Here is a 116,270-nt window from a genome sequence, read left to right as displayed (position 1 = left end):
GATAGACTATATAAAATATAATGTATATAAAATCACGCTCTAACAATAAACTTTACAATTTTGCAATTTGGAGTTCCATCACAATGAAAGCGACAACTCTAGTTTGAAAATCAGCTGTAAAAACTCCATCAAACACGTTGAAAAAGAAATTGACAAATGGTGGAATTGTAAATAAGTCTTATATAGACTGAAATTTAACAGCTGAGTTACTGACTTGAATAGGGAATCTAAAAGCGACAATATCTGAATCAAACTTTCCAGATTTGAAGATTATGATCCATAACCAATAATTACTAAGACAGGGTTATGACAGTCAAGACAATTAAACGTGATTATTTAATTAATATAAGATAACTGCAGAAAATCATAAAGTGGAGTGTGAAATAACAAATCAATTTAAAAGTTCCCGACTTGACACATAGATCGCGCTACTAGAATTAAATCCATATATTTTTTAGTTGGCCCTAACTCTCAAAAGATGCTTGTATAAATTTAACACCCTTAAAGAGAATTATGTTGAATAAAATAATAATAATTTTGCCAAAAATATATGTTTTGCTATGGTAGGCTAGAGACTTTTCAATTGACCTGTTATTTGTGTGATATATAAGAGCATGTGGTTAGAATTTTGAGGAAAGAATTAATATTAACTGTTTTGCAGATATGACTAATGCATTCGTGGCAATACAGTGATTAAATCTAATTTTATCGAGAAAAATGTACACAGGTAGTAACAGAAAAAGTAAGGGAAAATACAATGGTATCAAATAAAAATGACTTGACAAGGAGACACTGCAATGAAGGCAACAAGAACTAAACACAAAAAGATAAATATGATCTTTAATGAAAGTAAAATACATTACTTGAATATGTAATTATTAAATAAGGAGATTAGGCCTCCAGAGGATACTACTACATAAAAAACGCGCCTAGGACTCTACCTTATTGGTGCTGTGGAACTCTTTCAATCCACTATTGAACTCTTTCAACCTAAGTATAATAAAACAACACTAACCTACAAATTATTGTGGCTGTATAACTATAGTTTAGGTCCTTTGAAAATATTTGCATTAGATGCCACTATAATGTTAAAATAAATTACATTTGATTACATCATTTTTATTTCATTATTTTACTTAGATTAGAATTTTGTTATATGTCAAAGCCAAATGATCTAAAGCTTAAAGCAGTAAGATTTTCACGTTTTGACGTCATAAATTTGGGTGACATGAATTCACTATTTTAAAAAAAGCGTATGAAAAAAAAAACAAAAAGAAAATAAGATTGCAGTATGGCTAGCAAATGTCGCGGCAGTATTTTTCTCCAAATGCATGTTAGTAACGGTTCGAACTTTATTGTTCTCGCGCTGAATCTAAAGAACATTTGAACATCCTCGGGGTTGAATAAAAAGGCCTGGGCCTGTCGCTGAATATTAAATCGTCAGCGAATTTAAAAGGCTACCGATGTCTGATTTATCGGTATGGATCGCGTCGATCGCTCAATAAAACGCGCATTTACGCCTCGGAACATTTAAACGTGTTCCATGCTTTTTATATTTTTTATTTTTAAACGTAGCTAAATTTCTTTTTTCGTTCTTGTGGGAATTAATAAAACAATATCTGATAAAAAATGTAAAACGTCCGTATATCTCAAATTTGAAGCGGCTGTTGAAAATGTCGAATAAAGACACATACGTGGGTGAAGAACTTTATGGTCCTTCGAATAAAACAGCCAACATACCCCACAGATGACGTCGAATATATTTCCAAATGTAGTTTGTAAAAATGTTAAAATTAGAGTTAGGAACTAGTGAGTGAAAAGAGTCGAAGCTGCGAATAGTCTCAAAACAGTCGATAATATTAATTTTGAGAAAATATAGGTCGGAAATAATTGTTTCACTCTCTGTGCTATATAGATCAGCTCATTTTAAATAACTTTAAACTGGTAAATATCAATGTGAGAAAAAGAGTGGAATAATACCGAATATGTTTCATCGCATAATAATATTTAGAAAATAACAACGGCATAATATAATAAAAGTAATTAGTTTATTTCAATTTCATTCCAGCCTGTGCTTACGAATATTCAACCGTGCCATACGTGACGCGGAGATGCACATATTCCTACTCAAACCTTCTTTGAAAAGAGATACTTTCTGGATTATATTACGTTCAAAAGAACAGATGCATTTTGATTGACATAATATTATTTTTATAATTTATATATTCATAAAATATGGAATATTACTTATTCTGTCTATAAATTTGACTTGACTGTAAAAAAAAGACCTAATAATGCAGTCAAGATTATCAAGAAAATCATTCAATCAAAAATTTTTACCATGTTACATTATTAAATAATCTTGGAAAATAGAGTTCCAAACTAATGCTATATTTATGTACAATTTATTGTTATTTACAATCATACTTATAACAAAACATAAAACCATGTATATAAGCATAAATTCGGTATATTAGTTTCCAAAGCCGCGGCTAGGACGGTCAAGCCTACTAAACAGTCGATAGTCATTTTCAATCGATAGTTGTTCCCAACGCTAGTAAAATTATTTTTAACCTCGAAGCGGAATTATCCTTCTCATTTTACCCTAGTTAAAAAAAGAGAGAGCGCCATCTGATACGTTCAAACATATAAACGAATCAATCTATAAAATTCGAATGTGCTGATGCTGGTGAACAGTGTTGTCAAATGGCTACAACATTTTTCCAAATAATAGTGATAATAATTATGTTACGAACCGACGAACGTTGCAAATTAAAATTCCAAGTTAATGCTAAAATATTGCGACGTGTCGACGTCAGAAATATTGATAATGTTCATTGAGTATTTTATTGGATAAACTATAGTTATCTACTCATTTCTCCTTCATATTGTTCGTAAACTCCATATCGAATATTGCAGACCTAAATTTACATCCATCAAACACTAAAAAAATAGTGTTTGATGGATGTATTCACCACTGGTGCACTCTAAATAGTTTTAAAACACTGTTGTCGAGCTGTTTTTGTATTTTAACGTTTTTATATTCACGCAATCTCTCTTGGCGTGTTTTCGCAAATTGTTTATGTTTTTTGCTGATCGTTAGTACCCTTGGATTTTTGCCGATGTCCTCATTTCTAAAATACCACGGGACTTGATAATGTGAAGTGATAATTCCGGTTATCGTCCAAGGATTTTTTGAGCCTCGTATAAAGCTCTTCTCGTTTCTTTTTAACATTCCCTTCAAGATTATGGAATTGAAAAAATACTAAGTACTGACATCGTAGTGATGCTCGTAGTTAGCTATCCCAAGTTTAATTCTGCCTACCTACGGTTTATACAAAGTATACAGATTTTGAAGTTAAGAAGTGTTGAATTGTTGTTCCACGAGTTTTCTATTTATTTTTGTTTGTATTCTATGCCATATTATGAAAAATAATGTATTGATCAGTTTTCATAGTTAATACTTTCATAGTTAATTAACACTTCCTTTTCACAAAGATGTCCAAAAAAATTAAACAACTCTTGAATAACTTTAAAAGTATAAAATATCATATCGTATTTGCTACGACGAATTCAAATGCTACAAGAAAAAATTTACAAAGTAGTAGCTAGAAATACCGAATTTTTTAAAAAATATACTCTTCAGTCGCATCGACGTTCCCTTTCTTTGTATACATAAATGTCAAAGGCAATATCCGAAATTCCTTTTCCTTCTTCCAAATACGTTATGTTACGAGATGGGGAATTTTGTCGTGGATAAGATTCCTGCTGGGTTAATTATCTGAAATAGCCTACAATTTTATTTTCATTTCTTATAACCAGATAAAAAATAATCGAATGGTTTTCTTCCAAATTATATTATTTTTTGGACAATAAACAAAATAATACTTCTTATTATTGGAAAGTAAATGAAACAGGCCGCCTGGCCATTGTCTAGTTTTTAATGTCGAAAATTACTAATTTTCTGATAAATTTCTAAAATTGAATATTTCACAAATTCATTAAGGTTATTTAAAAAACGTTTGAAACCATGTGGCAAAAATATATTCGAAGTACTAAAATCCGATATTTTGGAGTGTACAAATAAAGGTTGATATTTTTTACTTTTATTCGGAAAAACTGGTACAACGTATTTTATATAAAGTATTGTCCATCCTTAACTCAGCATTGAAAAGTTCCTCGTCTTTCTTCAAGAATCGAACGAATTTTTAGCTTTTTCGTAATTTTGTTCTTAAATGAATTTATTTTTGAAATACAGCTATAAAACTTTTTATGAAAATTAGAAATATATATAAATACTAAAATCTAAAATTATATATTCCCTATTTACACGGAGGAAAAAGGCAAAGATCTAAAGAGTATTTGAAATGTGTTCTACAAATGCATAAAATTAAATGAAAAAAAAAGCAACTATAGATACGTGGTCAAGGAATTGACTGGTATGAGCGACCTGAGATATTTCATGATTTTGAAAACCCAGGCATCTTTGGAAAAAATGATTCTTGATTGCGAAATGGTAGCAATTTAAATGAATTTAGAGTATGATACACCATTGTACTAGATGTCGTTAGAAATATTATTAAGATTTTTCTGTGTAATTTTTTTATATTAATTTGAAATTGCTGTTAATTTTCTCGCTCTTTTTATAAAAATATTTAATGTATCGATGTCGCAAAATAAAACTATAAAGTGTGTTTATATACAATATAATATCATCGAATTTAAAAAAAGGTAAACGCTAAAATATAAATAATAATAATAATAATTAAAGCGCTAATATATAAATATCTTACTTTAAAAATTATATTTATATTTGAAATAATCAATTAAATAAAATCAAGAGGATATTTTGAAAATATATTGATTCCGCTCCATAAACCATTATTTAAAAAATTTTGAAAATTTTATTTTTATTTTATATTTTTTATTATATGAAAAGTTGAAGACTTTAAAAATATATATATTATAGTCATATAGTCATACAAATGTGAATACCAGCGTGAACTTATAAAATTAAGATTTTACATATATCATTTCTTTTCATACATCTTTTCTACTCTATAGATAATTCGATATCTTAACTGATAATTTTAATTGACTTTCGTCTCACCTATTGATTACTGTCCCTAAACGCTTTTAAAGAGTAATTAGTGAGAGTGAGTACATATTATTATTTAAAAGATTAAATTTTGCTTAAGAACTTTTATTTTTTGATGATATATTTTCATTGAAATATTTGTAACTTAATTGTTTTATCAAGAATGTAATAAAACAAATAATTTTTGAAAATAACCTGTTTTGAAAACGTTGTTAATATTTCAAGTTATTTTAAGTTAATAACAGCTTTAGTATACTGGCTACCTTTTTTTTAGTTCTATATTTCAGTGTTTAAAAGGGAAACAAAATTAATATGAATGAATTACGCTGGGATTTGGATCGCCACAGCAATTCAAATAATATCTGGCTTCTTCATAAGTCCTTTTATGTGAAGAAGTTCTAGATGAATCAGAGAATGGAGAATTAGTAATTAAAGGAATCGATGTCATTATAGCTTCTATAGCGATAGTTTGTATTCAATAATTGACGAAACAAAAATGCCTCAATTTCAAATTATAGCGATCTCTCATAATAAATTAGTTCGTTTTGAACTTTCAGTTGCGTATCTTGAAATACTTTCTCTTCTACTATGCTTTTAACCTTTATCAACAAGTTCAACCGGAACTTCAAAATAAACGAAGTAAAATAAAAAATTCTTGCAAATGACATTTACTCAATTAATAACCTACAAAATAGAATACAAAATCGCTAATACTAGCATGCAGGGGTATGGAATTCCAATGGTAAGTAGTAGGGCAAAGTTTTACTTAGTTCAATCATTGGCGGCGCTGATAACATGAATTTGATTGGTTAGTTTAAAATAGTTATGTAGAATCCTGTAAGGAAAATACTTTGCTTTGATTGGTCTGCCATTTCGCCGGATTACTTTTTGACGTCACACTTATTGGCCAATAGTATTTAAATGAAAATCAAATTTAATTTTTAAAATTAATTTATTAAAAAAAATCCTATACAAATATACATAAGTGTAAATAATATAAATATATTTAAACAAAAAGCAAAAAAAAACAATTATGAACTCTATTCTAGGCAAAACTAAAATATATATATAATTCTTCTATAACGCCTTCCCATATTTGTTTAGCGCCATCAATTTTATAGGATCTATTAGAGTTCTAACTTATCTTGATATATTAAAGGTAAATTTTAAATCCTTCCCTGTTGATATTGCATTAACTTCATTAAACTAAAAATACGATCACACCTCATAATAACTTTTAAAATTTGGTCTTGAAAATATTATGGATTGGACAGTCGAAACACTAAAAATTTATGTGTTTTTTAAAGATATTTAGATTTTAGAATATTTAATCTGTGGAACTACTTAATATAGAATATAGACAAATATTGCATGTTGTCTCTTTTTCAGAAGTTTTGTGAAATAGCCTGAAATAAGACTAAAATACAATATTAGACTCTTGTTTTTCTCAGAGCAAAGTTCTCTGGAACTAAAAATATAGACTCAACTGGTGATTTAACAACCTCAAGTGGTACTAGATATCCCGTTAAAAAAGAATATAAGTTATCTAACATGTTCATCTCCTTCACAATTTTCTCCTGGAGAATGATGTGAAAAAGATTTCTCGAACATACTAGGTGAAGGATGCTGTTTCTACCTCCATGGCCTCCCATAGATCCAACAAAATTATTTAAGCAATCTTGGTTAAGATGTATTAAACAAATGTAGTTATTTGTAAATTTAGACAAAATAGATTTAGGTAATAAATCCCCTAAAAGTAGCAATTACATTTTTAATTGATGGCACCGTAACAAATACTTTCTTAACTAGGCAATACAATTTAAATATACAATAGCTCTACTATAAAAGTATTAAACACTGATTGTTCTAAAAATTTAAAGTATTAAAAATATTTTAGGGATATTTTACAATTAAAAGTAGTATTCATAACTACTAATTATCCAGTTATCTTAATTATTACCTTCTTGTAAGACTTCTTTATGTAGAGACATCACACTGATAGCATACGTTCACGTTCCATATTAGTGGCGGCACCAGGAATTTAAACCAGCCAATCACAATTTGCGGTCGCAGCGCTACCGTTGATTGAACTAAACAAAATATTTCCTCAAGATCGCCTATACCGTGAAATTTCTATTTTTTCTATGCTAGCATGTTATCAGCAGATGTCGAATCTTACGATATAACGTTTTATGACACTACTTATTCCGTATTTTCTTCATTTTGTCATGTTTCTTCATCTGTTAAATGATACAACTTCATCTATACACCATATACCTAACTCTAAAGTCAAAAAAGGCCGACCTAAGGCAACAGGACGGTTTTAAATAGGAGAAACAGACAGGTTGTCACAAATAAAACACAACACAAGGGTGTAATTCTCACCTTATTACACCATTCCACCTATTTTTTATTTTATTCAACGGGCCATGAAAGGTTCTTCTTCTCAAATAGGACAACTTGAATAGGATAGCCCACGTATCAGAGCTCCTATTCTGAAGATGCAATATGTAATGATTGAGAAACGTTGGCTATTTTTAGGCTATGAACGCGGATCTAATTCAGAATCCGAGAGTTCAGTAATTTTATGAATCCCACTACTTTACTTAAATAGGTTATAAAAACATTATTTGAACTTAAAAAGATACCTCATATATTTTGACACTGACATTATTCCCAAAACTGTTAACAGAAAAGTGACATGTTAGCTCAAAAAAAAATACGTCTACACAAATTCTTAGTCGTTTTATAACGTCGATATAATGCCAAAAAAACCTCGTAAATATCACAAACATAAAGATGTTTCGAACCATAAACATCACAGTTCCCATCACAAACACAGCTTAAAACCTAGAAAGCATCACCACAAACGGACAACCGAAAACGCTTTAGATACAATCCACGAAGTATCCAAGGAAAAAATACCTATCGACTCTAAAGCATGCGGCGATCATAATACCAGCGCTGACATAGGAAAGAAAGACTTAGAAGTCAGACACCAATCTCTGGAACAGCACGGTTCTAACTTATTGAATAAGACAAAGAACTTTTTTAGGAGGGAAAAATCACTAAACGATTGTCCGAATAAAAGTAAACCGGTAAATGACACTATTACTATTCAGCTAAAAGAAAAGGAGAAAACCCGTAAGAAATCGCACAGTCACAAAAAAATCGTCAGCAATGTTCAAGAAGTAATCTTCTGTCAGATGCATCAAAAGCCTTATGCAACGAAAGTTGATAAAAACGCTTCCGAAGTTAGGGATATTTATAGGAGATTGAGAAAAGATCGGAAAATCCACCAAACAGATAATGTGATTGATAAAAATAAACCTTCCGTCAAGAATGAAAGTTACCACAGTCATCAGATCAGTCAAACTGATGAGATTCATCGCAAACATCACAAAAGGTATGAATTTTCCATTCCTACATTTTATTTATTTTATTTATTTCTTAAGTTACTCCAAGCTTATTGTTTTATGCATAAATTCTAATCCCACTAGACTCAATTTTTCTAATAAATCTGACTTACAGCTTAATGTGAAATTCAAGTCATCAACCTCACTATAAACCTCGTAGGGTATTACCACGAGGTACTACTTTGATATGACTCAGCAACAGTAAAGCTTACCAACTGATACTATTTTCTATAAGCTAAATCACAACATTGATGCTCAGAGCGACTTGAACCCACGAAAATGTTGACAGCCAGAGGAGCTCTCCTAACGCTTATTCATGCTTTCCAACTTTACTATACTTTTTACTAAACTCAGTTTAATTTGTTCTAAATGCAATTCACAACACCAATTTATTTCTCTAAATTTATTTTCTCCCTTCCTCTCATCAAAGGATTAAATTCAATTGAAATTGAAATATTTTGTTCCATTTGGCTCTGATCTCTACAATCGACTAAAAACTACGTCCTTAGGGCGATATTTAGTTCAGAATACCCGAAAATCTAAATATAGAGCTAAATCTTCCAAAAAGCGATGTAAAATGCATCAAAAAGCCTTTTCTGATCAATTTTTTACTCAAATACTATGCCTTGTTAATAAGCTTAACCTTACAAGAATAAGGAATTCGAATTAAAAAATAATTATGAAATAATCAAAAAGATGGTAAATAGCTGTCTTACATTTTCTAACTAAATATATTTAATTAAAGTGCATTCGTTTTCTTCTCTATTATTATCGGTTTATTTATTATGTATTTAATGCCAATATTATTTTTATAACATTTTATAATTGTAAGCTTTGATTATAAAATATATTGCTCTTACTAGTCAGTGCTTTTTAACATATTGTTGGTACATATAGGATCAATCAGAAGTACCAATAATCTAAAATGTCAAAATTTTTGTCAATTTTGTCACTATTAATATTTTGTCAACAAATTTAACTTCATGTATTTTGGTAATTATAATATATAATCAAAGACGATATGATGTTACTTTATAGGGATATTCCACAGAGCATATTAATGGCAACCGAAAATGATTTAAAATACTTAGATTTAATTGAGCTATTATTTCCCCATTCATTTTATCAGTTTCCCATAGCGTATTTTAACAACTTTCTAAAGTACCTAAAACAATACTTAGTTTCTAATATTATTGACATTCGAAAGTAACTTAAAAATTTTAAATTATTGATTATAATGTGAGGTTTCGGTGTTTAATTGGTCGTGGTAGGAAAAATGATTTCAAAGGAGTACGGACCAATGATCCACACCAAACAGTAACCTTTTGTGCTTTGCCACTAAGTGGCACTTTCAGTTGTCATTCCAAATTAACATCAACGGTTGAATAATAAACAGCAGGTTAAAGAGACAACGAAAAATTAATATAGCCACCACCGCCTACATTGACGCGCCTAAATTAAATACCCTAAAATTGCTAAAAATATGATGCTCTAAAGAGATGTAATAATATAATTGCATGTATTCTTATCAATTTTTCACTTTAAAAGTTCTCTATTTCGTTTTATATAATTCTTCCGTATTTCTATCAGCATGGCAAAGAAAAAACTGTATTATTTTGGTAAACACCCAGTCATCCTTTTTTGTACCTGCTCAGAATTTCGAACATAATTTCCAAGCATCGATATGAGAAAAGCCGCAATTCCCATAAGCCACAATGCATTCTTTATAAATCTTGCAACGTATGGCCAAGCGTTGTCATGCAAAATATTTATATTGTGTCTATTACTTGCTATTGCTGATATTTTCTGCAACGATGTATCATTCAACTTATTCATTTTGAATTGGTAAAAATCCGCAGTAACAGTTTCATTCGGTTTAACCACTTGATGATATACATGAACCATGATATACATGTACTTGGTATTACCGTAGTGCACGTTTCATAGGAAGCGGCAATAAGCCACAGAAAGATATAAAATAGAATATTTGCCTGGCAATGAATTAAACAGAGCCATTGTAACAGTTAAAATTGGTGTTTTCGGTCAATTTGTATGGTAGCCATTATTAATCCTTTTGGATATTTTCCAACACATATGAATACCCAGAAACAGTTTAATCATAAACTGCTAGGTGGTCTGGAAGTTACTTGAAATCCAGAGCTTGGTTTTCTTCCGGTAAGTCTTGCAATTAATTATCTGAACTTTTTTTGTCTCATCAATAGCTGAAAGTAGCACAAATATTTGAAATATAACGAAGTAACATCACCATAAATCCTATGATTAATGTATCAATAAACTGAATAACTCATAATACTAAAAGGAAAACTGTTATCTTATAGAGAGACATGTTAAAATCATCGAATTGAACAGTAAGTTTAAGTTGCCTAACAGTTGTTTACATTGACAAATGGTATTTTCACTAACACTAGCACTTAATATTTGTTATTAATGCTTAATAATTGACACAACTATTGTCAATCATCCAAAAATAAAATTATTAATAAAAATCATTTAAAAACAACATAAGCAGTATTTGATATCATGCTTGTTGGCAAAATTTAACCATAATAAATCCTATAACCGTCTTTGTATTCTTTAAATTAATGGGTTTCTCGCATTCTGACATTTATTACCACGCATGAGCGTGTATACAACTCCATAAATCTGAACAACAGAACGATATATTTTAGACACGTCGCCGATCATGTTGAAAAATTAGACGCGACCTCCAATAAAAAGGATCATGTCAGGGACGAGCGGAGATCCAACGGCCCGTGCGAGAAATACAAGATCGCAAGGAAGCACCCGAGCGGAAGACATAAAGCAAGCGCTGAAGAGAACTCGACCAGAAAACATCGTACGGATCAACTCCCCTCAGCGGACAAGCCCCAGGACCCGTCTACCCTTAAAGAGGACGAAATTAGGAAAATCGTCGAAGGAAATATGACAAACTACTTCGCCAAATTCCAATCGATAATAGATAAAAAGCTTGACTGTCTCACGCAGTGCCATAAGAAAGGTGACGACCGCAAATCCAACAAAAAAGAAAAACTAGTTACCAAAGAGGAGGGATTGAAATATAGGGACGAGATAGTTAAGGAGGTGCTGAAGAAAATCAAACGAGAGGAGAAAGAAATCAGACGGAAAAAAGATACCACTAAGGAACCCAAGCAAAAAGTTCATGAAGAAACCCAGGCTGCCCCAGTGAAGCAGCCAAAACCGCCCAGAAGTCCCCACACGGCATCAACAGCAGCAAATGATTTTTATTTAAATGAATACTTGTTTAAGAAACATTACATCTCACCGATGGACTGTAGATCTTTCTCGGAGTATAAACTGCTGCCCGCAATGGATTCCATCACCTCACACAAGAAAAGGTTACGTAGCAATGTTGAAAAATCACCAGAGAATCCAGACTTATCTTCTTTAATGCGCCATATGAAAGAAAGTCACAAGAAATCACACTCAAGAAGGTAAAATATTTTCAAAAATTAACTAGTTTTATTTAAGAAAAGAAATATTAACATTTTAGGCCATTTAACGAACTGGTGACTCTTAACGATGGTCAATTGTCTCTACAACCACACTCCATCTATAAAGAAACCACTAAATTAATTTCCTTACCAAAATTAGATGATGTAAAGAAATCACAAAGAAACAGTGAAGAAATCCTGATACAAGGGATCGAACCGCCTAGTTCGGACAGCCCAAAACCACAAAAATCCAAAGCGAAAAAATTCGAATGCAAAACAATGTCAATAGTTCGTATCTGGCCGAAGAAGGAACGAACCAAGTCACCACTACCTCAACAAAAACAAAGCAATGAATTGGACGTTGACTTGGTTGAGCGAAAGAAAACCTCGAAGCGGTTCAGGCTTTACTATAAGTACTCGCTACGTCATCAAATTAAACATGATCCGATTATATCCTCTTCAGACGGAAGGAGCACTATCAGTGATAGCTGCAAGGACGTTCTGGACCCGTCAGATGAATCCGTTGAAATCCATCCGATAAAGAACAATAATCGATTGAAACCCGTGAAGCTACACCAATGTTACTTCAGGCCAATAACCAGTAGTCATTCTGAATATTGTTTCGATATTCGCAAGCATCAAACACGATCCACACCAACGTCCCACAAGAAAAATAGCCTCCACAGATCCAAGTCTACATTACCCCTAGAGAAAAATATTAAATCTCTACCGCCAAAGGCCAGCAAAAGGTGTCAAACTTCCACTTGCTACGTAGAAACAAAAACAGATTTTAATGAGATTTACAAGACTCTGGATGATCTCGAGGATAACTTACAAAAATGCGGACTTAGATGTCCTGAGATGAAAAGTGTTAGCGTCAACGCTACCCCACCTATAATAGAATCCATAGAAGATATAAAAATCGCTAACACGCCGAAGAGCAAAGATGTCCTGACACGAGTGGACGCCGGTGTTGGATCGGGAGACTTAAAAGAATACGAGAAAAAGAAAACCAATACACGAGAGGTTGCTGTAGAAGTTTCGATGGAACCGCGAGTTCCATCTAATTCGAAAAACAAAAAACTGCGGTCAATTGGCGTATCTCCTATCAGAATCATAGGAGAAAAAGAGGATAAACCCAATAAATCGGTGACAAAAAAATCGTTTTTATAAATAATTCGTCGATTTAATACAGATCACATTTGCAGGTTGCTGAACAGAATCAAACAATAAGAAAAGTGAATACCCCAAAGATGTCCAAGAACCCACAAACCAATTCCACACCCTTTAGAAAAACTGTCTTACAGCCAGTTCACAACAAACCGTTCTCGTTCCAGCACGTAATCAGCCCCCAAGTTGTTCTAGTTCAGGATAAATCTGACATTACTCCCAAGGAAATTAAGCCCTCTAAGCCTTCCTCTCGTTTATCCAAACGAACTCATTCAAGCTCAAAAGACAGGCCAAAAAGTAAACCGATCGAAGTCAAACCTAAACCAGAAAAGCCGACCGTTTCACCGCATAGAGAACGAGACGACAGTTCAAACAAAACAGTAAAAACCGCTTGCGATTTACACGTGATGGATAAAAATCACGATAGCAACGAGGGCAGTACCTCGTCGTCAGTGAGCGATGCTCTGGATCGGATAGCTAGAAAAAGCCAATCCCTAACGCATATAAAATCGAAAAAAGAAAGTGAAAATCGCCCAAAATCTACGGTATGTTGTCTCAAACCTGCTCCAGTCGCCATCAACCACAGCAGCAGAGGGGGCAGTTTTATCAGCAATAACCTGGAGAAGTTCTTAAACCGACCCCCTATTAAAACAAATGTCGATCATTGCGTGGAGAGCAAACTGACCGGGAGACTATTATTAACCAAAAGTTACAAGGGAGGAGAGGTCAGCGCGTATCAAAAACGAAAATTGTACGATCAGTCGATCAGAAAGAGGATGAAGAGAAAATTCAAGCTGTCGAAAATGAACGTAGGACCACAAGTGTTCGAGGTTCGATTTCTATCAATGATGGAACCCGGATCGGTACAGGGTGACAGTCCAGTTCAAAAGCAGGTATTTTCTTTCAACTTTGACCGGTTAAAAAAAGCAGGCATCAAGAGCGACAAGACCAAAGGTAAAGAAATCGACGGTGATTCGGATGCAAACACCGAAAGTTCGAAATGCCCTGATGCCACAGTGGATCAAAAGTTTCTGAAATGGTGCCAAAAATTATTCAACATGACCGACAACGGTGACCTCCAACAGCCAGATAATGCTCAATGTTCATGCAGCGAGTACAGTGAAAATTGCACCGCATGCAAAGAATTCGTCGGATTCCTAGATGTCCTGTATAAATCCATGGTCAGCTATCGCAATTCAGTGGGTTCTATGAAAACCCATCAAACGGGCGATCTGGAGGAAGTTTTCCCTGGTCAGTTCGGTTGCAGCAGGTCCTTTTCCTGTCAAAGCTTCGACATATCTGACACCGTCGACAAAGCTATCCGTCTCTCTCAACCGGCTAGTTGTCCGATGCTGATGAGTAATCCCTCGTCATTTGAATTCCTCTATGAGGAAGCTCCTCTCGTCCATCTGGATCTAGATCCCAAGGAAACAGTTCTACGTCAGTTCGACCACACATTCCACTTTAGCATGAGCCATTACAACGTGGAAACCCCTTCACCACCTGGTAAGAAATGTTACACGTCACCAAGTGCTACCGAAAGCGGATACTCGAGCGTAAGATCGAAGGATAACTCCACCAGTAGTTTCTTCAAGAAAGCCAATATATTAGCATTGTTGAAGCCGCGAAAGCATTCCCAAATTCACGTCGAAAATCAAATAGAAGACAACTTCAAAGAAATGCCGGAGACATGTCAAACGTACGCCGAGAATGTAATTAAAAACAGAGACTCCAAAGGGCAGCTTCAGAACCTTACGTACGAGGAAGTGCCATCGGAGACGATGCTTAAGCAAAACTTGTCCATTACTGAACAAAATCCTAGCACGACGATGAAAGAAGAAAGCGATTTACTTCCCAACGGATGTAAAATAATTATAAGCAACGATGTATTGAAATTGAATACGGCCTTTTACCTCATGGGAAATGTTCTAAGAGACGTAAACATACGTGATTGTAGTTCATTTCAAAGCAAAAGCGACACCGATGGTTTCAGCTCCAGAACAGAGGGTGATCTGAGCGTAGATCGAATTGATTCAACGACAGTTACAATGGTGAAGAGTTTCGTGACTGCCTTGTTGGAAAGCTATGATAGGGAGACGGAATTATGCCGCCAGATGCTGAATAATGAAGAATTTCTTCAGGGCGTATTGATTCCCGCTGCTGAACAAAGGATTGAATCAAATCGACGCAATAAAAAAGGAAAGTTGAGGGGATTCTTTTCGAGAACCCGTTCAGAATCGTTTGACCGTAACATATTGGAAGCCGAAATGGTAAATAATTTTTTAAACATTGAACGCGCATAATGCATATAATTCTTGTGACTTAACCCGCTTTCCATTACTGTAAAGTTCTATCTTATATAACATGGTGCTAATAACTTAATTTATAAATTTCGTCTTCAAAAAAGGTCCAATTGTTCCTTCCATTATCATAGCATCTCATAATATCACTTTAGGCGAATGAAAAGATTTCTGGTGACTGCATCCAATAGAGATAGTTTTGTTTTGTTATATGTCGATCTATATGAGAAAGAACTTCGTTCGATAACAAGATGTCGATAAACATTGAAAAGCACTGTGATAAAATAAACATCCTGAAGCTTTACTTATTGCACCAATTATATTCGGGGGCAGTATTATTGTCTGCAGAATGCGGTATAATGAAGATCTATTCACATTTAAAGTAATTGAATAATAATAATAATTTCAGAATTGAAAGGGTCAAGTCATCACGAACATACTGATTAACACTATCGCGAGATATTTAATTTTTTGAGCTATGACAGTTAATGGAGCTTTGGAAGTTTCCCCTAAAAGTTATTAAAATTCTTTAGATGTCTTATGATTGTTCCATTAGCTGTGTGAGTGAGAAACAGTAAAAGGAGAAGGGCATGCGCGCTGCTCATGCGCATTTATTCTAAACCAGCTTGACAGATTTCACAGTTACGCATTGTTGTTTGTGAGAGTTGTGGTTAGAAAGTATTTTCACATTAATTTTATATTTAAAAAGTTTGTTGAGGTAATATATGATAAATTTTGAATCTATCAAGAATCTCAAAATCTAAATACTTTGATTGAAAGATTGTAACAAAAAAAATATAGACAATGTAGCAATCATCGAAGAATTACCACAATATTTTTTACTTGGACGTTTCTATATAACCATTTATAATTGTTGCTACATGTAACAACGAGTTGACATGTTTACATGTTTAGTGAACAATTATATTATACAGCAATAATTTTTCCGTGGTGATTTCGTTATATACCAATTCATCAATTTTTGAAGCATTCACAAACCATAAAATAAAGAAACTTAGAAGCGCATTTCCTATGTTAAAATTGGTTCTAAGTTACGCTCGGAATCCCCGTGTGAGGGCGCTTACGCATGCACGGTATGACAGTTAGTTAAGCGGGAATTTTAAAAATTTTAGCGCGGAATTTAAAAGTTTATAGTAAAAATTTTAGCGGGAAATTAAAAAAAAATTCTTTTAGTTTTACTGGGAAAATAAAAAAATTAATATATTTAAATATATTTTATTGATATATTACAATTACATTAATTTTCCTTAACCATAAAGACATTGATATAATCACAGGGATATCTCCACTACCCAAAACAAGTAATCCACTGATATTATCTTCTCTCTAATATTTAAAACAAATATTAAAATAAGATAATATAACTATTAATGGTTCTGTCGTATTATTTTTTAGAATCAACTACATTAACAATCTACCTAAATTGAGGTACGTTTTATGAAATATGATAACTGCAGTTCGGTCTATACATTCAAGTTTCTGAACTAACGACCAAAATTAGAGGTTACTATTCCAGCAGCAAAAAGGAACCTTATTCAGTATCTGTATTAATATTCTTCTAGAGACAGACAGAATATCTTCGATAACGTTTATATCCTCTGCCACTGCATTTCAATAATGATAAAGCCATTAGTTTTTCATCCAACCTGAAACGAAACTGATGGGACAGGCTGAGTTATCTGTAAATGAACATATAAATTTCAAGTTAGAACCTCCATTCTCCAATAATAAACATAAGTTTCTTATTATATACTTACTTCTGGGTCTTGTTGGGGTAGAAGAATCTCCTATATATATATATATATATATATATATATATATATATATATATATATATATATATATATAGGGGGCATATGTCCTTTGTCTTGTAGTAAAGGTAAAGAAAAAACTTAATTATTTCAATACAATAAATCATTATTATTGAACAAAATACTTACTATTTAAATTACTAGTAGAAATTACATCTTGTTTTAGCCATGGCTTTCCACATTTTGGTCTATAGTCTTCATCTTTAAAATGATTACAAACTTTCCTGGAGCTACATAGGAGATCATAACAGATCCCCTTAAGGTTTTCTTTTTATTACACTAATAAATTAAAATACACAGAATAATCTAAAATAATTGTCAAATATATATATAAAAACACATAACGAAAAACTTGACGTAAATAAACAATACAAATTATATCACTTAAAAATGGCCGTTAACTGCTTAGGTTAGAATTATTAATACCGAGGCCGAACGAGAGAGAAACACACAAATTGCTGTTGCATTTTTCATTTACCTTTGGCCGCGTAACAGAAATTCCGAAAAGCATAAACGTGGGACCCGATCTTTCCGTATAACTTTCACTTCTAAATTTCTTTATTTTATGTTCCCGAACTCGCCACGAAAATCAAATAGAACACAAGCACCATAAAATGTCAGAGACATATCAAATGTCATTGAGTCATTTTTGCGACGGAATTTTTTATGTACGTTATCAAAAAATTGTGTAATTTTAAGTTTAGGAAAATTGTAAATGTTCCTATTATTATTATTCTTATTATAATTAGTGACTTTTGAACCATTAGGTTCGAAAGAACTAAAATCTTGCCCTGACAACCTATATCCTTGAAAAATTCCACCAAGATATTTCAAATTATTTTTTTTTTATTACTCTTCGTGAGTCCACAATCTGCCCTATTGGCAATAAGTATTTCTTATGTCTATATTATATATACATGGCATGTAGAAAATCACTTCATTAAGCAATCTTCTGTATAAAATATTATCTTAATTAATTAGTCTTATTCTAATGCTTATTCTAAACTCTACATATGTCCAGTAATCAGATCAGGTGGTGTTAAACGTTTTAGTCTACACACTTCACTATCACGTCGCATATTTAGCTGATTAGCGAGTACATTGGGATGCACTGACACTCTTTCGAAGTACTTCACACAAACACGTTGGATTACACTCGTTATAGGTTCTAGAGGAATATCGCGTTGTATCACTTTATTTGAAATATAGTACGGAGCATCAACAATGGCACGCAACACCTTATTTTGGAACCGTTGAATGATGGATATATTAGATTTGCTAGCGGTACCCCATAGTTGAATTCCATATGTCCAAATGGGCTTGAGTATAAACTCATACAGCAATACCTTGTTATCTAATGATAACTTGGATTTGCGCCCAATGAGCCAATACATTTGATATAATTTTAGTCCTAGTTGTTTCCGTTTAGAGAGTATGTGCTTCTTCCAGGTTAGGCGTCGATCTAAATGCATACCAAGATATTTAACATGCTCTGCTTGGGGGAGTTGACGATGATTGATATTTACTGGTGGACATGTTCTTCTACGCAGGGTAAACGTTATATGCGTGGATTTTAATTCATTGGCATTAATGCGCCATGTCTTCAACCATAATTGTATTTGCTCCAGGTGGGTTTGTAGGTTTATTGATGCTGTGACTGGATCTTCATGGGATGCTAAGATTGCTGTATCGTCTGCATATGTTGCCACAGTAGTTATTTTTGTGGTGGGCAGATCAGCCGTATACAGAAGATACAGTACTGGACCCAGTACACTACCTTGCGGAACTCCTGAATATATGGGATTTAATTCGGTATGTTCATCGCCTTGATTTACAATAAAATGTCTGTCAGTGAGATACGATTTTAGTAGCTGATAGTCCGGATGAGGGAGAAGTTTCTTTAGTTTAACCTGCAAGCCCGTATGCCATACTTTGTCAAAAGCCTGAGATATGTCTAGGAAAGCAGCCGAACAATATCTTTTGGCATTTAGGTCGGCGTTTATTTGATTTACAAGTCTATGCACTTGTTCTATAGTCCCATGCTTATTGCGAAAGCCAAACTGATGTTCTGGAATAATTTTTCTTTTTTCTATTATATAGTTTAGTTTTTTTATGTATAATTTCTCGAAAACTGTCGAGATTACTGGTAATAAACTTATAAGTCGGTAGGAGGTCACATCTTCTAGTATTTTTCCTGGTTTAAGTATCATTAATATTTTAGCTACTTTCCAGATACTAGGGAAGTAATTAATTCGTAGCATAGCATTAAATATATGTTAATAGTTTTATAGCCTTTTCTGATAGTTCTTTTAAAATTTTGCCAGTAATTAAGTCATAACCAGGAGCTTTTTTAATATTAATCTCTCTCATTATTGTATGTTTAACTTTTTTGACCGTTAATTTCTCGTGCGGTAAATCCATTTGAAATGGCGAATCTAGAAAGCTAGTAATTTTATTTTCGTCATCTTTATGTAGCTGAGTCTGGAAAGGTTTAAAAATATTTTTTAAGTGTTTTGAGAAAATGTCGGCCTTCTCTTTATTGCTTCTCGCCCAATTATTTTCGCTTGTTTTAATAGGTGGGTTATGCTGCTGGGATCTCCTAAGCTTTTTTGTTGCTTTCCACAACGAATAGTCTGTAGCCTCAGTTGATGTCAAGTTTTCTAGGTATTCTTGAATGCCTTGGTTTTGTTCAATTTGGATTAGATCTCTCAGCTCTTTTATGGCCCTATTAAATTTTCTTTTATTCTCTTCAGTTCTTTGCTGTTGCCAATTTCGTCGTAACTTTCTTTTTTCTGCTATCTTTTTCTGTATTGTACATGATATATGTGTATTTTTTCTTGGAAATGTTTCAATGTTGGGAGTCGCGGAATATGCTGCCTCCTGTATATTTTTTGTAAGATTTATTGCTGCTATTTCTATATCCATTTCAGTATGTAACGGTAAGTTTAGAGAGATATTTTGGTCTAAGTTTTCTCTAAATGAGGGCCAGTTAGTTCTATTATTGCTCAGAGAAGGGGGTTTATCTTTGATGGTAATTTTTGAAGAAATTGTTACTATTATTGGTGAATGATCAGAAGACAGGTCGAAGCATGATTCTGCCTGACACTTTTTTGGATCAATATTTTTTGTAATACAGAAATCTATTGTATATGGTTTTTTATTTCTGTCTGAAGGCCAATATGTTGGTTCACCAGTAGAGATATGTTGTAAGTTATCTTTCCTTATGGCTTTGAGCAGTTCTCTACCTTTTGAGGTTATTATTCTTGAACCCCACATTAAATGTTTTGCATTATAATCTCCTCCTGCTATAAATCTATTATCTAGCGTACTGAAGAATTCTTGAAAGTGTTCTGCCTTGTTATGTTTGGGTGGGCAATAAATCGCAGAAATTGTTAATGGCCCATGGGCTTCCTCTATGGTTATACTGGTGGCTTGCAGGTAGTCTTTGCGGAATTTTTCTTTTTCGAAATGCTTTATATCATCTCGAATTATTATGGCTGTACTTCCATGTGCTTTATCATCAGGGTGATTTGTATGATAAAGCTTATATTTAGGAACTTTCAGATAATTCTTGTCCGTAAAGTGTGTTTCGAAAACCATCATAACGTCAATATTTTGTTCATTTACGAACATTTTTAGTTCCCTGGCGTGTTGTTGGAGCCCATTGGCATTCCAGGCGGCGATTTTGTAGCTATTGGTTTCAGGCATTAGGCAAGTTTGCTTACGACGGTTGTGAGTAGACCAAGCATCGTACTCATTTGATCCATTAGTTTGGCCATCATATTTTCTAGTCTTGAGATGTTGCTAGTTTCAGTAGGTTGAGATATTGTTTCTCGTTTTTGTGCTGAACCATTTTCAACTATTTGGGCTTAAGTTATGTCTGGTTGACTTGTTCTGGTGGGTAGTGGTAGATTGGTAGTAGTGGATTGTTTTTGTTGATGCCTTTTTTCCCTTAAGGCAGGATAGAGTTTCTGCTGTAGTTGCTTGTGAACTCCGCAACCCTTGTAGTTCGCTGGATGATTTCCGTTACAGTTAACACATTTCACTTTTTCATCGCGAACTTTACGAGTACAATCTCCTGTCTTATGTTCTCCTGAACATTTTACGCATCTATATGATTTGCGACAGTAAGTCTTTGTGTGCCCGTGCGCTTGACACCTTGTGCATTGTGGTATAATTCTTTTTACATGTGGTGGTTCGCATTTAATAATATTATTTTCCAATTTGGTGATTTCATACACCGCCTTATTATTTCCATTAGGTTTTATGTCTATATAAAACATAGGCAGAGGTTTTTTTGTCGTGTGATGTCGTATATTGTGAATATTTACGACCTCGTGGCCTTTTTCAGCTAGTGCTACCTTGATGGTGTTAAAGTCCGTCCCGTGATATAATCCTTTTAATACGAATTTAAATGTTCTCTCGGATTTTGGCCTGAATGTATGGTATTGGGTGTTTCTTTCATCTAATTCTTTTATAAGAACTTTAAAGTGATCCGCTTCGAACAATTGGATTTTAATTGTTTCATAGCTCACTGTTTTAATTGTGTAGTTCGTAGTAATGGTTTTCAATAAATCATGGATATTTTTTATTATTCCTACCTTATAGACTGTTATTGGTGGTGGTTTGGGAACAACTTTTTCAGGGCTTGGTTGTATGTTCTCTTCAATTTCTTCCGACAGGTTGCTAAAAGTGTTTTTTGTCTCTATCGGTTTCTGCAACCAATAGTCACTGATTCTTGTTTGTTTCCTCGCGATTTCTTCTTCTGGACTCCTCAATCGTTTTTTGTTAATGACTGTAGTCCATTCTGATGGTGGAGTTTGCGTTATTGCTGGTTGTTCTAATCTTATATCAAAGTGTGCAGGTGATTTGGTTGAATCGCTATGGTTTGCCATTTTTTAATTTTTAATATTTTATTTAATTTACTTCCAGAGGATAAAAAAAATAAAATAAATACATTGTTTATTTCACGCACTTCATTTTTCACTTACGTTATTTTAGCACTAGTTTTTTACTATAATACTATAAATGAATTTCAAAAGGACTGTTGTAAAATAAGATGAAATAATTTTAAACACTAATAAAAATGAGATGCAGTCCTTTTGTCTGGTCACGTAAACACGTATTCACTACACTTTAGGTCCACTGAGAGATGGATAGCTGTATCTGTTATGCGTTTTTAATACTCAATTAAATAACCGTAATAAAATACTGGGTTTTTTTAAAAAAGGTATCTTTTTATAGCTTGGACCGTATTGAAAATACGTCTTCACCCTACGAAGGTTGGAACTGAACTTATTTCAAATTATAAAGTTCTTCCAATTGATCAAGCATTTTTACTCACGATCGGCATTACATTAACCCCTTTTCTGATACTTCAATTGATCTAAATTAACCATGCTTGGTCCTATAAAATTGTAAAATTTAACGACTAACCGTGTCATCGATTTCTTTAATTGTTCTATGCGGTCATCTACGGTCTCCTTGGCGTCAGGCAGACTATGCTGGTTTAAATAATTTTTATATATAGCTCTGACAGAAATATTACATCGGTTTTCCTTTACTAAAACCTTATCTGACACTTATTTACAAAGTTGGGCTGTCATCGATTTGTTTTACATATATCTAGCTTTGATCTTCATAACTCTTTTGATATTCAAGTGAATCTTTTTCCGCCTTTTCCTGTTCAAATTTCAAATATTTATCAATGATCATATATTTATTACACTTCATCTAGAACTTATAATAGCTGTCTCTACCAACTGAATGTAGCCGATCTGAGCTAACAGTTTTGCTTTGAACTACCTTGAATTGAACGTTTACTGACTTAATTTGATTCAAATTATTCTCAAATTGCGATCTTGTTGATTACCAATTCATTCTACGAGCATCTAATCCCATCTGTAATTGCTGATGTGATGAAAAGTGAAATGTGAAATTAATTAATTCATCTTGAAACTTCTTGCATTTTTACGCGATTCCTTTGTACTCTCTCAATATTGAATTGATCCTTTATACCGTATACTATATTTCGTTGCAATTCTACACACTTGAGTGAAATTATTTGTTAACTTATATATAGTTACTTCTTTTTCAGCACTGTCTTGTTTAAATACACGATTATCTTCTGTTAATATATATATATATATATATATATATATATATATATATATATATATGAATCGTTGTTCGTTAGTCTCGCTAAAACTCGAGAACGGCTGGACCGATTTGGATAATTTTGGTTTTAAATTATTTGTGAAAGTCCAGGGAAGGTTTAAAATCTGAATAAATATGAAAATGCTCGAAATTAAATAAAAACAACAATTTTGTTTTTTCTTTGATATCGAGGATCGAATCCGACAATCTACGTGCGCGAAAACTTTCTTAACTTCGCTGATCCTTTGTGATAGTAACATTTCAAATTATATGCCTTTTTTTGTTGATTTTTTGTGATAGTGACACTTTACTACTAAGTGCGTGAGAAGTTTTCTCACTTTGATAAATTACTATTTACGATGCCGAAAACGACCTGACTTAGGTCGTCGCAGTCAATCAAATTTGCGAAGAGCTACCTCACGTGCCAACCGCACTGATGACCAGAGGGAGACGCAAAATGGTAATAGTTATATTCATATGTCACAATTAAGTTCGAAAGTGACTGGAAATGAAGTAGATAACACATCGTAGGATACAGTAAAATGCACATCAAATAACAACAACAGCGCGCACGACACAATGAAATTGAGGGATTGCACAGAAACGGTGCTCCTGTGATCCAGGACGAACAGCATTTCACTTTAATTCGGAAATAGATTATGGTGCCAACAAATTAGTTAGAATTGAGGAAATGAAAATCATTTTTCAATATTGTAAGGTATCAAAATACAGCGGTTAATCTATTGGGTTATGTTGCGATCCATTATGCTCATTAGCTTCTGATATGGGAAATGATTCTAACCACTTCTTGATGAACGTTCAAAAATATAATAATTATTTTCAAATGACGTTAAAAATTTCTTGCTAACATTTAAATTTGTACCAGAAATAAGTTAACTAAACATTTTCAGATACCAGATATATTTATCACTTACTAGGAGCGTTGTTATTATTACCGGATGCAGATCATTAATTGAAGTTGATTTTATGGGCAATCTAGATGACAACTGACAATGTCTCATCATCATAAAAACGATTTAGTGAAAATGTTTAAAACAGCATTGAATCGGATATTATTTGAGAACCATAATATCGTCATAAGGTGTGATAAAATACCTGCTGGAGAGTTAGTTTATCGACAAACGAGGAACTGGCTATTGTTATTATCGGGGATAATTTACAAAGTTCACCAGGTCATCTAGTAGTAAATAACTTTTTCAGTGTTGAATATCGATATATTGATCCGCTATTTCGTCAAAAATCTCTCCACAATCATATCCAGATTAGAGCACGGACTTTTAAGCTTTCAATTACTTTGCTTAATTCGATTTGTAACATTCGGTAATACGCCAGGGGGCGAGAGCAATTTATAACACTACGTAAAATATTCATGTTAATACGTTTTGTGTCGGTGGAGCTGGCGAGTAATTATCCTAATGGCCGGCACTCGTAGTTAATCGTCGTTAAAAACGACCGATCCGAAAATAATTGTGCTCGTTGCTTATTTAATAATGTTACAGCCGACGGACCACATTCGAGCGATGAAGAAGTTGCGCGAGTTCGCCCGCCATGCCAAAAAGGACTTCATCATGCTGGCACAGGCGGTGCGAATCAACGAGAACATTGATAACGACATCAAAATCTGTGGAATGCTCAGGCTCCTCGAACGTATAGAGAACGGAGAATTTCATCTGGAACAGGTACAAAGCAGTCACCCACGTAGTTTTATTTAAATAGTTTGTTTTTGTTTAACGTACACTACAATTTAATAATTTCAAATATTTTTTTCATAAAACTTAACAATGTTTCTTTGACAACCAAAAGGATTATATCAATTTATTCCAACAGCACATTAAAATAAAATTGTATAAAAGAATTAAACATCAATTGAATATAGAAATGCTGAATTTCCGTTGGCAGTAGTACAATTTACTATTTACGTCTCTTGAATAACCATTATTCAATAGCTTTCATATTATTATTATTCCGTAAACACTTTAACTTTCACTGCTTTAACACTTTAACTACGTTACTAAAAAAATAACAAATTTGTAATAGCAATTAAAAGCGCTCCTTATCAAAATGATATTAATAATAATAATTAAGACTCATCTTTTACTTTTACATGTCTTTACTTTTCGGTGAACAATCGAGTTACAATTTTGTTAAAATTCTGTATAGCATCTCTCACTGATTTCAAACTTTTTTTAAGTATAGTCTCCTTTTTACTAACCTGGTTTATCTAGATTGGACCTAGCGACTGGCGAATGGCCAACTTAGAAATCATCCCAGAAGACATCCGGTCTTACACAACCTTGTTACTGGCGTGACTGGGATCATTTTCATTATCGGATATTGTCCTTTTACCTAAGAAGAAATACAAATGTTAAACAATCACAAACATGACTTTACAACCATGCCCCAATAGGATTCGAACCCGCGACTATAGTATAAGTAGGAGGGCCATCCTGTCACTGCGTCAACCAGCCGGCAATCCAAACTTGCTCCCAGCCCGATTAGATAGTGGTGAAGGCGACAGGACGTCCTCTTAGTGTTGGAATAGTCGCGAGTTGGAATCCTGCTGGAGCATGATCATAAATTTATGTTTGTGATTATGCAGGAGGCAAGAGTTAATCAAAATGTGACATGAAAAATAATCTCAGTCACGCCATTAACCAGGCTTGGTAAGACCTGATATCTTCTGGGATGATTATGAAGTTGGACACCTGCCAAATTGACTGCGGTTCAGAAACGATGTTAAGCAGTAGTTCCAATCCAAACCCTATTTAATAAAAAGAAGTTTCTAAAAACAAATTTAAAAAACTGCGATATCTGAAAAACAGCTATCCATTTTGCATCATTATATTGAATATTCTATTCTTGAATTGTAACTTGACATAAAGTAAACATAAAGATTAAGTTAACCATGAGTATTTCCTAAACAAAGAGCAATGTCACTGCACAAGAATCAACACACTTCTGACAATTGGACATTCATTATAATAATGTGAAAATATTGTGTTTTCTTTTTTTGTTTTTTCCTATTCGGTATCAAATAAAGTGATCTAGTAATATATAACTAGAAATTTTGGCATCATACAAACAGACTGACGTACATTTATCACGTATGAAAAATAAAAATTTTTATCACATTATCAATGATCATTTCATGATATGTTAATAGCCCCTATGCTTTAACAACAAATAAAGTGAGAACAACAAATTCACCTTTAATAGCTGACATTGCTGGCTTATAAAAATAGGCAATTGTTTATGATTCCTCATGAGTAACTAGATGAATATGTTCCTTAAGTTTTTTATTTAAATTTAACATGGCACGCATATTACCACATAATACAATAACTGGTTATTCACTATCTATTGTTTTAATCTTAATTAGCATTTAGTTGATGTACTCCAACAAATACATTCAGTATTGGTGCACCCCCAAGTTGACAACATAACACTTTTTCGCCCATAGCTTATACTAATTCAAAGAGTTTTGTCACTTCAACCTCCAGGAAAATCCATTATCGTCGAGTAGTTGTAGTACTACGACATTTTTATGTTCACGCAATCTCACTTGGTATGTTTTTTCCAAGATGTTTAATTTATTCGCTCACCCTTAGACAGGAAATCCTTAAATATTCTCCCATGAATTTTATTTTAGGTATTAAATCCAAACTTTGTACCGAGTTAACTGTAGCACGGTGTTGACGTTTTGATGTTGATCTATAACTAATCAATTTCAACACTAACATCTGTTAATTTACAACACGATTGCATTAACAATATAGAAATAACAGAACCGCAACATGAATCTGTAAATCTATACTATACCCTATAAAGAATTAAGTTTTTTGTTTTTTAGATTAATTTAGATTTCGATTTCGAAGCGGAAGTAGTAGCAAATATAATTGAAAATTTCGCAGGAATATGTACAGTAACTAGTAGCGAAACCAAAAAAATTAAGAAAAATATTCGGTGTCCCATAGACAATAACCTTATTAACTTACTAGTAACGAAATATCGAATATCTTTGTTGGTCAGGACCAGTGCTATACCAGTTTATATTAGCAGAAAACTAATACAGACAGAACAGCAGCTCAAAGGTATGTATTTACATTTGTTTGAACTTCGTCATTATCTAGCATAAGGAGTTCGCTGTGTTCACACTGAATGCATGCTTCTCATACTTTGGATAAATATTAAGATAACGATTGCACGCACTAAACTATTGAAGTCTGATGCTGAAGTTTATAACACGTATGATCTGGGCTTGTGTTAAGTAGACAATTTGAATAGAGCATTTTCTTCATATCTCAAAAAATTTTCTTTTGTCAGAGTTTTAAGAGTTTTTAAGTATAGCATCCATCCTCTTCTTATACGTGATTACAATTTAATTAGGCATTTTATGATTACATAGTAAATTAATCAAATATAACGTGTTTTAGATGTGAGTCTTACGCGGTTGTTCATATCTAAACAATTGACTTCTGGATTAGAGTAAATCTAAATTTGTTTAATTGACATCAGTAGACATATGCAGTAACAATTTCATTCGATTTTACAGTACCACTTACCAATTCCATCATATTGAAGGCAAGACATCCATGAGTGATGTCGATGAATATTCCACTTCAGCATCGAGCAATGAAACCGCCATGTTGAAACAATTGCATTGCAGAAATTGCATTTTCAGTCAAATCGCATGGTAGCTATTTTCCTTTTCTCTTTTGCGTCCTTCCCATCGAATGAAATGAAACCACTTTTAAATCGTTTCTAAAAATATTTGATCGGCTAAACTTGTTGTTTGAATGAATGAATGCAATGAATGGAGTAAATGCAATGCTGAGCATTCCATGATCAAAGACTTTATACACTGAAAAACTTATATGTATAGCATGTATATTAAAATAATAACGATCACAATTAGGTAATTTATTTATCAATATAGAAATGTATATTAATGGAATGTATTTACAATCATTAAATGAGTACGATGATATAATATGTCTCTAGAACCATATCAGTTACTATCGGTTCTTGAACAAAAATAATTTTTAGCTGTTCTTTGTTCACCAGACATCAAATTAAATCAGAAGGTGATTTCAAGAGATTCTTGTTATTCTCGAATTTTTGTTAATCTTTGTTAATCTACCGTATAATCTGATCTGACGGCTATTCTTGGTTGACTAATTTTGGGTATATTTCGTTTTTTTTTGGAATTTATTTATTTGTGAAGCATATTACACAAAAATATCAGGCATACAAATTCTTACTCGATACAAGTTTTAGCCGTTTCACGCCTCCAAGTGTCCTCGTTTTCCCCAAAAAAGAAGGCAAAAATATCTCAAAGCCGATTAATATATAGAAGAAGATTCATGTGTTCGTTTCTTCGCTTACCAATAAAAATAATTAATGTTTTATTATTTTGTTCTGAATTTCATCTAATTTTCACAACTATACATAACAAATTAAAATATAAGTCACTAAAAACATAACCATAAAATTAACAGAAAATAAACATAATCAGATGTATATAATCGTAATGCGCGTGTGCATAACGAGCCAGTGATGTACATCTTTTTCACATCCTTGTCGTCTATCAAATTTTGCAGTTAGGTTAGGTTATTTAACAGTTGTTTATATCGATACTTAATAATTTAATAATTGTTACTATTAATATTTACAGCCGCTGTGAGTTACTTAGTACGAACCACGGAAGCGGAAACGAACATCGCCGATTTCGAAAACTCAATAGAGACAGCGCGAAGACCTTCCTTCGAGGAGGGCGTCGCCCCACCCAACCCTTAAAAGAGGAAAAGGAAAAGAAAACAAACAAAGGCGATACACAATACTGTTTATTCGCAAATTAGACTATCACGTTCCACGGTGTGAAGCTCCCCGGTGTCGGTTCATTCAGCTGAAAAAAGAATAAAATTGCGTTAAGTAAATTGGGGTTTTTTATTATTTCTTTTGTCGATGATAAAGAACGCCGGGCGGCGGGTATGCCCTACCTGGGAGGTGATGCTGTCGGTGCAAGCCATGCGAATTTTAGCAGCGGTGGCGGGGGAATCCAGCGTGAAAAACTCGCAGACGCCGTTCTGGGTCCGCGCGGCGATGATGGCGCTTTTTATGGCAAAGAGAACGGATGAGGCGAGGAACAAGGGCGGTTCGCCAACAGCCTGAAAGTTTTCGAAATGTTTGTGTTGTTATTTTTACGATATTAGTTCGAAAACTGTAATCGATCATTTATTCCAGTGCAAGGTAATTGAATTGACAAAAAAGTTTCGAAAAGTAAAACTATATAGAAAAAACAACCTTTATCCGCATTTTAGTGTAAAATGCAAGATTATAAAAATGAAATATTTACAATTGTTTTGCAAGATGCAATTTAACCAAAAAGAATAACATCATATTATATTTCCGTCATTTTTATTCGATTAAAATAACTTCACTGCACTGATAGCGGTTATTTAATAATCTATTGATCAAAAAATGATTGAAAAAAACCACTAAAATATTTTCTTACCGGCATTAATTGCGCTTTAATGTTTTTATGAATAAAAAGTTATAAAAATGATGTTCCGCTGTTCTATTCAAAATAACAGTGAACTTACGTCCCCACGATGTTTAATGTATTACCTGCCGCAATTTATAAATTTGTTTTAAAATCAGACACAATGCTGTCAAGAACATGTAAACGAACTATCCTGCAAAAGTCGTCCGGTTGTCAAACGTCTGCAAAATCCTTCAAAATATTAATTATAATAAATATAGGTTATAAACCAGCAAATATTGTTCTAACGCTTGCTTAAAATTAACAATGAAAACAATTTTCAGGCTGGAAAAAGGAATGGTTAAAAACGCCTTCGGTTCATCTAGAATTCCGGTTTCGGATAACACATTGAAGAAGAAGTTGAAAAATGACGGAATCGTGAACAAATTTCAGATAAATTGGAAAATAACAACTAAGTTATTCACTTGAATGATACTTTCTGAATATCGGATTATGATTTAATGCTAACAATTTCCAAGACAGAGTGATGAGAGCAGAAACAACTAAAGGTGAATTTATAATTAATATAAAACAATTCACTGACTTGTGACACGGTGCATTGTCTTGGTGAAGCATCACTTTTTTTTTTCTTCAAATGCGGCCGTTTTTCGGCTATATCGTCCTTCAAATGGTCCAATAACGCTATGTAATAGTCGCAGTTGATGGTCCTTCCTTTTTCAAGGTAGTCAATGAAAATTATTTCATGCGCATCCCAAAATACAGACGCCAAAACCTTGTCAGCCGACTGTTGCGTTTTCCTACGCTTTGGAGCGGGTTCATAACGTACAGTCCCCTCGGATAACTGTCGATTGGACTTCGGAGTGAAATGATGGAGCCATATTTCATCCATTGTCACATATCGACGCAAAAACTCGGGTTTATCACGCTTGATCATCTTCAAACACTACTCCGAATTATCAACTTGGCGCTATTTCTGGTCAAAAGTGAGCTAGCGCGGCACCCACTTTGCACAGAGCTTTCTCATACCCAAATATTCGTAAATGATATGATGTACACGTTCAGTTGATATCTTTAGAGTGTCCGCTATATCTTTCTTTTTAATGTTTTCGTCGGTAACAACCTCTTTTGGGTGTCCACTGCGTTCACCGTCTTCGGTGCTCATTTTACCACAACTAAACTTAGCATACCAACCTGGTTGATTTTCTTGGGGCAGTATCCGGAAACTGGACATCAAGCCAAGTTTTTGCTTCAACTGTATTTTTTCCCTTCAAAAAGCAATATTTTATCAACACGCAAAATTCCTTTTTATCAATTTTTTTCACAATAACAAAAGTTACTCCACACAAAATGTTATAATTCACAAACTAATGATCCAACATCAGTCAAATTTATACAGGCATCTTTTAAGGGTTAGAGCTAACCTAAAAAACATATGGATTTAATCCGAGTAGCGCCATCCACGTATCAGGTCGGGGACTTTTCAATTGACTTGTTACATCTAAATTTTAATAAATCGATTAATCAAAATTAATCATCGAATAAAATCGGTACATATACTATAATCGGAACGATACAGAGTAACGAGATTTTTCACTATGTCAAACATGAAGTTTTACCATAAATAATAAGTTAATGGATTCACTTTATCAGAAAAATAATATCATCGCATTGAAACATTCATCAAAGATTTGTTCTAGAACCTCTGGATGATGTTAATATTACTCCTGCATATGTTTCTACAAATTAATCATTCAGACATAAAAATATGTTCATATATCAGAGATTCTTTTTGGTATCCAATTTTGTATGGTTTCCAGTAATAAGAGATGATTCCTCAACTTCCAAATTCCAAATTCGATTTTGCCAATTCACAGCCTTCGCAAATATTGTTATTATATTATGTTATCTAACTCTGATGTAACAGTAAAAGGAATCTATTTTCATTTATTAATGAATGTCTTGATTTTTTATAATAGTATTTAAAATTCGATTTTTATTTGTACCAGTCGACTCTGTTGTCAAATATCTACAAAATTATTTAAAACATTAGTGATAAAAATTAGAGATTTCAAACTAGCAAACCTTGTAAATCAAAATTCTAAGTTAATGCGGCAAAATTGTCACGTGCTCAGGTAATACATTTTCATGACGTGCATTGTCTGTTTTATTGGATAGACTATATACTTCGAGTATTTAAGTATACTCTGGTCTGAAATATTGAAATTCCAATAATTTACGATGTCATAACTATTTCAATAAAAACCTATATATTAGAACGTCATACTATAGATAACGTCAACTATACCGCAAACTGCAGAAATGCAGTTTATAAAAATATAAAATTCGCTTTCAACTCGAAACGCATTTTTCCATCTCATTTTATCCTGGTTAAAAAGAGACAGAACGCTATGTGATGCGTCGGAACATGTACAATTCATGTCGGAATTTATAAAATTGAATTTGTGTTGTCGACCCTGTTGTTAAACGCCTACAAAATTCTTCTAAACTAGTAATAATAATTAGAGGTAAAAAATATTAATTAAGTGCATTGGCTGTTTTATTGGACAGATTATACAGCAAATATTTCATTTATAACTTACTATAATTGTATAATTTACCTTTGAGGAATAAACAGCTCTAGGGTTAGACGCCCCCTTCAACAGGGATACGTTGAACTCGGCGGGAATGTCCGCGAAACCTGGAATCTTGTAAGTGCCGGGGCCGCGGGTGAACAGGGTACCCGTGGGAGAATACACCAGCTCCTCGAGCACGAACAGACCGTAACCCTGCATAAAAGCGCCTTCCACTTGTCCTACGTCTATGGCCGGATTCAAACTTTCGCCCAGGTCCATGACGATATCCGTGCGCAGCACCCGGTGGTCGCCGGTTAGCGTGTCGATCTCCACTTCACTGCAAGCCGCCCCATAGGTAAAGTAGCCGTACAGATTGCCCTCGTTCTTGACCCAGTCGTGACCGATGTTGGGGGTCTTATAGAAACCAGCCGCCGACAAACATACCCTGATTCATACAAACTTTAATTAGTAAAGACCCTCATCGTGCACGGAACGGGCCGCGAATTAACGTAAATTACCAATTAACTTAACACGACCGATTTAATCAGATAATTATTAAACTTTCTTTGAAATGTGTTTCTGTATTACAGAATTTAACGATGTATTAACGTTACGTTCCTATTTAAGTCGCAGTTCGTTATATAACATATGAGCTGAAAAGTATCGGATGTAACAAAGAAAACGCTTTTTTTTTGTTCAAAATGGGCTTTATTCATCAACGTACTCTCCATCAAGAGCTCACTATCATTCCAGCGCCGCTTTAACATTGAAATGCCACCACAGAACGATTTATCTTCAGATAACAATCGTTTTGATTCCTGGGTGAAGTGCTGGATCCATGATTCATCCATTGTCACATATCGACCCAAAAATTCTGCTTTGTTACGTCTAAACATGGCCAAAATCAAAAGGTTTTTGTTTTTGGTCAACAGTGAGCAAACGCGGCACCCACTTTGAACAGAGTTTTCTCATAGTCAAATACTCATGAAATATAAAACCTACACGTTCTTTTGATACCTTTACAATGTTAGCTAAGTCATGCAACTTCACTTTTCGATCATTCTAAACGATTTTGTGGATTTTTATGTTCTCTGATATCCTGTATCATCGGTGTCTCTACGACCACGTTTGAAGTCAGCAAACCAAAATTTTATTGTTGTTTCGTATGAAGAAGCAGTGCAAAATTAAAACCCGAAATTGTTTTTGATCTATTGTTTTGAAAATAATAAAAGTAGTGTCACTCTTAGCACAAAAACTCACAAACTTATGAGTAGAATATCGTGAACAGATTTCTTTTGAAGGTTAATACTAACTGAAAAAGCAGTGAATGCATTAAAATTAGCGCCAATTATGTGTTAGGTCTGGGACTTTTCAGGCCATGTGTTATAAATATAATTGTAGAATTTAAAATAAAAACCAATTAAAAAGGCATTTACAGTTATGAAAATAACTTACTTGACGAAAAAAAGAATTGACAGATTGAAATTATATTTTAATTAAAAGATCATATTAACATTGTATCCAACTTTCATTATCGGTTGACCATTGACCAACAGATATTCCGCAAACAGCAGCAGACAATAATTTAAATATAACTACTAGGTATGGATGCCTAAGAAATATCAATATAACGATATTTAAAAAAAAATTATTTATAAATAATTTCGCCGATATTTTCTTCAAAAAATATCGATAGTTGTAAAAGGAAGTATCGAACTTTGAGTTGCAAGTTTTAAAATAACGATATTAAAATCCTAGCGTTTTCAAAGGAGAGTATCGAAATTTTATTATGAGATTTCTCCTACCCGATCATCAAGATTTTTCTTTGGTGAAAAGTAGAACTGAAAGAGAAAAAGTTTGATACTAAAACCTAGTGTTTTTTATTTCTCCACCCGATATATCGAAATTCTCCACGGCCGTCATCCCTACCTCTAAGTGCTTGCATTTATTCTGATCATTTTTCTCATTAAAAAGTCATTTATTCAGAAAAATTACTACCATCTCCTACTACCATCTACTATCATTTTCTACTTTCTTCAAACAGTTCGTTACATTGTCACGGCTATCATATCTGATAATCCACGACAATTACCATTCTTCTATTCTTCTAAAATGCGAATCTTTCCACTGCTGTGTACATGTCAGGAAATCCACGCATAGGACTCTGGCGCCCCAAAACGGTTTCTCTGTCTGTTAAACAACTTGGCGATACTGTGTCGAAAAGACCATGTTGGTTTGGCAACAGTCCAATCACCTATCCCTTTTCGCATTTCTTCATCATTTCAAAACCATATATGACAAGCCATGCTGCATCGATCTTAAAAAGTAGTAATCAGAAGACCCTATGTCTGGATAATACACTAAGTGCTGCAAAATTTCCAATTCCCGCTGCAACAGTGTACCCCACACATCTCTTAAAATGTGTGACCGAGCGTTGTCATAGGAGAAAATGACTTTCTGTTACTTGCTATTTTACTAGTACCTTTTGTAATGATACATCATTCAATTTGTTCATTGACGACGCTATACATCTGCAGCAACAATTTCATTCAATTTGAGCAGATCATAATGCACTACATCTTTCTGATCCTACAATATGCACTACAAGACTCTCCTAGACTCATCTATCAGTGTTCGAGCTTGGGATTGTCGAAGTGAGTCGACTTTCCATTACGAGTCACAATAGCAACAGAAAAAGGTATTTTCAGACAATTCGCGGGACAACCACTCTTTCCTCCTTTTGGATCTTTCCCATCGTATATATACGTCTGGAAACAATTAATTCATCAACTACTAGCTGTCTGAAAGATATTTGAGAGTTTGAACTGGGTTTTCGTTCAACATTTTTCCAGTTAACACCAAAGTCACCACACTTGAAATTATTGAAACTAAAACCGACAATTGTAATATAACGGAGAAGCACCACCAGAAGTTTATAAAAGTGTTTAATGGCTTAACTGTTATTTTACGTAGAGAAATGTCAAAATCATCGAATTTAACAGTTAGGTTAGATTATTCAATAGTTTGTTCACATTCTTAATTCGCATTTTCACTAATAGATATCGCTGATCAAAATATATCCAAGCACCTAATAATTTAATCTATAATTTGTCAAGCTTACAACCCGAATGCTGAAAAAATATGTAAATCGGATTGTAACAAATTTTAAAAAGGTTTTTGTCATATTTGCTTTCCGAACCATTTTAATGAAATACGGTACGTTTTTACTGCATTTTTTCCAAGTTACATATTTACCTATCAAAGTAGGCGGTTTTTACCCAGTCCTTCCATTTCCCGTTCGGGTTTTTTAGCTTGTACGGTCGCAGGCGCTCGTTCAGCTGATTACAGGCATCCTAAACAGGAAACAGATGAAACTCGAAAAATATAAATTGGAATTTAATTGATGAATTTTAGGAAAAACGCTTGTTTATCCAAAATTAGACGATATACGATAAATAAATATTTACACAATGTTAAAATGAACGTTTTTAATTTACCAAAATAGCCATTCCGTTGAGATCACTGCCAGTGCTAGCAGCAGTTGGACTCGAGTTTGGCACCACATCCGTCGAATGGCCTTTGGTGTGAATCAGCTCGATTGGTATATCCAGGGCTTTACTTGTTACTTGAAGCATTTTCGTGTACAACCCTTGACCCATCTCTATACCTAAAATTACAATATATACGTCATTAAAACTTCTGTATCAATCATCAAGCCTACAATATTATTTTATTTTTAATTTGATTTGTTCATGCTTTTAACTTATTAATATATATTAGGTATTTGCATGCACTCTGACATTTTTTGTACTTTAAAAAGGCATTTAGTGAACGTTTTCAAATCTTCCTGAAAAGAACGATATTAATTTGACAGTAATCCAATCATCGATCAATTTTCGCTCTTCTTCGACATTTCGAAACCGTGTACCAGTCAAGTTACTCTACATACCTGAACAAGTGGTAATTAAAGCGATATATCTGGTGAGTACGGTAGGTACAACAGCCCATTCGTGCTGCAACAGTGTGTCCTTTGCAACTTTTGCAACTCTGAATGGATAGATTTTATGGGTATTTTGTTCCTCCATTCCGTATGTAATCATTGACAGCAATATAACCATCGATTACTTCGAATCAAACAACAAAAATAATTAGCAATGCAATGCAACGCTAAATTCAATTTTGAACATTCCATGATTAATTTATAACACTAAATAATACTATAATATTTAACAGAAAACTATCATTTTATGAAGAGAAATGTCAAAGCCATCGAATTTAACAGTTGCTTACATTGTTACTTCAGAAACTGGCTTTTCAACTCTGCTCAAAAGAAATAAATCTTTATAAGGTAAGATATAAGGTAATATTTTAAACTGGTCAATCCTTGAATTTTTTTTTAGAAATGATCAAAATAGTTTTTGAATGGTTGTAAAATAAAGTTGCATGAAACAAGCAACATTTTTAAAATATAAAGGGAATTATCTTTTCTATTTATTTATAATTTAAGTAATATCAACGCTATTGTACTATTTAGTGACTGATAAAAATTTGAAACATAATCATACATAAAAGTAAACTATAAATACAATAAAATAAACATAGACAATAAATTAAACAGCGTGAGATAAAATAAAAAACGTAAACAAGTATAAATAACTAAAATTATTAAACAATTATAAAAAGAGTATTTCGTTTAAAGGTAATTCGTTTGAACTCGTTTGAAGGCACAGTTTCGAGATGCTACACTGTCTCAGAATCGAATGTAAACGTGGATCAGAGAATTCAGGGATAGGCGAGAACCTGTTGAAAATCATGGTCGATGTTTACGAACAAGTCTCACAAATGACAACATCCGTGCTGTTCAGTAAATGCAGCTTACTATTCTGAGTTGTTACAGTCGACAAATATCGCGTTTCGAAGCAAACAACGAGGTATGCCCATTCGAGACATCATCATCCTTCATGGCCTGGCGCCACTCATCGCAGTTTTGACAAGAAATAAATTGGAACAAACGCGCTGGGAAACCCTCAAGAATCCTCCTTATAGCCCTGATTTGTCACCTCGCGATTATTTTTTGTTTGCGCTCTTAAAAGATTAACTTGGAGGCAAAAGATTTGAAAACAATGAAGAACTAGGGGAGTATATGCGCAATTGGCTGACAATTAGCCCTCATACTTATGAAGATGGGATATTCCAGATTCCAAATCGGTAACAAAAATGTGCGGAGCACGGAGGTGACATTGAAAGACTTGAAATGTTTAATTTATGTATACCACTGATCAATACATTTATTTTACAAAATTACCGTTCGTATTTGATTCCTCCACGTAGTATAATGAAAGAAAAAATATTTTCTGCTCACAATACTGAAGGTACCTAGGTAGAAACATTTCTACTGCTTAAATCATGAAGATAGATAGATGAAGATCACGTGAATGATGTCGTACTTGTTAAATTAAATACAAAAAGATAGATCAATCTGCGAGATAATCTTCTATATCCTGAAATACACATTAGCTTATTTCTTAGTCTATATCGCACGCTTTGAGTATTTAAAACGCCATAAAACACCATTCCAAAACTAGGAGGGACTATTATAATTTAAACTGTTGTTAAAATAATAAAGTACTTTTTGATATCCTTATAGATTTTGTTCTGCCCATTATTTATTTTTAGGGCTATTTCTGTTTGAATTTTTCCATAAAGAACCGTATATTAATGCAGAGAATATGTATGTATTTTCATTGTATGTGTGTTTTATTCACGCCATGATCATGAATGTATAGTATCTGACGTAATGCTTTAACGTGAGCTCCAAATCACGGACTTCAGTCACCGGTTACAGTTCTGCTTAATAAAAAAACGAATATATAGGATAAAAATGAATGCAGAAAACATTAAACATATGTTCTATTCAAAATTACTTATTGCCTTGCAAATTAAATTGTATATGCATATATTATATAACAAACAATTAAAATAATACCTAGCTTCATCAATTCGATATGAAATTAACACCAGACCTTGTTTCATTAAAATGGCTATATAGATCACACTATATCCATGACGGATAACGTCTTGCGCTAAATCCTAATTAACTTGTTCGAATTAATGCCCGCCAAAAAGCTCTCGAGGTCCAGTTAAATGGACAAAGTTCGTTATACAACGTCCAACCATAACTAAATAATTATCGAGATGACTAATCTATTTAATTAATGGTTAGAACACCGAAAGCTAACGAGTAAAAATCAGCCAGAAAATCGTCTATCCAAAAAAGCCACATATGTAATTAACGAATATATTAATCAATTAATTAACGTGAATTAATTTTACGGAACGGAACTGATTTGTTCATATTAAAATTGATTTTATCCCGTGAAGATATTAGTAAAGTTGCAGTGTATCGTAGATTGATTGATTCTAAGAGATTTTGCAAAAGATGGAGTAATTTATAGCGCCACTATATTTATAGAAAATAAATATATTATCATAAATTAAAACTCATTTTTGTCTTAGCCCCGAAACTCTACAATTAAAAACCTAATTTAAAATACTAATTATGTCATTAGCAGTTTCCTACAAACTTCATCATATTCTATTTAAAACTTATGACAAATATATTCGATCCGCATGCAAAATTGCATTGATCAGTATATCCAGGGCTTTACTTGTTACTTGAAGCATTTTCGTATACAACCCTTGACCCATCTCTATACCTAAAATTACAATGTATACGTCATTAAAACTTCTGTATCAATCATCAAGCCTACAATATTATTTTATTTTTAATTTGATTTGTTCATGCTTTTAACTTATTAACATATATTAGGTATTTGCATGCACTCTGATACTTTTTTTACTTTAAAAAGGCATTTAGTGAACGTTTTCAAATCTTCCTTAAAAAAAACGATGTTAATTTGACAGCAATCCAATCATCGATCAATTTTCGCTCTTCTTCAACATTTCAAAACCGTGTGCCAGTCAAGTTACTCTACATACCTGAACAAGTGGTAATTAAAAAGCGATATATCTGGTGAATACGGTAGGTACAACAGCCAATTCGTGCTGCAACAGTGTAAAGCTAACGAGTAAAAATTAGCCCGAATATCGTCTATCCAAAAAAGCCACATATGTAATTAACGAATATATTAATCAATTAATTAACAAAAAAGATGGAGTAATTTATAGCGACCACTATATTTATGGAAAATAAATATATTATCATAAATTAAAACTCATTTTTGTCTTAGCCCCGAAACTCTACAATTAAAAACCTAATTTAAAATACTAATTATGTCATTAGCAGTTTCCTACAAACTTAATCATATTCTATTCAAAACTTACGACAAACATATTCGACCCGCGTGCAAAATTGCGTAGTCATTGGTTTCGACGATTGAAAATGATGATTTCGATTACAATTGATTACGACAAGGAACACCCTGATCAGTCAAAAAAGTTGAAAAATAAGATAATAGAAGTCCAACAAAACGAAAGCAGAACCATCGCAAATGCAATGTTTAAGAACTAGATTAAAACCATAGTTATACAGTTATAAACGCAGCAAGGTGAATTTGTAACATGTCTTAACAATATACTTAAATTCACATACAAGTACAACAGTACCATCCACAAGTATGCATGGTTTTGGACCTGGACAATCAAAAACTATTTATAAGTTACATTAGCAGGCTGAATCTAAAAAGTCCGCTTTTTAAATTATTTCTAGTTTTCGACATATTCAATAATTTCATTATATTACTAATTTTTTCCATTAACGGCCATTTATTGAATTAAAAAGTATATATCTCTTTTCTACTGCTTGGAATTTGTTTCACGCCTTAAGGTCAACAATAATCGCTCATCATGCCTTCGTCCCAAAATCCTTTGTATCGGCTTCAGATTGTTGCTCTATCTTGGTGTAGCCGTTCTCCTTGGTGTCGCCCAAGTTTTAAGGAAAAAAATCAAGATGTGAATACAGAGAATTATTTTAAGAGACATTGGAATTTTGCAACCAATTGTCGATTACGTGCTTATAATTAAGTTTTGGTGGTTACCGAGAAAATAGTGAACAACACTTTGAAACAATCCCCATATTTGGTAAACTTTGCGGTCGCTATTAGGTTTTGAATATCAGTCCGACAAATATTCCTAAATAAATTAAATTCTTTTTTGCATAATGAAGTCACGTTTACTGAGCATACAATATCCACAAACATAATAAAAACATTTTGAATTGACTTCGTAACGTTGTGTCTGCATTTTTACACGTTCGGAAGTACATTCACATTACAAAAACAAGTTCCTAATGATGTTCTCATCTGCTCTGGTCCAAAAGTTGAACCGAACTTGTGTAATCTTAAGCAAACTAACCTAAATCTTAAATTCGATGGTTTTGGCATTTCTCTGAATACAATATCGACTTTCCAGTTAGTATTGTTGGGTTAGTCAGCGAATATGGACAATAATCATGGAACTGCCAAATTTGTATTTTCATTATTTTTATTGTTTGATTTGAAGAAATCCGCTGCCGAAACTCACTGATAAGTTTCTATATGTGTTTGACAATGTAATTCTATTCCGTCATATCGCATATTGATATATGAGCCAATGAATTAAATGAAAGACTAGAACAAACTGTCACAGAAGTTAAAGACAGTTTAGCAGTTAATGCAAATGAATTAACTATTTCCAGGCATTTACATGTGATGGGATAGATCTAAAAGGAATGAAAATACCTACCGTCTACTACTGATTCGAACCGTCCAACATCGCGGTTTCATTGCTTGCCAGATAAAAATTAAGAATTTTTTGTAATTTTTCAATAGGGTATGCCATGATGCCAGCAAAAAGGAATAATAAAAAAGTAAAAAATATTATAGCAATTTCTCTCAGTTTCAGATCATCAGTTTGAACGAAACAACCACTCAACAATAGATAGATATAAGCTGTAAAATACTTCAAGAAAAATATGTTCTGTAATATTTCTTAATAATCAGCAATCAGTAATTGCGACAATACATGGCCCCTGAGCAAGGAAGACACAAAATTGGGAAGCATTTCATTTTTATATTTATAAATAAACTCAATACTCCGCATATAGATACAAATTAACCGCACTATGTAGATATATTTCTCTTGCTTGGATCCTCTGCCACATAAAAATCGAGGGAAATGAAATGGTTGATCTCAAAGTCAAGGATGCTATCTCAAACTGATTTTGCTATTAACACATTAATACATATACATAATATACAATATTCGATAGTAATGGCAATTGATATAAATACAAATATCAAACCATAAATATGAATTTATAGCTGAAAATCATCTCAAACCTATTGCCGATTACAATACAATGTGGAAAGTGGGACATAGTTACAAAAATTATGCAAACAAACTATATACTGAAACTACAAGCTGAATGTAATGCTTCCGTAGTAAGCACAAGAATTCAAGGACAACGAGAAATAGTTTATGATAACATAACGAACAACTTCAACCTATTCAAATACTTTACGATTGTTGTAAACATCTTCTGAAAAAAAAAGGCCCAGAATTGAAACCACTAAAAATCAATTAAATAGACTTTGAAGATTTAAATATAGCCAATCACAATTTAAACAAATATACAAATCAACTGGATGTATATATAAATCAACCATTTATATGAAAACATCAAAGTTGGTTCACGGTATTTACCATCGTGACTATTATTATTCTCGTGCTACTTTATATTTGCTAAAAAAGTTGTACAAGAAACCAAAAAGGCCATAACACACGATAATTACCCACCAAAGAACAAACTTGCAGCATATACAGTAAAATGGAAAAAAATTCTTCCACGCCAAAGACCTAGTATGCATCTGGAAGAACCAGAAAAAAAGATGCAACCAAAGTCTCCATGCGTTAACATTTTTCTAAAAAGGGGAGCTGTTATAAAAAAAATTGTAACCTTGTATTTATTAAATAAATACGAAATAGTAGTTCCAAACATATCGTCAGCATTCCTTGTCTTAAACCAAGATAAGACTGAGCAACTCAATACCACAACGGCTTAGTTTCCAACAAGAGTCGTTCCCACACCACATCATGTAGCCACCAGAACCAAGAACAAATATTCGTTCCCACGAAGTCCCAGGCGCCCAGTCGGCGAACCCCCGGAATAAGACCAACCGCCAGCGTCCAGTCGCAGTTGTTCAACTTCATCTTTCTAACAGTTAACATCAGTTCAGTTGCAACCGTGATATTATATGATTTTATTAGTGTTGGGAACAATCGACTGTTTAGTAATTGACTGCTTTTTACTATCGACTATTTCAGTCGCTATTTTTGGTTCGACTGTTTTTACTAGTGACTGTTTTCAGTCGCTATTTTCGGTCCGACTGATTTTATTACTATCGACTGTTTCAGTCGTTTGCTTTTAGTTACTATTTTCGGTTCTACTAGTTCATTCGACTGATTTTTAACGTTCTGGCCTTCTCGTCCTAGTTGCGACCTTGAAAGTAATGCGCCGAACTTATGCTTATATAGATTTATATGTAATATATGTGGTTTTATGTTTTTTTGTAGTTCGCTTGTGAATAACTATATATTGTAAATTAATCTAGCAGCATTTTGGAACGCGAGTATTCGAGGACAAAAAAATAAAATTGTAAATGATAAAGAGTAAGATATTTTTGACTGCCATAATAGGTAATACTTTGGTATAACTAATTTTTTTGATATAATACTTTTTTTGATAAACATTCACCATTTTTGTCCAAGCCTTTTGTTTGTCAAAACTTTTTTCCTAAAATCTTGAAAACTAAAATTAGGTTCCAAAGGTGTCAGAAATTGCATGGATTCCAAAAGGTTTGAAGAATTTTTTGGAGTAGCAGTTGTTAAATTTCTTTTAAAAATATTAACGGTAAAGAGGTGAATAAAAGTATATTAAATATTTGTAATAAATACATTTTCTGATAAGAAATCTCTACTATTCAACAATTTATTTTGAGACTTGAAGACTTGTATTTGTTGACGAATGGACTATCTTAACAGAATGTGTTCAACTTTTAAAGCCCATTGAAATAATGATCACTGAATTATCTGGTGAAAGATATCCTATGATATTTAATTGTACCGTTAATAAGAGGACTGCAACATTCCATCAAATCCAGGATTTTAACAAGTGAATGGGGAAAAATTACAAAATTGTCTATTAGATGTCATCAATAAAAGACCGGCAATTTTAGAAATGAACACAATATGCGGGAAATCATTTTTAGATCCTAGATTTAAAAAAGCAGGATTTGGTATTGCAAATAATGCTGAGGCGATACAAAAGGTTATCACAAAAGAGGTATTTTCCATTGTAACTTCAAAAAATACAAATACAGTTCCTTCCACAACTCGAAATTCAAGACACAAGTACTGACCAAGAATGTATTGACATCTGAAGATAGTTTAATAAAAAATTGAATAGAATGAAAGAAATAACTACTCCAAGTACTGCAGCAACTTTACAGATTAAGCAGTATTTGGAAATTCCATTTATTGGGCGTTTAGAAAACCCATTGGATTTTTGGCAAGCCCATAAAATGACACTATCTGAATTATATCAGTTACGCGTTTTCAGTCGATAGTTCCCAACGCTAGATTTTATATTATTATTTGTAGTTCAAGTGAACATAAGTTATTATAATTATATTCTATTTTTAAACGTATTTTAACAAGTTTTAATACGAGAGAATAAAGTTTTTTAAAAAGAAGAAAACAGAAACCATCATTTAACATATATGTTGGGCCGCCTTTTTTAAAAATTAAAAAAAAGTAATCAGTAACATTCCCCCAATATTTTTCCACTGTTTTTTTGTTATATTTTCCATCATATTTTGCAATATTTCGTTGATAAAAAAATGTGACGAGTAATAGTTTCATGTTATGAAATATAAACTCTAAAAACTAGCTATAGATAACAACCACTAAAAGGCTGCAAATAAACTACAAATATCATTTATTCAAATAAAGGTAAGCGAGCACTCATACGCTTTGAATGCATCAAACGAAACGTTTTTTTTGTCACTGTTACTGTTTGGAGAATGTTACAATCGCCCCTTATATTCCGATTATTCGGATCGCTACACAGATTTTGTTTTTATTTTTTTTATAGTACAGAACGGAATTATCTTTCTCGCATCCAATATGTAAATAGAAAAAATAAATTAAAGAAAAAGTATTGTTAAGCTCACCTGCATGATGAAGCAGCACGGTCCCATCCATGTAGATGTTGACCAAAGCGCCGGCTTGGTTCAAGAATTTTGTTCCAAACGCTATACCAAATTTGGTAGGAATTACAGAGATACCTCTCTTTTTGTATCGGTGTTGACTAAAATATCATCAAAATGTCATTTTCAAAGACATGAATAACCCCGAACATCCTCACCGGTTAAATTTCTCAACTATATCCTTTCTTTTGTAAAAATCTGACATCTTAATACACTCTTTCCAACATTTCTCTACGGTACAATCCTCCAGAATTTGATTGAAAGGAGTATAGTGGCCGGTTTTGTACAAGTTTACTTCGCTTACCAAGTGCCTTTCGATGTTCAAGTACTCTGAGATGTGTTGAATGATGCTCTCGGCCAGAAACATTCCCTGAGGACCGCCGAATCCCCGAAAAGCGGTTGCGGAATGTATATTTGTCTTGCATATCCTGCCGGTAACCTTGCACGCGGGAATGTAATAGGCGTTTTCGAAATGAGACAGAGCTCTTTCACATACCTACAACCGAAAGTGGAAAAAATACATAGTTTATGGCTCCAGATTTATGTGCATAATCTATATGTATAAAAATTAATTGAGTTGGTTAGTCTCGCTAAAACTGGAAAACTGTACTGCTTTAAGTTTTGCAATATTTCTAGAAATTCAGAGAAGGTTTATATAGCGAGAAAATATGGAATAATTGCGATATATGCAGTAAAACCACAATTAAATATTAATCATTAATTATCATTAATTTTTAAAAATATATTTTATGGGTAATCCGGATGCGGAAATCGATATTGTTAGAACCGATTGTGTAGAATCGAAGGTTTGGTGAAGGTTTGGGCAATTAGAACACTGGATTCAATTGAGTCACTCTCTATTTATTTCGACAAACATCTCGGTGAAAGCCCCAACACAGAATGAATCAAGATGGCGGGACCTTCATCCTGTCCGGGTAGCATTAGTACGAGCATGCGCCGTAGCGTTTATTATAATTTACAGGAAACTACTTTAATATCGACTATGCAACCATATATACATCGTCAGATGTAGGCGCATCCACCCAATTATTTATATATATTATAATCTAACTGAAACGAAATATAGCCTAAGAACTACAAACGTTTCTTCATCAGAATAATCAAACAGAAGAGCGAATATCTTCGAAATAGCATTGGATCGAATGCCACCTAACAGCCATAATATGGTCATCAGACCTGACAAAGAACCTGCGGATCGGCATGCAAGGAAGTTTATTTCAGCAATAATCGACGAAGTGGCTACTGTTATTGTCGGATAAAATTTGCAAAATATTTATAGATGATACGAATTTCACCTAGAGTCATCTAGTATGACATATTTTCTTGACAGTAATAATATATTGATATATAACCCGTCCAATAACAGCCAAAGCACGTCATAGATGACTACGAATATATTACCAACTTCAGTTTGTAAATATAAAATGCGTTTAAATGTTAGAGCAGATTTTTAATCCTCATTTTATTCTAGATAAAAAGGAATAGAATGCTATCTAATGAATGTATAACAGAATCAGTCTATAAAATTCGAAATGGGTTGTTACTGTCGATATGGGCCATGTAGCCAAATGTCTGCGAAATTCTTATTACTTAAACCATCAAACGTTGTAAACCAAAAGTCAGATTTAATGCGGTAACATTACGACGTGTTGTAGTAGATGACTTACCCCCCATGATAAATCTTGAGAATATCCGCCATTTAAATAAAGATCAGCCTCACAGCCCAGAATTTGACCTCTTTTATCAAAGGCCACCTTATATTTCATCAGGATCGGATGTCGCCCACCCGTCATCACCATATCCTCGTCTCGGTCCAAAATACACCTCACCGGGCGTTGGAATTTTCTTGCTGCTACTGCTACAGGTAGTCCGACAACTGCAGCCTTGGTCTCCTTTCCTCCAAATCCACCTCCCAAGCGTTTAACGATGCAGTTAATCTTGTTTTGGTGCACGCCTAACACACTAGCCGTTAATAACTGAACATAAAAAAATAAGAATCAAGTAGTAAGACTACAATTTTAAAAATTGTATGAATTTTTTACAAATACTTTATATAAATTAAAAACAAATAAACGACCAGCAAATTTTTATTAAATAATATTTCATGTATTCTCATCTTCTTTTTTTTTCACTTTCATTAAGGCATTTATTGAAAAAATCGATACAATACATATTAATCAGATTATATCCCATCATTTCCTACAGCTTTTTTCCATCTTTCTGATAAAATGGCAATATCGTGTCGAAAGTGGTATCCTTCAAAATGTTTGAAATGTGTAGCCAAACGCTGACATACAAGAAGATGATTTAACATCTGTGATCCGCTTTTGCTAGACTTTTTTACAACAATCAACAACATCGGTAAACAACTGGCAGTAACAGTTTCGTGTGATAAATATTTTCCCTTCTTTTGGATCTATCCCCTCGTATGTAAACGTCTGGAAACTGTCGATTCATCCGAGCAGGTGTATGAAAATTTCATATAATAAATATTATCTTCCAATAGTCTTTTATTCATTGTCTTCGAATTTTTTAGTTCTCAGGCCGATTTTTGTCATACCACTTTTAAATCGTTGAAACCAAAATCGACAATTAAGATTTAATAAAGCACCACTACAATAAAATTTTTAAAAGTATTTGCTGAGCTTCAGAAGCAGATTTCTTTAAAACAAGCAACACAAATAATGAGTTTTGAAAAAAATTCAATTTTGAGCGTTCCATGATTAGCGTCTGTATAAAAATACTCAATGAAAAACAATTATTTATATCGAAAAATATCAAAACCATAGAATTATTACAGGTTACATTAATAACAGGTTAGTTTATTTACATTGTCTGAAATTTTCACCACTAATAAAAGTGCATACCTATTGGTAGTATCTTTAAATTTATTATGCTCGTATTTTACGAAGTAATATTCGTGAGTAGCATGGAAATTATCTGGGCAAAGTGAAATCATTATCAAGTACTTAAAAAATACTTGGTTTAAAAGTAGTAGTCCAGTAGGGAAATTAAAAAGTAGCCCGGCAAGATTTACGTAGAGTCTGAACCACTAATGTCAGGTATTGAAAAATTGAAGCAATCATTCAATGAAGTTGCTACCTGATACATGACTGAAGAGTGATACACGATGTGAATAAAGTAAAAATATATAATGTTACATAAAGTATCATTCTATATAGGAACAGACATATATATGAGGTGAGACTCTTGAATTACATTTTGTTATTAACACTTCTCAATGAGATTCTTTGTGATGGGCCAGACCTATCCTATTGTAACTTCCATAAGCACTAACCACCAAGAAGGCTGGTGCTAATTGAGACATACTTTGAATACATGCTTTTCTTAAAAGTATTTAAAATTATTAACAGACTGTTATATCAACTTATTGAATTGTTTCAACTTCAATGGAGTAAAACAATATGGAGTAAAACATGATTTTATATCAATTTTCTACTTCAATATGTATTACTGAGAAATCAATCAAAATAAAATATATTTATTTATATTTTATGTTTTGGATATTTACTATGATTCGTATAACTACTACAGTTATACTAATCTCCAATTAACCATTACCTGTAATTCTGTTGGATTCTGAGTTGATGAATATATATCCATTTCATCGTCTTCTCCTTTCGGAACCACAATAAGACCGTGAGTTTCAAAGTAAAAGTGTTCTTGACCACCCATTCTGCATTGGCCTTCTAAGATGTGAGGTGCATTCCTAAATACCTATGCGGAGTAAAACACTCTGAAACTAGATCGTCAAAAAAATGGACTCAACATACCTCATCTAGTTTATGTCCGCGTTCTATAACCTTATGTGGATTACCGAAATAGGACTCATGTTCGATGGCATCCTCAATAGTTATAAGAACCGGAGATAAATCCTCATACTCTACTTTGACTAACTGAGTGGCTTTTCTTGCAATATTTGGATCATCAGCAACAACGGCAACTATGGATTTTAAAATTCAAAAGTCATAGTAAGTATATATTATGTGATCAAATGTGAATCAATATTTTTAAAAATAGACTTCACGAATGTTAACGTTTGTATTTATTACACCATTAAATGGCAACATTTGAAAACACGAAAAGAAAAACGAAAATTTTGGAAAAGTGGCGATTTATCTCTGAACATAGTCTAGTTTTGGCTCGATATGCTTAGCCGACTTTAAAAACTTCTTTAACCCGACTAAAAAATAAGTTTTCTCGTGGTCTACAAAATGGGTCTCCGTAGCGGCGATGATCTTCTCATTCGACTCAAATTTCTGGCCGGCGACTGACTTTTTCAAGTTCGTAAACAAAAAGAAGTCACACGGAGCCAAATCTGGAAACTTTGTTGTTCAATTCGAACAATTTGGCCGTGGCGAGTGCGAATGTGTGAGCCGGTGTGTTGTCATGGTGGAAAAGCACTTTTTTCTTCGCCAAATAAGGCCGTTTCTTCTGCAATTCGGCATCGAATCGGCCCAATTATTCAGAATAGTACAGCCCTGTGACCATTTTCCCTTTTCCGGGTAATCGATGTAGACACATCTTGTCAATCCCAGAAAACGGTAGACATCACCTTTCTAGCCGATAGGACAGTATTTGCCTTATTCAGAGAACGCTTGCCGGGTGAAATCCACTGTTTCGATTGTTCCTTAGTCTCTGGTGTACCAATGCATCCATATTTCGTCGCCGGTCACGAAACGGCGCAGACATCCCTTGCGCTTTTTGTCCAGAGTGTACAAATGCGGCACCCACCGCACCGACAGCTTGCTAAAATTTCGTGCAGGATATGAGATACGCAGTCTTTTGAGATACCTACTGTCTCAGCTATCCCGTGCACCTTCAATCAGTGGTCTGCCAATACAAGATTGTGGATTTTTGTCATGTTATCTTCCATTTTCAGGATACCTAGGCATGGCTTATCAAAAACCGACATGCGACCACATTGAAACTCATTAAACCAATTTTTGATGGTCACCATCGAAGGACAAGAGTCACCGTATACAACATCCAAGCGCCCTTTAATTTAGCTGCGCGATTTCCCCTCCAAAAACAAGAATCGAATCACCGATCTATATTGCTCTTTTTTATTTTTTTAAATCCGCGGACACACCCGCTTCCACAGGTGATCAAAACAAAACTGCGAGTCCGATTCGGCTGAAATTTCGATAGTAGGCGTCTACGAGAGTATACTACACTATAATAAATTTCTCTTGCAATAGTGAAATATATCGCTGACTACTGCGATAGTATACGAGAAATATATCGCTGACTTTAAAACATTAGGATAAGCACAACAGATATCACTTGCAAATAATTATGATATATAACTATAACACAGAGCATGAAAAACCACAAAAAGATGGGGATTTGAAGCGAATCTCTACTAATGCAAAAAATTTAAACAAAACGATATAAGGCAGATTCATCGGATAAATCAGTCAATATGATATATTCGTTGCACCAAGTGTGATGAGTAGTATCAAGAAAAAGAGGTATATTATGAAATCATTTGAAACTATTACTGTTGAGTATGTCGATGGCAATTAATACTTTTGAAGCGGGATAGGGAGACAAGAAATCAATATAAACAGCGACCTAACAAATTCAACTTACAGCATGACAATACCAGACCACATGGTTATGGATCGAGCATACCTTAAATATAAATTTGTTTGATTTATTCATATTATTTTATATGAAAGCATGCAAGCAAGCGTTCTTAGTGCTTTCTATTCTCGCGCCCCACAAAAAGGACGAAATCATATAAAGCTTAATAAAAAATTGTAATTATTTCAATAGATTTCAATTTTTTCAATTGATTGCAAGACATATCCATATATATATATATATATATATATATATATATATATATATATATATATATATATATATATATATATATAAAAGCAAGCACATGATATTAAAAATTAGAAAAGACTACATATAGTCTATCTAAAGTGATTTTGTACATACGTCATATAAATGTTTAATAATTTTTTTAATATAATTTTGTATTGTCTGCCGCAATTTGTAAATTTGTGAGATAAAATCGTATGGCTGAATTAACATGTAACGAACATGTAATCGAACTATCCTGTCAAAGTCGTCCGGTTGTCAAACATATGCAAAATTCTTCTAAACAATAGTGATAAGAGGTTATAAACCGGCAAACGCTTTTAATGCTTTGCTTGTCTTGAACATTTTCAAATCGCTGTTTATTATTACTCTGATTAAAAATTTCGAAGCCAGACAGAACAGATTGCGTCTCTAATCTTTGAACACTTTACTTTGAACACGAACGATATAATGGAGATCCCCTCTTGCCATTTTTCAATCATTTTTACTGTTAAAAACTAATTTGCTGCGATTTTTTTTGACAATATTTTTAGCGTGTTGCAGCTGCACTGAATATTAATATGGACACTGTCACATATTGAAAAAAATTAAAAATATAATCAAGATCAGTTTGATGTTAGCTCTATCAAAGATTAAATATATGAAATGTATAAACACAGTGAGTAGTTTTTCCATACAAACATAATTTAATCCAATTATATCAATATTATATAAAGGAAAATGTTAGTCTGAAAAGTATCAAAGAGTCATGGAACTGGAAAAGTCTAGTGGAACTTCCGGATATTGATTTTAAAAGAATACAATTATTAAAAGCATATAATAAAATCAAGGAGGACTTATTTTTTCAATTTATGTATTTGGATAAAACATGGATATTTCAGAATGGGACCAACATAAAAATAGCGTTATGACAACAAAAGTTGATGGAAAAAGCTTATTAGTCAAAACATTTATTAATAATTCATCGTAGATGTATTGTTCTTCATGCTGGAAACAGGAATCGATAATAAGACTTTGGATGGCGAATACATGAAGGAGAACGCAGTGATTAAATCTAGTTTTATCAAAATGTATACAAGTAGTAACAGAACAAATGAAGGAGAAATACAGTGATACTAAAATGTCTTTACAAGGAAACACTGACACAAGAACTAAGCATAAAAGGTAAATATGCACTCTAATGAAAGTAAAATATATTACTTGGATATACAATTATTAATTAGGTGGTCTCCAGGAGATACAAATATAAACGCGACTAACTCTCTAACTCATAGGTGGTATGGAAAAAGTTGAATGTAAATATAATCAAACACAACCCTAACCTATAAACTATTATAAATGTGTACTTAATTGTATTTTGAAGTCCTTCGATAATATATGCATTAGATTTACTATATTGTTAAAATAAACTATATTTGATAACAGTATTTTCTTTAATTATTTTATTTAGATTAGAATTTTGTTGTACCAAAAAACTTTTTGTCAAAACCAAAACTGAACTGAAACTCAGAGTTGATACGGCAACATTGCGACGTTTTGACGTCACAAATTTAGATGACGTATATGCAAAATAACTTTGGATAGACTGTAGACGAATATTATTAACATCACTCAACTTACTAATAATTTGTCCCTGGCTAGTCACTTGATCGTTATAGAAAACTTTCTCATCATGGGTCACGCAACCCCACACGTTCTTATCACTCGCCAGGTCTTCGGCGCTAACAATACCACGAACTCCAGGTAACTGTAATGCAGCATCATAATCGACGGATAGAACTTTCGCATACGGTTTAGTACTAGTCACAAAAGCCAGGAAAAGCTCGTTTTCGAAGAAAGGCAGATCGTCACAGTAAACAGCTTCGCCAGTAGCCTGTTTCATAGCCGATGAGTGAACTGCAATAAATCGGGCATTGATTACATCTATATAATCCAAAGTTATAAATCAATTCTGACCAAGAGGCTTTGCAACAAGGTCATTTGTTCCTTTTTTATCGGGTACCACCGTGAAATATTGCGAACTCTTCTGTTGCACATGTGACAACTCCGTAGCTCCATCGAATTCAATCAAATCCAGATCGCTCTTGATACCTTTACCCTGAAGGTCCTTAGCGATAGCAATAAAAGCTTTGGTGAACAAACTTAGCACCAGAGACTTTCTGTACTGGATCATACCGCCGGGTGCGGAAGGGCTCAGTGGTAAATCCTCAAGCAGCAGCGAACAAGCTTCCTTCAAAGTCGATTTCAGCCATGGTTTACCTAAAATACATTAATAATATTTGTACAAATTTCAACGTCAGCTTAATGTGATGAATATGATTACCAACGAGGTTCTCCTCTGTTCTTAATGCCGTGACAGTTTTGAAACTCATCCCACCAAAAGCCAAACGTAACATGGAAACTGTGTTCGTGTTCGGTACGAAGGATACGTTAACAGCTGCGTTGACGATAGCGATATCATCTTCTCGCCGTCTCGCTTGTTTATATGCCTTTAAGTATTGATGTTCGTTGGAGAAAGGTATGTGGATTGCTTCCAATACTTCATCGGGTTGTATTAGGGTTTTTCTATATCCTGTATTGTTAACAAAAATTAATAATTTCATTATTAACACAGGTCAATGAAATAATAATTTTAAGACCGCGTAGTTTCAATGTTTTTTTTTCGTGTGTTTTCAATAACAAACTCTGTGTGAACTGTTAAAATATTAGTTGCAGGCATATTACGAATATCTATTATTAACACAACAAAGTATTGAGCCGCCATTTGCTTTCAAAACAGCTGCAATTCTCCACGGAATAAGTTCGTAAGGTCTCAGAGTAACATCAAAGGAATGGTATCTAATTCTTGCACAAAAATATCCGCCAGTTGCTTCAATAATGTTGAAAATGGAAATCCATTCTTCACAATACTTCTAAAACTTCCCTTAATGATTAAATTATATTGAGATCTGGCGATTGTGGTAGCAAGAGAAGCTGTTTCATGATATTCTGATGGTCCTCGAATCTAATTTTAGCTGTATATATGTACACATCTATCACCTTAGAATATGTTAGTGTTTGACAGCAATATGTTAGTCATAGTAAGAACTTCATCATTCTGGTCAGTCATGCAAATGAGAGGACCAGCTGAATATCAGGATATTGCCGCCCAAGTAATAACAAAACCTCCTGCATACATGAGTGTAGAAAGAAAGCAATCCGGATAAACTCGGTCATTTGTAGAAAACAACATAAGCGATGATTCATTGGACCATTCTACATATTTTCAATAATAAAGTGTCCAGGTTTATGGTAGTTGCATCACTACTTTCTCAGCTTAGCATTCGTTATAAAGGGTATCGCAATCATAGCTCTTCATGGATGTCAGCCCTAGAACTCCCGCCGTATTGTTTATGTTTAAGCAGTATTACAAAAATGAATGTTGAGTTTTGCTATGACTTTTGCCGAGGTAATTTTTTGTTGTTTGGCAACAATCCTCTTTAATGTTCGTCGATCTCTGTAAATTAACTTTGTTTTTCGCCCATTATTCCTGTTCGTCGATAATGACTTACTAGTGATATTTCATGTATGCTGCCATTTCCGTTACCGTTTCAGCACCAACAATTTATTTTCTTTCGAAGTCTGGGAGATCACATTTTCACCGATCGCTTGTTTTAACCCACACAAAACATAATATATAATACTGACTAAAATATAAACTACAGGACTTGACATATAAACTGAGCAACAGATGCGCGTCGCATTATTGATACGGAAACAGTGTTGCCATATGCTATAAGACGTACTATATTGCATGGTGTTCAGATTATTTTGTCTATCCCCTCTATGTATAGAATATAATATATCTGCTGTTCAATATGAACCAAAAGAAATAGGTTATCATCGCAGCGTTTGTCGCTGAAATTATGGAAATATACAAAGCAATGACGCCGCTGGCTCAAAATCTGCACCAAATAGCAATCTAGTGTTGGTCAACATGGTTCAATATGGCAATTATGCTTGTTAACAAAACCATTCATCCAGCAATTCGCCTTATTACTAAATGATTGACTAATAAATTGTTAAAATAAATATCGATCGTTGATCAAATATTAAACAACATCGATATATTTTCAGCAAATCGATATTTTTTCGGAAATAATGACCTTTTTGGTTTTTTTTCTCTTGTACAACAAATCTAGAAAATATTGAATATCCATTGACCATATTTTTTACTCCCTAGTATAATAAACCTATTTCTAGGCGTGCATCAAACCATTGATAGAGTATGGCAAAGTATGGCCACGAATACAAGTTGGCAAAAGAATTTACTGGGCAGATGAGCCAGATCCCCAAATACTATCGTAATTTCATGATAAAATAGGAATATTCAGATTTGAAACCCCTTTCTTCGAGTGTATTACCGGGTAGTGTCTTCGGGCCAATATTGTGTTTACTCTCTAGTGATATCCCTAAATCTGAAAGACTAACAATAGCTACATTTACTGGTGAACTGGTCGGCACTACGGGGCACAAGTAACAATATTGAAACAACAAACAAACTGTAACTATAAATGTAACTGTAACTGTAAATAGAGTGCAATAGTGCTCCATAACAATACTGAATGGACTGAGAAAGGGCGAATCGAATGCTATGAAGTCTACACATGTGAATTTCTAGAGCAATTCCACTCAAAAAAAATGTAGCGATTGCTTGGATACAATCCGAATTAATACTTGACAAGCAAATTTTGAAGCCAGTGCTAACAAAAATAAATCTAATATTAACATGTCCTAAACTTTCCAAAGCAGAGTTGAAAATGCCCAAGCACTATTGTTAACGTCTCGTGGTATATTAGAAATGAGGACATCCACAAAGATCTAAGGGTACCAACGGTTAGCGAAGAAATTAACTGGTTAGCGAAAATAAATCAAGAGAGATTGTGTGGACACAAAACGGTCAAATTATTACAACGGCTCGACGACAGTGGTCTTACCCGGATATGGAAGAGACAAAAGACAAAGAGAAAATAAATTACCGGAGTTAAGCTTAGCTCTGATATATTATATCTGGGCTTCAAGAACAACATCAATGAAAATTATTAGATTATTGTAGTTAGGTGTAACTAACTAGGTGTAATATGTGTGTAGTATAATAAACCTGCTGCTTAATCGTGTAAGTTGATGTTCGCGCCATAGTGATTTGGAATCAGTAACTGAAATATAAACAGCACGTTAAACAAATGCGGCTAAAACAATATGACTTATACAGACTTTGAACATCCATTCGATCTTATTGAAAACCCCTATATAATAACTATGAATTAATTTTGACGAGAGTACAAAAGATGACAATGTCGAAACTCCATCATCCGACGTCACATTTTATCATGTGTCATTTTTTCACTAAAATGTCGAGCCAATGCCACACAATTTACAGAAAACTTTACTTTCCTCTTTATTAAAAAAATTAAAGAGTTCAATCAAATGTTTGAACTGAGCATTGGGAGAAACCGTCATTATACCAACAGAAACACGACAATTATTTCCAATTTTTTCGATTATCGCATATTCCGATCAAAAACACGTAATTTCATTGAGCAGTTCTTTTATTTTTATGAAAATACCCAAAAATGCCCAATATTATTTTGAAAATGTCAACATCACGTTAATATAAATCGAATTATATAATTATATATATTAATTATCAAAATGACTCCAAATGTAATATTTATCGATAAACTGCAAGTTTAAAATTTTCAGTATGCCTATCTAAGGGCCACAAGTTTTTGATTCATCTCAGTCTAAGCCTATTGGATACTTAAAGAATATTTTAACAACAGATTCAAATATGCGGAAATTCAAATTTAAATTTAATTTTTAATCGCATCATACCATTGACAATTCTTGCCCATAACTATGTATGAACATTCAACAAAGTTGATGCTCAACCAATTATTGCAGAATGAAGAAATATTAATTTTGAGATCATAATTTTAATGAGTATGAGCGCCCATTATTCTCAGAAAAATCCGAAAAATACTTCATTTTACACTACAAAATCAAAATGAATTAATTCAACATTATTCTATTAAAATTTACATTAGACAATACTATTATAAGCACGTCTTTAATATATACAATATAATTTTTTACTGTAATATTTAAACAGTCACACAGATTAAAAAGAAACCTACCTGTAAAAAAGTTATTATCCAACACCACCTTTCTGCGTCCATTCCTCTTATGATATACATCAAGAACCACACGACTAGCCATCAATATGGGCAACATATCCGATATAGGACTTCCTGTCATTATATTCCCTAAAAACAAATTTCGTGGTTTAAAAAAATTCCTCAAATCACTCGTGGCAAGTTTTGGATGCGATTTACCTCCGATGGCACCAACACTTCGTATCTGTTTACCAGCGAACCAAAACAGCATGTCCACGATAGCAGTGAAAATACGAGTTTTTTCGGTTGGCTGCTTCCCTATTTGTTCTTTTAGGTAGTTTCGCAATTCTGTTAAAGTAACAGAAGCTCCTATCCTAAAATATTAATAAAAAAAACATTTAAAAGACATCAATTCCTTTAACATCAAATATATAGTTATAGTGTGACTCATTTGTTATTTTCTATGCCATATTTTCTTCTTGAATCTTCTTTCATTTTTCGTCTTGAATATAGGTAAATAAACAAAACTGTTATACATGTAGTTAACGAAAATTCATATGTACTCGTAAAGAAACCAAAGCATCATAAAAATGGGTATGGTATTTGATTTGAATTATAACATTTATACTGTAAGAACCTGATGAAAAATTTCACGTTGTCCACTTTGTAAATGTTATCTTGATCGCCATTCAATGACTTTGATTGGTTAGTTCAAATGTCTATTATAGGCACCTACAAAGACAATATTCTGTTGTTACAGCATTTGATTGATTCTTAAACAGTCTATCCGTCAGACGCTGAACCGTGGCATCATGTGACTAACCCGTAATGAAAGTATGTACACAGATATAAATATAATAATAAATAATAATGGCTAAGATCCGTTTGTGAAGGACCGATAACTTTAAACTAGTCAGCGAAATGTCTAGTAGCATTCATAATAATATTCATCAATTTGTCTTATGCTAAATCCAGATATAGTAAAAATTTTAACTTGATAAATCCTTTTTGAAGTAGAACCTATGATTTCTATACATCCGTATGCACATTACTTCTTAGGATGAAGATGAACATAGAAAAATTCTCAACCCGAAAAAAACAAAAAAATGTTGTCCGAAACAGGAAACGTCTGATAAAAACTAAAAGTAAGTTTATCAGAGAAATTCAAATAAACCAATCAAATCTCTCCTTGGATCTTAGCAATAGCAAATCAAACAAACCAATGAAAGGACGCGAAATCGCAAAGGCGATCGCAATGTCATCTAGTTAGATGATATCGCGAAACAATTCTCCAATGTAACCTATAAAGTTAAATATCTATGTACTATATGGCTAAATTCTTCCTTCTTCTATTCTAAATACTTTGATATATACAGGGGATAGACAAATTATGAAAACCCTTCAATATGTAGTCCTTCCAATAAACATAAACATATAAACATGACCTCGATTATACTGCCAAATGCAGTTTGTAAAAAAACGTACAATTCGTTTTAAACTTGGAGTAAATTTTTCCTTCACATTTTACTAGTTAAAAAAGAGACAGAATGCTGTCTGATGCGTCGAAACATGTATCCGAATCTAGTATAAAAATTCGATTTGTTTTGGTACTGTTTGACCCTCCTGTCAAATGTACAAAATTCTTCAAAGCAGTGGTGATAATAATTCGAGATTATAAATCGGCAAACGTTGTAAACCAAAAGTCAAAATTGATGTGGTAACATTGCGAGAACATCTTGTTGCATATTAGCAACACTGCTTCCGTGAAAATAATGTTACACACAAACAGTACAAGCAGTACGGCGGGAGCTCCACAAAGCTAACATTAATGTGACAGATTACGAAACCTTTTATAACGGAAGCCAATGCTAATCTGCGAAAAAGTGGTACAACGATGCGATATGGTCCGGTGAATCGTGATTTACATTGTTTCCGAAAAACGGCAAGGTTTATATATAGAGGGAAGCATGGGAGAAATTCCGTTTTCCGATTTGGGAGGAAACATCGTGGTATTAAGCTGGTCCTTTCACTCATATCATTGTCCAGATTACTGCAAATCTAGACATCCTCAATGATATATTCCTCATATTCCAAAATGATAATGCGCCCATACACATAGTCAAAATGGTTCAGTCTCGGTTTGAGGGGCATCAGAGTATCATCAAACATCGTCCCTGACCGGCGAAATCCCCAGACCTCAACGTTATTGAACCATTATGAAGAGTTTTGCAGTGAGGAGTAGATTCCATCTCCAACATCATTGAAACAATTTGAGGATGTTTTTGTATAAGAACAGGACAACACTCCGATAGAATCTAGTCAGCAGTGATTTCGAGAATAACTGCAGCTATTTTAAAAGCAAATGGTAGCTTAACGCCTTATTAATAATTAAATATTATATATATATATATATATATATATATATATATATATATATATATATATATATATATCAAGTGTTCATATTATTTTGTCCATCCTCTGTAAATATAACGATGTGAAAATTGTTTTTAGCTGCTTTACCATTAATCGATATTATTCCAATATCATTATCATACAATTGATTAAACGTCAAGAGCAATCTTCAAGACCCAAGATAATTTATTCAAGATAACTAATTTATTACCTGACACCTGTTTCAGTTTCCTCCATACCATTTAACTCTCTGATGCCACAAGGTTGTATGAGTACCGGATAGAACATTTTCTTGAATTTAGTCTCCACGCCAACTTCGGTATTGCCAACGATAATTCTAGCATCAGGATGAGTAAATTTCAAATCCAACAAGTCGTTAAAACTTGTTGGTCGGTACCTAAAACAATATGGTTTGTCACTTTTAAACCAAGTTAAAAAATTAATACTAATTTTAACGATTTCGGTCGCTCACTAGATATAATTCGCTTAAATAATATTACTCATATAACCTTTACGCCATATATTAAAGAAAATCGATATTGGCTCAATAATAATAACCATGAAGGCAGGCTAGAGTTATTGATGTTTAAAGTATTTTCATTTGCAAATATTTTCTACAAGTCATTTCATATAAACAAAACATAATATGAAAACAAAATATAAATTTCGAATAATTTTAAGTTAATTAGTGAGGAAATTATTTGACGGTAGGTAAAACAACAAAAACTGAACGAGATATGTTTTTGGGTCGCGAATACTGTTTTTCGACACTAAATATATTTTTAAAGTCACACCTTTTATTAACCAATTATTCTAGCACTATTAATTAGTACTAACCTTCAAAAGAAAGCTGTCAAAATTTCATGATACTACTCATAATTTTGTGAGCAATTGTACTAAGAGTGTCACTACTTTTGTTATTTTCAAAACAATGGATCAAAAACAATTTCGTGTTTTAATTTTACACTGCTTCCTGATGAGGACTCCGCTCCATCAAAAACAACAATAAAACGGTGGATTTCTAACTTCAAACATAGTCGTAGAGACACCAAGGATGCGGAATGCAGTAGACGTCCAAATAAAGTGGTAGCGACAGAAAACATCAAAAAAATCCACAAAATTGCTTTGAATGATCGAAAAGTGAAGTTGCGTGAGTTAGCTAACATCGTAAAGTTATCAAAAGAAGTTGGTTTTATGTTTCATGAGTATTTGACATGAGAAAGTTCTGTTCAAAATGGGTGCCACGTTTGCTGACTGTTAACCAAAAACAAGCACGTGTTGAGGATTCTGACCAGTGTTTGGCTATGTTTAAACTTAACAATCTGGAATTTTTGCGTCGATATGTGACCACTGATGAAAAATGGATCCATCACTTCACTCCAAAATCAAAACGATCGTCATCTGAGTGGACAGCAGCTGGTGACAGGCCTATTTTGAGGAAATCGTTTCACAAAAGTGGTATTGAAATGTTAGAGCGACACTGAAATGATTGCGTGGCTCTTGATAGAGATTACGTTGATGAAAAAAGCCAATTTTAAACAAAAAAAAACGCGCTTTATTTGTTACGCCTGGGATTTTTCAACCCATGTGTTAATAATACTACTGTTATTAAGAAATAATAAGAATTTTTGAAATATTATTTAAACGTTATTAAAGTTTTGTTGTTTTGTTGAGTTGTTTATTGTTTCCATATTAAATTTAATCAATAAAATAATGTTCTCGAGACGATTCTTTGAGTTTAGGAAATAGGCAGAGGTTTGGCGAAAAGGCATTTATTAAGAAGTAATGGTACAGCATATATTTATCAGAATATTTTCCTTCATTTTCTACCACTTTTTCCCATCTTTCCGACAATACAAAGATGCCCCATCGAAAGAAGGATGTTGATTTGACAGCGGCATTACCATATTGAACTCCAAACTTGGTGCTTCAAGCCGTTCTTTCAAACCCTTGAGATAGAGAGCTAAGAATAGCGTTTGTACAAAACACAGTCAAATAATATTTTTTGGAAAACATTTATAATGACATAAAAAATACCACGATCGATACAAAGAAGACTTGTTATATTTAATACTGTTGAAGTAAAATAATATGGTTTAAACTTTGAATGGATTCATTAAATTCTATTCCTCCGGTCTTACCATGTAACGTTTTTCCCGTTTATAATCAAATTTTGGCGATCATATAAATCATATAATTTCAATTCGGGGGGGAATATAGGTTCCTGCGTGGGATGGTATGGAATAAACTGTTCTACTTTGAACAGGCGTTCGTCCATAGATTCGTCTTGGCTGGTACCTGTTAAAAATATTATTTAACAAAAAACTAACAGATTGAGGATAAGTGTTTACCATTCACTTCATTAACGGTACCGGTTACTTTACAGCACTTATCACCAAGGCCACAAACCCCGTTCCTCCCGTTCACCTCTCGTCCATTCCTGGTCGTCTCCCATGGCTCCAGAAATGTTTTAAATCCCTCGGCGATGGGTCGATATCCGGTACATCTACACAAATTACCTTGAAACGCTTCTTCCAAGTCATCCCAATTGGGTTTAGGCATCTGACGGAGCAACGTATACATGGACATTACAAATCCTGAAAGGGAGAAAATTTAGTGAGATCGAAGCGTCAATATTTTGCTTAATTGTAACCTGGCGTGCAAAAACCACACTGCGAACCGTGAGCTTTAGCTATTCGTTCTTGAACAGGATGCAGACGAGTCCTAGTAGAACCAATACCTTCTACGGTAGTCACGGCCATGCCGTGCATAGAACACACTGGAGCCAAACAGGCATTTACTGGTATATGTCTGTTTACTATTAAAGAAAACAAAATCGATTTTTGGATGATTTTATTGAATTAAAAATTCTTCTGCTTTTGTTCTGTTGGCAAGAAAATAATATTAAGTTTGTTTTTTTCAATCTCAGTTTTTATCTCAGTCAGTTTTTCCAGTTATGCTCATGCCATTTTTAACATACTCGTAATTTTTAAGTCTTTTATAAAAATATAGTACATAGATGATGAAGTAGCAATCAGAAGGAATCATGTCTTGTAAATAAGGTATATCGAGTAGGAATATTAGGTTATTAACACTAGGTGCTCGCATGTATTATGATCATTTTTGCATATATTATGATAAGGCATTTACTGAGAAATTATCTCCCTTAATTATTTCCTGTATTTCTGGTAATATGGCAGTTTTCGTTTAGCAGTTATTCCAAAATCATATGCCAGCCAAGCCATGCTGCATCGATCCGACCAAGTAGTAATCAAAAGTCCCTATGTCTAAATAGGTTGGGAGCAGCTGCATCGTTCCTGCGTTGTCGTGCAAGAGAATAACTTCTGTTACTCACTATTGTTGGTCTGTTTTCAACAATACGTCATTAATTTATTCAAATGACATCGGTACGTCCCTTGTAACAGTTTCATTCGGTTTTAGCAGCTCGTAATTCACCACACCTTACTGTTCCCACAGTATAAACAACAAGATTTTATAGTTAATAATATGTCGCTTCTGTGTTGATCCAATTTTGAAGCAGTTCGTATGGCAGCCATTTTCCCTCCTTTTGAATATTTCCCATTGTACGTACACATATAGAAACAGTTGATTCGTCAACTGTTAAACTAATTAAAAAATGAACAGAAATATTAAAACTATCGCATTTAACAATTGATTAGACTGTTTAATAGATATTTACATATATATTGGTACTTCACTTTTTCACCAATAAATATCAATGGCCAAAATTCATGCAAGTACCTAATACGTTCTGTAAAAGGGTATTGGTTAATGTTTTACATTTGTCAAAACAAATTTACCCTCTATTAAGTAATCATCAAAAATTGAACTTCTTATTCCCCTTATATATCCTAAACAAATACACTACGCGACAAAACTTTAGCACAGTACATTTTTATTAAACTCTTAACAAAAATAAATGTATAGCTTTTAGATTCTTGCGATAAAAGACCATTAGCAAAGTATTCATCTAACATATAGTATGTATAACATGGTATTATGTACTTATAGGTTGTAATCTAAATAATATATAATAAATTTTTCATGTCAAAAAGGTTTCAACGGTGTTTAATACAACACCGCCTTTCTTGCCAAGCTTATATTCCAATAAAAAAAGGATACACTTCTTTTCTATTATCTCTGTCGTATCTGGACACCATAACGGTACAAGCGCCGCATCCCCCTTCTCCACAGCCCAATTTCGTTCCACATAATCTTACTGTCTACGATGTAAGGAATTTTGAATGAATTCATTCTTGTAATATTACTGAACTAACAGAAAAAGGATACGTTTTGTTCGCAGATATTGCAACAGGGTCTGTTCGGGATCCACCTGGTCATCCTGGATCTGTATATATTATGAAGAAAAATATACAATAAAATATCGATTTATAATATTTCATTACAGATTTAGCTGGTTAAATGAAAAATAAATGTACAACATACTTTTTTAAGAATATATTTATTATGGGGTATAAATTTCCTACAAACAATATTAAGATTATATTAAGACGTCAAACAATAACTGGCCAAATGATCAGATTTGTTCCACACATGTGACAATGATCAACACATCTTCAAAATAATAGCAATAGTGAACCTTTTCAAAACGAAATATGGGCTTTACACATGTATCTTGCAACATATGTATCTCCTTGAAACTTTAATTGAGATATATATCAACTATGAAATATAAGTTAATGTTTCAGTTACTCTAATCATTCAACAACTAAAAACCTCAATCATTAATCATGTGCGATTTATTTTACTCCAACAACTACTTAGCTGTAATAGTAAACTAAAACTATGTGGAGTACATCTGTGAAGGTACATCTAGTAAATGCTAATAAAGAGTAGGCCTCAAATCTTGGATCTGAACTTTAGGATCAAGATGAAGGTATATAGGTTTATAGTAATAGTTAAAAACTAGTTGTAACATGTATCATGTGCTTTTTAAATTAAAAAGTGTTTACGTTTGGGGAGGGAATTTTCACTAAACCACTCATAATCCATAGAGAATGTTAAAAAATACGAAAAGCATATTTTACGACATAATAAAAGATTATGATTTACCTTGCTTGAGACTTTAGCCTCGCATGAATCCTCTACTGTAGGATATATAACAATATTAAAAAGTTTTTGAATAAATCAATACTTACAATTTTATTTGACCAAGTATCAAATCTGATATCAATTTACAATTTTTAAAAATACCAATTGTCCTGATGAATGAACTTCATTTTTTCACTCGATTAATATTTGTTGTGACGTTCTGAACGAAAAATGCGTATATAATAATAGTTGTAGAAATCAGCAAGAACCATTGTTATCAGCGTATGATTAGGAAATCGAATCGAGGTTTATTTGCATCATTTAAATGTTTTATTTTCTTTAATTGTACCGATAATGGTACTCATTAACCTATAATAGAATCTTTATCTTATTTGTTCACCCTAGAAACAGTAATTACTTATAAATAAAGCCTCTTGTTGAAGAAAATACTAAAAATCCAAATTTAAGTCCATATAAACTTACGGAATGCGTCAAACAACATATATATTGCGACAAAACTACAAAAACGCGATATATTATTGCCCGTAATGTTTACTTTTTAAAATGATAATTGCTCAAAACAAGTGATGCTGTATAATTACTGCTAATTACGTAAATGTAAAAATATCCCATACAGTTTTCAATCTGAAAAACATTATCTAATTATTAATTGTAATTTATACCTCCACGATCAATAATTGTCTAAATATACCAGTTACATTAATGCTTTAAATCATATTTTATATTTATATGGAAAAAATTGACGATTGTTTTATCTCGATAAATTATTATAGAATATACTGCCACATACCAATCAACAATAATCTTATATAAATAACATCGATAATTTTACGTTACTAACATTAACGCCGCACACTTGATTGATACATCTCAACACGTTTATTATAAACGACATTCATTGGCTCAGAACTTATATTATTTCAATATTTTTAAAAGGAAGTATCTTACCGGTAAAAAATGGCTAGAGTGTAATATATTTTAATCAATTTATGACATTTCCGTTAAGTTTCCATAGTTACACTAGATTAAATGTAAATATTATATTTTGAATTTAACATTGCATTAATTGAATATATAAAATATGTTAATTAAACAATATAATTTTATACACTAACAATAATAAAAATGTGAAGTAATTTAACTTACCTTTTTTCCATTAACAAAAAACGTCAAAGCTGAAGTCGATTGCTCCATATCATCGATTTTAATATAACGCGTACACTAAGTAGAATGAATGTTGAGACTACCACTAGCTACTCAACGCGATGCAGTTTAATACTCGTGTGTCTTAAAACATTTATCTTTATATTCTGGTTCGTCGCAGTAAGTAAGAGTACCTTATTATGAACCTGTTTTTATATTTGTTTTAAGATAAATCTAACTTTTTTTAATCTAGGCATTTTTCTTGTCAGATCTTCCCAAAAATAACAACACAAGACTGCCTATATACAAATTTTTCTGTTAACGTTCTGATGAAATCACATGTGCTTAATCAACAAGGATGGTCATTGTGTTCAGAATGTAATATTTAATATTTCTCATCCATATTTTGATAAAATCCAAAATAATGTTTGTATCACAAAAGTGCGTACATTGCTTCTATAAACAAATGTCTAAAAACGTTTAGCTTCAAGGTCGTACGCCAAACAGAATTAATTAGCTGACAAATGTATATTTTAACTATATAACATTTATATTTATATTTTAACTATATTTTAAATGTAGCATAAACAAAAATAGTGTTCTGATGTTGGTGGTCTCCCAATTTTTATTACGTATATATAATCATAAATGTTGAAGGACACATTTTAAGATAAGATTATGAAGTAAATGCTAATATAAATAGTCAAATATGATGGAATTTCTTATTTCATTTAAGAGATTTTTCGAAATGTCAAGATACAATGATGTTGTACATTCTACTTATATTGTACATTATTGTACACACATTCACCTTGTCTTTCTCTGTTTCGGAGTGTTATAAAGTTACATACAGATTAGAGGCGTTACAAAATATATTTAAAAACACAATATATATCTGCAAACGCAATCTACAAAAAAAAACGTATTCTTGATTTATCAGAAATAATTATATTTTAAGAATTATAAATTATGTAATATAAATGGTTCGCTATTAATATGACTGGTTAATCATATGATGCGATATTAAAGGTAATTATACTTATTAAATAATATTATTATTAAATAATAATTATTGACAGCTTTTCTATTAACTAATGTATTAATAGAAAGTAAATATGATATTTTCTAGAATGTTGAAAATTAAGAATATCAATTAACAAGGCGACCTGTAAGTTGCTGAATAATCACCATAAACTCGACAAATAGAACCTTATGATTTTATATATCTTAACAAATAAAGTGAAAAGACAAAAATACGTCTGCCAATTTTAAGAAATATTGATAGCATTCTCAAATATAAAAAAAATTAAAACAAATGACAATCCATGGTATCATTCCTCAAAATAAAATGATTTAAATTATAAAACATCTTATTTAGTAATTAGCAATTTAGTAGTTGTTTGAACTAATCTGGGTTTCAAAGCTAACACTTTAAAAACATTTTCTAGAAGATAGATATGTATGTAAAAACTGTATTTAAAAACACTTAACACAGAAATTATAAAATTGTCTCATTATTAACTAATTCCAAATAATCTCGGGTACATTCTTACAAGAAAAATTTAAATAAGACAACGATTAATCTAAATCTATACCTTTATTTTTTAATATACAAAAAAATTGATACTTGGGTAGAATTAAAAAACTGGAGTCTACTCTGAATCACTAGCGCTCGACTGAAAATCGCCAACGTCGATGGAAAACTTGTACTCTTGGTCACAGCCCAAATAAGCGTCGCTCATAAAATACAGCGTGTAACTGTGATGACCAGGACTGGGCGCCACGAAATCTAGCTTAACCCTGGCTCTTTGTTGCAAAGTTAACCTCTTGATAGACAGAAGAGAATTCGTCTTCGGATCGCCAATGACCACCCACCAACCTTCTTCACGTTTCTAAAAAACAGACCAAATGAATAATAATCCGCTAAGGCACCCTCATTTACTAACCTGTGGGAAGAACGGAGCTATAACAGGCCCGTTAATTTCGTCCTCTCGCTCTAACTGCACGGCAACATGGACCGATGAACCGGAGTGGATGTTGTCCCTATCCAAAACATCGTACGTCAACTCGATGTTAGGATACCGATTACAAAATCGGGCAACGTCCGCCATCTGACTATCGGTGAGACCCAACAACTTGGTTCGGTCTTCATCTTCTAACTCCATGATATCAAAAACAGTTTCCACGCCCTTATCCGTACACCTCTTGATGATATCCTGCGTGAAGTGCGGCAACTGTTTCAAATAGGAATCTTTGCTCCACATGGCTTGAGTGACCATTTGGGCCAATTCCATAGCGGCCACAGCTGGTGACAGCCAACCGTTGGAACTCAATACATCCACGCAAGCTTGTATCAATCGAATGGCTTTAGCTAAAACTATTTCTGTATCTCCTTGTAATTCAGCACCCAATTGTAACCTGGAATATATTACTTCATATAGAAATTACTTTGCAACTTAACTAAAATATTACTAACTAGTGCAAAAAAGTTTTCATTGAATGGAAAAAGGGGATTGTACCTGCATAGATGAGCTTGTAACAATAAATTCGTCTTGACATGAGGGTCGTTGAATTTCGGTTGCCCCCCGGAGGATGACGTTAACTTATTCGGCAATTTCTGAGCCAGCTGTCTTAGAATATTATCTTCTCGATGCCGTACAGGAATGTCTTCATATTCCGCAGCCGAAGAAATGATCTCTAACAGACCCCTGATTTTGGTCTTATTATTTAGAGACAAACTAAATAACTCTAAACAATGATAAAGGTTATTAAAAATAAGTATGAAATATAGAAATAAACACAGCGCTAACCTATGGTCGTGTAATTAATGTAATAATAAGCCGCAATCATTCCCAAGTTCAAAGGCACACAATCCATTTCCTCTTCAACACTTATACACTTAGACTGCTCTAAATCTGATAAAGTATTCTCTACTAGTTCAGACAAGTGATCGGAGAGATGTCTATGACTGACGCCCTGTAAGTTGTAATAGTTTGGATTCTGGGTCAGTCGTCTATACAAGAACGTCCAAGTAAGATAATCTACAGCATCCTGTTTGTTCTCAATAGTTTTGGTTACAACTTCAGCATTGAAATGATCATGCATTCTATGATCTAGATGACTCTATAAATTTAATATGGTGAAATAAGCAAAAAGGAAACATTATTCATACTTACCTCAACAGGCAGTGGATCACTCAAGAACTTTTTGAAAAAGTCTTTCTTCGAGGACTGACACATAAGAACACATTTGGCGTCCTCGTCCTCCAGAGGTCTGTTGGCTCTGCCCACCATTTGAAGGACATCTGTGATTGGGTAGTCTTCATAAGCATGTATTTTTCCTAAGGACATGTAAAGGATAGTGTTAAATAATACATAACTTTAATATTGTTAAAAATACTTACCATTAAAGAATTGTGTATCCATTATAATGACCAAGTGGGCAAAGATATTAACGGCCCAGCAAAGATCCCTGGTAACAACGGCAATTTGGACAGCTCCAGAATCAAATAATTGTTCGACCAAACGTAGATCAGCAGCTGTCAAACCTTCATGCATATAAGCTACACCTTGTGATAATGTTTCCTTCAAGGTCTGTAAAAATAAAACAAAATGAAATCGTTTGATATGAATCAATATCAACGGAATTACCTTGTCCGTCATTCGGTCCAAGAATGGTTTGATGTCCTCTTCTTCAGCGTGGAAGAACTTGTTAGGTTGTCCCTCTGACGCGGCGTAAGTTAGTAAGTCTATAGCGGTAAGTCTGGCCTGCTTTCTAGTTGGAACGAATATAATGACAGGTTTATGAGGACTGTGTCTGACGATTGTGTTATAAGTGGGTTTAGCCATAGCAATTAGACGGGACGCGTTATGTGTTAAGTTGAAACCCTGCACGTGAAGTTCGAGGGGCACTGGTCGAACACTTGGATGGAAATTAAACGTGGCGTTAGTATTACAACCCAGCCACTGTGCCACATCCTTATAATCTGTTAGAGAAGCGCTCAACGCAACGATTCTGATCGGTTTCTCGATTTGAGACGATATATACCTCATCCTGGAACACACCACTTCAATGACAGGGCCGTCCTCTCCGCCTAAAAGATGGAGTTCATCCACTATAAAAAGATTGACGTTTTGTACATTCTTCCGTTGCTTCCACCTTCTAGATAGAACATCCCACTTCTCGGCAGTAGTGATTACAATTTGGCCCTTAGCCAACAGTTTCAAGTCTGTGCCGGTCTCGCCTGTTAATAGCACAACCTTCTTGCCGAGACTCTGACCAAATTTGTTATGCCAATCGGCAAAAATAAGTTCAGCTAAAGCGTCCTTGGGTACTAAGTACACGCATCTACCATCCGGGTTTTTATCAAACAGGCGCAAAACAGCAAACTCGGCAATAGTAGTTTTACCAGAGCCAGTGGGGGCACCAATGTATATGTTATCGTCACCGTTATAAACAGAGTTAAACACTTGAGTCTGAATAGGATTAAACTGCGGGAATTTATCCGCATACAAAGATTCGTATTTTTCATTACGTAAAGCAGTGATTGGAAGAGGTTGCAAATCCAACAACTCGGTAGGTGGGAAATTCTTTTCGGGTAAAAGAAGGTGTCTGCAACAAATTCTCTCATATATAAAACAGTCTAAAAATTTAAATAATTAGTTTTAGTCGATTTACTTACTTGAAAGAAACTGGCAATTGAGTTTCTGCTCCAATCCATCGATCTGAGACAATTCTCAAAAAATAGTGTGGTGCCAGGGGTTCAAAAATGGGAACAAAAAACTTAACCAAATGCTCATCCTCACAATACTTCGATTTAAGTAGAAAGTACTCATGATGAAGAATAACCTCCGAATCTACATCTTCCACAAATATCCAGAACGCCTCAGCGTTTCCGTGAAGTTTATCTTCCCACTGAAAATCTGGCGTAATGGTTAACTCAACCTTAAGCATCGATCTGGTAATGGGTTGAATATGCGTCGAAAGTTCCAACTTGGGAAACTGATGAACGTATTTATGAATAGTCTTGCCGAGTTTAGGAACTCTGATTAATTCACCAATTTCGTTAGGACCAAGATCATATAATCGTTCCCAAGGGAAGTATTTCTTTTCTATTTTTTTCACAATTTCCTCGGGCATTTTCTTAAATTGTCGTAACGGTGACATTGACTGCCACATCCTCTTGTCTACCATCTTACATAAAGTCAATACTTTGTCGGCCAGCTGCGCCCAGCCGCGATGCAATACGATCTCAAATATGGCCCGTATCAATCTGGAAGCTGATTGAGTAACATACACCATGTCAGACATAAGAGCGAAACTCTCTAGCTTCAGTTGCGAAATATAGGCTTGCAGTAGGACATTAACTTTAGCACTAGGCTCTTCCATGCTCTCTTTTATAGGTATCGGTACCCGTTCCATCAATTTTTGCAACTCACCAGGTTCTCCCTCACGCACCGCAATGTTTTTGAACTCCCCTGATAATGAAAATACCCTGAACAGGTCGATATCACTTAAATATGGCTTCAAAAGCTGATTATAGGTCGACATAGTCTCATGGGTGCAGTAATATTGCGATGCAATTCGGCCTAATTCAGTTCCTTGAAATTGTCCTGTTTTTCGATCATATTTTATTAGACCACTTCGATCCAGTAACAAAGAAGCTGTATGAACTAAATCAGCTCGATGTTGTTCCAAAAGAGAATCATGTTTGAGTTGTTCATGTGTTATACCATACAAAGATGGTTGTCGCAGCATTCTTATATAAAGGTAAGTATAACCAATCCAATTAACAGCATCTCTAACATTTTGCACAGTACCCAGCACAATTTCTGCGTTGAGCATATCAGGAAGCTTAGAAATTAGCTGAGATTCAATGGGAAGCTGCTGATTGAGCAAAGAGAGATAATATTGAAGTTCACTATGATTGGTAATTAAGATGCCTTCTCCTTTGGTATCATACTGAGGGCGACCGGCACGACCTGTATGAAATAAAATCGTAATATTTTATAATTTAAATTCTGTAAACATACTTACCCAACATTTGCAATACATCTAAAGCGCCCAATTCGACCCATCTACCTTTAGTTGGATCATATATCTGTGTACCCTTAATAATAACAGTATGTGCTGGTAAATTAACACCCCAAGCTAATGTAGCAGTTGATACCAAAACCTATATTTCAAAATATGTTATAAAATATAAAATATTGACATTTGATAAAAACATACTTGAATATGTCTATCGGCAAATAAATCTTCCACTAGTGTTCTATCCACTCTAGTCATTCCAGCATGATGAATGGCAAAGCCATATGGCAGTAAATCTTTCAGCTCATTATTCTTTACTTGCTCTGCTTCGGATCGCAACACCTCCATCGAGGCAGAACCCTCTTTCAAGAATTGGCCTAAGGTATCTTTTTCCAGACACATATCCCTTATAGCTCTCGCGGTTTTTCCTTAAAATGGCAATTCGTTCATTAGTTATTTCCTTTTAAAAAAAGAATTTTATAAAACAAACCTGTCTCGTTTCTTGAATGAACAAATATCAGGATTTGATTGCGACCTGCATGTTCCATTGTTTTCTCATAAACAATCTCATTCATTATTTGACATCTCTTGGTGGCTTTCTTTTCTGTGACACCAATATATTGTTGTTCTAAAGAAACAGGTCTGAAGCTATTGTCAAAATAAAATAATCCGGAATCCGGTTTGACGCGTAAAAAAGCCGCCACATCTTGATAATTAGGTAAAGTAGCGGAAAGGCCCACCAATCTAACGTCTTCCTGGGTGGATTCTATAGTTCTGATAGTCCTAGCAACTAAGGCTTCTAGGACAGGGCCTCTTTCATCATGTAATAAATGAATTTCGTCAATAATAATGAGTCTAACCAACGAAGTAAATGTCTTCTCCCCTCCTAAAAAATCGACAAAATTAATGATGATGATAAAAGAACTTTATGATAAAGCACACCTTTTCTTGTAATGATATCCCATTTCTCTGGAGTACAAACAATAACCTGGGCTTCAGCAATCTGTTCTCTAGTGAGTTGATGGTCGCCAGTCAATTCGTGGACGGTGATGTTATAACTAGACAACCTCTTTCCAAAATTTCCCACCATCTCCTGTACCAACGATCTCATAGGCGCGATGTAAATAATTTTGAAGTCGTCAGCGTTGATTGTACCATCTGAGTTGATGTGTTTACCAATTTCTCGCATCATCGTAAGCAGAGCCACATTAGTTTTACCTAAAAAATAATTAATCAATCAATTAACAATATACACAAATACACTTTCTTTGGTGGCAATTCAAGACGCAAAAAATTTAGCACCGGAATAATATAAATACACTTGACAAAATATTGTTTCAAATTAGTTTCAAAATTTGTCGATGGCTGTTACTACAATCACAATATCCAAACTCGAAATACCTATATTGTAATCTTGATATCAATGGTTCCAATAAATGAATCCCAGGTTCAATACAGGTATTATGACAAGAATTTTATACCACATAATATATTTTTAACGGACTTTTAAGAATTAAACAAGGAGATAACCACTCTGAGTCAAAAGAAATAGAAACAGGATTTCCTCATGGTAGTGTCTAAAGCCTACGCCAGTGACAATTAAACTGGTGAGAATTCCGATAACTATATGTGTAGATCAAACCGCATTTACAAATAGACTTCAGGCGGCTAACGACATAATAGACTGGATCAAAACAAAATTATATGAACCCAAAGCTGTTCTGAGGAACTTTACCAACAAAAGACTAAACAAATCACAAGACTTGAAATTAAATGACTCTACTATACAATATGAAAACTATATTAACTACTTGGAAGAACATCCAAAGTACTAAGACATAATAAGTTATTTACATTCTGTGTCAAAACCAATATGACTATATGGTAAACTGTGTGATTGCATTTTGGACATCAAAATAAAGATCTACCCAATATTACTGGGCAAGGTACTGCATAACTTAGTGTACCCACTTGATCTGTATGCAATGAAAATTTGCATCAATATGTATATGAAGTTACAGAAGAAATCAAAAGGGTCGCCAGAAAACATGAAGCCAGTTAGATCCATACAGATCTAGCTACTAAATGCACGCCACATCGTCCGCAGTCTGAAACTAGAGGAGAACCAAATCCTGCGGTTTGTCATTGGATGATATATTGACACTAATTTAAAAATTCTTAGAAACAAATTAATGATTTGTTAGAAGCCCAGTTTTAAAATAACATTGAATTTTAAATACTTATATTTCTATTTTTTCACTTGATCAAAATTTCAATTCTCCTGTCATAAAATACCATTAGATGTTTCATATATATACATTCATCCAGGAAAAAAACTATAACTATAAGAAGATATACCCAATAAAAGCATTTGTAAAAAAAATTAACAACTGATGCCAATATAGTCCCTAAAGCAAATAACAAATATATTGGAGCATAAAAGTTGATTTTTAATCAAAGCATTGTAAGCCTAAGTTCATAAAGTAATGTTTTGAAATACTAACCTGCTCCAGTAGGAGCACACAACAAGATATTTTCATCCTCTTCCAAAGCAGTCTTACATAACCTACTTTGAATACGATTCAATGTTTTAAATCCATCAAAGACTGGCTGAACGTATTTCGGTAATTGATCGATAGGCTGTAATTTTTCATTTTCACCGAAAGGCTTCGGTTTCAAGGCTGGAACATGAACTTCTTCATAACCTGAAATAAATAAATTGATGTCACTTCTTATCCATACTATTAAGAACAAAATAACGTACCTTTTCTTTGTTTCCTAAACGAACCATCGGGTAATTGACATCGTTTATTCGCCATAAAATGTGAACCCTGAGCAAACAGTAAGTCTTCAAAATCAATTAGTTTTCTATTTCCAGCCACTTGTTTCTTATCACTCTCATCTATATCATCATCATCACTACTATGTTTTCTCTTCCTGGATCTTGATGTTACTTCATCATCTCCATTTTCTTCATCACCTGCAAATATATTAAGTTAAACCTTCACTTCTATTTATAATGTATATATACACCTCTTCCGGTTTCCAAAAGTTTTAAAATTCTACTCAATGAAGGATCTTCTGACATTTTCTCTTTAATTTTTTGCCGTTCCGAGTCACTTTGTGACTTAGCCAAAAGTGTGCAATACAAAACTGAAAATAAAATATAATATTATTATAAAAACAAACTATTAAAAAATAAACTTACTCATTTTCCTGTGCTTTTTTAACTGTTTGATGAAATCGAAACAATCATACCCAAGCAACAAGACTAATTGATTTTCGAACTCTCGGTCGTCAGTTGCGTCTCGAAGTACATTTAAAACTTCTGCTGCTTTTGCTTGTGACACCATAGCATCATCATAGATTTTTGATAACTTTCTTTGAAGCCAATATGCATCAATATCCATGGGATGAAGTGCTTTTTCTTTCTTCATTTCTTCTGCACTAACACCCAGCTACAAAACAAAAAATTACATTATTATACTCATTAAAATAATTAAAATAAATGTATATACATTTTCTGCATGAATAGCCCCATCTTCTCTAGCCTCTTCGCCTTCCTCTTCATCAAATTCTTCTCGAACTTCACCATACATATCCTCATCATCCTCTAAAATAATAAATAAACATTATTATTTATCAAATTGAATAGATATAAACAAATATATACCTTCTTCAGATTCTTCAAACTGTACATTTATTCCATAAGTTTCATCAATATTTTCTTCACCTGCTGTAGCTTTTTGATCATCACTACCAAAATCAGTAATCTTTTTCCCTAAATTTACAAGTAGGGCAAATCTCTCCTCAGCTATAGATCCTAAAAATTCAATATTTTAGCTCACAAGTATATTTTAATTTGTTGTTTAAATTTAAAAGTATAGTCATGTATAGTGTTGGGAACTATCGACTGAAATTTACTATCGACTGTTTAGTAATTGACTACTTTTTACTATCGACCGTTTCCGTCGCTATTTTTGGTTCGACTGATTTTACAACTTTTTATCAGTGACTGTTTCAGTGGACTGTTTTCAGTCCAACTGATTTTGTTAATAATATTTACTATCGAATGTTTCAGTCGTACTTTTAGTTTTTGTATTTTTGGTTCTACTAGTTTCATTCCACTGATTTTTAACATTCTGGCTTTGTCGTCCTAGCCGCGACCTTGGAAAAAATGTACCCAATTTATGCTTACATAGATTTATATGTAATATATGTAGTTTTATGATTGTTTTGATAGTTTGCTTGTAAATAACAATATATCGTATTTTGGTACGATATTTTTCCAGATTGTTAATGCAATAAGGTAAAACTATTAAAATTGGGAATGATAAATAGTAAAATATTTTGACTGTTTTTACGGCAATAATAAGTAATATTTCCATTACTTTCTCGATTCTTGTTTAAAAAATATTTCCGTTCAATAATAAATAAAGCATTTATATCATTTCATTCAAGTCATTTTTAATTATGCTATGGATTAGTTTTTTTTCTATGATTAGGTATATGTTTAATTTTTATATAGTATTTATGGTTATTGTACATCTTTACTTTTTAGGTTTTGTTTAAGTATTTATTGTATTATCTATTTTTATTATAATATATTATTTAAAAATAGCAATTAACACATTAAAATACAATAAAACATTTGTGGGATATTATTCCATTCCTTAGAAAAAAACCATTTCTTTTTACAGATCCACAGAACATTCAAATATAAAAGTAATTTTAGTTCGTTTAAAATTAAATTATAAACTGCATGTTATGTATTATTATTATTACAGTATTTAGTAATTTTTTTTTCCTTTTCTTTTTTAAAGTTAGTTCATGAAGGAATTTATACATCTCCGTCTAGTTTGTACTACCGTTGGAAAATATAACCGCATATAAAACTAACTGCCCTTTCTTCATCTTCATCCTTTGCTCTTTCACAATTTATAAAGGAAAGGATTCGTACATCTTCGCCTGACATCACAAATTAAAAAAAACAGTCAAACTGTGCATTTCACTGAAAATAGTAATTACTATTTTCAGTCGCTAGTTTTGCGACTGTTGACTGTTTTCAGTCGATAGTTCCTAACGCTAGTTATTTACTACCACATACCAATTAGTTGTTCTGTTTCCTTTTTCTTTTCTCTTTCTTTAAGTCTGTCGTTTTTTAAAACAGAAAGTACCTCATCTGCTGCACCACAAATGATATCACGTGGCTGATCTCCTAAAGCTTCTTGTAGAAAACTTAAAAGGACCTCATAAGTTTGACGTGTTTCCTGTGTCTTTGGTTTATAAATGATTCCAACCATTTCATCAACACCTTCTGATAACAATGTTGCACCTTTCATACGTGCAAAATCATATTGTGCTTCATCTCTCTTTTGTCTCCTGAAATAAAAGAGGGAATTAATTCAAATCTTACCAACAATTGTAGAAATAACTTACTTAACCTTACGTTCCTCAGCTTTTCCTGGTTTAGTTCTTTGAGCTCTATCACCCATTTTTGTATTGGACAATTTGCCCACAAGGGACATAACTTCTCCTGTAGCTTCATCGCGACTTCTTCGTTCAATTAAACGAACATCAGCTTGCAAGACAAGATTTGAATTCTAAAACAAGTAAGTTACATCAAGTTATGAAATTCACGAAATATACCATACTTACCGCTTTATATTCATATTGAAGCTGTCGTGCTGCAGCATCCGCCATAATAAATAATTTTTACTACAACGAGATGTATGGTAATATTTATACACAAATTGATCAAAACACTTGTCCCAAGCCAAAAAACTTGGTTAAGATTTGTTTCTAAGTATTTTATTCACTTTTGACAAAGAAGTAGATTCTTATACATAACCTAATTTAATTAATTACATGAAGGTAGATACTTATTTAGCAATACAGAATAAATATCCTTTTGAAATTGCTCTATTTTTTTAGAATGTTGAGTAACTGAAATACTTTATTTTATCTTTTTATTGATTTATATCTAAACATTTTATTTCTACACTTTATAATAACAAAATGACAGAGGAGAATGCTCCAAGGTATACTAGTTGGTATTATTTGTATGGTAAATTTACGTTTATGACTTAATTTTTAGTTTTTCTTTGAGTTGAAAATTATATTTAAAATACGATTATTTTCGCAAACGGCAAATATATGTTACTTATCCCCTGGAATACCATAGTTTACAAAAGTCTGTGGTAAACCACACAGCCGCCACTGTATTCTAAACGAATTCGAACAAATAAATGTTTCTAAAACATATAAATCAATTTGTAGAGTTGTAGTTTAAGTTCAATTTCTAAGCAAACCAAAGACATTAAAAAGACAATGAATAAGATTTCCAAGATTAAAAAAAATTAAGTCATATATTTAATAAGTAATGAAAATGAATGTATATGCATTATATATTTCAGTAAAAATGGGGAGGATACTGAATTATCGATACAAGGAGATATAGATGCTGGACCTCAAAATAGTGAAACTGATACAGAATCTGTAGTTTCAAGCTCTGCGGTTAATAATAACACTAAACAATCAGAAGATGAGAAAAAGGATAAAAAGTTAATTGAGCCAGGAAACTGTTACTGGTGAATATATCAAATCAAACTTATCAGGGACAATTAAATCACAGAATTTACTTTTCTAGTGGGAAGGAGAGAAATTTAAATATTGTAGAATTATTATGTGCCAATTGTTCGCGTTGGTTCCATGAGTCTTGTATTGGATATCAACTAGGAAAACTTGTTCCCTTTCTTACCAATTATACATTTATTTGTAAGAATTGCTCTGCAACAGGATTAGAAACATTCAGAAAGAGTCAAGCACGTAAGCAAATATATGACATTTTTTATTTAATCCTAAAGTTATAATGTTTTTTTACAGAAATCACACAAATGTGTGTTACAGCAATTGCAAATTTACAACAAATGAGTACCAGGGATGGGACCAATAAATTATTATTTAATAAAGATAAGGACATCATTCCGTACATTGAGCACCATTGGGAGGCCCTAACAACCACATCAAGGTAAACGTATCATTAACTCAAATAATGGACAACTTATTTTTATATTTTTTGTAAACGTTTTTCAATATTAGGAGAGTAACACAGTCCTGGCATTTGACAGTAAATAAAACTTTAGTTAAAGATATTCATGTACTGTTTGTATTTGAAGAGAGTCCTGAAGGTCAGATGTATGGCTTAGTGAATACAGATTTAACTAGCATCAAACCTAATTATGATGCAATGATAAAAGGTAAGTCCAAAACTGTCTGATAGGGGAATACAATAAGACCATTGTTCATTAGTATTAATCAAGTTGCTCATGAATCTATTTAGTAATTTATATTTGACAGTATGTGTAATTATTATTACAAGTTATGGCTAAGATAAAAGTTGTAAATCGTCCGCAGCGTATGTACAAAATCGTTATGACGATGTTATTTTGTTAAATTTTATTTTTAGCGACCGGCATAAAATCAAGAAACACAAAAAGAAAATTTCCGGGTGACGTCGGGGGACCGGGAAAAAAAAGTAGAGGTGTGGATGTAGCTGCACCCAAACTACCGGCACACGGCTATCCTTTAGATCATCCGTTTAACAAAGACGGATATCGTTACCTATTAGCGGAACCCGATCCTCATGCTCCCTTCCGTCAAGAATTTGACGAAAGTGCTGATTTAGCTGGCAAACCTATTCCTGGTTGGTTATACAGAACCTCAGTCCCAGGCACGGTTCTATTGGCTCTCCAAGACCGCGCTCCACAGCTGAAAATTTCAGAGGATCGTCTTGCAGTTACCGGCGAAAAGGGTTATTCGACAGTTAGAGCTACACATTGTAAGTACTGATTTATGAAATATCATTGTAGTTATAGCATTTTAATGTATAGTTATCGTCAATGTAATAAATCAATTTGCTTCCTATATATATAAAAAAGAAATAGTATGTTTATTAATGCTTACGTCGTATTTTGTAATGACAGAGTCCCCTAGTGCAAACTATGATAAAAGTTATACAAATTCCATCATTTTTACAATGTCTTGATTATTTTCATTTCATTTGAACAAAGGTAATTTTTACGTGTTTTAGAAAGTACTTTAATTCAAATTGATATTAAGGTGTAGCAAAACTTCTTTCTATACAGCTTCAATTTTCATAAAGTAACCAAGCTCATTTTTTAAATTTGTAAAAATTTAACAAATCATCCATATCAGTTTCGATAAAATCTTCATAATATAATTCAAGCGACACTTATATGTTATTTGATTGTTTGATTAAATCCTTCACGTCCTAGTTAATCCTGTTACAACTTAAATATTCCAATGAACCGTAAGTTTATTTAGGAGCACTCTTTTCGGGCATAAAACAGTTTCCGCTTTTTTCGTCGCACTTTTTATAGGCACAAACGGCGCTTTTTGATAGATGCTGTCAGCGGCATTTTTTTCCACCGCGGTTTTCTTCTATTAAATAAAATAGAAAGGAATAAAGAGAATTAGGGAACCATGAATAGGAGACTTCTCTTGTATTTTGATTTTTTACACAGCATTGTTTTTGCTACTTTTCAGGTGTGACGAAAGGCTGTTGGTATTGGGAGGCAACAATCGAGGAGATGCCAGAAGGATCAGCTACTCGTTTAGGTTGGGGACAGGATTATGCTAATTTACAAGCACCCTTAGGGTACGACAAATTTGGCTATTCTTGGAGATCAAAGAAGGGTACAATATTTCACCAATCTCGCGGCAAGCACTACAGCAAAGGATATGGCGAAGGAGATACAGTCGGTTTCTTAATTGTATTGCCTCAAGTGAATACAACTAAACTAGTACCGAGTACATATAAAGATCGCGTTGGTTTAATATAATTTTACTAATCACTTTTTATTAACAATGTTGCTTTCCAGCCTTTGGTTAAATTTAAAAGCCATTTATATTATGAAGAGAAAGATAACGTACAGGAACGTTTAAAATCATTAATAGAATTGTCGCAAAGTAAAATAGTAAACTACAAAAATGGCGAGTGTCAAGGAGTTGCATTCGAAAACATCTTCCAAGGCTCGTATTATCCTACTTTATCTTTGCATAAAAACATAACGGTGTCGGTTAATTTCGGACCTAACTTCAAGTATCCACCATCAACCAATGAATACAAATGGAGACCGGTATGTAAATTAGTTATATATATATATATATATTGTTTTATTACTTATTATCTCTTTTGCTTCAAGATGTCTGAAAAAGCAGAAGAAGCCATTTGCGAACAAACTATGGCTGACGTTATTTATCTGACCGAAAATGATGGAAGATTACGACTAGACAGCTTTGTTCTCTGACATTAGTTTAACATTTTTTTGTTGCAATTTAGGCCTCACGATTATTCCACAACAATAATGCACAATATAATGAGGCATTTGATTTTTGATTGTCGTTCAATTCAGTTTATCGATTTATTAATTTCATAAAAGTGTATAACTCAATTACTTTTTCAATTAACTTATTTTCCAATACTATATTGAGAGTAATGAAAGTTTACAAACGAAGAATCTTACTGTCCTTGAGAATTTTTTAAAGCATCGAAAACATGTTCTATCAAAATTTTGAAAATATTACTTAAATATCGGTTATGGAGGTAGTTTTGATATCAAAAATAGTTTTAATATATACGCATGGTTACAAAGAAATGTTACGCTAGTTAATTATAAAGTGTATAATTATAAAATGAACATTGTATTGGTTTGGACAAATATCAGTAAGATGACTATACAAATAAAAAGTCGTCTATTGGAATGCTATATTTCTTTTTTGTTACAATTAATCCAATCTGCTCGGTATTTTCCTACTTGCAGACAATGAGAATCTATGTTCCACCCTATAAAAAAATATATTCATATGATAAAAAAGTGGGTATATTTGTTATTCAAATACCATTTATTTTTATGGCAGTGAAGAACATGGATTGTTCATGTTTAACAAATTCTTCAAAGCTTTTAAGGTACGTATGGGGAAGGTTCCTAAAGTTGTTGTTGAACTTTTCATATGACTTCATATAGGTAAACAAGCGTGTTATTGGCGTAGGATGATGTAATTGTCTTTTCGAATACATATCCTACATAAAACAGTTAAAGCAATATTCCTAATATACATTCAAGTTAACATACCAAATCTATAGTGTTATAAATGCTAGTTGCTATACCGAGACATGCAGCATGAAAATATGCCATTAAAACATCTTGTGTAGTTTCTCCATTCATCAGACATACATAAATTGTCCTACTATATCCACAAACCAGTAAAAGATAACTTTTATCTTGGTATACAGTACATAGCTCTTTTACATCCACTGCTTTGCAACATTTTAATGGTTTCCTCAAAGATTCACCCAAAACTATATCAAAACCGCATATATCTTGCACTGTAAGTATTCAGTATTGGTTTCTGCACACATATTAGTAAATAAAGTGTTACCTTTAAGACCTGTTCCTAACAAAACAGATTCCCTCTCATTCACCTTATATGGATTCAATACAGTTCCAATACTGAAATAAGTTTTTAGGACTATAGCCAATCTCTGTTTATTGAAATATTTAAATACAAGGCACTTCACTGCTAAATAATTTGTATACAAGTGAAGTAATATAAGGCTAAAGATCAACGTCCACTCACCTCTGAAAAAAAGTATATTATATATATACTTAAAATACTAAACAGATTTACATAGATGATGTTATATAATGTAGGAGAAAGATACTTGTAAAACTTCCAACTAAATTTACAACAGTCTCTTGGCTACCATCTTTGGCTGATATTTCAGCCATGTTATCTTTTATAGCTTGGTGATGTGTTATTGAAGCTCTTGTTGCCCCACCCGTTATTCCAACCTGAAGAGCATCCCATTATATAAAAAGTAACAGTTCTTTATTTAATATACCTACAATTGACTTCATACCTGAGGTCAAACAAAGAACTTGCATTGAATATATGCTACAGTAAGGTAAAAATAATTCTATCATCATTGCTAAATCATTTAATATATCTGCAAAAAACCTCCACTTTTTGCAATCACAATCCAAACCACTCCTAAAAACTTTGCTCAATACTTCTCATTCAAATTGTTTATGATAATTGTATCACCCTTTCCACCATGCAAACAATATTCTTCCAATCATTCCACTGCCATCTTTCATTATCCAAGTAACGGCTGCTGAAAGAGCATTAGCGCTACTATCACCTACACCCACTCCCTTTAATATTGCTCTAGTTGTAAAAGCACCAATTATAGTACTACAAAAAGCCTGCAAGGTGTCCCATAATTGATATTCCAAATAATCCTCACTAACAGATTCAGGATATCCATATGGCAGCAAAATTTCTTTAAAAAATCTTGATATTCCACGAAATTTATGCCAAAATTTGTTACACTGTGACACGCAAATAATTTCATTATGACCTGAAATTTACACTATCAAGACTTCGACAAAATTGCCCAACAACCTTACTTTTTCTAAAGCTAACTATGTCATCGACAGAGCCACATTGTTCTGATAATATGAACTCGTCCTCCATTATAATTGAATATACAACAAAGCATTAAAAACAGAACAATGGCTGAAAAATTAAAACATCCAAAAAGTGAGGTTCCCACTTATGACATGTTTTGATATGAAGTTATAATCATATTTCATATTACTCTATGGTTATAATCCGTATACGTAATTATAACTAGAGATGCAGAGAAAATATCGGTATTTTTTCACAGTAAATTAAATACAATTTTTAAAGAAATTAATAAATTTAGAAAAAAAACATATCGAACAAAATATCGATATTTTTTTTGTAAAATATCGATATTTCTTATACTTATTGCAAAAAAAATATCGATATCTTTTAAAAAGCATCGAAAGGGATATATCGATACTTTTTTTGGTAATTAATTTTTTTCGGTGACCAACACCCCTAACATAGAAAAAATATAACCCCTAATTATATCCACACGTTCATAAGTTGATGAAATAATCTAGAGAAATATTGATAATTTTTGCTATATACATTTAAGTACCAAAACATACTAATCATTTAAAATTAAGTGCCAATTTTAAAGGCCTAAAATGTTTAAAAAATATATTTATTTTGAAAAAATATCGATATAAGTTCAAAAACATCGACTTTTTTCAAAAAATATCGATATACCACTATGATGAAATATTTTTTTTTGTTTTATAATAAGGATGCTTTGACTTAAGAGCAAACAAAAATATATATATTTACTATCACATATGTTTATTATTAAAAAGTTACATCTTAATCAACATCTAATCTTTGTCTAGTATTCCTTTTTGCTCCTGATGGAATTTTTCGCTTTTTAAAACTAGTATCACTACCGCCCTCATCTAAACATTCAAGAGTTTTTTCTTTAAATTCCTTTACTACAGGCTCGGGTTCAGACTCAACTACAACTGGACAGTCAAAATATTCCTGTTGTGGCAGTTGTAAATCCAATGGAGCACTAAAACATGTGAAATAGAAAAAAAAATTATGCTATAGATCAATATACCTTTCTTTTACAGTTTGCCATCTACCATAGGGATTTGTTTTACCGGGCTCCAGTATAGGAGCATAAACTGGTGGTGGAGTATCTTCTTTAACTCGCCTGGCTTTCATTTTTTCTCTCTCCAATTTTGCTTTATCTTCAGCCTCTTCACGCTGTTGTTGTTGTAATCTACATAAATTATATAATCACATTATTACTATTTATATGACCTTTACTTTATTATTTATATGACTTTTACCTCAAGAGTGATTCTTTTTGTCTATATTTTTCTACTTCTTTCAGTTGCTTAGCTGTTTCTTTATCTCTTTCTTCTCTTTGCTCTTTAATGGATAGATAATCTTCAGGAGGTGGCTGCCAAATAGTTTCTAAAAAGAATTTCTTATGACATACTATGATAGACAAAAAAAGCATTATTTCCACCGTTGGTGAGTGTATTCCAAAAATAACTTTTCCCATCTTTTGTTACTACTTCTTGCCAAATTTTTTTACTCCCACTGGCAATTTGTAGATTTTCTTCTTGTAACCTTTTATTGATAGCTATAGAAGTTAGATCGGCGGCGACGTTGCTAGCCACATCTCTCTTATATGCCTCCATGGCAGCGGATTCCATAGCTCTAATTGCTGCATCTGTCTACAATCAGAAATATATTAATATGCTTATGTATTAAAATATTTTTAACAAACCTTCTCTGATTCTTTATGTGCTTTGGCACTATCCTTAGTAATGGTCCTAAGTCGTTTTTTAACATTTTCCTTGTGTCTTCTTCCGTTTTCGTGAAAATCCCTACTCTGAATTAATGTTTAAATTATATTAAATGTTAATTTTATTTTCCATTATTTTGTTGAAATTTAGTTCAAATTGACAATTATATTACTTGAAAAAAAGTGTCAATTTATAAATATAAAGTTATTCCCTTACATGGACATTATTTTTTACCATTGGGTACATGGACTGACCCGTAATTTTGTGTTGTAGTAAGTTACTTACCGGTTTATTGTCTGCTATCCAGCATTTGCAAAAGTCGCAGTACTTTCTATCCTGCGATTTCCAATAATCCGCCCTAGATAATCAACAAAACGAAAAAAACAATAAAAGCCGGACATAAAAACTCAAATAAACGGTGCCTACAAAGTGAAAATAAACACAATCCATTCTGGCCCCCGCGGAATGGAACATAACAACGGAGAGAGGATAATAAAAACCGTATTCGATAACAAAAACAAATCATCAAAATTCGAAAATCCAAAGGATAAATAAACCAAAAGCCCAACTTTTTGAAATTCCTCCAACGATAATCGCATAAACAGCGTGCTTTTACTAAACGCAACTTCAACACTGACAATTTTTATGTTTTTAACGACTGGAATATTCGTTTTCTATGGACACGTTTATTATATACTATTCATTTATGTTAGAGTATGCCAGCATAAAATTTTTTTATGAGATAGTTCCCCCGGAATATACTAGTCGATAACAAATTTTATAGAATTTTGTGGGTTGTTTGATTTTTTTGCTTTTTGAAATAAAAGATTTTTGTATTTTGTACAAATTAAATTTATATGTCTACTACGTCAGGGAAAAATACGCATTGGACCACTGTCATTGTACTTGACGTTTTTCTTTCAAAAATCAAACTCTGAATTACGCTTTTATTTATCTGAATGGCATTTAGACTTAAACTGATGTGGCCTTTATATGCAACGACTGAAAATATTCCCTCGAGGAAAAATCGGCGTGTATGTCTAGGGTCACAGAATAGAACCTGAATTGCGCCGAGAATGCCATTCTCAACTTTGATTCAATAATTTTAGTAGAATTTGATCTTAATGTTTCTGTAATTACATATTTAAAGATTGTAATGGACGGTGGATTATTAATAATTTTAGCGCAGAACATAATAAAATAATAATCAATTAAGTAATAATAATAACATATAATGAGTATTATATATCAAAAAATTTCGATTCGTTACGTCCAATGCGTATAAGCGTGCATAAAAACAGGTTCCTTCCCTCCCTACATTTTTGTTACGGTTGCTTTTTAACGTTTTGACTAAGTTGGATTAAATAGTTGAATATGTTATACCATAGTATTTTTATGTATACCGGGATCGAATCCAAGATATTTTCACATAGCTTTTTTAAATTAATTACATCTTATATTAAATATGCTTAGTACAATCTTAATTTGCAAATCAATCAATTACTATGTTCCGTTGTACTTGCATTAATATATAAGCAAGGCGATTACGGGATTAGTATATCAGTATGTATTTTCTAATAATTTGCACATAGTAAAACCCCGATGTTGATATTGAATTAAAGTATTGGAATGAGGAATCATTTTTAATTCATTACATTTTTTATACAAGCATTTATAGAATATGAAAAATTAATGAAATCAAGGTATTTTCTGTTATTTTTTACATATCTTTCCGCACCCTCTATTGAGGTCGCGACGTCAATGGTTTTCCGGGACTAATTACTTTTTGAACACTATCGATTTTGATAGAATATATGTATAATTATAACAAGCATTTTATCATCGATTGTGACATCTCCAAACGATCGGGGCGATATGTTTAGGTTTTATGGGCAGTTAAACTTTCGATGCTTATGTTCAATATGCTTTTTTTCACACAGCGCTCGCAATTTCGCCATGTTGCCTATAAAACGATCGGTTTATGACTTAATACAGGGTCATAATTAAAACAGTACCGTCAAAAAACGAATTGCTCATGAGCGCACTGCCGCGATATTTCTGGAACTCGGTCGTACAAGATACTCTCAATGAAAACAAAGAGTTACGGGGAAGAAATCTGAACCGACCATTAAACTTAACCATTAAACCGACTATGTGAAACCGGCTTTTGTGAATCTATTTTTGGACGGGCGTCCGTTATGTTTTATTCAATTCATTTCAATGGCCAGGGGGGAAGGGATCAGACGACTGGCAGGAAGGCTTCCCAGATATCTCCGCACGTTCTCCCGCTTCATATAAAATACATCCGGGTCAACTGGCGTTGTTTCATCGATCCATATGGAAATCGGATTTATATTTGTCGTTTATTTATAGTTTTTGGGACTGGATTTCGGATTTGCTTTTCGAAGTTACTGTCGCTAAAGACACAGTCAAATCTAATGATATTCGGTTTATTGATGACTGATATTTTGTTAATTATACTTTGGGATGTTTTATGATGTTGCAACGAAAATGTTAATTAAGTTTATTTTAAATGTGTCTCAGTCTAAATTATTTTATACCTCTTATATATATATATATATATATATATATATATATATTAGTTGGCTTAATGAAAATTTTGCCTTCCTTGCTTTGAAAAAAAAGAGGGCACCTGGAGGAGTAAAATTTGGCACGGTGAAAGCTTATATCGAGGAAGAATTTTTAGGCCTAATATTTTTGTGAAATATGCGCTAAATAAATATAATCCAATAAAACGAAAAACGCCCAAATCAAGTAACCAGGAATAGCTGTCAGATCGGTGACACAAAATATATAAACAAACCCTGCGGTTAGCCGTTGGAGTTAAGAGTTTAACTCGTCGACAATAATGTACTCGCTGGAGTTAAAGGTTTTTTTAAAAAGTGTTCGTTAAAATTAAGTGTTATTTAATTTTAAACAGTGTTATTTAAGATTTTGTATTACTTTTTGTTATTCCCGTATTGTTGGAATTATTAAAGAGTTATGGCAAAAACTTGGCTTGATGCCGAATTTCCGGATACTGCCCCAGGAAAATCAGCCATCAAGGATTGGTATGCTAAGTTTAGACGTGGTGAAATGAGCACCGAAGACGGTGAACACAGTGGGCACAAAAGAGGTTGTTACCGACAAAAACATTTAAAAAATCCACAAAATGATTTTGAATGGCCGTAAATTTAAATTGAATGAAATAGTAGACACTTTAAAGATAAACTGAACGTGACATCATATCATTCACGAATATTTGGAGCAGCGTTTGGAGATGTTCAAGCGTAATAAACTCGAGATTTTGCGTCGGTATGTGACAATAGATGAAATATGGCTCCATCATTTCACTCCGAAGTCCAATCGACAGTAATCCGAGTGGACTGCACATGATGAACTCGCTCAAAAGCGTGGGAAAACGCAACAGTCGGCTGGCAAGGTCTGTATATTGGGATGTGCATGGAATAATTTTGAAAACCTTGAAAAAGAAAGGACCATGAACAGCGACTATTACATAGCGTTATTGAACCGTTTGAAGGACGAAATCTCCGAAAACTCAGCGACTATTTCCTATTCTCAGATCTCAAAAGGATGCTCGCTGGGAAGAAATTTTCGTCGAATGAAGAGGTGATCGCCGAAACTGAGGCCTATTTTGAAGCAAACGGCAAATCGTACTACAAAAATGGTATCGAAAAGTTGGAGGGTCGCTATAATCAGTGTATCACCCTTGAAAGGAATTATGTTGAATAAAAAAAACTAATTTGGTCAAAAAAAATGTGTTTTACTATGACAGGCCGGGGACTTTTCAATTGACCTGTTAAGAGTATCAACAGTCAATTAATAAGATATAGGTCAAAAAAGATACTATGTAATCGGAGAGAAAGGAAAGTTGAAAACTTCTTCAAAGATAAAAAAAAACAAGTTTTATTAGGTGGTTGGATGTATAAATTGTTGTCCATAATTTTCTACAACTTTCCCTCATCTTTTTGGCAACATTTCTTCAGCATTTCGAAATCGTGCGTCAGGCAACGTCCATTTGAACAAGTGACAATCAAAACGCTGGGTGTGGCAGAATTTCCTATTCGAGCTGCAACAGTGCATCCTCCACAACTCTTGCAACGTATCGAGTCGAGCGTAGTCATTCAAAAGAATGAGTTTGCGTATGTTACTCGCTATTGCTGGTCCTTATTCAACTGACGCCGGTAAATATCTGCAGCAACAATTGATGCATTGAGCAACAATTCTGTTTCAGTAGCTGGTAATAAACTACACCTTGGTGATCCCACCATATGAACAGCAAGACTTTATGACCATGAATATACCGCTTTGGAGTAGATGTACTGTATTTTCCTAGCTAACTAATTCATGAATTATTGAGCTTGGGATTGTCGTAGTAGAACCTTTTTTCATCGGCAGTCGTAATAAAACCAGGCCACAAATTATTATTATTTTTGCTTAGCCGACACCCCGATTTCGTAGCGATTCGGAATGATTTTCAGTTAACTCGTGTAATAGGCGTTTTCAACAATTGACAATTTGAGATTAGTTTTCATCCAATTATCTTTATTTTCGAACTTTTCAGGCTTTCCAGCTCACTCGTTGTCATTGACATCAAAATCGCTGAAACCAAAATCGGCACATGGAATTAGCCATTGGATGGATTTCAGACCTATTCAAATCAAATAGCAACAAGTGAAAGTTTAACAGCATTTTTAACCGATTTCAAAAAAGGAGACGGTTCTATGTTCGACTGTATATTTTTTTAAGTATGTTCACCAATTTCTCCATCAATTGTGGACCGATTTACAAATGATTATTTATTCGAAAGAGTGCACTTCCGAGGTGGTCCCATAGGAACCAAATCAGGATCTGATGGCCGAATCCGGGAAAATCCTCAAATTTCCAAGACACGTACAATGCTTTCACATATTTTTTTGTCTAAAATAATTAGATATTTGTGTATAATGTTATTGCTGAGCTGATGCGACATGTGATAGAAGATATTTCTTTAAATATTATGAGGACGTACAGAAAACTAATTGTATACTTTGAATTTATTTAGGTAAGCTGACGATGAAAGCAGGGATCGGACAGTTGTACCCTTCAGCAGTTTTTGAGGAGTTTTTAGTAAGGGTTTGCTTACCAAAGTCGTTCAGTGCAAAAGCCGTTGTTTGGTTTTTAGTACCAACTATATTATATGAGAAGGCGTAGAAACATTGCAGGCATCTACCTCTATGGTGTAATGGTTCCTATTTTTCATCATATGGGTTGCATCTTTACTTGACTTATCCATTGTGGTACTTAATAAAATAACAGCGTAATTTATTGAGTAAATATCTAACACTAAAAAGAGAAAAATAAAATATTTTTTAAAAAATTTGAATCGACTTCATAATAATAAGGAACTCACAAAAAAGTAAACATTAAATCAGATCTAGATTTAAAAAAAAAACAAAAACGTTTTAACCCAAACAATACAAAAATAATAATATACACAAAATTAAATTAGGAACAAAACAAATTTAATTTAATATAACTGTTTAGGTTCGGCACCGACTTCAAACTGATCAGTTAGTAGTAGTAAAATAATATTGTAAATAAATTGTGTGTATATAGTAGAATATAAAGTACATGTAGTAAATAGGTTAAATAAGGTTTTTGTTTATTTTTACTTAGTTATTACAGCGATTATTATGTACATATTTTATTTTAAAATGTTTTTTTTTTGTATTAAAAATGTAAGTTTGATTATATTTTTACTTTTTAGTGAGTTCTTTATTTATTTTTTATACTCGGTTCAATTTTTTTAAAAATATTTACAGAATATATACAGAAAGATATATTATTTAATGGACTGTTATTACTTAATGTTAAACACTATTAGGAGCGACTGTTATAAAAAACAATTGACCGCATTAAACCAAAATGATTATTATTTGCCAACCCAGTAATATATGTCAAAATAAAAACATTATTACACAGGGAATTGCAAAATTGTATATGTTAGAACTATTAATACAGCGAATAAATCAAACTTTAATATAAAACGTTTCCAGCCTTAATAAATAAATCCTCGTATCTGGTCTAACAGGCGTCTCCGAGCGGTGCCAATTTTTTCCTAATGTAAATTAAACTCGATTGTATTACAGAGCAATAATAAACATAATAAGCGTCAGGGTTAATTTCGAAATAAAACTATTGGGCACAGTTCACGACGTATTATTTTGGCAATAGTCGTGGACTATAGCAATTACGGCCATATCAGATGATATATATACAATTAAATGACAACAACTAAATCTAAATACCTTAAGGTTATAAGAAAATTCATTAATAATTATAATCTATATATATATATATATATATATATAGAAAAGGGGGCACCTGGAGATGTGAAATTTGACACGGTTAAAGCTAGGTTTTAGGCCTAACATTTTTGTGTAATATGCCTTACAAATAAATCAATTATAATAAAACGAAATACGCCTGAATCAAGCAACCATTAATAGCCATCAGATCCCATCAGATCGGTGACAAAATATATAAACAAATATTTTGGGCTCTGGCCGACACGTTGCCAACTCCAAATTTTATACGGTAGATTATTCGTCGTTTATGTTTACGTAAATCAACTATGGGCACGCAAGTTGTAAGATCAAAATCTGGCAATGTTGTACCGCAAAATGCCGGCGATTTTGAATCGGGGACAGAAGACAGAACAGAAGACAAATCCCTAAAATTTTACATTGAAACGTTTAATATCGTTATTTTAAAACTATTTCCAGTCTCCTTTTTACCAATGAGGGTTTATCTGAAGGTGGGCTCCGAACCACGGTCCTCGTGCATTAAGCCTATCGACTGGCCAGTAACCAATTTAGAGACCATCCGGTTTTACCCGACCTGGTTACTGACGCGAATGATTATTCTTTATCGGTTTTTCCAAGGTTTGCTAAAGCCATTTACAATTACAAACACAAAGGTAAAACATCTATGAGCCAGCAGGATTCGAACACGGACTATTGCAACAGTAGAAGGACCGTCTTGTCGCGGATTTGTGGTGAACAGAGAAGAGCTGAGAAAAAAATATTCTTGCTTAAGGACTGATAACAATTGACATGATTCTAGAGACATAGTATTTCATTGTACTAGAAGTAATTCTAAATTTTATTAAGATTTTTCTATACATTTTAGTGGTATTAACTTCTGATTCATTTTAGGTTTCTTTAATTTGTGCGTCAAGAGTTAAACTACATTTTGTAAAGAACATTATCAATTATAAAACAGCTTCAGAGAATTTAATTTCTCATTTGTTTGTGAGTCGTTAGTTCCCATGTGGGACATAAGACAAAGTAGAAAATAATAGATAAACAAGGCGAATTAAAGATCAGCTATCTGTAAGAATGAGATTGAAGAATCGAGTAAATAAACAAAGAACAATGCAATTTTGTTTAAAAATTTGAGTAAATTAATGATTCTTTTAAGCAGCCTGGTGTATATATTATTTCTGCAGTACATATTATACAGGTGAGAAATATGGATAAAAGATAGACTATATTAATACATAAATAAATTAATGAAAATATGTAGCAGTTATAATGAAACTAATTACATAATTTGTGTAGACGGAACACATGGGACAAAAAAGAAATTATGAATTATTAACAATAATTTTGTAAACATTTTAAAGCGTTGATAAATATTAATATTATTTACAATTAATGCTTACATACATATTTACATTACATATCTTGTTATGTAACTATATATATGATATGTTATTCTTTGAACGTTGTATCAATTATTTTGATTATTTACTTTATAGACCTTAATATTTTAAGTTTTAAAAAGTCAATAGTTCTTTCAATGGTGTAGTAATTTAAATTTATCAATACTTTGTTGATTATTGAAACGTATGCAATTTAAAATTATAACATTTAAAAGGTAGTTTTCAATATCAATAGTCAATATAATGATTGTAAATATATTCCTTTAATATACATTTCTAAATTGTAAAAAATAAATTACCTAATTACGTTCGTTATTGTTCCATACATGCATAATAAAGTCAAATATCAACATTGTTTTATACATATATTCTCTGTTTAAATATACAAACACATTACATTATTTATTATTACACATTTATGTTTATAGCATAAAAGTAAAGAAATATTAATGTATACTTATATTTGATGATCTGAAGTTGTTATAAGTCTGAAAATAATCTTACTTATAATTTGTTATAATGTTCAGTGATGCAGTAACTTAAACTTATCAATACTTTGTTGATTATTGAAACTTAATGGCAATTATATTTAATTAAATGTCATTTAAAAAGGTTAGTTCTTGAAATATATTGAAATGTGTCTTTATATTGAAATTGTTTATATTGAAAATACTGTAAAAACAAGTACAACATATCATTTTTAAATTATTCCCTTTACTTTACTAAATTATACAATTATTGTACAAAATTTTTAGTTTATCTATATATAATATAATTGGCATTCACAAAATATTTTACCCCTTTATATTTAAAAGTGTTTAGTTACTGTCCTAACGGCGATATAGATTCCTGCTCATGACTTTTTTCTTTAGCAAAGGCGATTTCAAATTCAAAAATATTAAAGTCGTGCATATTGTCAAATTTGATCCTGTCCGAGAAATATATTAAATATAAAATGCCCCATACTTGGCACTTTAATGAATAACGTTATACAAACAATCTCTGACACTTATTTTAATGCCAAGAGGCTTATGCTCTTCTAATTTAATTGTGCTTCTAAAAAGTGTTATGAATACATCATAGTCTGTATGCTGCTCTTAGCATTGTCTGTCTTCGTTGCTCACTATTTTTTTCCATCATAGAGATTATTCATATACTTTCCTTCTCGGCTAGTGAGAACATAAAAAAATATCATATTTTCTTCACTATTAACAGCAATTAAAGCTAGTCCATTATTATTTGGTGTATGTATATCTGTGGAAAGCCGAAATTGAAACATCACTCAAATTATTTATACAACCCATAAATTATAGAAAATAACGATAGGGAAATTTATAATTTTGACCTATTTTTATGATCTTATTTAAGAAGAATACATACTTTTTTGTAAGAAAAAACCGCCTAACAAAACTACATACAAAAAAAACATTCCTAATCATAGGCATTCATATGTTTCTTCAAAATATAGTAAATCTTCGTCCAAATATTTGTAAACGTTAAATGTGATGAATCAATCAATAGAAGTAATAGTTATTTTTTAAATAATGATTGTTCAACGATGACTTCAAAAAAATAATACCCATTTCACGAACCTTTAAATTGCGTTTTTCATATCAAACCCAAGATTGTATCCTGCCGTTATTTTCCAAACACTATTTACCCAAGTTTTACAAACTAGCCCAATATGAAGAGATAAAGTACAGCACTATTTAATAATCAACTATTTGTTCTTCATGAATTAGCTTATTCGATTTTTGTAATTACAACTTAATCTTGGTACACATGTAATAAAAATAACGACAATTTAAATAGAATCAGAATCATATCATGTTTGACTTGAAGCACCTTTAGTGCTGGTCTGAGTCCACAATTATCACGGGAATTCTTTTATATAAGATAGGCATGAAGCAATTGACAGTACTCAAGCATTAGTAATTCGAGAATATGTTGATGTCTGGAATATGTCTACTACAATCTAAAATTAAAAACTATGCACTAAATCTAAATACGTTAAAATTAATTTTATTAAAAACAAGTGATTATTAAAAAGAAAAATCTGACACGCTAATAGAAAACAATAAGAAAACGATGAACCCCGAAAAATAAAACACATCTTAACTATAGAGGCATTTATTATTTTGACTAGCGACGATGTAATGGACCCACAATACAAACTAATTTCACAAAACCCATTTTAAAAAAAATAAATTACATTCAAAATACTTTCGAGGTTCTACTAATACCACATTGTTTTAGTAAATCGAGAATTTATGTATGTATAAATATCGTAATAATATTCAAAATAGTATTTTACTAAATATACAGAGTGTTCCTATTAAACGAAACAAAAACCTATTGGATCACTTCTTATATATAGTAGAATAATATTAAACACTAAAAAGATAACTTTACAATACTGCTATAAATCCGGCTAAATAAAATAAAATAATCTAATACAATCGTAAAAATCCCTGTATTATAGAATATGCTTTTAGAATTATTTTCATAAACATCATTTAATTTAATACCCAGATGACGTTTCTTGAACGTATACGTATTTCCATTCTTAATTAAATCAAAATTAAATAAAAGCTAAAATATTAATAAAATTTAATTATATCTCGGCTTAAATTAATTAAATTTTAATTGGATTTGATCAAAGTACAATTAAAATTGAACTATGCTTTATTTAGAAAGATGAAAAGGTCACGTTCAAGAACGTCAATGTCAAATTTATTGGCTATCTATGTTAATTCTATATGTATAATTAATTTAATAAGTCGCTTAAATGCGAACGCTACATGGATTACATGGTGCTAGTCGGTCGTCCGTACATTTAAACTAGCTAAATTCGATTTGAGGAATCCTAATAAATGGACGATCGCCATTGTACACCACTACAAAAGGTTTACAAGGAAAAATTGGTATTTTGTATCACAGATAAGGTTAATCAGACTAGATACATGTGTAATAAGGCTGTCTCAGTATCGTTCAAAGATGAAATGGAATGACATTGACAAATAGTAGCGGAAATATAATTAATGAGATCGGGGTTTATTTATATACATAAAATAAAATTTAGTTTGTACTCAATAAACGCTTTTGGAAAATCTAAGAAATAACGTAACTTTCGAGAGCTGTCAGACAAGACTACGAAAAGTCAGCTGTGAAAAGTTAGAAATATGACAAAAGAAATGTCATCGTAATATAATTGCTTATGGTAATCTTCTAAATCGTGGTTCTGAATTAAATAATCCAAAAAGTATTTTGTTTTCGGTTCGATACTGAAACAACCCACATACGAACACTTAGTGCCGACAAATCTTATTACTAAACTTAAAACGTTGGCATTGAACAAATTTAGTAATAAAACCGTTTTCGAATTATCGGGGATCAGGGAAAGAGGTGACAAGGGTAAGAGTGGGGGGGGGGAATGTCGTCGTCATAAATTCCTGGGAAAAGTGCGATTCATTTAACATCTAAGGACACTTACATTTGTCTTTTACGTCGACGTTAGTTAGGGTCAGATTGAAAGAAAGTGATGACGAAAATTCCTGGACAAACAACGATTATTAGTCGTAGTAGTTTTGGATTCGTTTATCATAATGGCATTAATAACAAAGAAAGCTTATCAATAAACCAGTTCTTTTGTTAATAAGTGTTTGTCCACTAGATTCCGTAACTGGAATAATGCATGTGAAAATTGACGTTAGCACATACATTTATATGTATGGTTCAATCTTAATAATTATCACGAGGAAGTTTTTCTACTTACCATTGGATTTTGACCACCTTTTAATGATATGTTTTTATGTCTAGCATAACGCTGACAATTCTGACTTTACTACCAATGAAAAATTAATTTAATTATGGACAAGAGCTTATCAACAAAAGCACTTCCAAATCACCGACAAGGAAATAACGAAATTTTTCGTTTACGGTTTCGTGACCTCCACCAAGATCGGATAGTGAATGTTGTCGTTGTATTCATCCTGATTCAACAGCTGCATCCGCCTGTCCCATACCGTCTCGTCGTACCTGATCAGTTTCTTACACTTTAGGCCCCTGGTCTCTGACTGTATGATAAAATGGTCGAGAGTAGACCCTCTTTGAGGCGCCATTACAAGAGCCAGGCCCCCTGGCGCTAAATACTGATGAAGGCACTCAACGAAATCGTGACGGGCATCGTCGAAGAACAAACAATCAGCCGAAACAATCACGTCGTATTGCAGCGCGGTCCGTGGGGCTTCGCCCCACTTCAAGAGTGAGCAGGAGGTAGGACAAGAAAATGTGTTGCATTGCAGCATGGCCTGCACGTTGTCCACAGAATTGCGGTTACCGTCAGTAACCAGTACAGTGGTAGAAGCGGCGTACTTGGCAATAAACAGCCCGGCCAAGCAGGACATGCCTCCGCCTAGTTCCAGCACGTTCCTATCGAGAAACAAGCCCAGGTTGGCACAGGCGTAGTAACTCAGGGTTTCTTCCGAAGGCCAGATGCAAACGTTGCCAGTGTTATTGAAACCCATCAAATCTTCGGCGCTGAACGTTCTAGTTCGATGGCCAACGTTGATGGTAAAGCTTGTCTGGCCGATGGACAGCGAGTATTCAAACCAAACACGCTTGCAGATCTGTTCGTTTAGATCGGAGCAAGGTGGCACAGGCAGTTCTCTGGTTTTCAACAGCATAAAGGAGGAAATACGACGAACAGACACCTCGTCGGTAGGACTCGATGGCTGGCTACCCGAAGGACTCTGAATCAAAGGCGAATAATGTGCGTTATTCGTTGAAAAAATCGACAATAAAATAATAAAATTGCTACTGTTAATGTACAATTGCGCCAGTTGTAGTCCATAAACATATTTGCCTGTCTTACATGTTTGGCCTAAAGAACTAAAGAAATTGCAATATTATAAATTTTAGAGTATACAAAAAAGTTTGAGGATTTTTTTGGACTTTAAAGCTTTGCTATAAAGAAATATGAAAAATAATTTGCTATAAAGCATTGACCTTCATTAGTTACGACTTTCCGGCGTCTTATAGGTAACATACATACAATAAGCACCAGGCTTATAAATTAATTTTAAAAGATCTACAACAGATGGTGTTAAGGTATACTAAATCGCGTCTGGTCCATTTGCAGCCAACTTGTTGTTGCTCACCGACATGCTTCACTTTTGAGTATTTGTCATTTTAATGAAGTTTGAACAAAAACGGTTCGTTGAAAATGTCTGAATTTGTGCCAAGTTAATCGCATTTGCGATCCAGCTTACGGCAAAAATGCTCCATCGATTTCAACATGTACTGATTTCGATATATTAAAAGTGGCGATTTTGACACCGAAGACAAAGAGCATTCCGAACAGTCAAAAATTTCAAGACGAGGATCTGAAGGCATTACAATGCGGATCGCTATCGACTACAATTGATACGTTTTAGTCAAACACTGCGCAAAAAAACGACGGGAATAGAAGCAAAACCCCAACAATGTTATACTTCAGCATGACAACGCTCGACCAGACGCCAGCTGTAAAACCGATGTAAAAATATACTTGGAAACCCGCCGTATTTTCCAAACCTTGCTTCTTCTGTTTACTACATATAAGTCGTGATATGTCTGAACAACGCTTCAGTTCTTATGAGGATACCAAAAAATGGGTCGATTCGTGGATAGCTTCAAAAGATACTTATTCAAGATAGAATCCCTAAATTGACTGAAACATGGGAAAAAGGTAGCGGCCATCGATGGACAATACTTTGAATAAAACACATTGGACGATTTTTCACAATAAAGCTTCGAATTAAAACATCCTTTAAAACTAATTTATAGGCCAGTAGAAACAATATCCAGTGAATATTGCTAGTGGAGTAAGATATCCCGTTAAAATAAGTTTCTTTAGCAACTTTTCGACCGGTGACCAAGCCTTGTACTAAAAAAATCGCTTTGTCGTGTCTCTTGACATATTGGAGAACATTGAACTACAATATAACATGATCGCTTTCATCAATTGCTATTTCTACACCCCCCAAGAATACAATTGAAAACTAAGCCGGATTGTGTTAAGTAGATTACTACATTCCACTATATGCACAGAAAAAATGATGCAAGAGTGCGCTTACTCCACGATTTTCTGGGCTTTGGGTTATAACAGTAGCCACTCGTCATGACTCGATACCAAAATACCTTTTGATTTTACGTTTGGAACAGTAGTTTGCACGCGAAACTATAGCCATATATGATGGGATAGGAAAGAGGTAATGTATTACGAGTAAATAAAACCAAAAGATATTGTTACTGCAAATATCTACTGATACCATTTAAACAAAAAAAGATGCAAAAAAGATCAAGTAAAAGAAGAAGTTATCTTAAATGACCACGTTCTTTCGACATCATATATTACCAGAAAGATGCGAAAAGTTGTTGAAAATGATGGAAAAAAATTTAATGTGGAAAAATTATCAGTAAACATGCAAGTGCCTGAAAAAATTAAAAAACCTGACTTAAAAAAGAACTATTTTCATATTCATACATGTTCGCACTTCTTTAACGTATCCTGTACCAAGCCTATATTGGAAATCATGATAAACCCGGAAAGTCGAGAGCAGTTCCTATTCGAACTGCCATAGTGTATAGTTCACAGTTTAAAGATAGTAAACCGATTTGTAATGACATGCCAAATAATAATAGTGAGTAAAATGTCACTTCTAAAAGATAAATTCCAAAACTATCGAATCTGATAGTATAGACCATCCTTAGAAATTATACGTCATACGTAAATTTCGACCTGATTGATAACAATTCATTGTTGTCCTTCAATTTTCATTCATTCATCCTTATACAGTCCAGCCAACAAAACAACCAATGCACGTCATAGATGACGTCGACTATATAGCCAAATGTAGTTTTTAAAAATGTAAAATTCGTATTAAACTCGGAGCGTATTTTTCCTTCAGGTTTTACCCTAGTTAAAAAGTGTCGTCTGATGTTTCAGAACGTGTAACCGAATCAGTCTATAAAATCTGATTTGTGTTGGTACTGGTCAACCCTATTGTTAAATATCTACAAAATTCTTCAAAACATTAGTGATAATGAGAGACTACACACCGAGAAATGACAAACGTTGTAAACCAAAATTCTAAGTTAATGTGGCAATATTGCCTTGGTTCTCCAATGACGAAGAAGCTAATGACATTCTTGAAAATGTTGGACATGATAAGATAAACTATTGCATATAGGAACTTAATAAATAAGTTCCTGATAAGTTAAGCACGAAAACAAAACAAGCTATCACGAGCATTTGCGAAGCTAAACTTGTTGAATGTAGAAAAGAATCGAGCACTAAACCAGCTCTAGTTAGACACGAGATTAAATTTTGAGTCTGTTATGGACGACTAAACAGATTTCGGAAACCAACTGCCAATATTGAATATGGTGTTTTGATGCACCCACCTATAATCCAGACCTAATTATTGAATAACGTCATTCATTGACCTGGACAACAAGGTTGAAATAACCCTCATCAGTCATATTAAAAAGGCATGTGATATTTATCATAAGTCAAGTTTTTAGATCAAAACAATATAAGAATAAATTCAAAAAAAGCAAAAAATGAATGTAAACCAATGAAACAATTTACAATTAAATATTTACATTTGTTCTTGCCGCTGATAAAACACAAATGGTAACCATCATTATTCCCAATCCATATATATATATATACGAAGTTATTGCAAAAATAACCGCCGCCCGATACCAGGATACGGGCAAAGGCTCTGTTGCAACGTTCAAGACGGAGTTCAATTCTGCTTGGTCGGCCTTTGAAATTAAAAGGAGAATCAAAACCATTATCTATCAAAAGCGAACGTAATTATAGTAATATACCTCAAGAGAAATGATTGGCTACGAATCGGCATACGTCTTGGCTAAAATCCAAATCATTATAACAATTATCCAGCCCGGTTTAATATAGGTACGCTGCCGACGTCACGATTATTGAAATCATACCGGGTGTACGTATGTGACGGGCGAGAATTTTCAAATGTATCCTCATCGGCGAGTGCAGTTATTCAAACATATACCGAAATCACATAATTATATCAACTAAATACAATAGAATAGAATAATTTATCGTACAATACAATTTCAACGTATTTGAATTACAGCCGAATATCCTACAAAAAATTATCCAAGAACAAAAACAGTAAATCGTTCAACGTTAAACAATTGTTCAATTGCTTTAAAATAAATTATTCTTATGGAAATTAGTCACGCTGTTATTCAACTATGTATAGTCATAGAAGGTGCCCTCCAAAATAAATAACATATTGGCGCCCTCTATTAATGGTTTTCTTGATTGGGAGCTAAATTAATCACCAATATTTTATCAAAATTTAAAGACCCAATTATTACTATGTAAGTAACACTCAGAGTATTAAATATAAGTTTTAAAATTGATAAATCCTTTACCAAAACGCTTCAGTTGGTGAGAAATATTTGATAATGAATATTTACCCTATAACTGACTACACAGTAAAGCCACTGACTCTAAAGTGATGATCAAGATATTGGCCAATCAAAATTTGTGAAAACTAAATTTTTGTACTGTCCAAACTGTACGAATTCATTACGAAAACTAGCCAAATTAAAATTAAAGTTGTTTCAACTTATTCCCAAAATTACATTTGTTGATGATAAGAAAGAATTATGTCGATATAGAAACTATCCAAATGGTTTTTCTTAAGATTATTAAGGGCGTTTCTACAGACCAGACCAGCCAGCAAAAAAGATCAGTTAAAAAAACAGTCGGCATGTTTCTTAAATGCAATTATCAATAATGAAATGTAAAAAGAAACTATTTTCACATGATTTTTTTTATATGACATTATTAACAGAGAAAGAGTTTTATGAAATGAATATGTATATCATAATTTTTCAAAAATCCTGTTAACTCTATTATGGAACACAGTTTGAAACTTGTTAAATATTGTATAATTCGTTCAAAAGGTAATTATAAAAATTTTAATTCATGACTGAATGAATGAATGAATTTTTATAATAAAAAATGCCCAAATATAAAACCAGAGACACTTGACAGTTATTATGTATGTTATATGATTCTTTAAGTGATCTGATCAAAGACAAATTACACTCAAATATGATACAATGAATGCTACATATCTATTAGGACAATTATTACTTTGAGTACAAATAGTGATACATTAAGATATTAAAATGAATAGTAAAAAATGTAATAAGTCTATGCTGAAAATTGAATAAATAGTAACACAACAAAAAAAGAAATAATGTATAGTAAAAAGGTAAAGTTCTTCACCAAAAAAGTTTAAATTATCCGTTATTTAATCATCAAATTACAAAAAGAATCAATGTACCAACAGTTACCACCTATAAACTTGGGTGTTATATTATTATTATATTATACATTATATTAATTCTGAATAAGATGATTCAATAAATGTTCAATGCTAATTCAACACGATAACATTTCAGTGTAAAATAATACAATTCAATAAGGCAAGCACTGTACAAAATAAAACTTATAAAATATCTAATTGATATTTCAAAAAATTAACATGCTCGTAACTTAAGGCACAACAATAAATGGCTATAAGCAAATGGAAATTGAATGAAATAAAATAAGGAATATAAAGTAATGGGGCACATCCAGGTACCTTGAGAGCCTTGGCCAGGATGGCCCAGCGCCTTCGGGCAGCCTTTTTCTTTTCATTAGTCTTGCCGACAAATGACACTTGGTCAAGATCAATCCGATAATTCTGACTTAAGTCTAATATGTCTTTAGATTGGTCCATATAGATCGCATAGTATTTTCAGGATGTCGTTTTATTGGACCCTCTGCAATCCCAATTAGAAAAATCAGGTTTCAATCATTTGACGTCCGTCGAATGTGACAAACAGTCAAACAACAAATTTCACGAAAATAGTTGACCGACAAAACATACATTGACTTACTTTGAATGGGGAATAACTAAAAACACAGTGCGCGTCGTATTATAGGAAAATCAACTGGATTTCCGCGGGAAATACGAGGAGTGTGCGTGTTGATATGCTCTGTCCGTTCTATTTAAAACCGTAGGGACACAATAGGGAGCTATAAATAACCCAGAGTACCTTAATAATTACCTAACAATCATTTATACGTGTTTTTTTATCCACTATTTGTTTATTCTAACCTCACTCGCGAAAGTGCTCAATTGAAGTGAAATAAACATGTATTTAACGTCTTAAATGCACAAAACTACATTTACAATTAAACGAAATCATTCAATATATTAAATTATTGGGGCCTTATAGATTGTGTTTATATATTCAAAAAATATAAATATTATAAGAAAAAAATACTCACAAAAAATATTTACAAACAAACCAACTTACATGTTATCCTTATCAACACAGTTTGAGTAAAGTACATTAAAACAAAACACTAACAAACCTAAAATATTTGTTAATAATAAATATAGTCCACTTTTCTAAATGTAACACCTAACTGTCAATCATATAAAAACTGTCAATTTATTTCAAATACATCCTGATAAATATAATAATTTAATATATTTATATAATAGTTTAATATAATGCTAAGGACTTTAAAATAGTGATGATATAAGGACATAAACCCATATTTTTAAATTAATTGGAAACATTTTATTTCCATTTATTTACTGTTCTTCTTCTTTACTAAAATGTTATATTTGACCACATACTTAAGTATTATAAGTTACCAGATAGGGACTTCTTCTTTTTAATTTATATACATAATATTTTCTAGTGATATGCGGCCAATGTCAAAGATTTGTAGAATAGATTTTATGTTTTCTTGTTTATTTTTGAAAAATGTTGAGAATACTCAAAATATAGTTTTCAAAAAATACTACTTTTAAGTTTGAGAAAAGCAGAAGTTTTTGATTTATGTATTGATGATAGTACGAATTGCGAATGGGAGACGGTGATTATATTATTTGTTTTTCCCCCTTTAGTAGCTAAATACTGAATATCCTGTCGTATGAAGGCTATTGTTATCACAAGTTAAGTTTCTGTGATTTTCTTATTTTAAAATTTTATTTTTGGAGATATCAATATGATCATTTAATTCACATTAGGATCATAAATCAGGTGAGATTAAGCATAACAAAATTAAATAATTACTTTCACTAAGTGATGTAATTGTTAATATAATAAGTTAAGCATTTATTAATTATTTATCATGTGTAATAGATTTTTTTAAAATATGGAGCAAGAAGGGATTGAATGGCTCAAAGAAATATTAGTTGATGTACAACTGGGTCAGTTTCTAGTCCCTATCAGAGATGATTTACAAGTAACTAGACTTGAACATTTTGACTATGTTAAACCTGAGGATTTAGAAAACATAGGCTTAAGTAGACCTGGTAAGTCTCTGTAGTATTATAAGTACTTTATATCAAATGGGTCACACAAATAATTAAATTATCTTAATATTTATATTAAGATGCTACATTAATCTAATGTTCTTAACGAAATAAACTTTAGTAAAATGGTATGGTAAACACCAGGTGTTTCCACTACAATAGAATTGACAGGTGCTTAATGATTTGTTCTACCTGAAAGTACATATTGCAAACCCTTTTCTATTGTAATTTAGATTTGATTGTTTACTTTTAACAGGTGCCAGAAGATTGTTAGAAGCAGTGAAAAAGAAAAGAGCTCACCAGAAGAAAAAAAACTTGATCAATAAATTGATTCCTGTATCTAATAAAACTAATACCAATAAAAAAACTGATGATGGTTTGTCTATTAGTAATTTTACATCATGCCTAATACAAGAAAGCAATATAACATTGAGTGTTAAGTTAGGAGATGGGAGTTTTGGTGTAGTTAGAAAAGGTAAGACTATTATAATTTCCATTACATATTCATCTTATATCAAACGATTGATATTGCTCTGTGTTTTTGGAGGATGAGTGTCTTTATGTTGATTGAATGGTTATGTTGGTGAATGAGATGTCTATATATAGGAGTTTGGTTTATTTTGGAATAGATATGAACTGGCAATATCTTTTTGTAGCCCCCTTCAACAAGTCGTCACTTATTTCCATAAAATAAAATAATTTTTAAAGTAAAATAAAAGTTTTTATTTTCTTAAACCATTCACATTTTTTAACACTTATGTGTATTTGATTTAGGTGAATGGTCAAGCCCAAATGGGAAATCAATACCAGTGGCTGTGAAAGTGTTAAAAGCTGATGCTTTAAATCAACCTGGTGTGTTTGAAGATTTCATAAAAGAGGTTCAGGCAATGCATTGCCTAAGTCATCAGTACTTAATCAGGTGAGCTTTAGCATAAATAAAATATTTTTTATAATAAATAATAACATAATAAATTTATTATTATTTATTAATTTGGAATAATTTAATCATTGCTATACTATTTTTAGATTATATGGAATTGTGCTATCTCAACCAATGATGATGGTAACAGAACTGGCACCTCTAGGCTCTCTATTAGATTTTTTAAGAAAACAGTGCCAACATACTCCTGTTCCTATGCTTTGTGAATATGCTACTCAAGTTGCCCATGGAATGGCTTACTTAGAAAGTAAAAGGTTTCTACATCGAGATTTGGCTTGTCGCAACGTTTTATTAGCTGCTGTTGATAAAGTAAGAGTTCTAATTGTTGTAATGTATTCAGTTTAGAGCAGTTAGTTACACTTGCTGTTAAAGGTAAAAATTGGGGATTTTGGATTGATGCGGGCTTTACCTCAAGAAGATGACTGCTATGTCATGACTGAACATAAAAAGGTGCCTTTTCCTTGGTGTGCTCCAGAATCATTAAGATCTAGGCAGTTTTCCCATGCTTCAGACACCTGGATGTTTGGTGTTACTGTATGGGAAATGTTTACATTTGGAGAAGATCCATGGATGGGATTAATTGGTTAGTGTTTCATGATATTCATGCTAAATATTTTAACAAGTTGCTTTCTATGTAGGTTCTGAAATTCTGACAAAAATTGATAAGGAGGGAAAAAGACTGGCGCAACCTGACGCATGCTCGCCTGTTATTTACTCCACTTTGCTCCAGTGTTGGGCCAAAAACCCTCAGGAGCGGCCTACATTCTCTGCTTTAAAAGACTTTTTTCGCAAAAATGTAACACCAGTGATGAAAGCTCTAGGTATAAACATCTTAATCTTAACACACCTTAATCCAACACACTTAACACATACATTTTCATATAGATAAGCAGGATGATCCAGAGAAATTAAAAATAAATGAGGGCGATGAAATAGCCATCATCGATGGGAGCCCTGAATTGTACTGGTGGAAAGGGCAAAATCAGAGAACCTTTGAGATAGGTTTATTCCCAAGGTATTATCATGCAACAAAACCAAGTCACTTTTAATATCAAAATTTATCCCAGGTGCATTGTTGACCCTATGCGACCCAAACAAGTCGAAGATATTAGCAAACCACTAGATAATTCCTTCATCCACACCGGTCATGGGTCGGCTTTTGGGGAGAGCTGGGGTAGTCCGTCTCATATAGATGAAATGTACCTGAGTAATCCTATGGATCCGCCCGATCTACTAGGCATGAAGCGGAAAACTAAACCGTCCCCACAATTATGCGATCGTCGAAAATCATCTACAAAGAGCTGTAAGTTTTATAATAAATTGTTAGTATACCAGGAATATAGTAATATTTCTCTTTTAATGTATAGTAGCATGTATTCGAAGGCATTTACTATGTATATCAGAAGGAACTTTTAGGAATTTTTTTTTTATGTATGTTGTAAAATTCACCTAAACTAATTCTATGGCTCTATGAAAGCAAATATTCAAAAATTAGTTACACATTTAATAATCTGCTAATGAAATGTACAAAATATGTAAATAAAAACGTACGTATCTAAAATTTGTGTTAAAAGGGATTTTTTTTAAGTAAATGGTTCGATTCTCCATTCATCTGCTGAGAAACAATTCAACTACAAAAAACTGAAAAACCAAGAGAGTTTTAAAAGCCTCCCAAAGCCTCAAAGACCTCCTCAGCCGCAGTTCGATACTACCCGTGAATCAGTATTAATCGATGTATCTCCAGTGGAATCTCAGAACCCAATTCTCCGTCGGACCAACGATACAATTGAATCTCGCAATACCATCAGCTTGTTGGACGAGCCGATCGACGTAGCTCAAGAAACTGACTTAAGTAAACTATTTAATAAGCTGTTTGTTATTGTTTAAAATTTCACATTTTTTCCAGGTGATTGTAGGTGGAATAATGAAAGATCAAGCGTACAAAATGCACCACCACCCTACCATAATCCTCCTGCCTACTACAACACGTCCATCATTCAACAAGATCCTTTTGACACATCCAATATTCTACCTTTATATTCCAGCGTCTCCCCCACGCCACCGGTCAGCGCTTTCAATCAAAATAGCGATTTACAAACAGAAATAATGGAAAAAATTAAGAAATACAGTGCGCGAGGCAACTCTCAGCAGTTTTTTGTTCATGGGGACATCACTAATAGAGATTCATCCCAATTAACAAACATAGCCAAGTCAAAAACCGTTGTTTCTCCCAGGAAAAACGTCGCTACGGAAGTAAACGCACATACAGTAGCGGCGGTTGCTAATAATTTGAGTTTAATGAATCTCGAAAACGAGTTATCTGTAGAAAAACCTATTTCCGCCCAAAACAATATGACGGTTTTACCGGCGAATTTAGCGGCCAGTAGTTCAAATGCACCACAGCTTAATGTCTCTCCGATAAGACTTCAACAAGTTTTAAGTGAACCATTAGAAGCACCAGTCTTGCCTAAAGTACAAAATGGTAAGCACCAAGCATGAATTTTAATTCATTTAATAAGTTCAAGTTATTTTCAGAAACATACTCAAATTTAAGCGAATTATATGCAAAGACTAGCGATTTTACGAAGAACTCTAACACTAACGTTTCGATGAGAAGTGATACAAAATCTGTAGTAAACAAAATATGGTTAGAAACCACCGTCAATGGAAATGAGAACACTAACCAAACTAGATATGTGGTCAACTCGGAATTTGGCGAATTCAAAAGTAACAGAAGATATGATCCTGTTTATCAACCAACAGGTATAATTTTTCAGTAAACAATGTCTTACAGCAAATCTAACTGATTAAAATGAAGGTTCACACGTGTACGATTCACCTCCGTTGGATTCACCGAAGAACTTCTATGAAACCACATCCATCTACAACAGTCTTCAGAAACCAACGGTTTATAATTCTGTCGCGACTCACTCCAACTACGCCGCTAATCAGATACAACACACTTATTCCGACTATTACAGTACCGCGGCGAGTTATAGAGATGACCCATATCACGAAGTGCCTGAAAATTTCTACAGCCAAGTGCCAGAGGAAGTGCTAAAGCCTCATCGACCAGCACCTACCAAACCAGGAGATATGTTCTCCCAACCACTCAGTATGCAACAAATTCAAAGAAAAATTCAACAGGGGCAGGTATTCTTCATATTTAAGCTGTCAATAGTTCAAAGGTCTGTCATTAGCAATATTTTATTACAGCTGAGCGCAGATGCTGAACGACTAATGACTCCCGAGTACAGAAATAACAAAATAAGTCAAGTAAGAGAGTGTGTTCCTGACGCCGCGGCTGACGAGTGTCTCTGTGTCTTGCAACAAAGTGGTTGGGATGTGAGTCAAGCCATCAAAAACATTAAGATCAGCAAACTATTGAAGTAAGTAGTTAGCATTTCACAGTTTGAAATTATACTGATAATTCATTATATCTGACACAGATTGGGGTTGGCAGATCGCAGTGGTTGTGAAGAAGCCTTACAAAAAACAAACTGGAATGTAGAATTGGCTGCATCTGCTATCTTAGACACCTAACTAATCAGCTTTATATATATTAACAATAGTGAAATCAATGCAAAATAGTCATATTGTAATTATTCCAAGCAAGCTAGAGTTTTCCTCTTATTGTCATATTATATATTAACTTAGATATGAAACGAAATAAATTAACTGATCAAATGACAATTATTTACGTCTAAAACAAAACATCACACTTAAAGTAAGTATATGTATAGATATATTGTGCCAAAGAACCCTATTTTATTTTGTTATACTCTTCTTTCATTTGCTGCTCTTCAAATCATCAAAATATTGATAAGATCTACTTAATTTATATAAGTAAACTACTTAGCTAGACGTAATTAAATATATTTTTTTGTACAAAATCCATTTTTCATTTCAATTCCGACCTTTTCAATGACTTTATTACCCCTAATTAGTAACTTTAGTAACAAAATAATTTTGTCATGGTACTAGAGAGGTATTAATATATTACATGGTTATTTTAATATGACAAAAATGTTTTCAATTACAAAGTTAATTATATTATGTATTAAAATTGTTAATAATCCGTCAACCCTTATAATTTTTACACACACACACACACACACATATATATATATATATATATATATATATATATATATATATATATAGTTTGGCAAAAATCCTAGAACCCAGATAAAACTCAACAAATTAATTTAAGGGATGATCTAAAGCTGCATTGTATATAATCCAACATTTCCAATGGTTAAGATCATATACTTCGGATAGGCAGCCCAACAAGCAAAAATTTGGATTCCTCAATCGCAACTTGAGGAATTAAAACAATCAGTCTTCTAGGCGCTTTCCGCGCAAATTGGACACTAGGCTCCTCAGATCCCTAAACATCATGTCCTGGAATGCACAATCAGTAAACAACAAGAAGGAGGAACTTGCTGACGTGAATTAATTCGCCACAAGAACAAACTCCACAGAAGAGCTCGTGCAACCTTAGACCCTGACGATATAAGGGAGGCCAACGAGGCATCCAACCAAGTTCGTAAGATAGTCAAAGTCTGGAGAGAGAAGATGTGGGACTTACTTCTCTTCAGTCAAAGACTTGACGCGCCCACAGATATCTGGAGAATCTCGAAGTCCAGCGGGAAAAGTCAAAAAAGACATTCTCCCTTAAAATCTGAAGGGTCATGAAATTTCGCAGTCTCGGACAGCGAAAAAGCCGAGTTCTCTACCGAATCGTTTGTAAAAGAAATGGAATGCCTACCGTTTAAAAAAGGAAGTGGCGCCACTCTTAACAAAAAAGTCATCAGAGAGGCCAACAATCTAGGGAAAATAGCGCCTCCAAACTATCTCCAAAACCATCTAGTCTCACCAAAAGTGCTACAAAAAATCATCAGTAATCTTAAACCCAAAAAGGCACCTGGATACTATCTCGGAATTAACCAACATCATAAATTCCATCATGCGGCTGCAACACTTCCCAAAAATTTGGAAACATGCACACATAGTCGTGATTGCGAAAAAAGAAGCAGATTCTTCGGCTTCAAACTACAGTCCCATTAGCCTGCTTAGTTCAATGTCCAAAATTGCTGAAAGAGCGATACTGTTTGCACTCAACCGGTTCACTGACCAGAACCATATCACACCAGACGAACAACACGGGTTCAGAGCCAAACATTCATGTGCACATCAGACTACTAGATTGGCCGCAAACATTCACTTCACCATGAAGAAAAAGCACAAGCTCTGCGCGGTCTTTTTAGACCTAACAAAAGCGTTTGACAAAGTTTGGCACGACGGCCTAATACACAAAACCGCAGGTTTACCCGAAGACCTGATAATTTTACTGCGTTCCTTTTTGTCGGATAGGTCCTTTCAAGTAAAGATCGGTAATACACTCTCCAGTCCTAAATCAGTCAAAGCAGGAGTCCCCCAAGGCTCCCCATTAGCCTCAGCATTATTCAACCTCTTCATGTCAGACATCCCATCGAGGAAAGATGTTGAAACCGTCCAATACGCGGATGACACAGCTTTCTTCGCCAGTTCTCGTTCTGTAGATGCCGCTCAGAGAAAACTTCAAATTCATTTAAATGCCACAGTCCAATGGTTAAATTTCTGGAGGTTGCAAATCAACCCCCAAAAAACCCAGGCCATAATCTTTCACAATCAAAGAGACATCCGCGCCTACCAGCTGAGAGTGGAAAAAGTCTCAAACCCGTGGCGACAAAAAGCCACATATCTCGGCCTCATCTTTGACCGTAGATTCCTATGGTCAACTCCAGCCACAGTGCTTAACCCTCTCATCTACAGAAAAAGTAAATTGTCTCCGATAATTAAAGTTTTGCTTTACAAGCGGCTTATCAGACCCACCATGTTTTATGGATCTAACACTCGGTATCGGTTTATCAGGCCGGAACTAGTTCTTTTTTTACCCTTTGTGATTCCACAATCTGCCCTACAGGCAATAAGTATTTCTTATGTCTATATTATATTTACATGGCATGCAGAAAATCACTTCATTAAGCGATCTTCTGTATAAAATATTATCTTAATTAATTAGTCTTATTCTAAAGTTTATATATGTCCAGTAATCAGATCAGGTGGTGTTAAACGTTTTAGTCTACGCACTTCACTATCACGTCGCATATTTAGCTGATTAGCGAGTACATTGGGATGCACTGACACTCTTTCGAAGTACTTCACACAAACACGTTGAATTACACTCCTTATAGGTTCTAAAGGAATATCGTGTTGTATCCCTTTATTTGAAATATAGTACGGAGCATCAACAATGGCACGAAACACTTTATTTTTGAACCGTTGAATGATGGATATATTAGATTTGCTAGCGGTACCCCATAGTTGGATTCCATATGATCAAATAGGTTTGAGTATAGACTCATACAGCAACACCTTGTTATCTAATGATAACTTGGATTTGCGCCCAATGAGCCAATACATTTGATATAATTTCAGTCGAAGTTGTTTTCGTTTAGTATATGCTTCTTCCAGGTTAGGCGTCGATCTAAGTGCATATCAAGAACTTGCTCTGCTTGGGGTAGTTGACAATGATTGATATTCACTGGTGGACATGTTCTTCTACGCAGGGTAAACGTTACATGGATGGATTTTGTTTCATTGACTTTAATGCGCCATGTCTTCAACCATAATTGTATTTGATCTAGGTGGGTTTGTAGGTTTATTGATGCTGTGACCGGATCTTCATGGGATGCCAAGATTGCTGTGTCGTCTGCGTATGTTGCCACAGTAGTTATTTTTGTGGTGGGCAGATCGACCGCATACAGAAGATACAGTACTGGACCCAGTACACTACCTTGCGGAACTCCTGAATATATGGGATTTAATTCGGTATATTCATCGCCTTACGATAAAATGTCTATCAGTGAGATACGATTTTAGTAACTGATAGTCCGGATGAGGGAGAAGTTTCTTTAGTTTAACGTGCAAGCCCGTATGCTATGCTTTGTCAAAAGCCTGAGATATATCTAGAAAAGCAGCCGAACAATAACTTTTGGCATTTAGGTCAATATTTATTTTGTTTACAAGTCTGCGCACTTGTTCTATAGTTCCATTTTTATTGCGAAACCTAAACTGATGTTCTGGAATAATTTTTCTATTATATAGTTTAGCTTCTTGATGTATAGTTTCTTGAAAACTTTCGAAATTATCGATAATAAACTTATAGGCCGGTAGGAGGTCACATCTTCTGGTATTTTTCCTGGTTTAAGAATCATTAGTATTTTAGCTACTTTCCAGATGCTAGGGAAGTAATTAATTCGTAGCACAGCATTAAATATAAATGTTAATAGTTTCATACCCTTTTCTGATAGTTCTTTTAAAATTTTACCAGTAATTAAGTCATAACCAGGAGATTTTTGAATATTAATTTCTCTCATTATTGTTTGTTTAACTTTTTTGAGCGTTAATTTCTCGTGCGGTAAGTCCCTTTGAAATGGCGAATCCAGAAAGCTTAAAGTAAGTAAGTAATTTTATTTTCGTCATCTTTATGTAACTGAGACTGGAAAGGTTTAAACACATTTTTTAAGTGTTTTGAGAAAATATCGCCCCTCTCTTTATTGCTTCTAGCCCAATTATTTTCGCTTGTTTTAATAAGTGGGTTATGCTGCTGGGGTCTAAGCTTTCTTGTTGCTTTCCACAATGAATAGTCTGTAGCCTCAGTTGGTGGCAAATCCTCTACGTATTCTTGAAAGCCTTGGTTTTGTTCATTTTGAATTAGTTCTTTCAGCTCTTTTATTGCCCTATTAAATTTTCTCTTATTCTCTTCAGTCCTTTGCTGTTGCCAATTCCGTCGTAACTTTCTTTTTTCTGCTATCTTTTTCTCTATTGTATTTATGTGTATTTTTTCTTGGAAATGTTTCATTGTTAGGAGTCACAGAATATGCTGCCTCCTGTATATTTTTTGTAATGTTTATTGCTGCCATTTCTATGTCAATTTCAGTTTGTAACGGTAAGTTTAGAGAGACGTTTCGGTCTTAGAGAGAAGTTTTCTCTAAATGAGGATCAGTTAGTTATTGCACAGAGAAGGGGGTTTATCTTTGATGGCAATTTTTGAAAAGTATTACTATTATTGGTGAATGATGAGAAGACAGGTCAAAACATGATTCTGCATGGCATTTTTTTGTATCAATATTTTTTGTAATACAGAAATCTATAGTATCTGACCTTTTATTTCTGTCTGAAGGCCAATATGTTGGTTCACCAGTAGAGATATGTTGTAAATTATCCGTCTTTATTGCTTTTAGTAGTTCTCTACCTTTTGAGGTTATTATTCTTGAACCCCACATTAAATGTTTCGCATTGTAACCTACTCCGGCTATAAATCTACTACCTAGCGTACTGAAGAATTCTTGAAAGTGTTCTGCCTTGTTGTTATGTTTGGGTGGGCAATAAATTGCAGACATTGTTAAAAGTCCATGGACTTCCTCTATGGTTATACTGGTTGCTTGCAGGTAGTCTTTGCGGAATTTTTATTTTTCGAAATGCTTTAAATCATCTCGAATGATTATGGATGTATTCCCATGTGCTTTATCATCAGAGTGATTGTATGATAAAGTTTATATTTGGGAATTTTCAAATAATGTTTGTCCGTAAAATGTGTTTCGGAAACCATCATAACATCAATATTTTGTTCAGTTACGAACATTTTTAGTTCCCTGGCGTGATGTTGGAGCCCATTGGCATTCCAGACGGCGATTTTGTAGCTAATGGTTTCAGGCATTAGGCAAGTTTGCTGACGACGGTTGTGAGTAGACCAAGCATCGTACTCATTTGATCCATTAGTTTGGCCATCATGTTTTCTAATCTAGAGATGTTACTGCTAGTTTCAGCAGGTTGTGATGTGCTCGTTTCTCGCTTTTGTTTTGAACCATTTGCGCATAAGTTATGTCTGGTGGGTAGACTGCTGGTGTGGATTGTTTTTGTTGTGGTTGATGCCTTTTTTCTCTTAAGGCAGGATATAGTTTCTAATGCAGTTGTTTGTGAACTGCGCAACCCTTGTAGTTCGCTAGATGATTTCCGTTACAGTTAGCACATTTCACTTTTTCATCGCGAACTTTACGAGTGCAATCTCCTGCACATTTTACGCATCTGAATGATTTGCGACAGTAAGTTTTTATGTGCCCGTGCGCTTGACACCTCGTGCATTGTGCTATAATTCTTTTTGTGTGTGGTGGTTCGCATTTAATAATGTTGTTTTCTAATTTGGTGATTTCATACACCGCCTTATTATTTCCATTAGGTTTTAAATCAATATAGAACATAGGCAGAGGTTTTTTTGTTGTGCGATGTCGTATATTGTGAACATTTACGACCTCGTGGTCTTGTTCAGCTAGGGCTACCTTGATGGTGTTAAAGTCCGTCCCGTGATGTAATCCTTTTAACACGAATTTAAGTGTTCTCTCAGATTTAGGCCTGAATGTATGGTACTGGGTGTTTCTTTCGTCTAGTTCTTTTACTAGAACTTTAAAATGCTCCGCTTCGAACAATTGAATTTTTATTGTTTCATAGCTCATTGTTTTAATTGTGTAGTTCGTAGTGTTCCTACCTTATAAAATAGTTATTGGTGGTGGTTTGGGAACAACTTTTTTGGGGGCTTGGTTGTATATTCTGTTCAATTTCTTCCGACAGGTTGCTAAAGCTGTTTTTTGTCCCTATTGGTTTCTGTAACCAATAGTCACTGATTCTTGTTTGTTTCTTCGCAATTTCTTCTTCTGGGCTTCTCAATCGTTTTTTATTAATGACTGTAGTCCATTTTTATGGTGCAGTTTGCGTTATTGCTGATTGTTCTAATCTTATATCAAAGTGTGCAGGTGATTTGGTTGAATCGTTGTTGTTTGCCATTTTTAGATAATATTTTATTTTATTTATTTCCAGAGGATAAAAAAATACAATAAATACATTGTTTATATCACGCACTTCATTTTTCACTTACGTATTATTTCTTGCACTAGTTTTTGAACAAAAATACTATAACTGAATTTCAAAAGGACTGTTGTAAAATAAGGGAAAACAATTTTAAAACACTAATAAAAATGAGATGCAGTCTTTTTGTCTGGTCACGTAAACACGTATTCACTACACTTTAGGTCCGCTGAGAGACGGATAGCCGCATCTGTTTGCGCATGCGTTTTTAACACTCAATTAAAAAACCGTAATAAAATACTGTTTTTTTTAAAAGAAAGTTATCTTTCTAGAGCTTGGAGCGTATTTAAAATACGTCTTCACCCCACGAATTTTGGAACCGAACTAGGCCGGAACTAGTGGAAAAGCTTCAGGTAATGCAAAATAAACTTCTTAGGCAAACTCTGAACGCGCCATGGTTTGTCAGAAATACCCAAATTCATCGAGAAACTGACACACTAAAAATAAGACGATTCGTTTTCTCCTTATACAAGAAATTCCATGCAACCTCAGCTCTCCAACAATTCCCACATCAGATCCCTGTTAGAGGCGTTTCCAATCAGGTAACCCCGAAGACAAGCGCTTCTTCAAGCCGCCAAAGATTCTTATACCCCAAATAAAGCGCCTTCACGGGCAAACCTCCCTTACAAGTTGAGTTAACATCAGCAAGGAAACCTTTTCAGCAGGTAAATCAGACCCAAAAAAAAAGACGGTGCCGGTGACGGGTAACACCGTTAAGAGGCAAGAAGGCTAGGCAAAGACACGGCGTCTTTATAACACCATGCCGCTCGCGGTACCTGAGTTAATCGCTCGACGGGAAAGGTCGAAGCAATTAGGAGCAAGACCACGACGGAGTAGTGTCCTTGGGCTCGGTAATACATCTATTATCCGAGAGAGGAAGAGTGGAGGAATATTTCAAGTAGAGTTCGGATATAAAATAGTGAACTTGGGCAACATCTGTTTCTCTATGAATTTTGCTCCTGAGAATTTTGTTCTGAAAAACTCGAAGACGTTTCTACCTGACTAGATGAGACGTATTTGAAATAGACACTGAAGCCGTATAGAACGACTGATCGAATCAGCATCTTCTACAGGAGAGATTTAATTGAGAGAGGAAGTCTGCTCTTCCGGTTGATGAGCGGGAACCTTTAAATCTGGGAATTCAACCTAATTCCACCTCTAATGAAAGAGAAGATAGGTTGCTTCTTCTGACGCTTCTTGTGGAAGATGGCTTGGGTTTTTTGTGGACTTGCAACCTTCAGAAATGTAACCACTCATCGAGTTGTTTCTGGAGTCTACCTTACTAACTGTGTGGAACTCCTGCGTCGAAGGTATTCGATCAGAGAGAATATCTTTAATCTTCATCTGGAACAATCGTCCTAACAGAAATGATTTGATAAGAGAGGCTAGGTTAGGTCATCGTCATTTCGCCATTAAGCCTTCGTGCTAACCTTATCAA

General features: G+C 33.3%; 7 protein-coding genes across 13 annotated transcripts; 3 read left to right on the top strand and 4 right to left on the bottom strand.

Annotated features, from left to right (window-relative positions):
* The first annotated feature begins 7,779 nt into the window (after positions 1-7,779).
* LOC143190731 (uncharacterized) lies at positions 7,780-29,393 on the top strand. Its single transcript, XM_076395259.1, has 7 exons — positions 7,780-8,504; positions 11,205-11,987; positions 12,047-13,136; positions 13,196-15,427; positions 24,966-25,145; positions 27,317-27,557; positions 29,141-29,393. The coding sequence occupies exons 1-7, from the start codon at positions 7,861-7,863 to the stop codon at positions 29,260-29,262; spliced, it is 5,292 nt and encodes a 1,763-aa protein (XP_076251374.1). The 5' UTR covers positions 7,780-7,860; the 3' UTR covers positions 29,263-29,393.
* ry (xanthine dehydrogenase rosy) lies at positions 29,292-65,877 on the bottom strand. 4 transcript variants are annotated; one of them, XM_076395261.1, is made up of 24 exons: positions 64,749-64,875; positions 64,438-64,699; positions 64,352-64,386; positions 63,569-63,626; positions 63,401-63,497; positions 61,911-62,068; positions 61,609-61,854; positions 61,399-61,555; positions 59,469-59,654; positions 57,062-57,216; positions 56,864-56,992; positions 53,011-53,259; positions 52,644-52,946; positions 52,308-52,583; positions 48,623-48,792; positions 48,411-48,566; positions 46,496-46,804; positions 44,966-45,303; positions 44,772-44,908; positions 36,039-36,208; positions 35,797-35,894; positions 32,587-32,986; positions 29,466-29,633; positions 29,292-29,371 (listed from the first exon to the last, which is right to left on the bottom strand). In XM_076395261.1, the coding sequence occupies exons 5-24, from the start codon at positions 63,436-63,438 to the stop codon at positions 29,321-29,323; spliced, it is 3,894 nt and encodes a 1,297-aa protein (XP_076251376.1). In that variant the 5' UTR covers positions 63,439-63,497; positions 63,569-63,626; positions 64,352-64,386; positions 64,438-64,699; positions 64,749-64,875; the 3' UTR covers positions 29,292-29,320. The 4 variants fall into 4 exon arrangements, with proteins under 4 accessions (XP_076251376.1, XP_076251375.1, XP_076251377.1 ...); XM_076395260.1 differs by lacking the exons at positions 64,352-64,386; positions 64,438-64,699; positions 64,749-64,875 and adding an exon at positions 65,498-65,877; XM_076395262.1 differs by lacking the exons at positions 64,352-64,386; positions 64,749-64,875 and having other exon boundaries at positions 64,438-64,554.
* A 1,195-nt stretch (positions 65,878-67,072) lies between these two features.
* On the bottom strand, positions 67,073-77,340 carry l(3)72Ab (U5 small nuclear ribonucleoprotein l(3)72Ab). The gene is made up of 21 exons (XM_076395258.1): positions 77,183-77,340; positions 76,964-77,127; positions 76,632-76,906; positions 75,198-75,347; positions 75,043-75,137; positions 74,733-74,982; positions 74,558-74,677; positions 74,289-74,504; positions 74,029-74,229; positions 72,467-72,742; positions 72,015-72,410; positions 71,726-71,952; positions 71,531-71,669; positions 70,176-71,475; positions 69,145-70,105; positions 68,898-69,087; positions 68,671-68,834; positions 68,305-68,617; positions 68,014-68,242; positions 67,441-67,912; positions 67,073-67,386 (listed from the first exon to the last, which is right to left on the bottom strand). The coding sequence occupies exons 1-21, from the start codon at positions 77,225-77,227 to the stop codon at positions 67,147-67,149; spliced, it is 6,423 nt and encodes a 2,140-aa protein (XP_076251373.1). The 5' UTR covers positions 77,228-77,340; the 3' UTR covers positions 67,073-67,146.
* Positions 77,341-77,369: 29 nt separating this feature from the next.
* Positions 77,370-81,310, top strand: ash2 (Set1/Ash2 histone methyltransferase complex subunit ash2). The gene is made up of 9 exons (XM_076395285.1): positions 77,370-77,565; positions 77,941-78,114; positions 78,174-78,352; positions 78,410-78,554; positions 78,626-78,783; positions 78,993-79,364; positions 80,093-80,373; positions 80,428-80,685; positions 80,752-81,310. Exons 1-9 carry the CDS (start codon positions 77,543-77,545, stop codon positions 80,854-80,856), a joined length of 1,695 nt encoding a protein of 564 aa, XP_076251400.1. The 5' UTR covers positions 77,370-77,542; the 3' UTR covers positions 80,857-81,310.
* LOC143190743 (RUS family member 1) lies at positions 81,216-83,183 on the bottom strand. Its single transcript, XM_076395287.1, has 8 exons — positions 83,020-83,183; positions 82,655-82,970; positions 82,456-82,600; positions 82,238-82,401; positions 81,989-82,188; positions 81,682-81,935; positions 81,449-81,629; positions 81,216-81,392 (listed from the first exon to the last, which is right to left on the bottom strand). Exons 1-8 carry the CDS (start codon positions 83,084-83,086, stop codon positions 81,313-81,315), a joined length of 1,407 nt encoding a protein of 468 aa, XP_076251402.1. The 5' UTR covers positions 83,087-83,183; the 3' UTR covers positions 81,216-81,312.
* Positions 83,184-83,779: 596 nt separating this feature from the next.
* Positions 83,780-103,051, bottom strand: LOC143190754 (calmodulin-lysine N-methyltransferase). 3 transcript variants are annotated; one of them, XM_076395307.1, is made up of 7 exons: positions 102,911-103,051; positions 85,060-85,132; positions 84,756-84,860; positions 84,492-84,702; positions 84,310-84,436; positions 84,075-84,239; positions 83,780-84,026 (listed from the first exon to the last, which is right to left on the bottom strand). In XM_076395307.1, coding segments are annotated over exons 1-7 (888 nt in total). In that variant the 5' UTR covers positions 102,913-103,051; the 3' UTR covers positions 83,780-83,821. The 3 variants fall into 3 exon arrangements, with proteins under 3 accessions (XP_076251422.1, XP_076251421.1, XP_076251424.1); XM_076395306.1 differs by lacking the exons at positions 83,780-84,026; positions 84,075-84,239; positions 84,310-84,436; ... (2 more) ...; positions 85,060-85,132; positions 102,911-103,051 and adding exons at positions 94,618-97,254; positions 102,190-102,370; positions 102,488-102,592; XM_076395309.1 differs by lacking the exons at positions 83,780-84,026; positions 84,075-84,239; positions 84,310-84,436; ... (1 more) ...; positions 84,756-84,860; positions 85,060-85,132 and adding an exon at positions 94,618-97,254 and having other exon boundaries at positions 102,911-103,027.
* A 251-nt stretch (positions 103,052-103,302) lies between these two features.
* On the top strand, positions 103,303-108,756 carry Ack (Activated Cdc42 kinase). Of its 2 annotated transcripts, XM_076395269.1 has the most exons (15): positions 103,303-103,648; positions 103,751-103,923; positions 104,180-104,398; positions 104,698-104,842; positions 104,950-105,172; positions 105,236-105,446; positions 105,502-105,684; positions 105,749-105,878; positions 105,931-106,166; positions 106,452-106,715; positions 106,770-107,345; positions 107,399-107,626; positions 107,682-108,016; positions 108,080-108,252; positions 108,313-108,756. In XM_076395269.1, exons 2-15 carry the CDS (start codon positions 103,764-103,766, stop codon positions 108,404-108,406), a joined length of 3,177 nt encoding a protein of 1,058 aa, XP_076251384.1. In that variant the 5' UTR covers positions 103,303-103,648; positions 103,751-103,763; the 3' UTR covers positions 108,407-108,756. The 2 variants fall into 2 exon arrangements, with proteins under 2 accessions (XP_076251384.1, XP_076251385.1); XM_076395270.1 differs by lacking the exon at positions 108,313-108,756 and having other exon boundaries at positions 108,064-108,234.
* The last annotated feature ends 7,514 nt before the right edge of the window (positions 108,757-116,270 follow it).

The sequence above is a fragment of the Rhynchophorus ferrugineus genome, unplaced genomic scaffold (genome assembly GCF_030347505.1).
Source record: "Rhynchophorus ferrugineus isolate W39M unplaced genomic scaffold, kcgeb_rfMv2 rfM2, whole genome shotgun sequence".
NCBI lineage: Eukaryota > Metazoa > Arthropoda > Insecta > Coleoptera > Curculionidae > Rhynchophorus > Rhynchophorus ferrugineus.
The sequence above is the reverse complement of the archived record's forward strand: the minus strand, read 5'-3'. Positions and strand labels throughout refer to the sequence as shown.

Coding starts and splice junctions, on each gene's coding strand:
- LOC143190731 (XM_076395259.1), top strand. CDS start 7,861: ATGCCAAAAAAACCTCGTAAATATCACAAACATAAAGATGTTTCGAAC. Junction 8,505..11,204: donor CATCGCAAACATCACAAAAG/GTATGAATTTTC, acceptor GATATATTTTAG/ACACGTCGCCGATCATGTTG. Junction 13,137..13,195: donor AGGATAAACCCAATAAATCG/GTGACAAAAAAA, acceptor TCACATTTGCAG/GTTGCTGAACAGAATCAAAC.
- ry (XM_076395260.1), bottom strand. CDS start 65,545: ATGGAGCAATCGACTTCAGCTTTGACGTTTTTTGTTAATGGAAAAAAG. Junction 59,655..61,398: donor AACGGGAAAAACGTTACATG/GTAAGACCGGAG, acceptor ATATTGTTTTAG/GTACCGACCAACAAGTTTTA. Junction 52,947..53,010: donor AACAGAGGAGAACCTCGTTG/GTAATCATATTC, acceptor AATGTATTTTAG/GTAAACCATGGCTGAAATCG.
- ash2 (XM_076395285.1), top strand. CDS start 77,543: ATGACAGAGGAGAATGCTCCAAG. Junction 78,353..78,409: donor ATTCAGAAAGAGTCAAGCAC/GTAAGCAAATAT, acceptor GTTTTTTTACAG/AAATCACACAAATGTGTGTT. Junction 80,686..80,751: donor ATGAATACAAATGGAGACCG/GTATGTAAATTA, acceptor TTTTGCTTCAAG/ATGTCTGAAAAAGCAGAAGA.
- LOC143190743 (XM_076395287.1), bottom strand. CDS start 83,086: ATGGAGGACGAGTTCATATTATCAGAACAATGTGGCTCTGTCGATGAC. Junction 82,189..82,237: donor CATTATATAACATCATCTAT/GTAAATCTGTTT, acceptor ACTTTTTTTCAG/AGGTGAGTGGACGTTGATCT. Junction 81,630..81,681: donor TTTATAACACTATAGATTTG/GTATGTTAACTT, acceptor TGTTTTATGTAG/GATATGTATTCGAAAAGACA.
- LOC143190754 (XM_076395306.1), bottom strand. CDS start 102,327: ATGGACCAATCTAAAGACATATTAGACTTAAGTCAGAATTATCGGATT. Junction 97,255..102,189: donor TCCTGGCCAAGGCTCTCAAG/GTACCTGGATGT, acceptor CCTTTGATTCAG/AGTCCTTCGGGTAGCCAGCC.
- Ack (XM_076395269.1), top strand. CDS start 103,764: ATGGAGCAAGAAGGGATTGAATGGCTCAAAGAAATATTAGTTGATGTA. Junction 105,173..105,235: donor TATTAGCTGCTGTTGATAAA/GTAAGAGTTCTA, acceptor TTGCTGTTAAAG/GTAAAAATTGGGGATTTTGG. Junction 105,447..105,501: donor TCCATGGATGGGATTAATTG/GTTAGTGTTTCA, acceptor CTTTCTATGTAG/GTTCTGAAATTCTGACAAAA.